The sequence below is a fragment of the Pinus tabuliformis genome, chromosome Q (assembly GCF_031772625.1).
Source record: "Pinus tabuliformis cultivar Carrire ecotype Pingquan chromosome Q, CPIR1, whole genome shotgun sequence".
NCBI lineage: Eukaryota > Viridiplantae > Streptophyta > Pinopsida > Pinales > Pinaceae > Pinus > Pinus tabuliformis.
Window position 1 is genome coordinate 1,207,682,282 of NC_142296.1, and position 144,179 is coordinate 1,207,826,460.

At 37.3% G+C, this 144,179-nt stretch overlaps 1 pseudogene; it reads right to left on the reverse strand.

Annotated features, from left to right (window-relative positions):
- Positions 1-29,496: 29,496 nt before the first annotated feature.
- LOC149224113 (7-deoxyloganetin glucosyltransferase pseudogene) lies at positions 29,497-65,897 on the reverse strand (annotated as a pseudogene).
- Between the last annotated feature and the right edge of the window lie 78,282 nt (positions 65,898-144,179).

The window sequence follows — 144,179 nt, forward strand, 5'->3', positions numbered from 1 at the left end:
GGCCAGCCCCTCCAGGCATTGATGAGGAGAAATGGAAGAAAATGTGGGAAGGACGTGAAGAAGGTGACGGTTGGGCGTTCGTGGTCGAAGACAAGAGCCTCTGCGAAGAGGCGGATGCACATCTCGCGGCCCTCCCTCCATCTTCAGCCCGTCTCCAGGACTAATGCAGCTACGGGTATTTTGATTTTGTTATTCGGTTATGTTTGCTGGCATTTGATACTTGTATCTCTGCCTTGTTTAAATATGTCGAGTCTATGGTTAAGTCTCAATTCTGGGTGGTCTAAGCTGACAGCTGACACTCGTGACTCTGTCATGCTTAAATCTGTCCGGTATATGGGCCAGTCAATCTTAGCAGTAAGCCCCTGCGTGGGCAGTCATGTGTCTGGTCTATACAATGTTGCTCCTCAGGGATTCTGATAGATTTTGCTATTGTTTTGAGAATTCGGTCCGGTGCTGCCCCTGTGTGGGAGCTTTTGTTGTCATGGAAAGTTCTGGGTTGTTTTGGCGATGCTGCCCCTGCGAGGGAGCTTTTCGGTCTATAGTCAAGATTCCCAGGGTGCTACTGCAGGCCCTGGAAGGCATGTATTTCTGTGTGTAAAGTTATCTTGTACATATAATATAAAAGTTTAGCTAGTTTTTACCGAGAAAAAAAAAAAAAAAGTACTTAGTGTGAATTGTCTTAAAGCAATAGTACTTAACAATATTGAGATAAAAATATTAACAAGATAAATATCGAAAGATACAAGTGAAAACTTCACAATATATTCCTCAAGATGTTAGATTAATTATCAATTAACCATAAAGCTATGAGATGCCAATATTCAACAATATTCAATACTTAAGATGATTCAAATATCGTTATTGAGATAACCAATGAAAACTTAGATGTCCAAAACAAGATTGAGAATGATCTTATCACTTCAATGGAAAGTATTATGATGAACACAATCAAATCAACGAGATACCAATATGATCAAGAGACTTATTGCCAAGTCAATTTATGATTCAAGTGCTTTTAGGTGACTGAGATTATTGTACATGAAACATAAACACACAATAACAACACAATGTTAGCCACTTTCACAATGTTAATGCTAGGAAAAAGTAACAAAATATGAAGATACTTATGCACTTAATGATCCAATGATCTTTTTATGAGTACCAAGTGAATGTTATGACAATAGTAAACAAATTATAACAACAATAAGAAAATATCAATTTAACAATGATTATGTTTGCCAATGTGTCACAAAAATTAATCCAACCACCAAATAATACAAACTTGGAAAACTAGATGTACAAGCCTCGTTAAGATGTATTTTCAGAGTATTCTAGATCTGATATATTTCTTTTAGCAGTAAATAAATGATAGACCAAGAAGCTAGAATTGCTAAAGACAATGCCAAAAATGCCCAAAAATAGTAAAAAAAAATTCCAAACTTGAAAAGATCAATTTTTAGGGCTTTTAGAGTGTGATTTGGAAAATTTTAGATATGATCCATTTATTACAACAATGAATAACTAACATATCAATAAGCTAATGAAGCTATAATCAGTGCCTAGAACAATCCAATTATAGGAAAATTTCACTGTAACTTAAAATTTTGAGTTTTTGACCCCTTTTTAGTGTATGCTTCAGAAATTTCAGATCTAAAATTTCCAGTTATGTAGTAAATTCAAACAAGCATAAAATATATCTAGGATAGATCTAAGGTGCCCAAGTGGCCAAAATCTAGGAAAACCAATATTTAGAAATTTTGAACAATTGTGACCATTTAACATATGATTTTGGGGCCTAATTATTACTGATCTAATTGTTGTAATAAAATAAAGATAAAACTAAGGTTTAGAGGTCAAGCCCTAGGTCCAAGGCATTGTAGATCCACTTTTCCAAGTGACCCAAATTCTTTTATGAAGAAGCCACTTGAAAAGCAAACTTTTTGGGCTAAAAGTATTCAAAACCACCAAGGAATCAGTCTTGAAAATTCATATGAGGGTTTAGGGAAAACTAGGGTAGAAAAATGGCCAAGAAGAGCCAATGCTAGGCTAAGGAAGTCTAGTGTTGAAGGAAAAAAGGCTTAGGATGGCGTATCTGGGGCTAAAATGGCAATAGAATGCTAAAGGGATGCAACGATAGAGGAGGAAGAGCCTCTAAGGCTGGACAATGGGGTTTCAAAGATAAATTAGGGCCAAAAAAGGAACAACCTACCTAAAGGGCAATCATTAGGGCTAGAGGAGGGCAGTCATATGGCCTAGGGCCCACATCTAGGCCTTTCAAGGCCCTAAAGCCCTAATGTTGGGCTAGGAAAGGGATGTCGAGGCCACTTGAGGCTACGTCCTACCTTGAAGGGATAAAAATGGTGATGGAGGAGGGATGAAGACTAACACAATGGCCTTACAGGGTGATGATGGCCTTTGAGAGGCCTAATCTAGTCTCAGGAAGCCTAAAAATGAAAACCCTTGTCTCAAAAAATAAAATATTTTTTGTATCTAAATTTTGATAAAATCTCTACAAAAAAATTCAAGAGATTAGATCTTACCCTCAAGTGCCTATATCTAGGTCTTCTTCAACTTGATCCCTTGATCCAACCTGCAAAAATGGAAAATACAGTACCTAAACCCTAAATATATAAAAAAAAAATTACTTGCACCCCCAAAATCCAAGTTAGAAAAAATTTACAAATATACAAGGGTTTTGAAAAAAAAAAAAATTTGAGAAAAATGTTTTTTATGAATTTTTTTCCTTTGACGAATGATTATAAATACTTTAGAAAACCCAATGTATAATATAACCTTAGGGAAGATTCTTGCCCAAGCAACATTGATTCCTACCCAAGTTTGTGAAAGTGGAGGCTAAAAAATGAAGTACCTGCAAACACTATGTATTTATCTCAAAAATAATCTATTAGATCACACGGGGAATCAAACCACCTAAGATTAGCCCAAAACTATCAATAGTATGATTTTATCTCCATTTAATGCAAAAACAAATCTTATCAATAATCACCACAACATAGATATGCTTGTAGTCAGCACGTCTGACAAATTAATGAGCAAGAACACCTTGAATTGCACCACAAAGTATTTATTATGATAGCAAAAATGGTTCCTGGCACGACAACAACTTACAAAGATCTTCCCTCAACAATTTTCTAGCCATAGATCAAGATGCTAGAGACTCAAAGGACTCTCTAATTTATAGCTTTATCCTCCAAGTGGAAAAATAATGGCTAGTTTCTTTTATCCCTGTCAAAATAATCTTGGTAGATGATAAAATTAACTTCAATATATTTTAATCTTAGCCCTTGACTTTTTATTTTTGAGGAATTTCTGAATTTTTCAATTAATTCATTTTTATTAGCTCAAAATTAATTATTTTAAGCTAATTTCATCACAAATGTGACTTTGACTTAACCACCAAGGTCCAAGGGTAAAAAAATTTCTTGAAATATACAATATTCTCTTGGTGGAGGAACTTTAAAAATTAATTGCTTTAAGACCCATGAATTTTTCCACTTGGACAATTATTTTTCCTAAGCCAATTTAATTTTGAGTCTAATTAATTAATTTTTTATCATAGGATTAAATTTTTTTTGCCAGAAAAATTAATTAATTTACACATGAGGGGATTTAATTATTTTTCCACCCTCTAACACATAATATTTTACTTTTACATCCCTTAAAGGGTGAATACACATTTGGCTTAGACCCTCAAGACACATAACCTATCTACGACACCATATGATCTAGTAAACTTAGTGATTTGGAATAAAATAATGAATCCAAACAGCTTAAATTATTACCAAATCACTTTTACGTCAGACTCAACTAAAAACTCTAGGACTCACCTAATATTCCAACAATAAATTTCACCCTAGCTTTGGGGTTTAAGCTAGACAAAAAAACACTCTTGATTAGCCATGTCTAGAAACACAGATAATAAGCGAGGTTAAAAAAACCTCCTATGATGAAATTCATCATAAAAATCAAAGATTTACCTAGGTTTTACATAAATTCAAGGTATTACTAGGATGATTTACATTACATAACTTGCGACATGGGTTTACAATGACATGTAAACTACTAGTAGATGACTCAATCCAGTTGAAAAATTTGGGCACTTCTGCTTCCTTGGGACTTTGACAATTTGAGTGCAACATCATACTCCATATGGGGAAACATTGCTTCCATGAATTCATTGGTAATCACTAACTTTTAATCAAAAAGTGCCTAATCACATTTCACTGTGGAATCAACAAAAAACGAGACATTGCATTTAACCAAATCATCTCATATTAGTTGGAGCCAATTGAATAGATTGTAATGGGTTCTCTATTTTCCCGTGTTTAGTTGGTTTTCAAGTTGAATTGTTTTGGTTTTATAAGTATTCCATGAGTTTTTTTAAGTTCATTTCAATTATATACTTGATTAGAATTTGACCAACTCAACAATAGTTTAGAAAAATGAAATTCTAATCTAATAACCTGCCAACCTCCAAACCTAGTTTGAATAGTTTACAAACAATCCATGCTAGTTTTGTCTTATCTCTACTATGACTAAAAAACACTCAATCCATTTTTACGTTTCCAAGTTTCATTTCCACCACCCATAGTTATTGAATATTTCATCACTTGTTGATCCTTCCTCTTGTGTTCCCCTGCAACATTGTGGGGATTCTCCTCTCTATCATAGCCAATGCACATGTTCATTTCTAGACACCTTCCCTTTAACTAATCAAGAATATTGCCCCAAGAACTTAGAATCACCAATATATGTAACCTTGTTTGAGCTGAGAGTCCACATATTACCTTAATGGTGACAACTGGAATTTTCTTGAAACTTTAACTTGGGTTAGGTGCTTACATTCTTTTCTCTAGAATTTCTTCTTGTGGGGTGGTCCAACATATTAATGTTTGTATTTTTGTATTTTTTTTGAGCTGTATCTTATTTATGGCCTATGAATTTCAATCAAATTTCAGTCCTCATCTTGTGTTTCCATAAGTTTGTGCTAGAATTCTTTTGTGTTGAACCCTAGTTCTAGCTTCTATTGATTCATCTACAAAGTTCATTTCTTTGTATTTGTAGAGTAACACATAACGAGAACACTTCAAATAATGTAGCAGGGTCATTCCTCATGGTGAGAATTTGGCTGAAGTTGAAATGAAGTCATTTGTGGTCCCTAAGTAGTTAAAACAGAGTCAACTTTGGTTTTTGCTAGAGACAACTATGATTTTGAGCATGCCACTTGATCTGGTTGGAAGGCCACAAAAGCCCAAAATTGACCAAGTCTAGTGACTTTGCAATCCACTTTTGTGAGAAGTAAAGTTCTTGCAACCTTATGTTGCTAGAAGTGAAGCCCTTAGAATTGATTGCCACAGGGGAGCAACAATCATGCAATCCAAATTGACTATTGCAGGAAAGGTAGAACCCATGAACTATTGTTTTGAATAACTTGAACTTTCCTAAATAAGTTCATGAATATTATTCATTTTTTTACATAAATTGGAAGGTGCAATTATTAATTCATGGGTCATGACTATGAAATGTTAACCGCTTCTCCAAAAAATGGGAAAAGCTATTGTAAAAAAAAAGAGATAACGGAATTTGGACTTAGATATATTTTCTTGAGGATAATAGCACTAATAAGACATATTTTGGGTAGTATTTGTTTTGTTCTGCCTCAGAACACATGATTTTTCATGTCATTCAAGAGTGAAAGGTATTAATTTGATTTAAGAGTGCATCTCTGTTTTTGGGTGGTAACGCTAGACATTGACAAGAAATAAGGAATTGCGCTTGTTCATTTTAGTATTTATTCTGATTTCAAAATAGATAATAATGAATAGATAACAAAATTTGGACTTAAATATTTTCTTGAGGATAATAGCGCTAAGAAGACATATTTTGGGAAATATTTGTTTGGTTCTGCCTCAGAACACGTGCCTTTTCATGGCATTCAAGAGTCAAAGGTATTGATTTGTGTAAAGATTGCATCTCTATTTTTGCCTAGTTAACAAGAAATAAGGAATTGCACTTGTTCATTTTAGTATTTATTCTGATTGGAAATTAGATTATATATAATGAATATATAGTAGGAAAATACATAGAATCTAAGGAATCTTATAATGGAAGCTAAGTGGTCATTCAAACGAAGGTTAATCTATGAGTAGAAATTGTTCTAAGGTTTGTTTCATAATTTTTTGATATTGATTGTTTACATTAGGATTACTATGACTAGAAATTTTTCTTTGTCTCACTTATTTCAAAAAGTGGACTTGTATTACTGTTCTAAACATATACACTCTCTAACAATGAGAATAGAAAGGAAAAGAACAACATTAATGTTTACTTATTACATCATTTTCTGAGCTTTTTATTGTAAATCTTAAAACCTTTAAAATATATATGAAATTTGATTTTCTTCCTTGAGTTTATTCACATTTGAAGCTATTTAGTAATGATCTATTGCATACACTAGTAGGGTCTTCCCTTTTCTTCCATGCATAGGTGATCTAATAACATTTTCTCAAAGATAGATGATCTATAATAAAGAGAGAGTGTTTAGAAGGATTCCCATGCAAATGTTACACAACATGGGTGGTGCAAACCACCAAACCACATGGACAACATGGGCACCAAATAAGAGTGGAATTATGTTCATCTTTTGAGTGTCACAAGCTTAAAATCAGAATTAGAACAATCATTGTGCCAAGAGAAATGTTGATCTCACTAGTATTGTTAAATATTTTAATACATCTTTTTCACACATGCAAGGGAATACTCTCTCATCTAATCATAGTAGAGGAATCCAATTCTTGCAGAGTGCATGTTCTTAGAAAGCTTATAGGATTGAAATATAATACATGGAAATATAATATATGTTGCAGGAGGCAATTTTTCATCCAATAGATATTATCTCTAAATCTGTTAACTTCCTTGCCTATTATATTTTGGGGTTGTTCTTAAAACATTCTGAAATATTTTAGGTTTGCTTGCAGGAATTTGCAAAATAATATGTCAAATTGAATTGTTGATAATCTAGTAGATTTGCGTTTGACAGACTTATAAATTTCTTTCCAACTACCATATTTTTCTGCTTCCAGAAAAAATGAGTGTGGTGGTAGTAATGTTGGTCTTCACTTTGGCTCATTAAGTAGTTGATTTGCTTTCCTAACAATCTTGGGATGCCACCAATTTTCTTGACAATCTTGGGATGCAGCCATAATAACTGTCTTAATAGTATGAAATTCTCTAGTAACAATTTTGAGATTGCAAATTGCTTCATAGTACTAAAATTGCTATTACTACTGGACTGAACTCCAATTTCTAACAAAGAAATCTCTATAATTTTAGGATTGAAAATTGCTTTGCAATACTGAAACTGCATATCGGTAGGGACTACTGCTATAACAATTGCCCTTATTTTAATGATGGAGAAAGAGCATAGAGTGTAGAACAAAACCACAATGCCACACATAGAGGATTTATCAAGATGACAATATAAAAGAGGTTGAGATTTTCTTCCTTTTTACTAAAGAAGAAAATGCCATTTGATCAAATGCATAATCAATAATGTTGGGCTCTTTTGTTTCCTCTCATATTTTAGTACATGGGGACATGTGTTGAAATTAGTGGATTTCATGGTTGGATATTTTTTTCTTATCATCTTTATTTTTCCCACTCTAATCCTATTCTTTATGGATCTTTTTGTTATTTCCCTACATCTATTCTATAAAGGTAGAGTGGGGATGAAGTGTATTTTTGTATTTTGTAGTTCCTTCTTATTTGAGATTCTCGTCTTCACACCCCTTTGCTAGTTGAAGTACTTGTGAGAGGACATAGTTATCATTGAGAGGTAGATATTGGTTTCCTTGTATCTGGTGGGCTCCAGTATTGTAGCAATAATGCTAAAACTCCTGGAGCTTCCTATCTCTAATTTTATCAACCCGGTAGTTCGTACAAACTTGGAAGCGACGGTGTTGTATGCACAAGTACTAGCTCTTGTCGCAGCTCTCACTTGGTCAGTTGGCACAAGTCCGCTAGGGCTCAAGCCAACTTCTATAGGTTCACAGAAGAAGCTTTATGAATGATGGACGAAAGCTAACTCAAAGGAGACTATTCTAATTGCAGAAAGTAACTGAAAACCAATAAAGCATGTAAACCCTAGTAAACCCTAATTTGACTAGGCTAGACCCTAACTATGCAAAATTGTATTTTTGTATTTTGTAGTTCCTTCTTATTTGAGATTCTCGTCTTCACACCCCTTTGCTAGTTGAAGTACTTGTGAGAGGACATAGTTATCATTGAGAGGTAGATATTGGTTTCCTTGTATCTGGTGGGCTCCAGTATTGTAGCAATAATGCTAAAACTCCTGGAGCTTCCTATCTCTAATTTTATCAACCCGGTAGTTCGTACAAACTTGGAAGCGATGGTGCTGTATGCACAAGTACTAGCTCTTGTCGCAGCTCTCACTTGGTCAGTTGGCACAAGTCCGCTAGGGCTCAAGCCAACTTCTATAGGCTCACAGAAGAAGCTTTATGAATGATGGACGAAAGCTAACTCAAAGGAGACTATTCTAATTGCAGAAAGTAACTGAAAACCAATAAAGCATGTAAACCCTAATTTGACTAGGCTAGACCCTAACTATGCAAAATTGTGAATGAAACAACTACCAATAATGCCATTACTTGCAGTGAACTGAAATACATGCATCTAAGCTACTTGCATCTGAAAAATCATGTTTTTGTACTTTTTCATTGAGTGGTTGGATTTATTGTGATGATGCTTTTGATTAGGGTTTGGTTGTGCAGGGGTGGTTGGAATGGAAGGAAAGCATGGGCAAGGTCTGGATGGCTAAGGGAGGTCCCAGAGGGTCTCCAGCATCAGTCCACAGAAGCCTACCACGTTCGGATGCTCAACAACCGAGTTTGCAGGTTTCTACAGGAAGTTTGCAGGGGATCCTACAGGAAACTCAGGGGTTTCTACAGGAAGTCTGTGCAATTCTACAGGATGATTGGCCGTGGAAGTTTTGGGAGATGGTGGAGTATTGGAGTGGTGTGGAAGGATAGGTGAGATGGAGATGGAGCTGGTGATGACTCAGGAGCAGAGGAAGAGTGTATGCAGTGGTTTGATGGTTGGGAGGATAGGATCAACGAAAGTTGAAGTAAATGGAGCTATGTGAGAAATGAGAGAGCTGGAGGGTAAATGAGCTGGACAGAGGCCGAGTAGGGCTTGAGGATAGATCAAGAAGAAGAAGAAGGAAGTGGATTGATAAGGAGCAGCGTAAATGAAACAAATGACTTATGCATCAAAACGAGAAATTCATTAACCTATGATAATTGTGCCATGAAACCTATGAGCAACAATGGAAAACCAAGAAACGAAACTTATGCGTGGAAATGGAATGTAGAAGTATGGTTCAATGTCAAAAATGCATGGATGGATCGTCAATGAAAATGTTTATGTTGCAGCTTGCATGGAAATGAGAAGAACTGCTTTTCTTTTTGGTGGTTGGTTATGGACTGCACCCCAATCCCTAACAGAGATGGCAGTGAGCCGTAACAACCTTTTGCTGGAGCTCCAATAATTTATAACTATCCTCCTATCGAATCTAAGCAACTGAAACAAATTCACCATAAACTAATCCTAACTAAGCTCATGAAAAAGACTAAACTAACAAACTGTAAATTAGAATTGCATGTGAAAGTAAAAACTCAAAGTGCTGAAACGAAATGCAAACACATTACAACACCGAGGAGATCTATTGCTCTCAGGTTGGGCCCTAACCTGAGAGCTATAGCTCCCTTAGAAACTCAGAATGAGATCAAAATCTGACTGCCTTTATTCATAAACGAAAGTCTGATGACATGCCAAAATTGGCTTACAAAACCGAGCTGTAGCTCGTACTTCCAAATTACAAGAATAATACTAAGGTTCAAAAAGCTTCTATCCAAGGCTACGGCCTCAGTATTTATGCAAAATGTTCATCCAACAGGTGTCCTTGATTTTAGGAGCTCGGCTGTCCAACTGAAGTTTAAACTGCTGATCCTGTAGGACAGTCATAATTGCTGTTCCTGTAGAACAGTTATAACTGTTGTTCCTGTAGAACAACTGGCTGCTTCTAAGCTCAGTGGGGAGATGGATTGGAGCTTGGAGCTATGGTGGGAATCACGAGGAAGGTCCCCAAGACCGTGGACATCCTCACCTAAAAACCAGCAGTGCCACCTCATTGTCTCCTTGTCTCCTTTCTCGTTGTCTTTTCTCCCTTTTAATGCCAAAAACCTGAAAGCATCATGCATTAGTCACGTAGATAGAATGTCTACCCTTCTTCCTACAAACAACACGAATAAACCAAGAAATGAATGCATAAGCAATAAAAAATGAATGGTTTGAGCAGAGCAAGTAGGCCAAATGAGCCCAAATTGTACCAAAAATTGGGGCTCATCATCACCCCCCAGCTAAACTATTTGCTCATCCTCGAGCAACTTTGCCCTGGCTCCTCGTCTTTGGCCGAGAACTAGAGCCCGGAGCACGCTTTTCCTTCCCTGTTTTTGGTGGTTCTGCCTTTCAAGCCGAGGGTGGCGCTTCTTCCTTTCCCGTTTTTGGCGGCCCTGCCTTTGCTGCCTCTGGTGGTGACGAAGGTGATGCTTCTTCCCCCTTTCCTATTTCCTTTAGCTGGGCTTCGGAAGGCGACTGGCCTATTTTTCGTGTCCAGGAAGTTATTTTTTGGCTCCCCTTTTCGGGGGTGGCTGATGTCTTAGAGGGGGTTCTTGCACTCGGTGAAGTAGGGACATCCCCTGAAATGGTTTGGCTGCTGGGTGGAGGCTGTGGCTTGCCCGTAGTCATCCTCTTGCTTCTCCTGGCTTCAGAGGGTAGAGGGGTCTCCCTCTCCCTTTTCTCCTTCGATTTTGGAGGTGTACTGAGGGCGGCCAGTGCCGCTGCTGCCTCCTTTTCAAGAATTCCAGCCTTCTCTTTCTTGCGTTTTGCTCTCTCAGAGCTCCTTGTAGAGGGCCCCTCCTTTTCAGATTTCGGGCTTCCTGTAGAAGACCCCGCTTTTGGGCTTCCTGTAGAAGGTCCTCTCTCTGTCTTCAGACCCCCTGTAGGAGGTTGTGTCTCAATGACTTTCGGGCTTCTTGTAGAAGCCCCTTTTTCCAATTTCGGGCTTCCTGTAGAAGCCCTTGTCTCTGTCTTCGGGCTTCCTGTAGAAGCCTGTTTTTGCAATTTTGGGCTTCCTGTAGAAGCCTTTGTCTCCGTTTTTGGGCTTCCTGTAGAAGCCTGTTCTCCAACGATTCTCGGGCTTCCTGTAGAAGCCTTGGTCTTTGTTTTTGGGCTTCCTGTAGAAGCCTGCTTCTCACTGATCTTCGGGCTTCCTGTAGAAGCCTTTGTTTTTGTTTTTGGGCTTCCTGTAGAAGCCTATTTTTGTGTTTTCGGGCTTCCTGTAGAAGCCTGTTTTTGCTTTCCTGTAGACACAGGTGTCTCCACCTCGGCTTGCTTGCCTGCTTGAGTTTTGCTTTTTACTTTGGTTGCAGGTGCTGTTGAGGTGCTTGGGCTGACGTGGGCCACCTCTGCTTTGTCCATTCTGCTCTTCATCCTCTTTTCCCTTGCTGACAAGATAGGTGTGCCACCCTTTTCTTTGTCCTCCTTTCCCTCATGCTTCTTCCTCTGTTCTCCCTTCTGTAGTGTTGTAGGGGTCTCTTGGCCTTCTTCTCTCTGTTCCTCAGCCACTACTTCGTGTTCCTCACTGCTGGAGGAACCCATTTCTTCGATCAACATTTTAATATCCCCATCTTTTGTTAAATTCCGGAAGGATTCCCATGAGAGGGGGACCTTATATGAGTGCAATGCATCTTCCACAAGCAGCTTGATCAACCCATGGTGGGCTATCTGATCTGGTATACCCTCTTTTAGCTTTGTAGCACACTCCATTAGAGACTGCAGGAGGTAATAGGGGATGCTCAGTTTTTGTTCTACAGGAAGGTTAATTCGATGCCTCAACTCAGTGAGCAGCCGAAAGTGATATGCATACACGATGCTGAAACGACCTTCACAAGTAATATATTTCATGATTTGCAAACTGACTTCGTTCCAAGGTGGCAACAGGCTCGTTCTTCGCACCCCGTTTTTGTCCTCCGAGAATTCTTCCTCAGGTGGAAAGAATTCTTTCTTTGCCTGCTGACTCAGCTTTCTCTCCTCTTTATCCCACAGCAGACCCATAGGAAGTTCTGTGATCCGACTGATATGTTCTGGGGTGAGTTTGAGGCTTAGACCTCTGAAGTTCACTGTGGCCAGTGTCTGAGATTTAGGCTTCAGAGCCTATAAGAATTCTTCGGCCACCTCGTCATCGTAACCCTGCAGCTTATCACAAAAAGGCATCCATTGTGCTCTGGTGAAGAGCTCTACCACTGCCGGGTTTCTCCTTAGTTTAGTTGAATCAGTGGGTTCTCGTCTTATAAACCCACCCATCATGATGAACACGGTCGGTTTAATTAAAGGTGGCAAATGCAACAGAGATTTGGTCTATTAAGGCAGAGCATGCATATAATCCACAAAAATTCAACACTGTCTACCTAAACCGACATCCTGTAGAACGACAACATAGGTACAGCAAACAACAATTCCACCAATATCTTTATGACCCGACTGTGGACGATGGTCTTGCCACTTCTACTAACCAGTTGCATGAGAGTTCAGGGTTACCTCTTTAATTGGCCACCTTTTTCGTGAGGCACCCGCTTTCCTGTAGATGACTGTGTTCCTGTAGACTGCGTTCCTGTAGACTGCGCTCCTGTAGAACTGCGTTCCTGTAGAACTGCGTTCCTGTAGAACTGTGTTCCTGTAGAAACAGTGCGCAATTCTCGGGGAGGACTGTAGTTGGTCCGCGCTCGAGGTGTGCTTTACTGGCGTTCTGGTAGCCAACAACTCGGCGTATCAAAGTGCAGAGGAGATCAGAATAGCCATCCGAGTTTGAAGTGTTGGATGATAAATGCATGCGCATGATCTAGCCGATTAGATTTTGAATCAGCGCAATCCGTGGCGCAGGGGATGAGCTGTCCCCGCCGGACCATTGGGCGACGTCATCCATCATCCGCCTTCGTATTCGCTTGCTGCCACATCCATTCCCACAGATTTTCCGCCGCCTCTTCCTGTTAAACTTATGCTTCGACGAGAGTGATCTCACTTGCGTGCCATTCATTCTCCTTGTCGTGGCCGCCACCCAAACATCCAATTACACTTTAACTAGCCGACGTGGCCAGTCGACTGGCCATACGACCGCTCAACCATTCAATTTTACGTTTTGCAAACAATTTCAAAGTAAGATTCATGCGATTTGATGGAAGGAAGGGTTGAGACAGTTACCTGCGTGGCTGCACACGATTTTTCCAGTTCTCGGACGATGGTGAGGGGATCTACCTGCTGCATGCGACTTACACAGACCCGGAGGCTCGTGGTTACAGGCTGCCAACGATGGAGTGGATGTTTTGCTTGCATGCACCCGCGTTTCATTTCAGATGGCGGTACTGTGAATGGTATTCACTCGAGCAGGTTGAACTGTTACAGGATTCCCGCGAGGGGTCTCGTAACAGTCCTTTCTCCTTGGGTGCATGCTGCACGACAGAGGTTCTGGCGTTTCAATCACGTTCCCGGAGCTTTTGATGCCTACGGTATGAGATCCCAGCATTTGTTTGACTTTGAAAATGGCTTTTCCCGCGAGAACTCATCGATCTTCTTTGTTGGTGCAGGGACTTGGTCGCATGACGACAAGGATGGTGGAGCAAGGTGACAGCAATGTGCAAGGATGCTAACAGAGGCTTGCATGCATCCAAACCAATCCATAGTCGCGAAATCTCTTTTTAAGATGAATTCTAGCCGTCCAAAACTCCTACAGGAAGTTTCCGGTAGAATGCAGAGCTTCCTGTAGAAAGTTCGGCCTTCCTGTAGAAAGTCTGTACTTTCCTGTAGAAAATCCACGGCTTCCTGTAGAAAGATTGCGCCTTCCTGTAGAAAGACAACATCTTCCTGTAGAAAGACAGCATCTTTCTGTAGAAGATTCAAACCATGATAAAATTGCACATACCTTGAAAAAACATGGGTACTCTTGGAGGAGGTGCTTGTGAGCATGATAAGGACCCTTGGCTTTGAGTTGAAGGGCTTCCTCTTCTCCATAGAGCATCTGCAACCTGCATGCAATTTTTACCATATTTTGCTTATTGTGTTTTCTTTTTTTCTTTTTCCTTTTTTCTTTTTTTTTTTTGAAAGATAACAGGGGCGCCTCAAAGAGGTTTTCACCCGTGCCATCTGCCCTAAGCGCCTCAGAGAGGTTTTCACTCAAGGATATTTTTCAACCTTTTCTCTCTTTTTTTTTTTTTTTTTTTTTGAAAGGCAATAGGGGCCCTCAATGAGGTTTTCACCCCTACTACCTGCCTTGGGCGCCTCAGAGAGGTTTTCACCCAAGGATCTTTATTTACTTTTCCCTTCTTTTTTTCTTTTTTTTTTTTTTTTTTTTTCTTTTTTCTTTTTTCATTTTTTCTTCAGGGTATGCCAAAAGCAGAGGCAGAACCCTTCTCTATGACCAATACAGATTTCTCCATAGTTTTGATGAACTCTTGTCTTGAGAGAGGTCTCCTGTAGATCTTCAAACGATGCCCATTGACAAGCATGGGAATGGCTTCCTCATCAATGGTTCGAATGAGGACAGATCCATTGTCATGGCATTTCTCCACTGCACATGGTCCTAGCCATCTGGTTCTCAGCTTCCCCTTGAAATCTTTGTATCTTGAGTCATACAACAAAGCCCAATCTCCCGGCTGAAATTGCTTGTCATGGAGATGTTGGTCATGCCACACCTTTCTCTGAAGTTGAACCACTTCTGAGTGAAGGAGAGCCTGCATTCAGTGCTCATCCAGACCATTCAGCTGTAGCAGCCTTTCTTGTTGTGCATGGCTGAGATCTAGATCCAGCTGAGCTGCCATCCTCAAAGTGTTGTATTCAAACTCAATGGACAGCAAAGCTCTCTTCCCATATACTAGCTCATACGGTGTGAAGCCAGTGGTGGTCTTCCAAGTGGTGTTGTAAGCCGATGTGGCTTCAACCAGGCGATCTGCCCAGTCCTTTCTGCTGCTGCTCACCACTTTAGTCAAGATCCCTTCTAATGCTCTATTGGTGACTTCCACCTACCCATTTGCTTGAGGGTGATAAGGGGTGGAAGTCCTATGCTTGATCTTGTGATGAGCTAGGAGATCTTCAACCAAGTTGGAGGTGAACTGGCTCCCTTGATCGGTGACCAGCTCTCTTGGATAGCCAAACTTATAGAAGATGTTCTCTCTTAGGAACTCGGCCACCTTTTCTTCTGTTGCTGCTTTGATTGCTTTGGTCTCTGCCCACTTTGTCAAATAGTCAGTACACACAATGATGTAAGTCCTTTGCCTCGAAGAGGGGTTGATTGGGCCCACAAAGTCCATGCCCCACTTCTCAAATGGCTCAAGAGTCACTTGAGGTTGGAGAGGCATTTCATCCCTTTGGGTTGGTTTCCCCATTCTTTGGCATTGGTCACACTGACTGACATATCTTCTGACATCTTGATGAAGTGTGGGCCAATAGTAGCCTGCGTGCAGGATCTTGAAGGCAGTTCTCTTTGCTGCAAAATGTTTTCCACAAGGCCCATCATGACAAGTGAGGAGGATATCAAAGACTTCCTCCTCCCTTACACAACACCTTAAGATATGATCGGGGCCAAGCTTGAACAGATTGCCCCCGATCCAAGTGAATGAGGCACTTTTTCTGATGATTCTGCTCTTCTCTCTGGAAGATAGGTGTGGAGGGAACTGTGCTGAAACAAGATAGTTTGCTATATCAGCAAACCATGGAGAGAGTACTGAAATAGCAAACAGATGTTCATCAGGCATCTGGTCGTCCACTGTCCCATCCTCATCTGCAGACAAATCCAATCTAGATAAAAAGTCAGCAACAACATTTTCTCTACCTGGTTTGTCAACAATGGTCAAATCAAACTGCTGCAATAAAAGTAACCATCTAATAATACGAGCATTCACATCTGGTTTATTCATTAAATATCTAATAGCAGCATGGTCAGTATGTACAAAGGTCTGGTAACCAGTAATATAATGTCGGAACTTGTTCAATGCATGGACCACAACCAAGAATTCTTTCTCGGTTACAGTGTAATTCAGCTCAGCTTTGGACAAGTTTTTGCTAACAAAGTAAATGGCATATGGAAGTTTCTGCTCAACTTGTCCTAAAGCTGCACCTATGGCTTTGTTCGAGGCATCAGTGTGGATGTGGAAAGGTAGGGCCTAGTTTGGACCTCTCAGGATTGGGGCTGACACCAACTTGTCCTTTAATTCATTTAAAGCCCTCTGACAATCGTCAGTCCAATTAAACTCCACATCTTTTGCCAACAGGCCAAACAATGGCGAGGCTAGCTTGCTGAAATCTTTAATGAATCTCCGGTAGTATCCTGCTAACCCCAAGAAACTCCGGACATCCCTGACCTTTTGAGGCGGTGGAACCCTTTTGATGAGAGCAATTTTGTTAGGATCCACCTGTAATCCTTGGCAAGAAATGGTATGGCCTAGCACGATCCCTTCAGTCATTAGGAATTCACATTTTTCAGGACTAAGGGACAAGTTCATCTCGGTGCATTTGGTTAGGACTTTTCCCAGGTTGGACAATGCTTCGTGGAAGTTGGCCCCATAAGGAGTAAAGTCATCCATATAGATTTCTACTGCATCATGGACCAGCTCCGAGAAGATGCTCAAGACAGCTCTCTGAAAGGTAGCAGGAGCATTGCATAGCCCAAAGGGAAGGACTCGATAGGCAAAGGTACCCCAAGGACAAGTGAAGGTGGTCCTATCTTGGTCTTCCGGGCTGATTTGGATTTGGTTGTACCCGCTAAACCCATCCAGGAAAGAGAAGAACTTCTTTCCTGCCAGTCCATCCTACACTTGATCTATGAAAGGTAGAGGGAAATGGTCCTTCTTGGTAGCTTTGTTCAGTTCTCGGTAGTCCACACAGATTCTCCATTTCCCATTTTTCTTGGGAACCAACACTAGAGGGGACACCCATTCACTATCTGAGATGGGGTAAATGAATCCGGCATCCAACAGTTTTTGCAATTCTTCCTTAACAATGTCCTTAAGGGCTGGATTCATTCTCCTCTGAGGTTGCCTAACCGGTTTACAATCCTCTTTGATGTATATATGATGGGTACAGACCGAAGGATGGACTCCTTTCATTTCCTTATAGCTCCAAGCGAAAGCATCAAGGTGGTTGGCCAACAAACTACACAGCTCCTTTTCCTGGGAAGGAGACAAGGAGGAGCTGATCTTCAATGCTTTCTCAGGGCCGAACTCCACATTCTTGACTCTGGGAGTAACAGGGTTGGTTGTACAAAGATCCACTAAGGTGCTAGCTTGGGCATACTCCACCAATTTCTCTAAGGGTAGTGCACAGGAAGGTGGATTCTGGATCAAGGTCTCGATCAAGTCATCCTCGGTTGGGGGGTCTCTTCTAGTGGTATCTAAGGTGCACAGAGGTGCTGAGTACACCTCGTCTTCCTCTCCTTCTTCCAACCAGAGTGGTAAGTCATGCTCTAAGGAGGGTTGGGCAGGAGGGTATAGGACTAGCTCCTTGGACATGGGACCATTTTTGATGGTCATGTTTCCTGCACGACAACTTATGTAAGCATCTGCAGTAGCTAACCAAGGCCTTCCCAAAATGAGAGGATATCCAGTAAGCTTGGCCTTTGGTTGCAAAACCAGGAAGTCTGCAGGGTATTCCCAAGAGTCAATAGAGACCAAGACATCCTCCACAATCCCTTCGGGAGTCACGGTGGAGCGATCTGCTAATTGTAGTACTGTCGATGTCTTCCTCAAGGAACCCTGAAGATTAAGCTTAAGCATGGTATCCCTGGTCATCACATTAATGGCAACCCCCAGATCAATCAAGGTGTGAGGTATAATAGTGCCATTGATGTGAACATCTACTACAGGACTTCCAGGATCTAGGTACTTTGGGCAGATGACTTGTCCTAACATAAGGTCAGACAGTTGTCCTATGACATTGATAGTTGAGGCATCTTTCTTCCGTTTGCCTGGGTGTTTGAAACACTTCTCCTTAACCAGTTTGTTATATATTGGCACATCCTTGATGGCTTGGAGAAGTGGTATTTTTACACACAACTGCTTGAGCTCACCCAGAAGCTCATCCTCCTCCGGGTTGGGTTGTGTGGTGGCTGTTAGTCTCTCAGGAAAGGGTGGAATAACCTTTGGTTCACTTTCCTATTTATCTTCCTCATCCTCTGGGGGAGGAGGTTGGCGATCTGGTAGAGTCTTTCCAGATCGAAGATTGATCTCCTGGATCTCCACAGCATAGGTAGGGCATGAGGTTTCCCCAGTGTATACCTGATGGGCCTGTCTATTGTTGGGGTTCGGGTTCGGTTGAGCATGCATTTGAGGCTGCCTTGGAGGAGCAGGAGGTAATGGCTGAGGTTGAACTGGTGGTGGAGGCAAGATGGCAGGAGGAGTGTTGTATTGGGGCCTCCACCCCGACTGAGGTGCATTCCATTGTGGCTGTGGCTGGGTATGTGAGTGGTATGAATGAGAAGTAGGTTGAGAGGGGTACTGAGGTGGATAAGACCATGGAGGAGGCATGGACCATGAAGGATGAGCAGGGGGACCCCAAGAAGGCATAGGAGTCGATTGGTTGGGGCTGTAGTAAGCTTGAGATGCCCCTTGCATCCCCTGCTGATAAGGTCTAGATCCCTGTGGCTTCCTTTGGTTGAGGTAATAGAGAGGCTCTGTGGGAGCTTCTGTCCCTTGGTACATGGCTTTAAACCCAGGTAAGGTTGGACACTGATTTTTGGGATGGTCCTCCTCACAAACGAAACACACTTCAACCGAATGCAATGGACATTCGTTCTTAGGGTGCCTCCTTGTGCACCTAGGGCAGAAGACAGCCAAGGCTCTCTCAGCCTCTTCTTTCTTTTGTTGAATCCTGAAGGTGTCAAGTTGCATGGCAATGGTTTGTCTCACCTCACTCTTAAGATCTTCTAATTGATTTGCAAGCTCATGTTTGGAGAAAGGGACACTAGTTGTGAGGTGGTTTCCTCTGCCTCGTTTCCGAGTTGCCCTGGAGTGGTTTCTAAACACAATCTTGATGTCCTCATAAGGCAGTTGGTAAATGTCCCCCCCAGCTAACATGTGCAGGGTATCTAAGAGGTCTTCAGGGACTCCTCGGAGCAGGACCAACTTGAGGGATTCAGGGTCAAGTGTGCACTTGGCCCGCTTATAGCTTAGTTGGAACCTCTCCTCATAATCCTCTAAGGACTCATCATTTCCCATGGACATCCGAAAGATTTCCCCCTTTGTTTCCTTGGACCTTCAGTAATCCCGGTACTTGGTGTTGAAAGCTTGCTGCATCTGAGCCCAAGTGGTGATACTATTCCCAGGTAAGCCCATGAACCAGCATAGTGCTGCATCCTTGAGAGTGGAAGGGAAAAGTTTCAACTTTTGCTCATCTTCAGTATAGTCATAGGTTCTACAAAGGACAGCAAACTCAAACAGGAAGGTGTCCGGATCTTCAGTGGTCAACCCATGGAAGTGAGGTAAGGCAGAGGGGCTAATGTTCTTCATTTTCATCTCTCCATTGGTCTCTCGAATGGGGAAGGCACCTTCTATTCTCTCATCTTCTCTTCTATTGTTAGCCATAGCTTCAGATGGATTGGTCTCTAACTCTTCTTCTACTATAGGGTCTTTGGATATCTCAGGTTCTTCACCTATAGGTTCTTCTGGGTCACTGTCACCAAAGAAGAGAGAAGGGTGACTCAGTGATGTGGTGGGGGTGTTTGGTAGGAATTTGCCTGATCTATCTCGGTTCCTACGAGGCATGAAATGGAAAAGACTTTCTTTTTATTTTTGATTGCTTTTGCTTTGCTTTCCTTTTGGTACCTGCAAAACTGAGACATATTGATCTACAACTAACTATGAAAGATGAAAAATTAACTGAAAGCAGGAAAGAACTAATCTACTTTGCTCAAAGGAAATTGCAAGAAGGAAATGCTAATCTATGAAAGCAGGAAATGCTAATCTATGAAAGCAGGAAATGCTAATCTATGAAAGCAGGAAATGTCTATGCTACTTTTGCAGAATGGAAATGAAGTAAACTACTCAGCAGAAGGCAAGAGTAAGGAAATAGAAGAAAAGCAACAATTACTAATACTCTGACGCTTCCCTGGCAACGGCGCCAAAAAGATGGTGGGCTCCAGTATTGTAGCAATAATGCTACAACTCCTGGAGCTTCCTATCTCTAATTTTATCAACCCGGTAGTTCGTACAAACTTGGAAGCGACGGTGCTGTATGCACAAGTACTAGCTCTTGTCGCAGCTCTCACTTGGTCAGCTGGCACAAGTCCGCTAGGGCTCAAGCCCACTTCTATAGGCTCACAGAAGAAGCTTTATGAATGATGGACAAAAGCTAACTCAAAGGAGACTATTCTAATTGCAGAAAGTAACTGAAAACCAATAAAGCATGTAAACCCTAGTAAACCCTAATTTGACTAGGCTAGACCCTAACTATGGAAAACTATGAATGAAACAACTACCAATAATGCCATTACTTCCAGTGAACTGAAATACATGCATCTAAGCTACTTGCATCTGAAAAATCATGTTTTTGTACTTTTTGATTGAGTGGTTGGATTTATTGTGATGATGCTTTTGATTAGGGTTTGGTTGTGCAGGGGCGTTTGGAATGGAAGGAAAGCATGGGCAAGGTCAGGATGGCTAAGGGAGGTCCCAGAGGGTCTCCAACATCAGTCCACAGAAGCCTACCACGTTCGGATGCTCAGCAACCGAGTTTGCAAGTTTCTACAGGAATTCTGCAGGGGATCCTACAGGAAACTCAGGGGTTTCTACAGGAAGTTTGTGCAATTCTACAGGATTATTGGCCGTGGAAGTTTTGGGAGATGGTGGAGTATTGGAGTGGTGTGGAAGGATAGGTGAGATGGAGATGGAGCTGGTGATGGCTCAGGAGCAGAGGAATCAGATGGAGGAAGAGTGTATGCAGTGGTTTGATGGTTGGGAGGATAGGATCAACGAAAGTTGAAGTAAATGGAGCTATGTGAGAAATGAGAGAGCTGGAGGGTAAATGAGCTGGACAGAGGCCGAGTAGGGCTTGAGGATAGATCAAGAAGAAGAAGAAGGAAGTGGATTGATAAGGAGCAGCGTAAATGAAACAAATGACTTATGCATCAAAACGAGAAATTCATTAACCTATGATAACTGTGCCATGAAACCTATGAGCAACAATGGAAAACCAAGAAACGAAACTTGTGTGTGGAAATGGAATGTAGAAGTATGGTTCAATGTCAAAAATGCATGGATGGATCATCAATGAAAATGTTTATGTTGCAGCTTGCATGGAAATGAGAAGAACTGCTTTTCTTTTTGGTGGTTGGTTATGGACTGCACCCGAATCCCTAACAGAGATGGCAGTGAGCCGTAACAACCTTTTTCTGGAGCTCCAATAATTTATAACTATCCTCCTATCGAATCTAAGCAACTGAAACAAATTCACCATAAACTAATCCTAACTAAGCTCATGAAAAAGACTAAACTAACAAACTGTAAATTCGAATTGCATGTGAAAGTAAAAACTCAAAGTGCTGAAACGAAATGCAAACACATTACAACACCGAGGAGATCTATTGCTCTCAGGTTGGGCCCTAACCTGAGAGCTATAGCTCCCTTAGAAACTCAGAATGAGATCAAAATCTGACTGCCTTTATTCATAAACGAAAGTCTGATGACATGCCAAAATTGGCTTACAAAACCGAGCTGTAGCTCGTACTTCCAAATTACAAGAATAATACCAAGGTTCAAAAAGCTTCTATCCAAGGCTACGGCCTCAGTATTTATGCAAAATGTTCATCCAACAGGTGTCCTTGATTTTAGGAGCTCGGCTGTCCAACTGAAGTTTAAACTGCTGATCCTGTAGGACAGTCATAATTGTTGTTCCTGTAGAACAGTTATAACTGTTGTTCCTGTAGAACAATTGGCTGCTTCTAAGCTCGGTGGGGAGATGGATTGGAGCTCGGAGCTATGGTGGGAATCACGAGGAAGGTCCCCAAGACCGTGGACATCCTCACCTAAAAACCAGCAGTGCCACCTCATTGTCTCCTTGTCTCCTTTCTCGTTGTCTTTTCTCCCTTTTAATGCCAAAAACCTGAAAGCATCATGCATTAGTCATGTAGATAGAATGTCTACCCTTCTTCCTACAAACAACACGAATAAACCAAGAAATGAATGCATAAGCAATAAAAAATGAATGGTTTGAGCAGAGCAAGTAGGCCAAATGAGCCCAAATTGTACCAAAAATTGGGGCTCATCAGTATCCATGCAATTGCATGTTTGGATACTCATGCTTGGTGTGGATTTGGATACTCATGGGGCTCATCAGTATCCATGCAATTGCATGTGCCAAACTTCATGTTTACAATTTTAGCAACTTCATGCTTACAATTTTAGCATTTGTTTAGTGGTTACATGTTAGTATCATTGTTATTGATTATTGTATTATGACATCTTGAATTAATTAATAATGAGAATCACTCCCAATTATTTTTCTAGATCCCATAGCGGGTAGGATTCAAGCATGTAGTTCATTATTCATAATTATATCATATATACTCACTTTTTTAGCTTTTTGGCATGGAAATCAATCTTTTAGAGGCAATTTATTGTGTTGTCACAACAAACTTACATGATTCACAATGTGAGATATAACCTTTGGTGTAATTGCATATTTTAGTTTTGATAATTATAGGTCATTTATTGGTTATAAATGTCTTCAATGTTTTGCATCTAATTAAGTATTAAACTAAACATATTGAGTATCTTATACGTAACTATTTTTCCCTCTAACCTTTCATCACTTCTATAACCATTAGGTAGGGACCTTTAAATTCAACTTTATTTTGTTTATTTAGTTAAATATTTGCCAAGAATTTCATCATTTTTTATAATTTATTGAAAGTTGTAGAATTTATAATTTATAAAGTTTCAAGGTCTAATTTTTAAAGTCTAATTCTTTAAAGGGTTCTAGTTCAATGGAAGAGCACCTGTCTTACAAGGAGGAGGTTGGAGGTCCGATTCCATCATGCCTTGATATTCATATGGAATTGTGACGATCATTTTTTGGTGACAGAGGTTCTTTTGACCATCACCAATAAGCTTATGGTGATGGTCAATGAACGCCACCATATATATATATATATATATATATATATATATATATATATATATATATATATATATATATAGATAGTGACAACTATGAAAAGCACATCATCATAAATTGTTGTCGTTCATATGAAATGGTGACGGTCAATCAATGTCACCATATATATGCATCAATAGTGATGAACATGAAAGCTCCATCACAATAAATTGTTGTTCATATGAAATGGCGACGGTCACTATTCATCACTATAATCATGATTCGTGACGTACCTTGAATTTCACCACAACACCTATACTTTTGGTGATGCCACCTTCGGTGAAATTCAATTTTTTTTGTGATGAAGGCTAAGGTCCATCACCATTGTTTATATGAAATGGTGATGATCATTATCCATAATTATAAATCATTATTACTAACAAACTTTGAATGTCACCAAAACACCTATACTTTTGGTGACGCCACCTTTGGTGACGAAATCTATTTTTGACCATCACCAATGATCTTATGGTGACATTTTTCGACCCTCACCAACAACCATGTTTTTTTGTAGTGATGGTTTATCTTCACCTCTTTCAGATCCTCCTCCTCCTCCACAATAGAATATTTCCAAATGCCAACATTGTGACAAACATGGCTATGTGAAATATCATTGTTTTGATCTTCACCCATGCAAGAATTATGGTCAGGATAATGATCATTCAAACTGATGCTTCACAAACAAGCTTCTTGAAAGAACAAAGGTTCATCTTGGATGGATCGCTTCTTGGCAATGGGTTTCAATAGGAAAGAAGATATTTTATTCATATGTCACGATTTCTTCTAGAGAATTAAAAAGTATTGTAGTTGATTTTTCTCTATCATCTCACCTTCTATCTAAGAGGGGGTAAGTGATGATCATCTACAAGTTTCAAATATGTATCAAGCGATCATGAGCCACAATGTGAACCTATTTCTTGAGCTTAAAGCCATACCCAGATTCAGAGTTGTAGCCACACAAAAGCCCCTAAACGTGCCTTTGGTTGGTGGCCTTCCTTAATCCACCATAGTTTGTAGACCTCCCTTTTACAGGTTGAAGGTCTCCTTATCCAAAGCATTAAGAAGCACTTTCTCTAGAAGAAGACTTCATCTTCTTCCCATATTTGGAAGAGTTTTGGGAATCGCACTAAGAATTTCTTTGGTTGGTGGTCTTCCTTAAACCATCGGAGGTTGTAGACCTCCCATTTCCAGGTTGAAGGTCTCCCTCTTCAAATAATTAGGGACAATTCCTCTAGCAAAATATTTCAGCTTCTTGCGAAATTTGGAAGAGTTCTAGGAACTACACTAAGAATTCCAGTATTGGTGGTAATCCTTAAACCATCATCAATCGAGACCTCGAGTTCCCTGACCTTATGCCATCATCTCAGAGAGCACATTCATCTTATTTCTTTCATGCATTATTTTATTTTTTATTATAACTCTCTTCTTCGACTTATATATACCGCTTCAGATTAAGGGGGGAATGATGGACACCTAATCCGCTAAGGATTAAGGTGTGGGAGTTGAATAATCAAAGGGTTTCCAAGAGACATTGGAATATGAACCCAACAGTAATATCAATGTATTATAAATGTACATCAATGTGAATAATAAAGGAAATTCATGTTTTATCTTTCACACTCTTGTCTGCAGTGTGGTTGTGTTTAATGATTATTATTGAGAACCACTCCCCTATGAATACACTTTGAGACAATAATTACTGTTTTTGTAAGAATTGAATATCCTTTTGATTTATTTTCAACAAAAACAAGGAGTTTCTTCATCCATATCCATATTGTTAGGTGGCCTCAACCTTCCCATTGGGAAACCAGCTCTATTGGCTACCTTACCACATTATAAGCCATCCATAAACAAAAGAGTTTGAGATTGTCTATCATAGCTATATAGGTCTAATTGTCATTATTTCTCCTTGTGATGAGATAACAAAGAAAAAATATCAAAGTTTGCAAAATATTCATTTGTACTAAGCAAATTGTAAAAAGCCAAACTATGCAAGTCATGCTACTACTCATAAGACGAGTCCATAGGTGTTGGGTCTTTTGCACTAGAACATCACAATTCGGTGTGAGGGAGGCATGAAATGTGCTTCTCTATGTAGCTGAGGTGGGCATTCTATTATTGAATCTGGAGTTAAATAGGTTGAAATTTCGTTTGAATTTCATGAAATTATGTTTCAGTCTTAGAAGGTCCAGCAGAGTGAGTAACCAAGGATTTGGCCAAAATATTTTTCATTAGCTAGTAAATATAAACAATATGTTTATATTGAGAAGACCAGCCTCTGGAATGTCCAGGTTTCGACACAAGATCCCACCGTTCCCCCATATTCAAATTCATTTTTGTTGCTTATTGATTTAAATTTGCTTCCCACACAAACATTAACTAGCAAACTTTGAGGCTGAGTATCGACCTCGTAGGCTTGAGCAACTTCTTGAATTAGGCCTCACGTGAATCTACGAGCCCGTCCCCTAACTACACATCGTTGGGGTTGGATTCCTCCTCTCCTCTGACCACTACCCTAATTCCACCTGTAGCCTTCCCATACAGAGTTATCTTTGCTAGAGAATGGATGCATTATTCTCTAGCTCTCCCAACCATGAAAATAAATAAATTGAAATCAAAAACCAAGACCACTAGCTCGGGGAGATAGACTAGCCTAGGGTCCTCACGCAAAAATTGGTAATTCAAACTTGTGGAATTGCAATAACATAATACAATATGACTATGAGAATGAGGGTTATAAACCATATATTTCACCACGATAATGAATTGGGTTTGCTGAAACAGGCCATTCACAACAACCCATGGCTCCTAGATCCTTCTCGGAGGAAGACCCACTGTACATTCGGGAATTTCCATTCCCAGGAATCCCCCTTTCATACTAGGCAACAAGTACATCAAAGATACTAAATAATGGATAAAGTCATCCATGCAAGAAGTGTAGACCGAATTCCAATATTCAAACCCAAAATACATGCACATCCTAGAAAGAAAAATTCCATAACATACAAAGATAACTCTATTATATTCAGACTTCCCATTAGAGTAAACTATTGTTACCTCCAAAATTTCATGGAAGGTTTCTTTTTTGACCTAAGACATCGTCTCAGAGTCACGTGTCCAGTGTAGAATCAGAGAGTATTGAATCGTAGGGATAAGGACATGAATGAAACACACAGTGTTAACGTACATGTAACCATCGTCCACTGGGAAGAGGGTAAGTTTGACTAGACCTAGATGGATAACATTTTAAGATATCATCGTAGGCAGCCTAGAGATTGCAAGCAAACCTAAAACAATACTAGAAACAACACCTCCAAACTAAGCTAGGCTATTTGCATAAGACCTTGACAATGAGATGTCTCGTTGATCTCTCCACTAACAATTAAAGTATATCATGTGCTTTGCCACCTTGCACTTGAAGCCGAGTGTGTGAGGGCCATCAATCGGCTGCCCATTTTCCTTTCTCATTAATTGTCTAGCTATGACATGGATCACATCAATGTCGAGTGATCATTTCTCACCCAGATTAAAATATATATATATATATATATATATATATATATATATATATATATATATATATATATATATATATATAATTAAGTTTAAATTCTAAATCAATTTTTTTAAATAAAATTGGTTATCATTATCCTTAATAATTAAATATTTATTAAAATATAATAACCAACCTATATTTTATATATATATATATATATATATATATATATATATAATCAAAAATATATAATCATAACTCGGAAAAATACAAAAACAAAATCATCAAACATATAAACAAAAAAATATATAAAAACCAAAATTTTAAAAAATGAAGGATATTTTTTTCTTCCACCAAAATATAACACCAAACATAATATAACACCAAAATATAACACCAAACATAATATAACCTCCAATTTCTTCTTAAAATTACCTTACAAAAGAAGAAACAATCTAATCATTAAAATAATGAAACCAAAGCTAATATGGCATATTGCATACACTGAGGAGAAACAATTCAACTGTGATAATAGTTATATAAATTGGTATAATAGAATAACTTTATGATTTAAAATTAGATTATATTTAAAAACAATTCAAATATAATGATAATTAAACTAAAGTTAATAGGATATATTTTTATATTTTTTTAAAGTTTAGTAGAATTACATTTTCATTTTATTCAATATATTACATCAATCAAGTAAAAAATTAAACCAATAATTTCACATCAAAATGTATCTTAACAAAACATTAAATCACTATTTATCTAAAACCTATATCCAAAATCTCATAAAATTAATTTAAAAATAATTAAGAAAATAATCCAACTATTATAATAATTAAATTGATATAATATGTTGGCCATTTCATTTAATATAAAAAACACACTAGTGATCATATCTCTGGATAATCGCGGTAGAGGTTCAACCATGTTCGGAGGCTCATCTTCATCTTCAAACAATCGTGTAGGAGTTAATAGTGGAGATTCAACCATGGTTGCATGTTGAACACCTTTTCGGAGAAATCTGGTTGGACTTGACAGTGGAGATTCAGCCACGTTTGCGCGCCTAATTGCAGCCTGGGTTGACGGTGCATATTAAGCCATTTTTGCACGCCGAATACCTCCTCGGAGCAATCCTGTTGGACTTGACGATGGAGAACCAGCCATGTTTGCACGCCTAATAACTTTTCGGAGTAATCTTGTTTGACTTGAAAGTGAAGATTTAGCCATGCTTGCACGCTGAACATGATCATGTCCTAATAATCCCGCTGGACGTAATACTGAACGTTCAATACGCTGATATCTACGAGGGCAATGCCCCTTTACGGGTTGCTGTTGTTTTAGCTTTTGTAGGGGAGGTCCAATTTCAACGTCAAGAAATTTAGGTTCTTTGGCTGCCAATTCTTTCAAATCTTCCTCCTTAGCCGCCAGAGCCTCATTATCTTCTAACTCATTCCCTACCAAGCTACACCTCTTGCATATTCGACAGGATTTTCCCAATTCTTTACTAGTACGACCCCAATGACAAAAATGATTATTATATGACGAAATTGTTTGCCGGCAAACATAACACATTGTATTTCCACATCTGCATCTCACCATATTGCACCCATGCTTCTTGACTGGCAAATATTACATTCTCTTATTACAGCTTTTGTCATCGTCTCTTCAACCTCCACACGAAAACGAGTGTTAGACATTCTCTCAACGTCCTCACACCTTAACGGTAAGTGAGTCATCTTCTTGCACTGGATACAAGAAGCCTTTAAACATTTAGGGTTTGGACAATCAATAAATTGTAAACAATTATCTAATTCATATGGAACGTTACAAAACGGGCAATAAACCAAACCTAAAACGGGCAATAAACCAAAACTGGAAGATTGGCTTGAACAATAGCTTGTTGGCCTGGCGATCTTCATATCGTTCAATCGCATCATTTGGAAGAGCTCTCTCCGAATCTGTGAAAAAGGAATTGACTCTTTGCAATTACCACCAATGACCATACAACTTAGAGCGGCATATGCATTGGAATATCCATATATGATTACTTTTACACGCTGGCTCAAAATTTCAAACAAAACAGATGACCATTTGAACAGCGCACCATATTTTCTAATTGAAATTCCCAATAACAGCATTCACACTCCATTTTTGGTGCCCTTACTCCATCAGTTTCAAATTCTTGTGCGCCGTTCAGATTATTGGTGCCTGCCATATGAGCGCTTTCTGCTTTAAAAGTCTTTGGAATTACAAACCTTCCACCTTTTATTTCATGGAAACTAACTGTCCACTGACTATCCCCTTGCTCGAGGGAATTATATACGGAGTAGTCTACCTAGGCGGAGGAATGGGCCGGTTTCCGTCACCGCCCGGAAAAACCTCCGGCACCGGCCGCCAGAACCGCCAGAAATACCTCCGCCCACCTCGGCCACCCGCCGCGAGCTCCGCCCAGCGCCGCCGCGAGCTCCGCCCAGTTCAATTTCGTAAACTTCCCGCTATTAACAAACGTGGTTGAGTGGCGCAATGGTAGCGCGCCTGACTGCAGAGTACAATGTTACGTGTTCGATTCACAAGGTTAGATATTTTTCCAACTCTCCCTAAACATTCGTTTTACGCGCGAACAAATCCTTCATTGAAATAAACTACCCGCCTACCCCAAGAAGAATTATTCAACGCGATCATGAGCTGGAGAAATCGAATCAAATAATTGGGAGACCTTTCTTCAATTTCTGAACAAATTCTTCCATGTTAGTGTAAGAAGATCCTCCTTTTCCCACTCTGAACGCTGCATCTCTCAACCTCTCAATTCTCATCTTCATTTGCCGCCCTTCTTCCCCTCTCATCAACATCCTCACCATTTTCTCAACATCTTCTCTCCTCACAACTTCTTTCATCTCCATCCCAATCTTCCAGACTTCACTAACGAATCTCCTGTTAGTCTGCTGCTCTGCAAAGAAGGGCCACGATATCATGGGCACACCAGCACATATGCTCTCCAGCGTAGAGTTCCAGCCACTATGAGTCAGAAAGCCTCCCACTGAAGGATGTGAGAGCACTTTAATCTGAGGAGCCCAGCTCACCAAGAAACTTCTGTCCTTCACCTTCTCCAAAAACTCGGGAGGCAGAACAGCAGAGCGACCATGAATCAGGGACGTAAAACGAATGTTTAGCGAGAGTTGGAAAAATATCTAGCCTTGTGAATCGAACACGTAACATTGTACTCTGCAGTCAGGCACGCTACCATTGCGCCACGCAACCACATTTGTTAATCGCTGGAAGTTTACGAAATTGAACTGGGCGGAGCTCGCGGCGGGTGGCCGAGGTGGGCGGAGGAATTTCCGGCAGCCGGAGCCGGAGGTTTTTCCGGGCGGTGACAGAAACCGGCCCATTCCTCCGCCTAGGTAGACTACTCCATTATATACTAGCATTTGCACCTTATGTTGCAAAGGAAACGCAGTAAGGCATAGAGTGGGGAAGAATAGCATACAGTGGGGAAGAATAGGTAATCAAATCCATTGAAATTAAGATTAAATTGATCTATTAAATTGATCTATTGATCTATGAAGAAAAGAAAAGGAAGTCCAACTCATGTCAAAAAAAATTAAATGGTAAGCACAACTTAGACTCGGACCAGAAAATATCTTAGTTTAAATTTTTGTTTTTTGTAATTAAAGGGGAGTGTTGCATAAAATAATTTCAACCACCCATTTGAATAGGAGACAAATGTTTGTTGGAAATCTTCGAAAATTTTATATCGGAACGATGTCAAAACATACAGGTAATGACTCATTTTCTTCGATCAAGTATAGTGTGCATTTGCATGGAGTGCACAAAACAATTACAAGTGATAAGTATATTTATTTTCAAAGTGATTGGTACATTTTTTCCCATTTGCAAATGGATGGTACAACAAACATGGTAAATAAAGTTCTTAAAACATGTTGCAAATAAATTCTGGAGAGCATATAGACAAAATGAAATTTAACTGGTGTCAACAAAGTACAAGAAAACCACCCCTCCTTATTGTCTTGTGAACTTAGTGGAATTACCAATATGAATAGGTCAGCAAAGGTGTCAAATAGTTCAAGCACAATAAATAGGTAGCCTTTCATAAAAATAAAAAAGTATTCCCATTAAAGTAAGTGATGGTACATCTAAGAGGAGTGATTTCCTGAAGGTTTTTGCAACAAAGTAAAGTCAAAAACAAAAGAGATAAGTTAAAACTTAAAAGCAAAAGAAAATTGAACCATGTAAAATTCTAATGACAAGGCAATCATCGATATACATCACTTAAAATTTCAATGTTTCAAACATTTATATATCTAACACAAGGTCAAATGATGAACCAAGGCAATGTTGAATGACCAATTACACTTCCATCAATTTATAAACTCTATTTAGTCAAGTGGAAAGGTTTACCAGATTCATGCCACAGTGACAAATAGAAAAAAAATATGATGAAACACAATGAGAGTAGTTTAACATAAATTGATAAACCAAAAAATGAAGATATGAAAATTGAAAAACCTGAAAAGCTAAATTTGTGAATGCTTGCTTTACGAGTAGAAGAATGTAGAACCTTAGGGCTACTTGCTTTACGAGTAGAAGAATGTAGAGCCTTAGGGGTTAGTTCAAGATGAACCAGACATGAGATCTTTTCCCAAATTTGAGAGGTTACAATTTTGACTTTCTTGATCCTCTTTATATTACGCTCCAAAATAAGGATCAAGGTTTACCTCATTTACCATTCAAAGATCATAGGAAAGTACTTAGAACTTAGAAGGTTTTCCGTGAAGTATTTTCTTTTGAAAAAAAAGGATAAAAAGATGTAAAACTTCAAAAAAACTTGCAACTAAATCACCAAACATGTATGATGTATCAACCTGCAAACTTAGCTGACAACATGCAACATTGTGCGAATTGTATACTCAAGTCCATGAGAGCCAAAAGTTGAAGTGTTTGGAAAGCGTTGAAGAGTCTAGAAAGTGTTACAATTTTAGTATTTTTAGGATATATCCTCCATATAAACCCAAAAATCCAAATTATAAATTACACGTTTTATTAAAATTAAGTGCCTAGTTCTCCCTATGGATGGTCAAAATGACATTTATTAAGCAAAGAAGCCATAGAAGCACTCGAAGTAATGGTAAATGTATAAAGCATGCATACATATGTTTTCCAGAGTCCACACTCCACCCTATGTTAGAGGCTTACCAGAATTTGATCACCACAGAGTCATTAATTGGTCAAGTTTATGAGGTACAAGGTTCATGTATCTCCCCATTCAAAGTGAGTACTATGGAGCAGGATAGATCTTCAATCCCTAGCCGAAGGATGAATAAATCTACCATCACTGATAGGGAAGGCATGTAAAACAATATTAAAACTGCCATCACCGAGGGGAAAGGAACTCCAACCTTGCCTTTAGGTGATAGCAATCAAAATAGATGTAAATAGTGGTAATTCTGATATCACTAAGGGGAATATGTGCAAAAAATATTAACTACTATCACCAAAGGGAAAAGAACTCCAGACCTTGCCTTCAAGTGCCAGCAAGCAAACATATTCATATTTCCAACCAGCGCATCCCTGGTGTGTCACCAGTGTAAAGATAGACTTCCAAATTCCTACCAAAGCATCAATCAGTTTCCAAATAAGATTCAACGGTACTTGGGTATTTATTTAGTTTTAAGAAACCAAAAAGGCTGGTAGGCAGTAGTGTTCTTTTCCCAGTATGTACAATCATTATTGGACAAGCTTAAGCTTTGTTGTATTGGGTTTCAGGACTAAACTTCTGGCTAATTGTTATCATAATGAGATTACAATGGGTAAATTGGACTGTATCGGAAACCTCAAAATAGACTGCCGTAATCTTCACCATTCTTGGTGCTTGATAATATAAATACTGACCTTAGATTTGATGTGTAGGAGGTGCATGATAATATAAACATCGTTGCAAGATTCCTAATTAAAGTTCAGAAATTAGTTTGAAATTAGAAGATCTACACAAATCTAGACCTTTTTGCTGTCAGCTGTGTTTGCGATATATGGAAACGTACTGAATAGTACACATTTAAAACAAGAGAACACAGTAAAAATACACATTTTTGTGACATATGGAACCGTACTGAATGGTACACATTTAAGACAACACAACATAGTAAAAATAAGAGAAGTTGTGATTACTTAAGGAATCAACAAACATGTCACTTGGCAGAATCAAACAATGGTGGGGCAAGAACAACACTCGACTTTAACAGACCCCGCAAACTTCCGTTTGACAACTCTGCTCTAAAATGTAGGATTAACTTAAAATTTCATTGTTCGCATATATCTAGCTATCCTCCGACTAGTAGCAGATAGATTAATACTTTTTCCCTTCGCCAATTGGATGCCCCATTCTCCAATTGCAAATCAGTCCTCAAAATCTTATGTTAATTTTATTAATTATGCAACACCTTATATTAAGATTCTTAACCATGATACAAAAGGATTATAGTATTAGCTGTGACAAATATTTCACATTATAGTTTTTCATTCAATCCCAAATAAAAAGAAACAGTAGATTGGGCACGCTCACAAACGTGAAACCTACACATATGACAGAGCTATTCGTGTTTACTCTATGGTCACTATTTCGAATATGTACTAAGGTGACCTAAAATTTAGGACAAGAATACAAAACATCAAAATATACAAATTTGTTACTTTTGCATATAATTAATAAAATTAATTAAATTTTGGAGTAAGAGAGTAAACTATTTCTCGTTAGTTGACTAAAACTTAGTTATAAGGATTCAAAGTGAACTACTAACCATTTGGAAAGACTAAAAGTCTGTACAGAGGAAGCAGTGGTGGCAGTGATCACATTGGATCAATGAAAATTAGGGACTTGATTATGCCTAGAGGCTTGGTCGTGCCACAAATGGTGAGAAAAAGGAACTAGCAGTTTATCAAGGCCTTGAACTGCTTAGGGCAGTGGAAAATAAGGAAATAGAAAGAATATGAACATAAAATACTATACAAGGGCTGTCATGAACGGGGGCCCTCCATTCATAAAACCCAAAGAAGACTCAAGGATTTGAAAACGTCATAACAGCACTGTCTTCTATTACTCCATATGCAGAAAATTACAGTCAAGAGTGCTAGAACAACACTATCAAAACAGAGTCTTGAAATGCACTAAAATTATAACAAGTTCATAAAACACAGCAACTAAAAAGTAACCTTAAGCGTATGCAAACGCTAGTTTTTATAGGCATCTAAACGATTGCCTAATGCGTAAAGCTAGAAACTGAAAATTAACTAATCTGTCATGCGTAATAAAGGTTCAGCAACACGTCATGAGCCTCGTGGATGAGCTGGAGGTTCTGGTCGTTATGGGAATTGAATCCAGAGTTGGATTATGTCTTCCACAACCTGCGTAACACGGACAAATCACCAGTTGCATTGACGTGACCCAACAGCTTACGCAACACCGTTTAAGCTGCCTTTGTTGACCGTGGCTTGACCCTCGTTGACCGGAGGTGTAGATGATGTGGTTGACCGAACCAATAGCACAGGAACCTTGAGCACCTTTATTCCCACGTGCCCATGTGGATCGTTTTGCAAAATGACACGTGGAACCTTGAGATTAACAAAAAGGCTGCAGAATCACCAGATGGCTGCGGAATCGCTGAATGGCTGCGGAATTGCCAGACAGCTACGGAATCTCTGTAAATATGTCAAAATCTAAACAAAACAGTCACACATTAGCAAAGTTCACTTAATCATGCTTAAAGACATCAAATGTAATGATCTGGGTAGGTTTACAAGGAAAATAAGGCAAAAGAGAGAGATGAGTGAGGGAAAACTGTAGGTAATGATGGATAATCAAGTGCAAGTTAGAGGCTCTACATACCCCCACTACGAGGGTGTTGCATGTCCTCATGCAACGAAAACATTGTTCAATCCACCCGCTGAGATGCCTCTGCTAAGACATCTATTCTTCTCTTCTTCCTTTGTGTGGCCACATTGACTCTTGGTCTTTTCATCAAACATCTGAATTTGGATTGATCAAAGCTCTGTTTAACTTCCTGCATCTCTTCTTGAGATTTTTGTTTTCCTTTTGCCAAAGACCCATATGAAGCATGGTATTATCTTGGACCATCTTGTCCACATTGCTCTGTTCCTTCAGTCTTTCATTTTCTTGTTTGATGTGGCGATTTAGTACCTCCAGCTCAAATACTTCTTGCTTCAGTGATTGAACTTGCTGCTCCAAAGGTTGAATAGTGCTTGGACCAGTAGCTGCTTGTTCTAACGTCTCCAGGTAATTATAAACTTTCTGCTGATCTGGGTCAACCTCTGGTGACTTCTTTGGACTAGGCCCATACTTAAATTCGGATCCATGTTCATATTCAGGTTCATGCTCAAAAGGAATTTCCTCACGTGGAGGACTAGTCTCAACATACTCAGCGTGTGGAGGGCTTTTCTCAAAGTCAAGTCTTGTAGCAACCTTTTGGGGTGTGCTCAAGTCAATAAAGAATGATTCTTTGTTCTCGGTGGTCCCCATTTTTCTTTGTAACCTGCTGCTCCTTCTCACGGTGGTGATGCTCTGTTTTTCTTTTTGTTGCTTCTGTTTTTGTTTTTGCATCTTTTTGGAAAGGGAAGCCTCATGAAGTTGGGCCAACCTATGTGCCAATGGCTGAGTGTCCTCTTCACTAGAATTCTCAGGAGTAAGGTAGGTTTCTTGAGCTATGGATTTTCCTTTATCTTTCTTTTGTTTCTTCCTATTCTCCTTTTTCTTTTGAGCAGCTTCTTGTACAATTTCTATTGGCATTATGATTCAAGTGTTGTCCTTGATGGCAACTCACTCAGAGGATGGTACAGGTGCTCAGAGGTTGGTACAGGTGATGGCAACTTAATCAGAAGACAGATCTTAGTACAGCATGCCAAGGAAGTTCATATACGCAAGTTCGTTAAGCCCAAGTCGCGTGTACACGCTAGTTGGATTCATAAAAAGTGCGTGTATGTGGAAAAGTATCTTTGGTCCATGGTGGTTAGTCCTTGGAAGTTGTGCCTATGATTTCGGACCATTGTGTCTCGACGGGCGTGTCGATCCCTAGTTTTGAAGTTAATGGTATTGTGTTACTATGGTTTTGGCTCTTGGTATTGAGCTAGGCCTAAGACTATATAAGGAGAAGAAGATCATTAGGCAAAATCATCTTTCGACAAGGCTTGAATATCTAAGAGAGAAAGAGATCTGATATGCAGGTTCTGGGTTGCTTGATCTAAGCCAAGGAGAGATCACATCGGTTGATGGAAGACTAGATCTAAGGATAGATCGGGATCTAATGGTTTGAAATGCACTATCATGATATGGTTGATTATGCGTATTTCTAGATCTGCATATTGTCGCAATATTATGTTCTGGGTCTAACTAATGTCTGGCACAGCTGCAAATTGAGAAAGTTTATTTTTAGATCTGTACGCAGGTTGGCTTCGGTAAAAGCGCGTGTATACGCGGGTTTTGCTCATTGAAGTAGCGTATATCTTTTGAAGCTTGATTTTGGGTTTACAGTAGGGTCTGACTGTTATTGCAGAGTTCTGTAGTCTGCTCTGTGTTCTGGTAACTGGTGATTGACAGGGTTCAGTGGTTCAGTGATTCAAAGTTTGGTTGCTTCAATGATCTGTTGTGGAAATTGAATGAATTGTGGTCTTCAGATTGTAATGTTGTGCTTCAGGAATATCCAAGTCTGAAAATGTATGAAAAGTGATACCTGAAAGAAAGAAGATTGTAGGTCAGCACCTACGTACTAGTATCTTGGCTAGTACAAGAGCAAAGGGGGTTGGAGCTCCCTTCCAAGGAAGTTTGGAGAACGAGAGAAGGTTGTAGCCTTCTGCAGGTTGTAGCCTGCGTACTGGTATAAGGCTGCACCAGTACAAAAGATTGTAAACTGAAGTTTCATATTAAAGAAAGATAGAGACAACTTGCAGCAGGTGGTTTTCACCCACATTGGGTTTCCACCTTATATCTTGGTGTTCATGTGTGTGGCTTTTGATCTGTTCTGTTATACTGCACATGTTTACTGTTAATGTGGTGAATAATGTCCTGATGCAATTAACTGAAGAATAAGCTAACTAAATTGTGAGTTTTCTTCTTATACGCTGTTTTACTTAGTCACAGTAGCGTGTACACGCTGGTTCACTTAACTGAAGTAGTGTATATGTTTCTGAGCATTGAAAAGTTTGATTGATCTGATAATACTGATTCACCCCCCCTCTCAGTATTATTTCCAACAATTGGTATCAGAGCAGGTCCTTCAGAGAAGCTTGATCGCTTGAAGGTAGATCATTCATCATGAGCAACTACGAGAAAGAAGCATCAATCAGGCCACCGGTTTTTGATGGAACAAATTTCAATTATTGGAAGGTAAGAGTTACTGCATATCTTCAATCTCTTGGTACAGAAGTTTGGAACATTGTAGAAACAGGCTATGCTTTTCCTTCAGCTACTCCTACAGATCCAGCTGAGAAAAAGACATATGAAACAAATGCAAAAGCAGTCAGTACTCTATTAGGAAGTATATCCCAAACAGAATTCATGAAGGTCATGCACTTCAAATCAGCAAAAGAGATATGGGACAAAATGATCACTAGCTATGAAGGAGATGAACAGGTAAAGCAAGCTAAACTTCAAACTCTCAGGATTCAATATGAGACTCTCAAGATGTATAATGATGAAAGTGTGGCTAATTATTTTCTTCGGGTAGATGAGATTGTTAATTGTATGAAAAATTTGGGTGAAGAAATAAAAGAGACTATAGTAGTTCAAAAGATTCTAAGATCATTATCCCCCAAGTTTGAATCTAAAGTATCTGCAATAGAAGAAAAGGAAAATCTCAAAGTTCTCACTATGTCTCAGCTACATGGAATTCTAACTGCTTATGAAATGAGAAAGGGAGGTCCATCAAACAGAAGGGAAGCTGCTTTTAAGGCATCAGGAAAAGAAGATTACTATGAGGCAAGCCATGTTCCAGAAGAAGAGGAAGAAGAATCAAATTTTGTCAGAAATCTTCAAAGGGGTGCTGGAAGGTTCAGAGGTAAGCTACCTTTCAAATGCTTTGCTTGTGGAAGAGTAGGTCATTATGCTGCAAAATGTCCTAATAAGGATAAAGGAAAAGAACCTGCTAGATGGAATAAGAAACAAAGTGCAAATAAGAAAAGCTACTACACCCATGAAGATAGTGATGGCTTATCAAACAGTGATGAAGATGAACAAGGTAATAAATATAAGCTATTAATGGCATTTGAAGATGATGATTATGAGGATGCTGTAGATGTGGATAATCTCTATAATGAAATTACTAGACTCAAGAGATGCATAGAAGAAAAGAGTGTGATCATTGATACTTTGCAATTTCAAATTGATGAAAAGGAAAAACATCTTGAAAAACTAGAAGGTGAAATTGTTGGTCTCAGAAAAGAAATTGAGAAAACAAAAGCTATTAATCTTAAGTTTGTCAAAGGATCTGAAACTTTGGATGAGATTATCAATGTGCAGCGGTCTCCTCTAAACAAGACAGGTTTGGGCTATAATGGAGAAACCTCTCAAGCATCCACCTCAAAAAGTTATCTTGATGCAGCAAGAAGAAATGAGCAGAAGAACAATGAAGATAATCAGGTAAAGCAGGGACGAATTACAAACAGAAACTATCAGGGACAATCCTTCTTAAAGGTGAACAAAAGCTACAACCAACCACAGGTAAAATCTTCTCAGTTTGGCACAAGAATAGATGAAAATAGAAATTACAATCAGTTGGCTGGTAGATTCAATAACCGCAGAAGCTTCTTCAATGGACAATGCTTTTCTTGCCATAACTTTGGTCACAAAGCAGCTCAATGTGTTGCATATAAAACAATCATGACTAGGGAAGCTCAAAAACAAAGAAGTATGACAGGGATTACAAAGAGGACCTATAACAACTTTTCGGTTCTTGAAAATGAAGTTGAATGTTCTATTTGCAATAATTTTGGTCATAAAGAATCTGAATGCAGGAGCAGGTTTCAGGAGAAAAAGGAACAAGCCACGAGCACCAAAAAATGGAGAATAAAGGAACCTCAGACAGAAAGATGTGGGATAGCTTTTTATGCAGAAGGACAGGAAAATCTATGGTACATTGACAGTGGATGTTCGAAACATATGACAGGTGATAAAGAAAAACTTGAATCTTATTCTACTTTAGAAAAGGGAAAGAAAGTTTCTTTTGGAAATGATACTCCTGCAACTATAAAAGGAAAAGGTATTGCTCCTTTGAAGGAAAAGGTCAAGGCTGGAAATGTTTTGTATGTTGATGGATTGAAGCATAATCTACTAAGTGTCAGCCAGATGTGTGATCAAAAAACCGAGGTTATTTTCAGATCGAATGGATGTCTTGTTCGTGATCTTGATACAGGTAAAACAGTTCTCAAAGGCAAAAGAACTCCAAATAATCTGTACATATTTGAAGAAGGACAACAACAATGCTATCTTAGCAAGGATGAAGAGCACTGGTTATGGCATCGAAGGTTGGGACATCTAAGCTTCTCACAAATAAGGAAAGCATGCAAATATCAGGCAGTTCGCGATCTTCCAGATATCAAAATTCCAGACAACACCATATGCAAATCTTGTCAGTTTGGAAAGCAAACCAGAACTAACTTTCCAGAGAAGGAAGGATCAGCTAGCTTGCCTCTTGAGCTAGTCCATACAGATGTATGTGGTCCATTTAGGAAAAGGACACCTCGAGGAGAAGAATATCTGATATTATTCATTGATGATTTCTCAAGGTTTGTTTGGTTAGGGCTTATGAAGCACAAAGATGAAGCATTCGAAAAATTCAAATCCTTCAAAGCATTGGCTGAAAATGAATCAGGACACAAAATTAAGTGCCTCAGATCTGACAGAGGTGGGGAGTTCACATCAAATGAATTTTTCGATTTCTGCGATGAACATGGGATAAGAAGAGAATTCTCTACAGCTAGAACTCCTCAGCAAAATGGGGTTGTGGAAAGAATGAACAGAACTATCCAACAAATGGCTCGTGCTATGCTCGATGAATCAGGTACTCCTGCAACCTTCTGGGGTGAAGCTGCACATGCTGCTGTTATCATTCTTAACAAAACAAATGTCCGAGTAAACAGCACTCAAACACCTCATGAGCTTTGGAGTGGTAAAACTCCTTCCGTGAAGCATTTCAAAATCTTTGGGAGCAAATGTTATATTAAGAATACTGATGAGCAACTTGGCAAACTTGAACCTAGAGCAGATGAGGGCATTCTTCTTGGTTATTCTCCACATAGCAAAGCATACAAGTGCTACAATAAAAGACTTGGCAGAATTGTTGACAGTATTGATATAGTGGTTGATGAGAAGGGATATATTCCTAGGCAAGTTCATCATGAAGACATTGAAGAAGATGAAGGTTACTCTCAAAGGCGAAATGATGAAGAAGAAGAACCTCAAGAAGAAGAAGAATCTCAAGAAGAACCAGAGGAGCAGACAAGAATAGAAGAGAAGACTCCATCCAGATATGTCCAAAAGAATCATCCAGAAACTCAGATTGTGGGGCAGAAAGAAGCAGGAGTACAAACAAGAAGGACACTTGCAGAAGCTTCAAGCTACTTGGCTCTACTCTCCTCCATTGAACCACAAAATGTGAAAGAAGCATGCAAAGATGAATGTTGGGTCAAAGCAATGGATGAAGAACTTGAGCAAATCGAAAAGAACAACACTTGGGAATTAGTTCCTAGACCAAAAGATAAGAATGTAATAGGAACAAAATGGGTCTTCAAGAATAAATTAAATGAAAATGGAGAAGTAATTAGAAACAAGGCCAGACTTGTTTGTAAAGGGTATGCACAGCAAGAAGGAATAGATTTTGAAGAGACCTTTGCTCCTGTGGCAAGACTAGAGGCCATCCGAATGTTCCTTGCTCTCTCAAGCTTTCAAAACTTCAAGGTATTTCAAATGGACGTGAAATCAGCCTTCCTGAATGGAGACTTAGAAGAAGAAGTATATATTGAGCAGCCAGATGGTTTTATTCTTGGGAATGATCCAAACCTTGTATGCAGATTGAAAAAGGCACTCTATGGGCTCAAACAAGCTCCAAGGGCTTGGTACTATCGGTTGGACAAATATCTTCACCAACAAGGCTTTTCAAAAGGATCAGCAGATAGCAATCTCTATATAAAAGTTGAAAATAACAAATTGCTAATTCTTGTTGTTTATGTAGATGATATTATTTTTGGCAGCAATGAAGAGACTATGAGTCAAAACTTTGCCTTGGTTATGCAGAAAGAATTCGAAATGTCACTTCTTGGAGAATTGACATATTTTCTTGGATTGCAAATCCAACAAAATGAAGGAGGTATCTTCTTGTCTCAAACCAAATACCTCAAGCAGATCTTGAAGAAGTATGGCATGGAAGAGTCAAAGCCAGTATGTACACCCATGGTTACAGGATGCAGCCTCAGTGCAAATGATGAATCAGCAGCAGTTCACCAACCCACTTATAGATCCATGATTGGGAGTTTGCTTTATTTGACAGGTACTCGACCAGATATTACACATGCAGTAGGAATGGTTGGAAGATTTCAAGCCAACCCAAAGGAAACTCATCTTCAGGCAGTCAAAAGAATCTTCAAATATCTTCAAGGGACCCAAAACTATGGCTTATGGTATCCTAGAAATACAGATCTCACTCTTCATGCTTACACAGATGCAGATTGGGCTGGAAGTGTGGATGATAGGAAAAGCACAAGTGGAGGTGCTTTCTTCATGGGTTCCAGATTAGTATCTTGGTTCAGCAAGAAACAAAGTTCGATTGCCTTATCTACAGCTGAAGCAGAATATGTGGCTGCAGCATCTTGTTGCACACAACTTCTTTGGATGATGCAGACCTTGCAGGACTTTCAAATCACTTGCACTCCACCTGTCTCTATCTTATGTGATAATACAAGTGCAATCAGCATTTCAAAGAATCCAGTCATGCACTCAAAGACCAAGCACATACCAATCAAGTACCATTTTCTTCGGGAACAAGTGCTTGAGCAGAAGGTCAAGTTGGAGTATGTTCCTTCTAAGGAGCAAGTTGCTGATATTCTCACAAAGCCACTGCCCAGGGAAACTTTTGAATATCTCAGACAAAAGCTGGGAGTAGTTGATGCTTCATCCTGTTGTTGAAGTTTGTTTGTTCTACAGAAAAGTTGGTATACGCAGGTTACGGAAGGGATATGCGCGTATATACGCGGATTCCTGCTGGGTAAGTCGCGTGTATGTTGGACGCTTGTTGCAGAAAGAATATCCGCGTACATACGCTGTTTTATACAGGAGAAATCGCGTATATGAAGTTCTGAACAGCAAGGGAAAACTCTGAAGTTCTGAACAGCAATGGGAATGTCAGAATTCTTCAGGCACAGTTTCAGGGAGTGCAACAGGCACAGGTTCAGGGGGAGCAGCTTAAAAGTCTCATAAAGCATTGTTGGCATTCAGATGTTTTGGTTGTTGGTTTCAGGAGAAGGAGCTCAGAAAGAAATCCTGGTTGCTGATCTAACAAGATGTTTATCAGATGCTGCTGGTGCCTTTCCTAAGTCTTGGTCTAGATCTGTTGTCTCTATGTCATGTATCTCTCTTATGATGTCAAGGTCATGTAACGGCCTATGTTGGTTTCCCCACTATGCCTGGGATGAATGCTGTAATATAATTGGTTGTTTCTGATATGTCCCCTCTTGGTAGGGAGTATGGATGTATGTATTGAGTCTTTTGGTGATAGGAAGGTCCCTTATGGTGTATAAGTCCTGGTTCTTGTTGAAGAACATCTTTTGCAGATCTGGCCTACTGTCAGGGGGAGCACGAGTCAGCACAGCCAAGCAGAGGTATCAGCATGTCCTCAGGGGGAGCACAGCCCTTTGCCCTTGATGTCAAAGGGGGAGAGTGACTTGGTGTGGTGGTTGCCATCAAGTCCAAAGGGGGAGATTGTTGGCATTATGATTCAAGTGTTGTCCTTGATGGCAACTCACTCAGAGGATGGTACAGGTGCTCAGAGGTTGGTACAGGTGATGGCAACTTAATCAGAAGACAGATCTTAGTACAGCATGCCAAGGAAGTTCATATACGCAAGTTCGTTAAGCCCAAGTCGCGTGTACACACTAGTTGGATTCATAAAAAGCGTGTGTATGTGGAAAAGTATCTTTGGTCCATGGTGGTTAGTCCTTGGAAGTTGTGCCTATGATTTCGGACCATTGTGTCTCGACGGGCGTGTCGATCCCTAGTTTTGAAGTTAATGGTATTGTGTTACTATGGTTTTGGCTCTTGGTATTGAGCTAGGCCTAAGACTATATAAGGAGAAGAAGATCATTAGGCAAAATCATCTTTCGACAAGGCTTGAATATCTAAGAGAGAAAGAGATCTGATATGCAGGTTCTGGGTTGCTTGATCTAAGCCAAGGAGAGATCACATCGGTTGATGGAAGACTAGATCTAAGGATAGATCGGGATCTAATGGTTTGAAATGCACTATCATGATATGGTTGATTATGCGTATTTCTAGATCTGCATATTGTCGCAATATTATGTTCTGGGTCTAACTAATGTCTGGCACAGCTGCAAATTGAGAAAGTTTATTTTTAGATCTGTACGCAGGTTGGCTTCGGTAAAAGCGCGTGTATACGCGGGTTTTGCTCATTGAAGTAGCGTATATCTTTTGAAGCTTGATTTTGGGTTTACAGTAGGGTCTGACTGTTACTGCAGAGTTCTGTAGTCTGCTCTGTGTTCTGGTAACTGGTGATTGACAGGGTTCAGTGGTTCAGTGATTCAAAGTTTGGTTGCTTCAATGATCTGTTGTGGAAATTGAATGAATTGTGGTCTTCAGATTGTAATGTTGTGCTTCAGGAATATCCAAGTCTGAAAATGTATGAAAAGTGATACCTGAAAGAAAGAAGATTGTAGGTCAGCACCTACGTACTAGTATCTTGGCTAGTACAAGAGCAAAGGGGGTTGGAGCTCCCTTCCAAGGAAGTTTGGAGAACGAGAGAAGGTTGTAGCCTTCTGCAGGTTGTAGCCTGCGTACTGGTATAAGGCTGCACCAGTACAAAAGATTGTAAACTGAAGTTTCATATTAAAGAAAGATAGAGACAACTTGCAGCAGGTGGTTTTCACCCACATTGGGTTTCCACCTTATATCTTGGTGTTCATGTGTGTGGCTTTTGATCTGTTCTGTTATACTGCACATGTTTACTGTTAATGTGGTGAATAATGTCCTGATGCACTTAACTGAAGAATAAGCTAACTAAATTGTGAGTTTTCTTCTTATACGCTGTTTTACTTAGTCACAGTAGCGTGTACACGCTGGTTCACTTAACTGAAGTAGCGTATATGTTTCTGAGCATTGAAAAGTTTGATTGATCTGATAATACTGATTCACCCCCCCTCTCAGTATTATTTCCAACAATTTCTTGCAGGGTTTCTGCAATGATTCCTTGAGCTGTTTGATCAATGCCTTCAGCAGGTTCAGGGTCAATTTCATGTTCAGAATGATGGGCAACATTTTCTTCTTCAACAGGGTCTTGGACAGTTTCTTCTTGGACAACAGTTTCAGGGGTAGCCTCTTCTCTTTTTCTTCTACTCTTTCTAGGCACAGAGGTTTCTCCTGCTTCTTCAAAGTGGTTTCTCACAAGAAATCTCTCCCAGGTATCTCTTTTTGCTTTCAACTGTTCCTCAACTAGCATCTTAACAAGACCATGATGATACAGATGTTGTTCAATGTTTCTTGGGTTCCTTTGGACAATTGAACACATTTTTCTAAGACTTGAGAGTAGAAAATATGGAAGGTTAATATCATCTCCTAAGAAATGCATCATGACTTTGGCATGGTAAACATATAAAACTCCAAACCTTCCCTCACAAGTAAAGAATTTTTGCACTAATAAAAGTAAAGTTGTCCATTCTTCCTTGACATAAGTAACAGGAATCCCTTTTGTAAAAATGCTGGTATCCATACCTGGATTCTTTAAGATTTGCTTCCATTGTTGGTCTTGTACTGATCTGTTTTTAAACCATCTTTCTCCAGTTTGTGGGAGTGAAGTGGCCTGTGCTATACTGCTCTCAGTGACTGTAAACTTTAGGTCCCCTATCTCCACTTGATTGTCTTTGTCTCTAAAGGAACGTGCAAAGGCCTTCGTAACCTCTTTGTGGTAACCTCTGAATTTCTGGATGCATTGGAGCCAGTTTGCTTTCTGCAAAGCCTCTTTAACATGAGGATATCCCTCTAGAAATTTTGAACCCTCTGGTTCTGCTCTTAAGAGTTTACCCATTGGCTCTACGGCTCTGTTCTAAAACTTTTGGAAAAAAAAAAAGGTTACACAGCTTCAACAGTGGCCTCAACACAGTAAATTTACGGCTCTAATGTAACAGCCGTAACATACTTTCACTGATAATCAGAATTAGCAGAGAGGAAGAAGTAAAACAGAGTATGGCTAAGGTAGCAGCGTAGTGAGCACAGCGGAATAAGGGAACTGTGGAAATGAAACAGCGTGAATGGAATGATACGAGCGTAGGAGGGTTATGAAATGATGGGTAGAAACGGTTAGGTCCTTATGCTTCGGTCATAGGTTTACACTTGGCTGCGGGATTATGACGTAGAGAGATGTAGTACAGTAGTCTACGTCACTTAGGTACGAGAACCTTAATGGAGGAGCAGCCGCAATTGAATTTCAAAATCATGATGAACAGGATCGATAAGTGTGGGGGATACGTGGATTTTTGGTCTCATGATGGAAAAGACTGGTAATCATTACATTAAATGGCAAGAAACATAACCCGAAAACTTTGCAAAATGAGATAACTGTAAGTTTAGGATTTAGATCATACCTCATATCCGCGCTTGGATTGCCTTTGATCATTTGCCACTAACCCTTCATTGTTTTATTGCTGTTGCATGACTCTTTTCCACTTATTGTTGATGACTTCTGAACTGTAAATTTCTTTTCAAACAGACTGTGTTTCTTTTATGCAGGTGCAGAGAGCTGCGGAATTGCTGAATGGCTGCAGAATTGCCAGACAGCTGCGGAAACTGCAGTGGTACCCTCCGGCTGCATAAAACAACTTTAGTTATCTAAAAAAAATAACTTTATTGATGGAATGAAATGTAATGAATGGATGGATGGATGGAAAGAAATGAGGTGGAGTGAGAGTGATTAAATGAATGAGATGGTGAATGAAGTGGATGAAGTGGCGAAATGAGATGGAAGAGAGAGAGATATTTTTTGGAAAACATGAGGTGTCAGGTGACCCTGATTTTCACCTCAGGTTTTCTGCATAAGACTGCCAATCAGAGATTGGTTTTCAGGCTTATACATTTATTTTCTTTTTTCTTTTTTCTTTTTTTTTTTCTTTTTTTCTTCTTCTTCTTCTTCTTCTTCTTTTTTTTTTTTTTTTTTTTTTTTTTAACCAAAGATTAGGCTGATGGACGAGAAGAATCCTTCTCCACCAACCTGATTGCAGAATCTTCTTTAAACAACTTTACAAACTCTTCTTTTGAGAATGGCTTTTGGTAGATTTTCAAGCGATGGCCATTCACAATAAGAGGAGTATGAAATTCATCAATAGTTTTCACTCGAACTGCTCCATTGCTAAAGACTTCATCAATCTCATATGGCCCAAGCCAATGAGTTTGAAACTTTCCTTTGAAGTCTTTGAACTTTGAATCAAACAATAGAGCCCAATATCCTTTCTGAAACTTTCTTTCTTTGATATGACGATCATGCCATTTAGATCTTTGGTGCTGAACTAGATCGGTCCTTAGAATTGCATCTTGTCTTATTTCATCTAGCTCATTTAGCTGGTCCATTATGTGTTTTTGGGCTTCTGAGAGGCTCATTCCCAATTGGACTGCCATCTTGAAGGTCTTGATTTGGAACTCAATGGGGAGCAGGACTTCCTTCCCATAAACAAGTTCATAGGGAGAATGTCTTGTTGTGTTCTTCCATGTAGTTCTATAGGCCCATAAGGCTTCAGGGAACCTTTCCGCCCAATCTCTTCTATGAAGATGAACAGTCTTGGTGATAATGCCTTCAAGAACTTTATTGGTAGATTCCACTTGGCCATTGGATTGCGGATGGTAGGGAGTAGATGTTCTGTGCTTGATCTTATATTCCTCAATCAGCTTCTCCATCAATTTAGATGTAAATTGGCTGCTCTGATCTGTTACAATTTCCCTTGGGACACCAAAACGAGTGAAAATATCCTCAAAAATAAATTGAACAATTGAATTTTCAGTGGCAGAAGGCAATGCCTTGGCTTCTACCCACTTAGTAACATAATCAGTACAAACCAGTATATACTTCTTTTGCTTTGATTGTGGATTAATTGGTCCAACGAAATCTAGAGCCCATTTCTCAAAGGGTTCAATGCATACCTGAGGCTGTAGAGGCATTTCATTTGAAGGAGTTGGTTTCCCAACTCTTTGGCAGCTATCACACCTTCTAACATACTGCTTTGCATCTTTAAAGAGAGAAGGCCAATAATATCCTAGAGAAAGGATTTTATAAGTTGTCCTCTTGTCAGCAAAGTGCCCGCCACATGGTTCATCATGTCATGCCTTAAGGATGTCAGGCATTTCATCTTCCCGAACACACCTTCTGATTATACAATCTGGCCCTATTTTGAACAATTCATTAGAAATCCAAGAAAAATGTGAACTCTCCTGAATGATTTTCCTTTTCTCATTAGGAAATAAGTGTAGAGGTAGCTTCCCTGTAACTAGATAATTAGCCATATCTGCATACCAAGGAGTCTTGGTAGTCACTGCAAACAAGTATTCATCTGGAAACTTATCTTCTACTGGAGAATCTTCATTAGTGTTTTGGATTCTAGACAAGAAATCAGCTACTGTGTTTTGTTTTCCAGGTCTATCTAACACAATAATGTTGAATTCTTGTAAAAGTAAAAGCCATCTTGTAACTCTACCATTAGTGACAGGTTTGTTCATCAAATATATTATGGCAGAGTGATCAGTATGGACAAAGGTTTCATAGCCGGTTATGTAGTGTCTAAACTTATTGATCGCATGTACCACAGCTAAGAACTCTTTTTCTGTAACAGTATAATTTAACTCAGTGGGAGTCAAATTCTTACTTGTGTAATAAATGGCATAAGGGATGAAATCTTTTTGTCCCAAAACAGCTCCTAGAGCTGTATCTGAAGCATCAGTAGAAATGTGGAAAGGGAGTTTCCAATTTGGTCCCCTTAAGATGGGTGCTTCAGATATTCTAGTCTTTAAAGCTTCAAAGGCAGATTGACACTCAGGATCCCATTTGAACTCACAGTCCTTGGTAAGCAATTTGGAAAGAGGGGATGCTATCTTAGTGAAGTTTTCAATAAATCTTCTGTAATACCCAGTAAACCCAAGAAAACTTCTAACATCTTTCTGGCAATTTGGAACAGGTAACTTAGAGATGACTTCAACTTTGGATCTATCAACCTTAATCCCATCTCCTGAAATATGATGTCCTAAAACAATCCCTTCAGTAAACATCATAAAACACTTTTCATGACTTAAAGAAAGATTTGTTTCCTTACATCTTACCAGTACTTTTTCCAAATTTTCCAAAGCTTCTTCAAATGTATTACCATAAACTGTGAAATCGTCCATGTATACTTCTACACAATCATGAATCAGATCTGAAAAGATTCCTAGTACAGCCCTTTGAAATGTAGAAGGTGCATTGCACAATCCAAAAGGAAGTACTCAGTAGGCAAAAGTTCCCCAAGGACAAGTGAATGTGGTTTTGTCTTGATCTTCAGGTGCTACCTGAATTTGATTATACCCACTAAAACCATCCAAGAATGAGAAATACTTTTTACCTGCTAAAGTGTCTAGTACCTGATCAATAAAAGGTAGAGGGAAATGATCCTTTAAGGTTGCCTTGTTCAATTCTCGATAATCAATGCAAACTCTCCATTTACCATTCTTTTTGGGCACTATAACCAAGGGAGAAACCCATTGGCTATCTGAAATGGGGTAAATGAAGTTTACCTTGAGCAATTTCTGGAGTTCTTCTTTCACGATTTCCCTAAGGTTTGGATTCATCCTTCTTTGTGGTTGCCTAATAGGTCTGCTATTTTCTTCAATATAGATGTGATGAATACAAGTCTTAGGATCGATTCCTTTCATGTCAGTGTATTCCCATGCAAAGGCAGTGGAATGTTTTTGCAACAGTTTGGTTAATTCTTCTTGTTGTAGTCTTTCCAAGTTTTTGTTAATGTTCAATGTTTTTCCTGGAAGGATTTCAACTGTAGAACTACCAAACTCTTCCATTGATAAGAGAGACATTTGTCTAGAGGAGAGATATTCAATGTCTGCATCTAACTGAAACTGTGTAGAGTCATATTCTAAAGGTATTTCAAAATTTTCTAATGTATTTAGAATTTGACTATCCTCACTGATTTCAGAGATGGTTAGAACAGGTTGAATAGTATCCTCATCATCAACCCACTCATCTTCTCCTATTTCTGTTATTGCCTTTGCTGGAGGATACAAGTTGAATTTCTTGGTGGAATTACCATCTGATATATACATGTCCCCAGACCTACAACTTATGAAAGCATCAGTTGTGGCCAACCAAGGTCTTCCTAAAATAAGAGGATGTCCTCCTAGATTGTTCTTGGGAGTTAAAATCATAAAATAAACTGGATATTCCCAAGAATCTAGGGAGACTGGAATATCTTCCAATACACCATCAGGTTTAATGATTGATCTATCTGCAAGTTGCAGTAAAGTAGGTGTAAAGAGAAGGTTAGGAAGCTTTAACTGATCCATGGTCTGTCTACTCATGATGTTGATAGCGGCTCCTAAGTCATCAAAGTATTTGGGATTTCAACCCCATTAATATGAGTTTTGACAATAGGACTACCGGGATCCACATATTTTTGCATGGTAATCTTACCCATCATTATGTCTGCAATTTTTCCAACTAGATGTATCCTTTTGGTATCTCTGGTCCTCTTTCCTGTTTTCTTCAAACTCAACTCCTTTATTGTCTTTGCTAGAATGGGAATTTCCTTAATGGCTTGTAACAAGGGGATCTTGATACAGACATTCTTCAATTCATCTAGAAAACTATAGTCAGGCACCCATATTTGCTTTTCCACTCCTTTGTCAATTTGTAATCTTTCAGGAAAAGGAGGTGTAGCTAAAGGTGTAGGTTGCTCAACTATGGGAGTTGTAGAGGTTTATTCTTTTTCTTTTTCTTTTTGGATATTTTGGTTTTGAAGTGATACTTCAAAACCCTTATTAACTTTGAGAGATTCTTCCTCAGAAATGCTTGGTTGTTGAACACTTGTAGAAGGTTGATCTAAGATTCTACCTGATCTGAGTTGTACTTCATTGAGAGGAACAACCATATAGGTAGGGAATGGTTGACCTTCCATCATGTAAGCATTTTGAGGGTTCCTATTATTTGGATTTGGTAATGGCTGAGAGGGAAGTTGATTTGATTTCTGCTGGGATTGAAGCGATAATTGAGAATTTTGATTTTGTGGAGGAGGTTGTTGTTGTTGAGGGTATGGCAATGATAGTTTTTGACCTTGATTTGGAAGTTGTGGAGTCTGGTGATTCTGAAATGATGGAGGATATTGATAGAATTGAGCAAATCTCCCATAAGGATTTTGCATGCTTTGCATCCATGCTTGAAAAGCATTTTGAGGTTGAGGCCAAGGTTGTTGCCAAGGATTCCAATTTGGTTGGGATTGAGAATTCATAGAGTTGTTAAATCCTTGATTCTGTTGTCCTTGCCAAGGTCTCCTTGCAATAAAATAGAGAGATTCAAGTGTATCTGGATCCTCTTGAAAGACTGCTTTGAGGCCAGGTATTGAGGGACAATCCTTAGTCTCATGAGTTTCTGAGCAAATTACACATGTTTCCACAACGTGTGCATCTAAGGGACATTCCCTTAAAGCATGTTTCTTTCTACATTTCGGGCAAAAGATAGCCAAAGCCTCAGCTTCTGCTTTTTGTTTATTGTGAATCTTAAGGGTATCAAGTTGTTCACTAAGACTCCCTAAGATGTCAGTTTTAAATTCATCAAGCATATTGCCGATTTCAGCCCTACTTACTGATCCTGTTGCAGATTTATTTGCCCTAAGGAGAGAAGGATCTCTAGGCCCTTTTTGAGTTTTTGATTTGCCTCTTGAGAGATGGATACAGAGTTCTGCTATATCATTGAGTGAAAGTTGAGAAATATCCCCTTTCCCCATCATGTTTAAGATATCTATCCATTCATCCCTAATGGCTTTTAATAAGAGGGCTTTTAAGGTCTCTTCATCCAAGGTACTCATTTTTGCTCTTTTCAAGTTATATTGAAATCTTTCAAGTAAATCTTCTAAGCTCTCATCTTCTCTTTGTAACATTTTAAAAACCTCGTCCTTGTGATTAGTAGGCATACAATAGTCCAAATACCTATCCAAAAATGTCTGTTTCATTTCATCCCAAGTCCTAATGGATTGAGTGAGTAACCCCATGAACCATTTCAAGGCTTGATCCTTCAGTGTTGAAGGGAACAATTTGAGTTTCTGAGAGTCATCCAGGTAGTCATAAGTTCGACACACCACTTCAAACTCAAATAAGAATGTTTCAGGGTCCTCAGTCCTTAACCCATGGAAATTTGGGAGGACAGATAGTGATATGTTTTTCATAGTGGCTCGGGAATCCTCATTAACAATGGGAAACCCAAATGAATTATCCCCATCTCTATTTCCTCCTCCAAGGGGACCTCTACCTCCATTATTGTTATTGATGTTTCCTCCTCCTCCTCTACCTCTACCTCTACCTCCACCACCTCCTTCTTCCTCCGCCATGATGGTTCTCCTAGGGACTTCAAAATCTTCTGGTTCCTCTACAAAAGGTGAATGAGAAGAGATTTATCCTTCTTCTTCAGATGATTCCACTTCCTCAATTACAATTGGTCTTTCTGTAGGAGAAAGAGAAGAGTCTCTTCCTGGTTCAAATTCAATAGAAGGTGTAGGAGAGTCAACTCTTGGCTCTTGAATTCCAGGAATTCTAGGACTAGGAGTGTCGGTTGGAGATAAGGGAGGTGTCTCTTGTCTATCCCTTGAAGCAGATGGACTTATAAAAATTGAACTTCGAGCTCTAGCTAAAAACCTTCCCCTAGAATCTCTAGCTCTATGCATGTCATTTTTTATTATTTTCTTCAAGTCAAGTTAATAGTTCTTTTTCTGATCTTCCAGTTCACTCTAGGTGCAAGAAGAGAGCATACTCAAGAAACTACTAAATCAATAACTTTCTCTTTTCTGATCCTCCAGATCACCTTGAAGTGCAAGAGGAGAGCATACTTTGATAGGTTATCAACTTCTTTCCTTGAAATTTTTATGTTTTTTTTTTCTAAGAATATGGCTACTTAATTTCACTTCCCCGGCAACGGCGCCAAAATGTTTAGTCAATTTAGTGTTTCTAAATTGATGTCATTAATTGTCAACCCGGGGCTCGTAAGCTGATGAAGTGAAGGTGTAGTATATGTACTTAAGCAACCTCTTAGAGCTTTTTGTCGTTTGGGGTGTTGTTTGTGGTTAATTTATCTTCCTAATATGGAGTGATGATTTTATAAACAGATGAGTGATAGTGTGAGTAAGGTGAATTCTAGATGAGTGAAGGTGTGTGATTGGTGGTTTCTAACTACTTGCTGAAAAGGAAAAGCTTGAAAGAAATAAATAACTTGAAATGAACTGAAAGCAAAGAGCCACTTTCTAATGGCACTAGACACCATTCATGCTGCTGCAAATAAAAGGTAAGAAAATCACTTTAAAAACCAATGATAATGTTTATCTCTTCCTAACTCTCTGCTTCTAACACATAGTACTGTGTAAAACACGATTAGGAAGTAGCTAGAGATGAGTTTAAAAAGTGATCAAAAATGAGAAAAATCTACTTTAAAGACTAGTTATAATGTTCAGCTCTTCCTAACTCTCTGCTTCTATCATATGGTACTATGTAAAGCAAGATTAGAAAGTAGTTAAAGATTAGTCTAAAAAGTACTCAAAGCCAGCTGTAATTTATTAGTATTCTGATCTCTAAAAGATGAACAATTTGTGATAAAGAGACCATCAATATGTTAGCAGACAACTTTGAGAAACTAAACTAGAAATCAGCTATGAAAATAAAGTAAAGGCAGCAACTTTGAATCTGTCAACTGAAAATACCATCAGATATAAAGCAAATACATAAAGACAAAAACAATCCTGGGTTAAAAACCTGCAGGAAAACAAATCTGATCAGTCAAAGTGAATGCTGCAAATGAAATGACAATGAAAGTGAATCAAGCTGTACATGTTTCAAAGAAAAGGAAATGCTGAATGGAAAATAAGGAAATAGCAAGAATATGAACATAAAATACTATACAAGGGCTGTCATGAACGGGGGCCCTCCATTCATAAAACCCAAAGAAGACTCAAGGATTTGAAAACGTCAGAACAACACTGTCTTCTATTACTCCATATGCAGAAAATTACAGTCAAGAGTGCTAGAACAGCACTATCAAAACAGAGTCTTGAAATGCACTAAAATTATAACAAGTTCATAAAACACAGCAACTAAAAAGTAACCTTAAGCGTATGCAAACGCTAGTTTTTATAGGCATCTAAACGATTGCCTAATGCGTAAAGCTAGAAACTGAAAATTAACTAATCTGTCATGCGTAATAAAGGTTCAGCAACACGTCATGAGCCTCGTGGATGAGCTGGAGGTTCTGGTCGTTATGGGAATTGAATCCAGAGTTGGATTATGTCTTCCACAACCTGCATAACACAGACAAATCACCAGTTGCATTGACGTGACCCAACAGCTTACGCAACACCGTTTAAGCTGCCTTTGTTGACCGTGGCTTGACCCTCGTTGACCGGAGGTGTAGATGATGTGGCTGACCGAACCAATAGCACAGGAACCTTGAGCACCTTTATTCCCACGTGCCCATGTGGCTCGTTTTGCAAAATGACACGTGGAACCTTGAGATTAACAAAAAGGCTGTGGAATCACCAGATGGCTGCGGAATCGCTGAATGGCTGCGGAATTGCCAGACAGCTGCAGAATCTCTGTAAATATGTCAAAATCTAAACAAAACAGTCACACATTAGCAAAGTTCACTTAATCATGCTTAAAGACATCAAATGTAATGATCTGGGTAGGTTTACAAGGAAAATAAGGCAAAAGAGAGAGATGAGTGAGGGAAAACTGTAGGTAATGATGGATAATCAAGTGCAAGTTAGAGGATCTACAGGCAATGGGAATAAAATGTGTTACAGTGGGTCCACCATAGTAATTTGAAATTTGCATTGTCGAATGTCTCCACAAGAAATTCACCTTGTAGAGTTCAAGCGAGTCTTGCTACACTCATTCATAGAGTTCAAGCAATGATAGGAGGTTTTTGGGGAAATAACATGTGTAACAGTGGTGGGGATTCCACCATTGTAATTTGAAATTTACATTGTCGAATGTCTCCACAAGAAAATGTCTTGACCGACTCATTCATAGAGTTCAAGCAATGATAGGAGATTTTGAAAATTCCTATACACAGTTCTCATTCGAGAAAGAAAAATATTATCAAAATTGAAGTCTTTCAGACCCTAAGAACTCTCCATTCAATCACATATTCAAGGGCCAAACCCTCAATTCAATCGCAGATTTCATATAAAGTAATTAATGTGGAAAAAGTCTACAAAAAATCACGATTAAATTCTAAAATTGTGATTTTTTCAACAAAACTATTTAATCCTCGTTTTTTTTGTTTAGATTCTCTTCCGGATCCATCGCATAAGGATTGTTTTCCAAGGGTGAGTTGATAGTTTTCATTTAAAAATATTTCTTCATTGTTCACTCTTTGCATTCCTTTATTCCTGTTGGTAAACTGGCAATGGATTTTGATCAAGGAAGGAGGAATGTTGCCTTTGATGTTTTTCACGTAGCTTCTATGGGGTCAGACTTGTTTTCAGTGATTTGTTTAGATAGTTTCTCTAAATTCAGACTTATGTCAGTGATTCGTTCTGTTGCCACGACAATAAGAAATAATGATGAATAATGCAATAATTGGTTTGTATCTTATTGTCAAGTTCAAAGATTAGAAAAGGAAAACTAAAACAAGGGAGACTATGTTTAACAACAAAGAAATTCCATATTGTTCATGCTTCTAAGGGTCCTATCTGAAGCAAATGGCACTGGAAAATATTGCCTAATATTGGAAATTGCTGCTCACAAACATCAATTGAATAAAACATACAATAGAATATTTACTCTTCGCACAATATTTACTCTTTTCAGTATTTAATTTTCAAAAAACAATGTATTTAATTTTTGTCAAGAAAAATATGGTTTTTTTGTCCTCTTCCTTTTACATTTATTGAAGAATTTTTAACATGTTCTAATAACAATTTTTTTAATACAAAAATTGTAACCTTCATTCCTATATACTGCTTTAGCAGCATGTTCCAGTAGCAATTTCTTTTTTTAATACAAAAATTCTCATTACAAAAAAAAATCCAATATAAATAAAATTTTAAAAAAATACATCTACAAACCCTATACATCTATAAACCCTATTTTTGATCTCCTGATAAATACATCCCAAATTAGATTCACATGTATCTATTGATAAATAGATACCAAATTAGATTCACATGTATCTATTGAAACATTCTGATAAACAAACTTGGAAAACAAACACCGTTAAGCAGATACCTCACTTCTACGAGCACGAAGTACACATCTTATAGAATATCTCGCTTCTATGAGCACAAAGTACAAATTTCAAAAACACACAAATGTGAAAATCAATATGCAGTTTGCAGTTTACATTTGTTGGAAAACTCCACTTATAACATGTATGATAATGAATTTCTTCTTCCTGCAACAGAATTTTAGAAAATTGAGCTCAAACAATGTGTAACTTCAGATTCATCAGAAGTCGAAACAACCGAGTGGACATTTAAAATAGTGAGTAGATTTCTATCAAGTGGAATCCAGTAGTATTACTTCATAGTCCAGTTAAATTGTTAATGCATGTAGGATCCCAAACTAACTGCCATTGATTTGTTGAACATATTTCTCAATAAAAAAATTGCTTGATTAAAAGCCAGTTTCAGTCGAACCATAGTATGGGTAGCCTGGACCAGGACCTGCTCCACCACCTGCTGTGTGCAATCCTGATGGAAGCAGTTGTGGATCTTGGAGGGATGTTGCATATTTTTCATACTTGTTTGAGCTGTATGGTGTTGTGGAGCTTCGAACACCATATTGAGAAGCAGATGAAATTCTTCCATATGTAGGTTGTGTTGCATATGGAGGCTGAGGTGCATATGCTAAAAGGCCTGATTGGATATGCTGAGAAACCAATTGGTGGTGATGCAGAGATTAGTACCTGTGGCCCTGGCCTATGATATGAGTTCAGGCTTGGATAGTCTGTTCCATAAGCTATCTACATTTGTGGAGATACTGCAGCCTGTGATGATAGTTTCTCCTTCTAATCATCAGCCGCAAGTTTCACAGTAACAGTCCTTCCCTGCATGCCAAGCATAGAACATAGGTGTCAAGATCAAAAACTGCCCTTCAACTAATATGACCAACATTATCCAGTACTAGATATTACTTACATCAATGGTTTTGTTTGGTTCCTTAAGAGCCTGCTTTGTAGCCTCCACAGTCTTGAAAGTCACAAAAGAAAATCCTCTGTTGGTGACAAATACATACAACGTTAACGAAGACAAATACAACCAAACGAGCTAGGCCTTGGAAAAACGTGCATAAATCTCTAACAGCAGAAGCATGTTAAACTTCCCATCATAAAGCAAACCGATGTATATTAGATTTGTAACCTGGATTTTTTGGTATTCTTATCATATGCAGCTGAATCTTCTTCTATCTCTCCATATTTGGAAAAAAAATTCTAGAAGCTTATCATCGGCCGTGTCATATGAAAGACCACCAATGTAAAGTTTCCTTTGAGCCTGATCTGCACTTTGACCAAGACATGTGCTCACAACTGCCAGATTTCTTACAGTAATCCTCCCCTGTACAATAAACAATAATGGATATAAAAATTACCAAAAATAGGTGTTAAATAATGAATCAGAGTTGTTTGATGATCAATCTTCCACCCTATGTAACAATGGAGTACCATAGACTTTGAGAACTCTCAAGACTCAGACAAAACAGCAATATATAAATGGAATACCACTTTTAGCAACAATAGTTGGATTGCTTTCATTTTTCTTCAAACAAATTTGAGGTTTTACAATGAGCCTTCCTTACAATTACCTTGTTTTTGGAGCGCTGCCAAAGTTCCTAGAGTAGTTACTTCTCACAAATGACAAAAATAATTAGCTTCGATTATCCCTTATGACAAAAATAATTAGCTTCGATTATCCCTTACATACTCCAGCAAACCCAAATTAAACCTTTGTTACAATTTCTTGTGGCAAACCTCACTGTCAGATTCTATGCAATTAACAAGCAGAATGAAATGCTAATGTGCCTTGTGATTCCTCTTGCCTTAATTGAAATGCTAATGTGTCTTGCAATTCCTCATGCCTTAATTGAAAAGACATGAAAGTATCAAGATTCAGGGGAGTTTGCTACGGTATAGGAAGACTGACAAGACATTTAACACTTTAGTTTATCACAACAATCACCTTGGATGCAACTATAATCTGCTTGGAGACCCAATACATTTATAGGACCTCTTAGTCTTTAATCAGAATAAAAAACGAAATTAATAAAACTATAGTCAGTGACTTCAATAAAAAAACGTAATTGAGATTCTTAATTTTTAAGAGGTTATTTCATTGGTTTAACATCTCTAATATGAATTTTCCAAGTTTGTTTTGGTTCTGATGAGAAGTTAATTATGTACCAATAACGTTACAACAATGAACCTTATTTACAATTACCTTGTTTTGGAGTGTTGCCAAGGTTTCTAGAGTAGTTACATCTTACAAATGAGAAAAATAATTAGATTCGATTATCCCTTACATACTCCAGCAAAACCAAATTAACCTTTGTTTAAATTTCTTTTTGTAAAACTCACTGCCAGATTCTAGGCAAATAACCAGCAGAATGAAATGCTAATTTGTCTTGCAATTCCTCTGCCTTAATTGAAAAGACATGCAAGTATCAAGATTCAGGGGAGCCTTAATTGAAAGGACATGCAGGTATCAAGATTAAGGGGTGTTTGATATCGTATAGGAAGATTGACAAGAGATTTAACACTTTAGTTTATCACAACAATCACCTTGGATGCCCAATATCCCTCTCAAAAATTGATGTTTATGGTCAAGAGTCTTAGATGGAGCCAATCAAGATAAAGGGTTCACTAAGAAGTGAGTATGCATATCTTTTGACAAGCTGTGAGTACCCTTAACTATATAGATCACTTGTTTGAATTATTCTCTTCATCATAACTCAAGAACCATTTAATGGACATATGCATAATAACTGTCTTATATTATAAGATAAAGAGAATTAATCTCCCTGCCTATCCAAGCCAGAAGATCCCTGTGGTCAGCACTTCTAATAGTCTTGCACAAGGAGCTCACCAAGAAAAAATCAGAAAATATATGCTCAATGTCCTGGTTTTGTCACACTGCAAGGCCATCCAAGGGGCCTGTCTTAGCTCACCTATCTTTGATGAAAAATGAGCATTGACATGACTTTGAGCTCAGAGCACACCAGGGAATACATAGAGTAGCAATTCCTTTCAACCACCTGCTTTTTTAAGTCTTCCTTAATTGGTAACTGAAGGTCTTTAACTAATGCACTAATAAAAAGCATGGGTATTATATAAGAAATGCGTCAACCATTATGGCACCACCTTTATTTCTAGCTTTATTTGCTTCATCTTAAGGCCAATTTGAAACTTGAATCTCACCTAAATAAAAGGCAGACATAATATCCATGTTGAGGGCTCATGTTTTTTGTGAGGCAATAATATCCCAGATAGAGGAGGCAAAAATATCCCAAATAGATTCCTCTAGGAATATCAATCTCCTCTGACAGAATCCTAAAGATCCATCCAAGATGATAGACCCACAAAAGAGGTCATTGTCACTCCTCTTCGATTTTATTGGGGAAACAAGCACTACATTTTGGTGCCGGATAGCTGCTAAAAGGATACACAACTCATCAAAAGTCTTTATGGCATAGCACATTTAATAAAGCTCCATTTGAGAGTTGGTTTGAAATCCAAAAAAATCTGTAGCAATTACTGAAGACAAAAGTTAAGTTGACCACCAGAGGAAGTTGTTGAAAAGTTGAAATAACTATGCATATAAGTTGCATATTCCCTCATTTTGGGGATGTGCCAGAGAAGATTTGTATAAAATATGCTGCAAATCCAACGTCATTTCCCAGTGGTGAGCATATGATTTAGAAATTAGCCTAGATACTATTATGAAGTTGTAAGCTAGCTACCACCATTCATTTTCTCAGTCTAGCCGATATTTAACTCTCTTCTCGATAAATTGGTTGCACCTTTGCTAATAGGTAAATGGATTATGGAACTAGGTAAGGTGAATCAGCTCAAATTTCAACTCAATCAATTGGTGGCTAAGCAACAGTAGGTGGATAAGGAACTCAATCTTTCAATGGCTCTCGATCCAACCATATGTTTCTTGGGTATAGGGCAAGAACCTCATCAACTTTTACTACTAAAACCTGGTAATCAACCTCAAGAAAATGTTTGTTTACAGTCAAGAGACCATGGGAGGAGAGTTATTCACAATTATAGCTTACGAATGGATCTCAGGTGGTTTCTTTACAATCAGGAGACCATGGGAGGAGAGTTGTTCACTAGTATATCTTATGAATGGACCTCGGGTGATGTGAGCTAGCTATAATGGGAGATTTGAGTTACCTACCAGCCTGCATTTGCTTAGTCTAACAAATATTTGACTCACTTCATTTCTTGGGTATAGGGCAAGGGCCTCATCACTTTTTCTAGTATAAGCTGCTAACCAATCCCAAGAAATGGTTATAGTTAGGAGACCGTGGGAGGAGAGATGCTCATTAGTATAACTAACAAATGGAGCTCAGCTGAAAGCTTCTCCCGAATAGTCAAGGGAGAATACTTCTCACATATAGTTAAGGCCTCAACAAGGCAATGTTACTTCTCACAAATGAGAAAAATAATTAGATTCAACTATCCCTTACATACTCCAGCAAAACAAAATTAACCTCTGTTGCAATTTCTTGTGGTAAACCTCACTGTCAGATTCTAGGCAAATAACCAGCAGAATGAAATGCTAATTTGTCTTGCAATTCCTCTGCCTTAATTGAAAAGACATGCAAGTATCAAGATTCAGGGGAGCCTTAATTGAAAAGACATGCAAGTATCAAGATTAAGGGGTGTTTGATATCGTATAGGAAGATTGACAAGACATTTAACACTTTAGTTTATCACAACAATCACCTGGGATGCCCGATATCCCTCTCAAAAATTGATGTTTATGGTTAAGAGTCTTAAATGGAGCTAGTCAACATAAAGGGTTCACTAAGAAGTGAGTATGCATATCTGTTGACAAGCTGTGAGTACCCTTAACTATATAGATCACTCGTTTGAATTATTATCTTCGTCATAACTCAAGAACTCTTTAATGGACATATGCATAATAATTGTCTTATATTATAAGATAAAGAGAATTAATCTCCCTGCCTACCCAAGCCAAAGAGCCCTGTGATTAGCACTTCTAATAAGCTTTCTACTTGTTGAAAAGGTGTAGACTACCTATTCATCCAAAATCCATGGAATATAATTCCACAACGGGTGCAACTGCTAACTTAATGGTGGACTTACCTCTTATGGATCATCAAAAGAAAAGAACCATTAATGTGACCGCTGGCAAAGCAGGCTGAACAAGTAACAAAAACAAATCAGGGTTGCCAACAATAACCAACATCCAATGACACGAATAGGAAACCAGAGAAGAGAAACAATAACAAATAGTCTTGCACAAGGAGCTCACCGAGAAACAATCAGAAAATATATGCTCAATGTCCTGGTTTTGCCACACTGCAAGGCCATCCAAGAGGCCTGTCTCAGCTCACCTATCTTTGATGAAAAATGAGCATAGACATGACTTTGATCTCAGAGCACACCAGGGAATACATACAACAACAATTCTTTTCAACCACCTGCTTTTGTAAGTCTGCCTTAATTGATAACTGAATGTCTTTAACTAATGCACTGATAAAAAGCATGGGTATTATATAACAAATACGTCAACCATTATAGCACCACCTTTATTTCCAGCTTTATTTGCTTCATTTTAAGGCCAATTTCAAATTTGAATCTCACCTAAATAAAAGGTAGACATAATATCCATGTTGAGGGCTCATGTTTTGTATGGGGCAATAATATCCCACATAGAGGAGGCAATAATATCCCAGATAGATTCCTCTAGGAATATCAATTTCCTCTGACAGAATCCTAAAGATCCATCCAAGATGATAGACCCCCAAAAGAGGTCATTGTCACTCCTCTTCGATTTTATTGGGTAAATAAGCACTACATTTTGGTGTCGGATAGCTGCTAAAAGGCTACACAACTCATCAAATGTGTTTATAGCATAGCACATTTCATAAAGCTCCATTTGAGAGTTGGTTTGAAATCCATAAAAATCTGTAGCAATTACTGAAGACAAAAATTAAGTTGACCACCAGAGCAAGTTGTTGAAAAGTTGAAATAAATATGCATATAAGTTGCATATTCCCTCATTTTGGGGATGTACCAGAGCAAGATTTGTATAAAATATGCTGCAAATCCAAGGTCATTTCCCAGTGGTGAGCATATAATTTAGAAATTAGCCTAGATACTATTATGAAGTTGTAAGCTAGCTACCACCATTCATTTTCTCAGTCTAGCCGATATTTAACTCTCTTCTCGATAAATTGATTGTGCCTCTGCTAATAGGAAAATGGATTATGGAACTGGGTAAGGTGAATCGGCTCAAATTTCAACTCAATCAATTGGTGGCTAAGCAACAGTAGGTGGATAAGGAACTGAATCTTTCAATGGCTCTCGATCCAACCATATGTTTCTTGGGTATAGGGCAAGAACCTCATGAACTTTCACTCATAAAACCTGGTAATCAACCTCAAGAAAATGTTTGTTTACGGTCAGGAGACCATGGGCGGAGAGTTATTCACAAGTATAGCTTACAAATGGATCTCAGGTGGTTTCTTTACAGTTAGGAGACCATGGGAGGAGAGTTGTTCACTATTATAGCTTATGAATCGACCTTGGGTGATGTGAGCTAGCTATAATGGGAGATGTGAGTTAGCTACCAACCTGCATTTGCTTAGTCTAACAAATATTTGACTCACTTCATTTCTTGGGTACAGGGCAAGGGCCTCATCACTTTTTCTGGTATAGGCTGCTAACCAATCTCAAGAAATGTTTATAGGAGACTGTGGGAGGAGATATGTTCATTAGTATAACTAACAAATGGAGCTCAGCTGAAAGCTTCTCCCGAATAGTCAAGGGAGAATACTTCTCACATATAGTTAGGGCCTCAACAAGGCAATGTTACTTCTCGCAAATGAGAAAAATAATTAGATTTGATTATCCCTTACATACTCCATCAAAACCAAATTAACCTTTGTTGCAATTTCTTGTGGTAAACCTCACTGCCAGATTCTAGGCAAATAACCAGCAGAATGAAATTCTAATTTGTCTTGCAATTCCTCTACCTTAATTGAAAAGACATGCAAGTATCAAGATTCAGGGGAGCCTTAATTGAAAAGACATGCAGGTATCAATATTAAGGGGTGTTTGATATCATATAGGAAGATTGACAAGAGATTTAACAATCACCTTGGATGCCCGATATCCCTCTCAAAAATGGAATTATTTTCAGCCACCTGCTTTTTTAAGTCTGCCTTAATTGATAACTGAATGTCTTTAACTACTGCACTGATAAAAAGCATGGGTATTATATAACAAATACGTCAACCATTATAGCACCACCTTTATTTCCAGCTTTATTTGCTTCATTTTAAGGCCAATTTCAAATTTGAATCTCACCTAAATAAAAGGCAGACATAATATCCATGTTGAGGGCTCATGTTTTGTATGAGGCAATAATATCGCAAATAGAGGAGGCAATAATATCCCAGATAGATTCCTCTAGGAATATCAATTTCCTCTGACAGAATCCTAAAGATCCATCCAAGACGATAGACCCCCAAAAGAGGTCATTGTCACTCCTCTTTGATTTTATTGGGTAAATAAGCACTACATTTTGGTGTCGGATAGCTGCTAAAAGGCTACACAACTCATCAAATGTGTTTATAGCATAGCACATTTCATAAAGCTCCATTTGAGAGTTGGTTTGAAATCCATAAAAATCTGTAGCAATTACTGAAGACAAAAATTAAGTTGACCACCAAAGCAAGTTGTTGAAAAGTTGAAATAAATATGCATATAAGTTGCATATTCCCTCATTTTGGGGATGTACCAGAGCAAGATTTGTATAAAATATGCTGCAAATCCAAGGTCATTTCCCAGTGGTGAGCATATGATTTAGAAATTAGCCTAGATACTATTATGAAGTTGTAAGCTAGCTACCACCATTCATTTTCTCAGTCTAGCCGATATTTAACTCTCTTCTCGATAAATTGACTGTGCCTTTGCCAATAGGAAAACGGATTATGGAACTGGGTAAGTGAATCAGCTCAAATTTCAACTCAATCAATTGGTGGCTAAGCAACAGTAGGTGGATAAGGAACTGAATCTTTCAATGGCTCTCGATCCAACCATATGTTTCTTGGGTATAGGGCAAGAACCTCATGAACTTTCACTCGTAAAACCTGGTAATCAACCTCAAGAAAATGTTTGTTTACGGTCAGGAGACATGGGAGGAGAGTTATTCACAAGTATAGCTTACAAATGGATCTCAGGTGGTTTCTTTACAGTTAGGAGACCATGGGAGGAGAGTTGTTCACTAGTATAGCTTATGAATCGACCTCGGGTGATGTGAGCTAGCTATAATGGGAGATGTGAGTTAGCTACCAACCTGCATTTGCTTAGTCTAACAAATATCTGACTCACTTCATTTCATGGGTATAGGGCAAGGGCCTCATCACTTTTTTCTGGTATAGGCTGCTAACCAATCTCAAGAAATGTTTATAGGAGACTGTGGGAGGAGAGATGTTCATTAGTATAACTAACAAATGGAGCTCAGCTGAAAGCTTCTCCCGAATAGTCAAGGGAGAATACTTCTCACATATAGTTAGGGCCTCAACAAGGCAATGTTACTTCTCGCAAATGAGAAAAATAATTAGATTTGATTATCCCTTACATACTCCAGCAAAACCAAATTAACCTTTGTTGCAATTTCTTGTGGTAAACCTCACTGCCAGATTCTAGGCAAATAACCAGTAGAATGAAATTCTAATTTATCTTGCAATTCCTCTACCTTAATTGAAAAGACATGCAAGTATCAAGATTCAGGGGAGCCTTAATTGAAAAGACATGCAGGTATCAATATTAAGGGGTGTTTGATATCATATAGGAAGATTGACAAGAGATTTAACAATCACCTTGGATGCCCGATATCCCTCTTAAAAATGGATGTTTATGGTCAAGAGTCTTAGATGGAGCCAGTCAACATAAAGGGTTCACTAAGAAGTGAGTACCCTTAACTATATGGATCACTCGTTTGAATTATTCTCTTCATCATAACTCAAGAACTCTTTAATGGACATATGCAGAATAACTGTCTTATATTATAAGGTAAAGAGAATTAATCTCCCTGCCTACCCACGCCAGAAGAGCCCTGTGGTCAGCACTTCTAATAAGCTTTCTACTTGTTGCAAAGGTGTAGACTGCCTATTCATCCAAAATCTATGGAATATAATTCCACAACAGGTGCAACTGCTACCTTAATGGTGGACTTACCTCATGTATCATCAGAAGCAAAGAACCATTAATGTGAACACTGGCAGAGCAGGTTGAACAAGTAACAAAAACAAATCAGTGATGCCAACAAGACCGACCATCGAATGACACGAATAGGAAACCAGAGAAGAGAAACAATAACAAATAGTCTTGCACAAGGACCTCACTATGAAACAATCAGAAAATATATGCTCAATGTCCTCGTTTTTCCACACTGCAAGGCCATCAAGGAGGCCTGTCTCGGCTCACCTATTTTTGATGAAAAATGAGCATAGACATGACTTGGAGCTCAGAGAAAACCAGGGAATAGAGGTAACCCATCTTAATATACTTGTCCATGAGGCTACACACCCTCTTCAACTGACACCAGTAGAAAATGCGAGAAGTGGGCTCGGCAGTGCCCGTGGGAAATTCAGGTACAAAAACCATCACCTGATCCATGAACTTGCATTTGAAGATTCAAAATATAGTCGGTGATCTCCTGAAAAAAGTGTATGAACTTCCATTTTCTTGCCACTGGGAACAATCTTCTGCAGAGTACGGAGTCTTGTGTCAATGGCGCCATGATCTGGCCGCGGAGGTTCGGAGGATTGCTTCTGCTGCATCATTGTGATGGTATTTTTTTGTGCATGAGGCAGAGGTTCGGAGCTCGACTCAGGCAGAGCCCTTGTTTGGTGGAGGTTTGGAGCTCGACTTAGGGAGAGCCCTTGTTTACAGTGCGAGCCAAGTGCATGTCGTTTGCAGTGCGAGCCAAGCACATGTCAGCGGAGAAACGAATGGCTTGCTGGCAGTGCGTCCGTCTGCTTCCTCATTAACTGTTAAGTTTTGGATCAGTGTTGATCAACGATCACACTTCATTCAATCGTCTAACACCACAAATCCACGGTCAACAATAGGACACGGTGGCAGCTGGGGTAATTCATTTCAAAAGGAAACGCCTTACGGCGTAATTAATTAGCTCCCTCAAATAAAAACTCTATTTTCCGTTCTCTTCGTGACAAGTATCAAACCGTTTCATTTGGCTTGTACAGTCCTCGATCTGCTATCATGACCTCTGGCGTTCCATCTTCTGACGAAGTCATTTCAGGAGTAATTTTGGAAGTAGAGTCTGAATATGATGAACGTGAAGCCATATTTACCAAATTCAATGAAGTTTTGTATAACCTAATCAGAAATTCAACATTGGAGCATCAAATTATAATAATAATATTAATACTGAAATATAGGTCACCCCTAAGCATAATAAAGATGAGACATAACTAGCATTTACACTACATGTTGCAAAGGAAAAGCCCTAAGGCAATGGCATAAGAGCAATGGCATAAGAAACAATAGCATAGAAGATGGCATAATAAACAATAGCATAGAAGAAAGAAGTAAAAAATTTGCAACGAGTATATGTTCAAAGTGAAGGATTTATGAAAATTCTTTTCATTAAGATTTTGGAACCTTTATAAGTAAATGATTTAAATCAAACATTTCATAACAAAGTAATCTCATATCACCATAATTCACAATGCAATGAATAATAGTTTTTGTTCATTAGAAATTTGTCAAATTTTATGAGGAAAGCTTAATAGAAAGACTTTAGTAGTAAGGGGAGCATTAATAAACTGCTTCATCATTTGCTATAGGATGGTGTTAATTTAGCTACATGTTTCTTCTTGTCCTTATTCCACTCCTGTAATTAACTATAAAAAATGGTATTATTTGTTGTCTCTTTGGACCATTGTATTTTATCCAACTCAATCATTTCCATAGCCTCAACTAGGTGCTTATCATTCTCTTTCCATATTGACTCAATGTCTTTAAATGCATTTCATAAATTTGGTTTAATAAATGTTGGTGGAAAATAAATATATTTCACTTTGTAGAAAGGAGTGTACATTTGTTGGGGTAAAATTGTATTGCTCTTACCATGTGATGATGTCATCTAAATCTCTTGAATCTTTCTGGCCACTTATGAAATTCCCCATTCTAATTGTTGTTTGACCATGACGATATTGACATCATAATCTTTTTTCTTGAGAATATCATTTAAGAAGTCAATGATAAGTGGCACAACTAGTTCCTCACAATTGTGAAATTCCCTATTCTAATTGTTATTTGACTATGATGATATTGGCATCATAATCCTTGGTTGTGAGAATATCATTTAAAATGTCAATGATAAGTGGCAGAATTGGTTCCTCACAATTGTGAAAGTAAAGGACAAATTCATTCACATTATCTTTGAAAACTTTATACTAAGAGTCTTGATTCATGAAATTTTGTATCCTCTCCTTTTGTTGTTTTAATTTGTCTCATCTCAAAAAATGTTTCTCCAATAACCTATGTTATTGCTATCTTAGCAGTGACATTGAGTTTGTATTTTTATGAATAAACTCATGTAAAAAATATTAAGCACAAATATAGAATTAAAGTGGCCAACAAAACAATGAAATTTCTCATCTTCATTCTAAAATCTGCAATTCAACCATACTAACCATCTAAACATGAAAAAAACATAAACAATCCAACAATTTAAGTATAAATATGAAACTAAAGTATCCAACAAAACCATAGTTGTGAACCACATTCTTCTACAACTCTCTCTTCTATTTTTATATGGTATTTGTTCCTTTCCGCCCAACTATGTGTTTAAATAAATTAAAAAGCTTTGTTTATTCAATGTCTTGAGGGAAAAAACTTAAACATGAAGATAATCGAAAGATAAATATTGAGAATATTCCAATTGTAGATTTTGTAAATATCTCATACTTCCAAGGATAGCAACTAGGTAGATTATTTGACTTTGTTTTTGAGATTCATGAGATTATAGTAACAAGGTGCCTTTTGGGAGTATTTACACTTGTGTTTTTCACTTTGGCCCAATTTCCCTCAAAAATAAAAATAAAATTTAGTGTTGATGCACCGTTGTGCTAAGAGAGATGCATAGAGGCTTGAGGCTTGGGAAAGAATTGTGGAGACATTTAATTGGAATTCAAAATTTCATATCGAAGAGCAGAGTTGGTATTACAAAGAAGAAATCACTGAGAGTAGCAATACCTAAATGAGATTCCTTTTTAGTGAGAATGTTATTTAGTGAAGGAGTCATAAGGTTACAATCTGGTTTCAACAAAGGGGAAGACCAATTGAGAAACGGATTCAACAAAGGATTCCATTGTAATTCCATTTAGAAGATCCTCCCTATTAGCATCACCACCATAACCACATAAGGCCCTAAGGTCAGTTCCCATAAAGTCATCGCGAGCCAGATAAATAAGCTCATCGTTTATTTCAAGTAGATTATTCTTGTCAGATGTGCCCCACCTTCAGGGTCTTTGTCTGCTGCCAAAACTGCTTACACCTCCATCCAAAATCGCATATCTCCTCTTCTTCAAAATAATTTCTTTGTATTCCTACTTCTACTCAACTGCGCGAGGGGTGAAAGTATATTGTACGTCCTCTTTTATTGTAGTAGGGGCATTGGGATCAGTCCCTAGCGCAAGCCCCTTTGGCCTCTTCCTCATTGAAGGAGGCTTTGTTGGTCCTTGCTCCTCTTTAACCAAACCTCCTGTCAAAATAGGTTTTTTCTTTTGGGGTACAACTCCTCAATGGTTTGGAACTAAATTGGGATAGTTCTAAGAGGAAGAGGCTAGTCCTAGACTACCAATTGTTATTTATCCATTTGTTCTTTCCAGGTTCTAGCAATGTTGGCAGTCTGTTCCTCTTCTTGCTCTTATTGGGCATGGACCTGGTCATAAAGTAGTTCTTAGAACGGTTGATCTTATGGGACGCTACCATAGGATTCCTTTTATGTTTTCAAGTAGATTATCATCCTCCACCAACCCTCCATCTTGTTCTTCATAGTGAAAGAATGTTCAATTACCTCTTTCCTCTTTGCTTCAGTAAGGGCCACAAACTTCATTCCTTCTTGAGGTACCACCTCATTTGGTGCTCAGTAGAAAGTGTTGAAAGGTGGTATCCCTGATATGTCTCGAAAGGGAGCATGGAACACCTTAGATGTGGCCCCTTCGGGGTCTTTGTCTACTGCTAAAACTGTTTTCACCTCAATCCAAGAGTGCATGCTTTCCAATTTTTCTTGTGTAGCTCTGCTCTCATGATCTGCTGCCCCTGGCTGCTTATTTCCCTTTAGCTAAGCCATTATAAACTTACGATCATACTTATCAAACAAGAAACACTTTTTGATCTAAAATCACCCGTAAATGACCTCAGTGATTTAATGAAGGTATTACAGACTCATGTGATGTGGTGTGCCTATATTATTTTATGCAACGGATCGATAAGATTGCGAAATACACAGACATTGGAACATTAAGAGAAACATAGTAAGAAAACACATAAAACACAACAAGCTTAATAATGAGTTCACCCAATCCTCCTTGGCTACATCTCATGGTCCAACCTCCAGTGGTGGCCTTTCTATTGTGTCTTAAAGCAGAGCTTTTACAATAAGGAGCTCATTTTGAGTCTCACTTTAATAGATGATGATCAGTGGGACTGTACTTGGATTCCCCAAGTCTCTAGAGTACATATACTCCCATTACTGGATCTCGACCTCAACTGGTCTCAGTGGTATGAGTCCCATTTGGTACTCAATAGTTGACAGGTATACATAGAAGAGTTGCTTGAACCTCTCAAGCCTTCTCTGAAGTTCACAGATTCTCAGACTCTCTCTGTCTCTGTATGCTCGATGCTACCTTTGCTTTGTAGGTCAAATCGGCTTCTTTGTTCTCTGTGATTCACTTCTTTCTTGCCTCTTGGCCTTTTGCTTCTCTTTCTCTGTCTAACTTTACTCTTTGTCTATTCGTGGCTTAAAGCCAATCTGCTCCCTGACTGTTCATTTCCGCTTCCCTACTCTCTGGATCTCCTCCCTCTGCCCACTAGAATTCCCCTGCTATGCGTCATCATCACTGTGTAATGCTTCAGAGAGAGGTGGCCACTTGTTTCCTCACGAACTGAGTGTTAGTTCTCTTTGAATGGTCATTATTTCCATTGCTCGAAGATTTCCCCCAAAACTAATTCCTTTGCCAACTCATAGGTCATCTCGGACCTCAAATCTCATATGACTCAGCGTATTTCCCTATCGAATCCGGTCATCCATCGGATCATGTCTTTGTCATTGATCTGGAGCCTCCAGATCCTATGGTCTTCGTCAATATCACGCGGGTAAGTAGCCTGACCTTTACCTGCGTGATGTGAGTGGTTTTCTCTCTCATCCGCTCGACGCATGTCACCCAGTATATGGCATCAGCCGGGACTCAGTCGAACCCGCTTACCACTTGAAGCCCTTTCGATATCCTGTCAGTTTTAGCACGAGACCCACTTTCTGATGGAATCGGCGGTTCCTGTACAGTTTTATGCTTTTCCTCATGACCGAGCACTTAGGGGCTTTCCTTCACTGAGGGGGATGCCCTGTGATACGTGATTAGCACTAATCGCATATCAGAAACTGCCGCTATTTTTGGATTTGACCACTCGTTTGTCAATTTGTTCTATTTCATGGTCACCATGGGCCAACAGTAAATGCGCTTTGACCGAGGGTTCTCGTTGTTCCATGCTGACCACAAATTGCCATTGTTTAGAGGTTATTTCTGATAAGATTGATATCCATAAGATTTTGAAGCTTGACATAATTTGAAAAAATCATGAAAACTTAGAGAATGTTTAAGGATCCAATTCGGATCACGGCCTTCCCACTGAAAAAGATTTTGGACCTCCAAAAGTTGGTTTTCAAGCATCGAATAAGTGAGGGTATAGTTGTCTCACTTGTCCAATCTCTATCCACTTTGCACTACTTGGCTTTTAACCCTTAAGTCCAATCCTGAGGTACTCAACATCTCCCCTGCACGTCGTCCTCACATTTCTATCCAGAATCGTATCTTCCTATAATTCATTCAGATATTCAGGTAACAGATCATCAATAGAAGGCAATTGACTCTTCTCTTCGGGATCTTCAATTAATGAAGGTTCAAATAGTCTCAAGCTGTCTACATTAACAACCGAGTAGATGTGCATGTAAGCTAGTAAATCAAGGCGAAAAGCATTCTCACCATTTTTCTCAAGTATCTTGAAAGGTCCATACCTTATTAGATTTAGCGTTTTACCTTCACCTTGCATTTTGTCTTTGCTGATATACAGCTAGACTTGATCACCATCTTGAAAACTATGCTCCATCCGATGCTTGACATGCCTTGCCTTGTACTTGTCTTGGATCTTTTCCAGCTGCTCTTGTACTACCTAGTGAATCTCTTGGATTTGCTCAATGAACTTGGTTGCCTTGTCCACATCATTATGTCCATCAACTAATTTGTCTTTACCAAAGACAAAATCCAAGGGAGACCTTGGTGTGAAACCAAAACAGGTCTCAAAATGAGATCTCTGTGTAGAAGAATGTTTTTCTTGGTTGTAAGCATGTTGCACATAACACAAATGTTCACCCCAAAGTTTGGGATGCTTGCTACAATAGCCTCTAAGCAACTAGATCACTGTCCTGTTGACCACTTATGTCTGGCCATCTATCTGTGGATGAAGGGTTGTTCTTTTCTTCTGTTTGGTGTCCATCGGTTCCCACAGACTCGACCAAAACTTCCCAACAAATCGGGAATCTCGATTGGATACAATGGAAGTGGGTAATCCAAAATGAACCCATACATGCTGAAAGAACAACTTTGCAGTTAGTTCAGCTGTAATATGTTTATTACAAGGTATCAAAATACACATTTTGCTAAACCTATCCACAACAACCTATAAATAGTCATGACCTTTCCTAGATTTAGGCAGTCCTCCAACAAAGTCCATGGAAACACTTTCCCAAGGATGAGAAGGAACTGGTAGTGGAGTTTACAAGCCTAGTTTTCTATTTCTAGGCTTGCTTTTAGCACACATGGTACACCCTCTTACATATCTAAAAACTGTCTCATTCATTTTTGTCCAATAACAAAATCTTTGTAGTTGTGAAATCGTTTTACTTACCCCAAAGTGACCTGTTATTAGAGAAGTGTGTGCTTCTCGAATTATCTTTACTCTTTCAGTTTGTGGAATTCATAACTTCCCATAATGATACAAGATTTGGTCCTTAATGTGATAATCCAATTCTTCTACTTGTTTGCCTTGACTTAAAGTTGCATATACATCTTTAAAATCTATATCTTGAGCATATTGTTCGATGTAGCTCTCATGCAATACTGAATTATTCTTAAGTATAGTAGATGCATTTATAATTGGTCTAGATAACATATCTGCAACTTTATTGTGTATTCCCTTTTCATATCTGATGACTAAATGAAATTGTTGTAGAAAACCCATCCATCTATAGTGTCTTGATTGCTACAACTTAGTTTGGGCATGTAGATATTGGAGTGGTTGATGATCAGTATGTCTAACTATCTCTTTGCCCATTAAGTAATGTTTCCACGTTTTCACACTCTGTACTAATGCATACAATTCTTTATCATATGTGGGATAGTTAACTACTGCAGAATTAAATGTCTCAAAATGATAACATATGGGTTTACCGTGCTATATCAACACTACTTCCATGGCATAGTCACTGGCATCTGTTTGGATCTCAAATGGTCATTGAAGATCGGGCAATGCTAGTACTGGTGCTGTACTAATCTTTTCTTTCAAGGTGTCGAAGACTTTTTGCTGTTTTCCTCCCCACTGAAACACCATGTTCAATCTTGTTAAAGCATGTAAGGGAGCTGCAATTAAGGAAAAGTTAGAAATGAACTTTCTCCAACATTGTGCTGCTCCTAAGAAGCTTCTAACTTCTGTAGCAGATTTGGGTTTAGGACAGTTTATAATGAATGCCACCTTAGAGGGATCTATCTTCAATTCACCACCCTCTACTATATGTCCCAAATAATTCAAAGATGTTTTGCCAACTTCACATTGTGAGAGTTTAACATAAAGTTCTTCTCTTTTCAAAACATCTAGTGTCTACTTAATGTGCTTTAAATGTTCTTCCCACATTTTTCTAAATATAAGAATGTCATATAGATATACAATAACAAAATCATCAAGAAAAGGTCTAAGTACATCATTCATTACTCTCATGAAAGTAGCAGGAGCATTAGTTAAGCCAAAAGGCATAACCAGCCACTCATAGAATCCCTGCTTTGTTTTGAAAGCAGTCTTCTATGCATCTTGTTCTAAAACTCTGACCTGGTGATATCCACTATGCAAGTCTAACTTGGAAAAATAAACATCTTCCTTTAACTGATCTAACAGATCATCTATGCGAGGAAGGGGATAACAATTTTTTATTTTTATCTTATTCAATGCTCGGTAATCAATACACATTCTTCACGAGCCATCTTCCCTTTTCACCAAAACGATTGGAGACCCACATGGTGATGTGCTAAGTCTAACGAACCCATTCTCAAGAAACTCATGCGCCTTCTTCTTGATTTTTTCATTCTTGAAAGCGGACAACCTGTACATTCCGATGTTGGGCAATGGAGCATCTTGCTGAAAATTAATATCACACACTATTTCCTTTTTGGGTGGCAAACCTTTAGGTTCTTGAAACAAGATATCATATTCTGAAACAAGTTTTTTCTAGATAAGCTTGTTGTTTAGCATCACAGCCCTCAAATACATTGGTTTTATCAAGTTTCTTTTCCTTTACAACCATCAGTAAAAATTGTTTGCATCAATTTACTATTTGTCTCGTCTGCCCTGAGTTTATGAGAGTATAATTATTCTTGAGCTTATGATCTCTTACAATATATTCGATTCCATCTTTAATGAGGAGATACTTTTTCTCAGCTCTGTAGAAAGTATATTTTCTATCATACATGTAGGGACTTCCTAAAACAATTCCACATATATCCAAAGGAACTATATCTTACTCAACCTCATCTACAAATGCTAACCCAAAAGAAAACTCAAGTTTACATTGTCTAGTCACTTGTGGTTGTGCTTTATCACTTAACCAACCTAATGGGTATGGTTTCTTGTGAGGTGTAGTCAGTAATCCCAACTTATTTACAATTTATTCAAAAATAAAATTTACTTATAAGCCACTAATCCAGCAGTTCTCATCATCATGCCCATCCTTCTTACAGTGACTGCATGAAGACTTACTTTTTTTGTGCAGTGTTGGCCTTCCTCTCTTTCCATTTCTATTTTATTTTCTCCTTATTCTTGCTTGCAATGGGCTTGGATGATCCCCCAACTTTTGGGTTCCCATTCTTTCCTATAGCTCCTAGATGCGTAGCTTGAATAGATACCTCATCTATACTAGTGGAGTTAAACATGAGGATAGTGTGCCTCATGTAGCTGTGTAGACCACCTATGTACTTCAACAGAGTCTCAGGTGAGTCTACTGAAATTCCTAGAATCAAAGCTCTTTTCCTAAATTCTTGGTTCCAACCTTGTACACTTTTCCCTTTCAATTAGCCAAGAGTTTTCCATCTCATCATGGCTTGCTGCATGTATGCTAGTGGATAGAACTGCTTTTTGATTGCAGAAACAAATTCACTCCAAACAAAAAGAATCTTACCATGTTTCTTCATGTTAGATTGTGTCTAGCCTTCCCACCATACGAAGGCAGTGCCTCCAAGGCGTAGGTTGGCCAGCTGAATCTTACTCTTTTCTGAGTCAATACTCTACACTCTGCAATAAACATCAATTTGTTTGATCCAATTATCCAGCTTCTCTACGTTCAACTCTCCATAAAAATCAAATTTAACATCTAATTTAATCAAATATGTCTTCTTTTTATGTTAAGGGCTATTAGGAGGTGTGAGAAAGTTTTCTTCTTTCCCTTTTCCTTTTGAGTGTTCATGGAGGAGAGACTCTTCTTCTCCTTTATCCTGTTTGGAGCCTGATGAATCTTCATCTTCATGTTTTCTAAAGTCCCTATACATTTCCTCTACCATGGACCTCATGGCCAAGAAACTATCTATAAATTGGGGGTCTAGTCCCAAGGGACTTACATCTAACATTTTATTCTGAGGATAGGCTCTCCTAATTTCTGGGTTAGTTTCAACCAACTCTCCTTGTCCTAATTTAAGCTTTGATCTAGTTAGCATTCAACAACAAAATCCAGCACAAGCTTGTCTAACCTTAACAACCTACATCTCTGATACCACTTGATCTGAAATCACCCGTAAATGACCTCAGTGAATTAATGAAGGTATTACAGACTCATGCGCTGGGGTGTGCCTATGTTATTTTATGCAACAGATCGATAAGATTGCAAAATACATAGACACTGAAACAGTAAGAGAAACATAGTAAGCAAACACATAAAACACAACAAGCTTAATAAGGAGTTCACCCAATCCTCCTAGGCTACATCTCCTGGTCTAGCCTTTAGTGGTGGCCTTTCTATTATGTCTTAAAGCAGATTTTTTACAACAAGGAGCTCAATTTGAGTCTCACTTTAACAGATGATGATAAGTAGGATTGCACTTGGATTCCCTAAGTCTCTAGAGTACACAAACTCCCCTTAATGGATCTCGACCTCAACTAGTCTCAGTGGTATGAGTCCCATTTGGTACTCAATACTTGACAGGTATACACAGAAGAGTTTCTTAAACCTCTCAAGCCTTCTCTAGAGTTCACAGACTCTCAGACTCTATTTGTCTCTATCTGCTCGATGTTGCCTTTGCTCTGTAGGTCAGCTCAGCTTCTCTGTTCTCTGCAATTCACTTCTTTCTTGCCTCTTGGCTTTCTGCTTCTCTTTCTCTGCCTGCCTTTACTCTTTGTCTGTTTGTGGCTTAAGGCCAATCTGCTCCCTCACTGTTCATTTCCACTTCCCGGCTCTCTGGATCTCCTGCCTCTACCCACTGGAATTCCCCTGCTATGCGTCATCATCACTATGTAATGCTTCAGAGAGAGGTGGACACTTGTTTCCTCATGAACTGAGTGTTAGTTCTCTTTGAACGATCATTATTTCAGTTGCTCCAAGATTGCTTGCGAAACTGATTCCTCTACCAACTCATCGGTCATGCCGAACCTCAAATCTCATATGACTCAACCTATTTCCCTGTCGAATCCATTCATCCATCCGATAATTTCTCCATTGTTGATCTGGAGCCTCTAGATCCTACGGTCGCCATCCATATCATGCGGGTAACTAGCCTAACCTTTACGTGTGCGATGTGAGCAATTTTCTCTCTCATCTGTTGGACACGTGTCACCCAGTGTATGGCATCGTGTAGGACTCAATCGAACCCTCTTACCGCTTGATGCCCTTTCGATATCCTACCATTTTTAGCGCGAGACCCACCTTCTGACGGAATCAGTGATTCCCATACAGTTTTATGCTTTTCCTCGTGACTGAGTGCTTGGGGGCTTTACTTCACTAAGGGGGAAGCCATGCACTAATCGTGTATCAGAAACCGCCTCTGTTTTTGGATTTGACCTCCCGTTTGTCAATTTGTGCTAGTGCACAGTCACCATGGGCCAATGGTCTACACGCTTTGATCGAGATCCTCGTTGTTCCATGCTAACCACAAATTGCCAATGTTTAGAGGATATTTCTGATAGGCTCGATATCCATAAGATTTTGAAGCTTGAAATAATTTGAAATAGTCATGAAAACTTAGAGAATGTTTAAGGATCCAATTCGGATCACTCTTTTCAATGCGAAAATCTATAGCTCACTGGAGGTTGTTAAAGGGTTCTGTAACTGAATTTTCAGTGTTACCGAAAATTAGTTTGCCAGTCCACCTTTTTTTCTCCATATTTCTATAGTAGTTCTTGCAAGCTACTAACGTAGCAAGTGAAATTGCGCATAAAGTTTCTAAAGGTTGTGTAATGTGACCAACAAATGCATTTCTATATTAAATAGTGTATGTAGCAATACTAATTGATTCAAACAATAATTACTGATAAGAATACAAATAATTCATGCCACTTTAAAGACTATAAAGGATATAAGAATTCAAAAGGTCCCCACATGCCAATGGGATTGGGAATTTACTTTTACAAACTAGCCATAATTTAGACACACTAAAAATATTCATGTCTACAAGTGACTAGAGGCTTTCACAATTGTTGAGTATTTCTGGAAAAGAACTGTGTAATAGATTTTCGATTGGTCTATCCTCACCAATGCATTATAGTTGCAACAACATTACTACCGAACAAACATGGATCATGACATAAGATCTTAAGAGACATATGATCCCTTGGTTCATGTACTTAATCATCAAGAGAAAGGAAATACAAGCTAACTCTGACCAAACCAGAAACCATAATTCCTTGCCATTTACAAGTGAAATATGGAACAACACAATAAAAAACTAAATTATATAGCATAAAAAATTCAACAGTAATGCACATCTCTCACACACCAACTCAATATTATTTCATTAGCATAGGCATATATTGATACATGAGGAGAGGTATTCAGATTTTTTTCAAATCCACAAATTTCTCAATCAATAACTCCACAAATCACTCCATAATTCTCTAAACAATCATTCATAAATCTCTCACATGCCATTCCACTAATTTCTCCATAAATCTCTCATTAAAAACAACAACTTTAATTATTGAATATTTTAAAAATGATCCATTATTCCATCATTTCTCCCCCATAATGATCATTTGCAAATATTCCAAGATCATCTCTGAATTCGCGAAACTTTTCCTTAGACAGTGCTTTGGTGAATATATCAGCTACCTGTTTATCTGTTCTATAGTACTCAATCTCAATCACTCATGGCTAAACCAGATCCCAAACAAAATGATACTAAATATCAATATGCTTGGTCTTCTTATGGAAAACTGGATTCTTGGTCATCTGAATAGCACTTTGATTATCACACATCAACTGAGTGTGTTGCTCTTGTTTTCATTCAGGTCCTCTAGAATTCTTCTTAATCAAACTACTTCACATGCTGCTATCACTGCCGTTTTATACTCTGCTTCTTTTATCGAGAGAGAAATTGTTGATTGTTTTTTAGTACTCCAAGCAATTATCACTAAACCCATACTGAATAAATACCCTGAAGTTGATTTCTTATCATCCATACATCCAAACCAATCTGAATATGCATAACCAATCAACCTGAAATACTCTGTAGACCTGTATACCAAAGCATAACCAACTGTTCCACACATATATCTTAAAATCCTCTTTGCTCCTTTCCATTGCAATTCCTTAGGTTCTACCATAAATCTTGATACCATACTGATTGCAAAAGGGAGTTGTAGTTAAGTAGATCAAACTTCCAACCAATTGATGATACAAAGTAACATCAACTGAATTGGAGTCATTATGTTTTTATAAATTCAACCCAACTTCCAAAGGAGTTGTCACGGGCTTGCAACTCAACATTTTTAACTTCTTCAAAATGCCCCAAGTATACTTGGCTTGTGACATGAAAATACCATATTCCTTCTACCAAACTTCAATACCCAAGAAATAATGTAACTCACGAAGATCTGTCATTTCAAACTCAGCAATGATATGTGACTTAAACCTTTGAAATAGTTTTTTACTATTCCCTGTGTAGATCAAATCATCAACATATAAGATAACTATCAGAATTTCATGTCTTGACTAAAAGATATGGAGATTGGGCTCAGATAAACTTTTAACTAAGCCATGCTCCTGTAAATACTTATCAATTCTTGAATACCATGCCCTTGGAGCTTGCTTAAGACCATACACGGCCTTCTTCAACTTATAAGCATAATATTCTTTTCCTGGCACTTCAAAACCTTCAGGTTACTCCATATAAATTTATTCATCCACATAACCATTTAGAAAGATTGATTTAACATCCATTTGAAAAATTAACGAGTTGTATTGTGTAGCTAATGCAAGAACCATCCTGATTGTATCCGACTTTTCCACTGGGGAATATGTCTCAGTATAATCAATTCCTTTTTTTGTGCATAGCCCTTTGCAAATAAACAGGCCTTATACTTATCAACTGTGCCATATGATTTATACTTGGTTTTATAAACCCACTTAGTGCCAATTACATCTTTTCCCCTAATGCCAATTACATAAAGTCCCATGTATCATTTATCACCAAGGCATTCATTTATGCTTCCATAGCTTCATTCCATTCATTCTTTCTTGATGCTTCTGCATAATCCTATGGTTCATCCATATTCATTACCTATCCCATAAGTGCATAATTCACTAGATAACTTTGAGATCTAGTAACCCTTCTTTCAAAATTTATATCCAACACACTGCTTTCTGAATGACCCCTTTCAAGCCACTTAGGTTTCTTCTTAACTTCATCTTCTTTTACTAATTCATAATTTGAATCATCACCAATATTCACTGCATATTTGTTCAATTCAAACTGTACTTGTTATGGATGATAGACTCCCTTCTCATCGAACACATCATGTCTACTTATCATCACCTTATTTTCCTTTGGATCAAACAACCTGTAACTTCTTGTTTCAATATTGTATCCAATAAAGATACACTTCACACTTATCATCCAATTCCTTCCTCTTTTCCTTAGGAACATGTGCATATGCAGTACAACCAAAAACTTTCATATGTGCAACACTTAGTTTGTATCCTAACCATGTTTCTTCTAGAGTAAAATTCAACACTGCCTTTGTAGGACATCGATTAAGAGTGTATACTGTTAGGAAATTACTAACCTTTTAAACTAGCTCACTTGCTCAAAAGTTACTTTATGAGAATAGAGGTATTGAGTTCAAGTCTTTCTTTTTGTTGAGTTACTTTTTCAAAAAGCACATGTAACTTATGTTTTAAAGTTACTTTATGTAAAAGTGTTCTCACCCATTATAAAAAGTGAGTCACTTATAATTATAAAGTATATTTATCTTTTATTTAAGTTACAATTTAGTGGGTAGCTCATAAAGTAACATTGTAAAAGTGACTTTCACTTATTTATAAAAGTGAGTCACATAAAATAAATAAATAAATAAATAAATAAAATAAAAAATAAAATAAAATAAAATTAAGTGAGCTAATTAGATTAAGTTTGGAAAGGGGGGGCTTTTTTAAATATAACATTAACATTAATTTTCGTACATTTACGCACTTCATTGGCATCTTCAACAACTTTTCTTCATCCAGAAGTTGTTTTGAGAGCCGATTTTTTTTAATCAGCCTAATTTTTCGAGATCTTTCCGTTAGAACACTTAGTTTCGGAATCTACAACTTCATTTTTTGTTAAAATGGAAAGTCCATGCCAAGTTATTCTTGAAAACACCAACTACATCCAATGGTCGTCCTACATTGTGGATTTACTCAGAAGTATATGTCTTTACAAAATAGCCTCAGGCCAAAAAACCAAACCTCAAGATGAAGATAAGGTAGCCAAATGGGAAAATAGGCAAGATAAAGCACGTGGGTTGATAGAGATGTCTATTTCTCCAGACCTTAGATTCCATATCGCATAACTTGATACTCCTAATAAAGCAATGGAACAACTCACTAATTTTTTTGGAATTAAAAATTAAATTAGAACCTATCAACTCGAAAATGAATTCCTTACATTGGACCCCAATAATTTTTCTTTGATTAAAGACTTTTTGTCCAAGTTCAAGACCCTTAGACTTCTCTTTGAAGGTGTTAAGGTTAAGAAGGAAGATTGTAGCCTTATCTATTCCATTCTTACTAAGTTGGGACCATCCTACTCTGTTTTTGTTTCCACCTTCCATTCTACTAGAGAAGCCTTTATTTCTTAAGGACAAGACTACAAGTCCCCCTTTTTTGATTCCTTTTGTGATTCTTTAATAAGAGAACAAGAAAATTTGTTATATCTTGGTCTTCTTAATCTTGGAAACTCATCTAAGAAAGACTTAGCCACCCAGCAGCAACCAAATTCAAATAATCCTAAGAAGTAGTATCCTAGAAAGAATGGTCCTAAACCAAACAAGGGTCCTAAGAAATTTCAGTCTCAAAATGAAAAATCATCTCAACAAAATGATAAGGAAAATAAAAACAGAGGGAACAAGACTGATAGACATTGCCACTTTTCTAATCGAGATGGCCACTTAGAATCTGAATTCTTTAAGAAGATAGAAGCCTTGGAAGCAGCAATGAAGAATCATAACATCCATTTGGAGCACTCTTCAACTTCAACTTCATCTTCATGAATAACACTTTCTGCATGTGGTTGCATTGAAGCCCCGAAAATCGGGTCTACAACAAGGGGGATGCCCATCCGGTTCGAACCTTAGTTAGCAGCTCCTTTTTCGTTTGGTATAGTGGGTCTAACTAGGGATATGGGACCAGTTTCCCAATTTATGTGTGTGTGTGTTGATAATTGGTATTTCCTTTCTAATAATTTCTAAGTAAAATGCTTTTATTCTAAATCTAATTTATCAACATGCAATTGTATTCTAATGAAAAGAAATATCTAATTCTAAAACTAACCTAGGATTTAATCTTTTAGCTATGCGTTCTAAAATAATTTCGAATGGAAATTGGTAATAAAGATCATTCAACTGCTATGAGAAAAGAATTCAATAAAGATAAACCATTTCATATAAAAAGTTAGACGAAACAATTGTGAAAAACATATCACATAATAAGTTACTCATATATTAAGAATAAATAGAATATCTATCACTATACCGAAGTGCCAAATGATAACTCAAGCAATCAAGAATTCATATATAAATAACTGAACTTGAATATCACCTTAACGCATAAGAAGAAATTGTTAAGAGATAAAAGTACCATTTATAACAAGCTCTACTCATAGGCCTCGGCAATAATGATCTATCTCTTCTTAGTCTAACATCCACTAAGGGTACAAAAGTGCAATTTCAGTAGTAGATATTAAACACAGATATCAATAAATCTTGTTCCATTCATTCATCAAAACCTCCTCGGAGGGTGCAGAAGTGCATGTTCTGGGGACAAGCTTTTGATAAATTTCAGGACCCTTCTCTAAATGCATGAGAAGGGTTTAAATACTACTAGCTAAATCTAAAATTAGTTTATTACAAAAATGTAGGAAACGGTTTAAATGATCGTACTCATTTCAAGAAAAAATAAAGCAATCTAAAACTAAAACTGAATCTAAAACAAAAACTGCCAATTAACTATCTATGTATCTCTTCTTTGTAGTCACAAGCGTTTAACATTTGCTTGAGGAGAGTTGGCTCGCAAACCTCCAACTTTAGTTGTCCTGTGAAAACGGAATCGGCAAATGCTACCGCCATCTTCTTGGCAGAGTTAATGATGCATTTGAGAGTCATGCATTGGCTGTGTGGTTTTACCAAGTACGTCCAGTAAGAATCCCAATTCAACTTGGTTAACCTTTTTATGGACTCTACTCTTTCCTGAGCCTTCTGTGTCCAGCTTGTCTGTAGGTGTTGTACATTTGGTAAAAATCTTGGAGTGGTCTCTGATATTTACATACCACCTTAAGAATTTCTCTGATAAATCCCATGGGTTTTAGAGCTCGGGTTTTGGCTTTAGACTTTAACATTTTTTCCTACACTTTTTTGGGTTTACATACGACTGAGTAATTTGAGGCTTTCCTCTTCAAGGGGTTTTGCCCAGTGATGCATGATTAGCGCTAATCACACATTGGAAACTACCTCAATTTCTCAATCTGGGCGTCCCTGGTGCTATTTTTCGCCTCTCGCGCGCATTCTGTTATAGGATATAAACTTTAAATTTTGTGGAAAGAACGACTCCAAGAGTTCTTGGCTCTGATATCAACACTATCCAATACCCATTTGACCATGTCCATGTATGGAAGAATCTTGGGCCTCGCCGCTATCCGGTGCAAGAACGAACATGCTAGTTCTGTAATCGACACCTCAGACGACCCACATGAATCTGCAGTCACCATAACCTCCATTACTCTGGTATTTTCTTCCGCGAGTAGGTTGTGCATGCTTTCCCAAGTAGTAACACTCGCATTTTTGTTACAGGTGGTGTATGTGTACAGGGGCTTCATTTCTTTATCTTTAGAACTCAGAGCTTTACCCTTCTTTCCCATAATATTCTGAACATCGCTATGTATACCTCTCTGCTTTTCACTCCTGCAATTTACAAATGAGGCAAGAGTACTGATAAGAAAAAAGGTGATGGGAAAGCTTTAAATGTCAAAATCTTATCAAATATATCACCCTACGTGAAATGGCCCTTCGATCAAATCAAAACATTATTTTATTAATGATTACCAACTAACTCATTAATTATCATTAATGCGCATAACTGGGCATCGGTTTTTGGGAAAAACTTTTTCGAATGACGAGCCTTAAAGATTTGCGATAAGGAAATTTTACGATTTTCTTCGCAATATCGCCAATCTGTTGCATGTGGCAATCATCCATTACCATGTGTTTTCTGCGAAATGCAATTTGCGAGACGCACCATCTCATATCGACGATTTGAGACATTTCACCTTAAGTGATACTTAAGCCATGCGATGCGATGAGTGTTTTAGTGCATGATTTCGCATCACAATTTCGAAATATTAGGATTCCGTTTGTAGGATGGCATCCATTACCTTTCTGCGATCCATCACTCTTTATTGAAAGAATGGTTTTATTCGAACTTATCATAAAATTAAAGTCCTTTTTATTTTTCAGGTATTCTCCTAAGTTTATGATAGTAAGATTTATAAAAATGAATATAAGTACTAATTCATTTTTTTAAATTTTTTTGGATAAAGGGTCCCCACTTATTTAGTATTAGTAATAAAACTAAATAATACAGGGCTTGTTGCTAGCCACAACAATTCACGATTCACTTGGAAGAACCAGTTATCTCTATTTTTCTTTTGATTTTCTAAACTTCCAAAACAGAAAACTTTTCAAGAAAATCAAACTTTATTATAAAAAGATAAAGTACATCATGCTTTCAACTGTCAACAATAGTTTGTTTCTTCTATATTAACTTTGACTTTTTTAACTTCCTAGAGCTAGTCATTGTATTTACATCAATCACTACTTGGTTTGTAAAGATAAAAGAAACGTTCTCCCTATAAATTAGTTTTAAATATGCTCATTTGTCATAGGTAGAGCCTCTGCTACCAGCAAGCGTTTATAGCCTCGATAGGGTTACCTGTTACCTAGTAATGATCCTGTATCCTACTTGGAGAAGTATGTGATTTTCAAAGGGAAATCCATATCCAAACATATTACTTTTATTTTCTTTTTAATTCTTAAAGAACAATGCCTTGGTTTGGTAGCCAAATTATGACAATGCCACTCACTTGATTTATAACTTTGCTGAATAATTTGGCTCGTGATGAGACCCCTTGTCTTTTGATTGCAACAATCTTGAGTCATTGCCCTGTTGTGGTATGCAGTTTTGGCAAAGTCAGCAAGCTATAAAATCTTATGATCATGATAAGTCGACTCGTGATGAGACCTCTTATTCTTTAAGTCGAAGTGTATCACTGGATTTTTCCTTGAAGCTCATATTTCCCTAAGTGGGGAGGAAGTCATTGTTTCCTTAAGAATAGCTCTGGATGACAATTGTAGAGTTTTTGGAAAGAGCTTCTCCACAAAGAATCTTTGTTTTGTTTGTGATACCTTTCAATTGAATGATATAAAACAAATTCCAACTAAAGTGAGCTTTTTGTCAAAATTTATAAGGTTGAAACTAGTATCATTTTCAGATTTATACTCTTTGACTGTACCTTTCAATAATAATGACCAATTTTCCAATTCAGTTCTATTTATACAAGCGAAAAACAAAATCTAAAAAGAAATGCTTATCTTTTTTGTGAATTCCAAATTCAACTATTTACAACTGGTTTTATTATCAAAAATAAAGGAAAGACTAATTTTACAAAAAAAATAGAAGAATGATCTCCTATGGAAAGTATTTTTTGAGGATCTACCCGTTAACAGGTAAAGATTCTCTTTTTCTTGTTAAATCTTGTAACACAAAAGTAGATGGACCTATGATTTCTACAACTTGGAAAGGGCCAAGCCACATTCGTTGGAATTTTCTATGTTTGCCCTTTTCCTCATGAGCCTTATCCCATTTTAAGACTAAATCTCCAATTTGAAAGTCCTTTCTAGATATCATGTTTGAATCAAAAGAAGCTTTTACTAATTCTTGGTGATGAGTATGAGTTATTTTAGCCTGTTCTCGTTTCTCTTCTAGCTTAAGGATTTTCACCTGCCTTATTTGTAAGGAAGAAGTTGGTGTTTCATCAATAAATTGAACTAAGGCCAAAGAGGGAATCGCTAGATAAGTTGGAAGGACTACTTCTTTCCCATAAACTAAATTAAATGGAGAAGTACCAATGGAGGCTTTTTGCGTTATTCCGTCTACCCATAGAGAATATATTAAAGATTTGTGCCAATTTTTATGATTTTGATCGATGGTTCGCTTAATGATTTTGATTAAGTTTTTATTCGTTGATTCAACTAATCCATTCCCCTGTGGGTAATAATTGGTAGAGTATTTAAGTTTAAAACCTCTTTTGAGTGCAAATTCAGTCATAGCATTGCCAGAGAAATACGATGCATTATCAAACATTAAAGCAGAGGGTAAACCAAACCTGGTGATTATGAACTGATCTATGAAACCAATGATATGTTCAGCATTAGCTGTCTTGAGGGTAACTACTTCTACCCATTTAGTGAAATAATATATAGCTGTAAGGATATACCTATGTTGTTTAGAAGAGTGAGGAATGATCCCACCTATTATATCCAATCCCCATTGATCAAAAGGTTGCTCAATGTTGACTAGTTGCAAAGGAAATGATGGTTTCTTTTGTCTTCCTGCAGTAGTTTGACAAACTTGAAATTTCCTTACGTAGCTATGTGCGTCTTTGAATAGTGTAGGCCAATAATAGCCTACACGTAGGATTTTATGTGTTGTAGCATCTCCAGAATAATGTCCACCCGCTATTCCATTGTGGAGTTCCTGCAACACCTTTTCAGCTTCAGATTTCTCAAGACATCTAAGGAAGACATAATCATAATTCAACCTAAAGAGTACATCGTTCATGAGCTGATATTTCTTGGCCTTCAATCTTAGAGCTCTTTTCTTTGTATAATCTAGATTTGAAGGAGCATATCCATTATTTAGATAAAATATGATATCAGTGTATAATGATTCAATACCATTTAGGCTTACCTCACACATTTGTATTTCTGCAGATGGTGTTTTAGAAATAAGCGATGCTCCAGCCAACATTTTGCAAAATCCTTCACCTTTTACAATATTTTTTGGTTTAATTTCAGCGTTGTATTCTTGTAAGGCAATAACCCAATTGCCTCTTTTCTCACCCACGTCTTTCTGTAATAAAAGATTTCTTACCACCAGAAATGGTACTATGATTTTTGTATGGGTTTTAAGCAGAAAGGGTCTGAAATGTTTGATTTATTTGAAAATAGCATAAGCTTGTTTCTCGACGTCTGAGTAATTAAATTCAACCCCTTGTAGATTTGAACTGAAAAAGGCAATTGGGGCTTCTGCCTTGTCTTGATTTGCTTGAGTGAGTATCGCAACATATGATCTATCAGAGGCAAATGTATACAAAATGAAGGGATCGGAAAAATTTGTAGTTGCTAAAGATGGAGCGTTTACAATTGCTTGTTTAATCAAATTGAATGCTTTATATTCATCTTGGCCCCATTTGAAGATTGAATTCTTTTTAATCATTGCTTGTAAGGGAGACATGATCCTTGAAAAGTCAGGAACAAATCTCTTTACAAACTTAATCTGGCCAAGGAAAGATTGCATAGTTTTCTTGTTATGAGCCAAGGGTATTTTGGAAATCTCCTTGATTCTGTCGGGATCAATGTGGATTTGAGATTTTGACACTATAAATCCAAGAAGTTTTCCTTCACTTAATGCAAAAAAAGGACTTTTTTGGATTAAGTGAAATTTCATACCTTTGGCATCGTTGGAAGATGTGTTTTAAGTCTCTAAGATGATTCCCTCATTTTTTAGAATATACAGTTATATCATCCAAGTAGATTACTACTAATTTGTTTACTAATACCTTAAATGTGATGTCCATGGCCCTTTGAAATGTAGCACCAGCATTGATCAGACCGAAAGGCATCTTTTGGTATGCATAAGTACCCCACTTGGTTCTGAATGTGGTCTTTAATTGATCATCGGGATGGACCAAAACTTGGTTATAGCCGGAGAAACCATCCAAGAAGGACATTAATTCTAATCCTGCAACTGACTGTAATATTTGCTCCATGGGAGGTAAAGGAAAATTATCCTTTTGGCAGGCTTTGTTAAGATTTTGAAAGTCAATGCAAATTCTAATGTCTCTGTTTTTATTTCTAACAGGAACCATATTGGAAAACCATTTAGAATGTCGAATGGAAAAAATGATTTTGGTTTTCAATAATTTGTTGCGTTCAGATTTGATCTGGTTCTCTAGATTAGGATGGATTTTTCTCAGCTTTTTCTAGACAAGATTTTCTTCGTTTATCATTGGGATAATATGTTGAATGATATAAGTGTCGTAAGTCTTATGTTTATCATAATTCCAGACAAAGACCCTTTTGTATTGTTTTAGGAGATGAACGTACGGTAATATTTCTTTAGGGGCTAGGCCAAGACATAGGTTGATATTTTGTGGCTTGGTATCAATTCCTAGATTTACTAATTCATAGTTCAGAGTTGAAATTTGAAGTTTTGAATTGGTAGATCTTTTGAATCGATCTTTCAAATCATATAGGTCTTCTAATTTGACTACTAATTTTGGCATAGCATTATTAGTGTTATCTTGTTGCAATTGTTTATCATGTTGGTCTTCATCAATTATTTGATTGGTGTAAGAGCCCTCTGATGTGAGGAAGCTTACAATATCAGGATCATTGTTGAAAATTCTCCAATTGGTAATGTTATCAGGAATCGAGGGTCTAAAGATTAATTTAATTGAAAATCTTTGTGCGCTATAGTCTTCGGAGGGAATGAGCTTGGAAGCTACGTTTGCTAAGAGGTCAGCACTGGCATTTTGGAGTCTTGGAATTGATGAAATATTGAATTCTATAAAATGCTCAATCAGGTCTTGTACTAAAGAATGATAATGCTTTAAATGACCCGATAGACAACATATAGTATTTCGTACTTGTCTGATAACAATTTCAGAATCTCCAAAGACTTGTAGATACTTGATATCTAATCCAATTGCTTTGTATAATCCTTGGACTAAGGCTTCGTATCCTACAATATTATTAGTGCAATCGAACTCGAGTCTACAAGTTAGCATAGTTTTGTTTCCCTCTAGGCTGACTAATATGCATCCTGCTCCTACTCCCTTGTTAGACTTAGAACTGTCAAAAAATAACTTCCAAAATAAAGATTTATTTACCAGACTATCTATAAAATTAACACATTTATAGCCATCTATTTGAGAAAAATTTTCTACTTGAGATAAAACAGAATGTTCTAAGTAAGGTGAAGTATGAGCATTAAAATTTCCTATGAAAGAGTCAACAGAATAGTTGCCAATTATATTGTTACTGTATGCTACAGGTTCATTTTCTCCTTCCAATTCCGTTACTATGTATTTTTGATGTCTTTCTCGTTCAACTTTTATCTGATTTGGTTTACCATTGTAAGGAAGACACATATGCAATCAGTCGGTTGCAAAGTATCCATGAAGCTTTTCAGACCAATCTCTACTAAGAATTAGGCCATAAAATTCTGGAATGTCTACAACTAAAATATCGATAACTTGACATACTTTTGGGTTAGATGATAGCCTTATGCTTAGCTGATTTAGTTCGCTGATCACTTCAAGCTATGACCAGTCTAGCTGAACTATACGTACTGCAGATTTTTGAGGTTGGACATTCAACTTTGCACATATTTATTTAGGTAATATATTAGATGAAGCTCCTAAACTACTAAACAATTATGCAAATTTTTGTTGAAAACTTCATAAGTAAGAAGAAATGGGGGGGTATGAGATCTTGGCCTTCCTCCAATTAGAGTTTGGATCAACTTTATTAATCACAATAGTTGGAGGTCTTCCCATCTTATGAGAAGCTTGCGAGATTACAGCAGTGGGCAAAGGTGCAACAAGTATTGCCCATAACTCTTTCAAAATTAGCTTTTGTTGATTTTTAACTTGCTTAACTCATAAAAAGTAATGTTATCCCCAGTCCTCTTCATCTCTTCTATGATATTATACTTCATCTCATCCGAAAAAATCAATATTTTAGATGGAGTTGGTGAATCTATTTGGAATGGGCTTGTTTGAGTCGCTTTGGGTGATGTTTTCTTACATGCGACTTTATCCTTAGACATTGAGCTTGCGCTCTTTGGCTTCGCAGTAGGTTGTGGAGGATCGAGTTGATTTCTACTTCTAGTACTAACTGGTGATGGCTCTTGATCCTCTTCATCTGGGAGAATGAAATCCCACATACCCTATACTTCTACAACTTCTTCTTCATCAGTAGGCTCTTCGTTAGAAACTTCCTCTTATTATTCTTCTGATTCAACATTTTTGATAGCATTGGGAGGCTTTGAATCAGTCAAAGGATTTCTTCTATAAGGCTTGTAAGGCTTTTTAGAAGAGGCCTCTGCTACTTGTTTCTTAATTTCAATCATTTCATTAGACATGGTTTTCAAAACTTTCTCCAATACTTCTAAATCAAATGGGTCTTTTGATTGTTTTTTCTTTGGATCTTCTTTAAAAGTAACCTTCTTAGATTTTCGTTCATCAACAGCGATTTTCTTTTCTAAGGCTATGATACGTTTCTCTACCACTATTGCTTCCTTCATATTGTCAGCTAAAGTTGTTTTGTTGGCCCTATCAATGAAGATTGCTATGTTTGATGGTAGCGCAGAGATGTACCATTCACCTCGAACTTCTTCGCTAGGCTTGGAAGCGGTATGAATTTTGTTCAAATGTTTATTGAAACATGAGTTAAAATCTTTGATAGGTTCCCTTGATTCAGCCCTAAGATTAGATAGGTCATTGATCAATGTTGCAGTAGACCTGTCATCACCGAACTTATTCAAGAATTGTTCTTCGAAAATATCCCAACTAGTGATAGATCCAGATGGTAATGATAAATACCATGATCCGGCTGCTCCTTGCAAAGTGTAAGTAAAGAGCCAAACAACAACATCTTCATTAGTAACCCCATTGAGATTTATAGATAACATAAATTTGTTTATATGTTCTTCTGCTAGCATGCCTGTTTTAGGATTGAACTTAGGCAACCATTTCTCAGGATGGGCTGGTATTTGACTCAAGGGCGCAGGCATTAAGATTGTCCCTAGGTTATTCCATGGAGTTTGGGCCAATGTTGAACTAGTAACAGAGGAAAGCACAGACGATGTTCCTTACAGTTGCGAAGATGAGGATATTACAGTTCCAAATGATTGAGAAGGAGATGTTGAAGTTCCAGTAGTCTGGTGGACAATAACTTGAAGTAGAGGGGTGGATGGTTGACTTCGCGATGGGGAAGTTGAGATGGAAGATGATGACGAAAGAGTCTCACTATCAGACCCTTTAGGTGATTTCCTTGCTCTCTTCCTTGTAGGTAGAGGTAACTGAGTTGGTTCAATACAAACTTTTCACTCTTCAATCTGGTAAGAGGATGAGAAGGATTATATTGCGAAGTCACACTACCTTGAGATTTTTCAGATTTTTGGGGTGATATACAAAATCACTGAAGTTTATGAAACAAAGATTCAACTTCAAAAGGTTAAATAGTATATTTCTCTGAAATGTCAGGTTTGTGGCAGTGGTTGTTGTTTTATCAACTTCTTGCTCAAGATTTAAAGATTCTAAATGTGATGGAGAAGTCGGGGGAGATGGTCAGGGCGATTTACTCTCAGAATGGTATTTAGACTTAGATTTACTTGTCATTCACAATTCGTTGGCCCTCCTTCTAGCGCCAAATATGTTGAAGCCTCGAAAATTGGGTCTACAACAAGGGGGATACCCACCCGGTTCGAACCTTTGTTAGCAGCTCCTTTTTCGTTTGGTATAGTGGGTCCAACTGGGGATATGGGACCAGTTTCACAATTTGTGTGTGTGTGTGTGTTGAGAATTGATATTTCCTTTCTAATAATTTCTAAGTAAAATGCTTTTATTCTAAATCTAATCAACATGCAATTGTATTCTAATGAACAGAAATATCTAATTCTAAAACTAACCTGGGATTTAATCTTTCAGTTATGTGATCTAAAATAATTTCAAATGTAAATTGGTAATAAAGAGCATTCAACTGCTATGAGAAAAGAATTCAATAAAGATAAACCATTTCGTATAAAAAGTTAGATGAAACAATTGTGAAAAACATATCGCATAATAAATTACTCATATATTAAGCATAAATAGAATAGCTATCACCGTACAGAAGTGCAAAATGATAAATCAAGCATTCAAGAATTCATATATAAATAACTAAACTTGAATATCACCTTAACGCATAAGCAGAAATTGTTAAGAGATAAAAGTACCATTTATAACAAGTTCTACTCATAGGCCTTGGAAATAATGATCTATCTCTTCTTAGTCTAACATCCACTAAGAGTACAAAAGTGCAATTTCAATAGTAGATATTAAACACAAATATCAATAAATCCTGGTCCATTCATTCATCAAAACCTCCTCAGAGGGTGCAGAAGTACATGTTCTAAGGACAAGTTTTTGATAAATTTCAGGACCCTTCTCTAAATGCATGAGAAGGGTTTAAATACTACTAGCTAAATCTAAAAATAGTTTATTACAAAAATGTAGGAAAAGGTTTAAATGACCGTCCTCATTTCACGCAAAAATAAAGCAAACTAAAACTAAAACTGAATCTAAAACAAAAACTGGCAATTAACTGTCTATGTATCTATTCCTTGTAGTCGCAAGCATTCAGCATTTGCTTGACGAGAGTTGGCTTCCTGACCTCTAACTTTAGTTGTCCTATGAAAACGAAATCGGCAAGTGTTGTTGCCATCTTCTTGGCAGAGTTAATGATGCATTTGAGAGTCATGCACTGGCTATGTGGTTTTAACAAGTACGTCCAGTAAGAATCCAAATTCATCTTGGTTAACCTTTTGATGGAATCTTCTCTTTCTTGACCCTTCTGTCTCCAGCTTGTTTGTAGATGATGTACATTTGGTAAAAATCCTGGAGTGGTCTCTGATATTTACATACCATCTTAAGAATTTCTCTAATAAATACCATGGGTTTTAGAGCTCGGGTTTTGCCTTTAGCCTTTAGCATTTTTTTCCTACACTTTTCCAAGTTTAAAAGTGACTGAGTAATCTGAGGCTTTCCTCTTCAAGGGGTTTTGCCCAGTGATGCGTGATTAGCACTAATCGCACATCGAAAACTACCTCCGTTTCTCGATCGAGGCTTCCCTGGTGCTATTTTTCACCTCTCACACGCTTTTCGTTAGAGGATATAAACTTTAAATTTTGTGGAAAGAACGACTCCATGAGTTCTTGGCTTCGAGTCTTAAATTGTCTATGTATGATATCAACACTATCCAGTACCCATTTGACCATGTCCGTGTATGGAAGAATATTGGGCCTTGCGGATATTTAGTGCAAGAACAAACATGCTAGTTCTGTAATCGACGCCTTTGATGACCCGCGTGAATCTGCAGTCGTTGTAACCTCCATTACTCTAGGATTTTCTTCCTTGAGTAGGTTGTGCATGCTTTCCCAAGTAGTAACACCGGCCTCTCTATTACAAGTGGTGTCTTTGTATAGGGGCATCATTTCTTCATCTTCTAAACTTGGAGCTTTACCCTTATTTCCCATAATATTTTGAACACTACTATGTATACCTCTCTGCTTTTTGCTCCTGCAATTTACAAATGAGGCAAGAGTAATGATAAGAAAAAAGGTGACAAGAAATCTTTAAATGCCAAAATCTTATAAAATATATCACTCTACGCGAAATGGCCCTTCGATAAGATCAAAACCTTATTTTATTAATGATTACCAACTAACTCATTAATTATCATTAACGCGCATAAATGTGCATCGGTTTATGGGAAAAACTTTTTCGAATGACGAGCCATGAAGATTTGCGATAAGGCGATTTTGCGATTTGCTTCACAATATCACAGATCGCAATATCGCTAATCTGTTGTGTGTGGCAATCATCCACTACCATGTGTTTTCTACGAAATGTGATTTGCGAGATGCACCATCACATATTGGCGATTTGAGGCATTTCACCTTAAGTGATACTTGAGGCATGCGATGCGATGAGTGTTTTTAGTGCGTGATTTCGCATCGTGATTTAGTAATCTTAGGATTCTGTTTGTAGGATAGCATCCATTACCTTTTTGCGATGCGACAGTCTTTATTGAGAGAATGGTTTTATTCAAACTTATCATAAAACTTAAGTCCTTTTTTATTTTTTGGGTATTCTCCTAAGTTTATGATAGTAAGATTTATTTAAAAAAGGAATACAAGTACTAATTCATTTTTTTAAATTTTTTTGGATAAAGGGTCCCCACTTATTTAGTATTAGTAATAAAACTAAATAAGAGGGGGGTTGTTGCTGGCCACAATAGGTTTTCAAGAATCTCAGTTTGGTTATGCACTAAATGTATCTTCTTCTTCTCATCCTCACGAGTGGCTCATTGATTCTGGAGCTTCTTATCACATGGCCAAAAACGAAACCATTTTTTCTTCTTTAAATGATTGTAACACCAAAAATATATATGTTGGTGATGATAGATCTCTTAATGTTGTAGGGACTGGAACTGTTCATCCAGACAATGGTCAATTTAATGATGTATTATGGTTTCCAACCTTATCCTGCAACCTTCTATCTGTATATCAGATAACTCATTCAGGTGAAGGTAAGATCGTTAAATTTTCACCTCATGATGTTGTAATTAAAGACCTAAGATATGCTAGATATATTTTAGCTACTAACATTGCTGATGATTCTACAAGGTTGCATAATTTTAACAACTTTGGGTGATGAAATCTTCCCTCGGTATTTGTTGCTCATAATGATGAAGTGAGTAGACTTTAGCATGAGCAATTTGGTCACTTAAACTATCGCTCCCTTCAGAATTTATGTAAAGAAAATATGGTGACAAGTCTTCAAATGCTATCTTGTAGAGATGGTATTTGTTTCGAATGTGTACTCAAAAAACATCATCAGGATAGTTTTGAAAAAAGCCTCTTGGCATGCCTCAGCCCCTTTATAGCTTGTGCATAGTGATTTATGTGCTCCTCTTCCAATTCTTTCATTCTCAGACTACAAGTATTTCTTAACTTTCATTGATGATTTCTCCAGACACACTTGGGTGTACTTCTTAAAACTCAAGAGTGAAGTATTTAACATGTTATTGGCCTTTAAGGCCTTTGTTGAAAAACAATCTAGACATCAAATTCTTAAGCTAAGATCTGATAATGGCGGAGAATGTGTTAACAAAAAATTCATCAACTTTTGCACTGAGAATGGAATTCAAATGCAACATATCACTCCATATACCCCACAAAAAAATGGTGTAGCTGAAAAGAAGAATCATACCTTAAAGGAAATGGCTAATTGTATGCTTCAATCTAAAGGACTTAGTCTTAATTTTTTGGGCAGAAGCAACTAACTGTCCAAATTACATAGTAAATTTCACTCCTACTAAGGTTTTAAATAAAATCACTCTAGAAGAAGCATGGAGCTCAATTAAACCAGATGTAAGTGAAGTCAAGTTGGGCCCATATTCCATATGAGAAACAAAAAGCTTTTTAACCTAAGAGTGAAAGATGTATTTTTGTTCGATATTTTGAATATGACAAAGGATATAGACTTATTCCACTCAAGTCCAAAAATGTTATCATTAGAAGAGATGTAAAGTTTTCTAAAAATATATCAGCCTACAAGCCTAGTTCGGCAAATGTGCCACCTCTCTCTATCCCTTCTACTTCTAAAAATATTTCTTCCTGAGATGATGACAGTGGGGATGAAAATCCTCCCCCACCTTCTTAGGATACTCCTTCAGCTCCTCAACTTGCAAAATGGGTCTATGCTACTCGAGATGCATCAAGTGCTCTTCATGTGATCCTATAGATCAGCGACGTACACATTCTCAGTTTGATAGAGCCTCTTATTCACTGGCTCAAGATTCAATGAATTATGATCATGATACCTTTACAGAAGCTTCAAGCCATCCAGATTGGGATGCAGCTATGAATGAAGAATATCATTCATTATTGGCAAATGATACATGGGATCTTGTTCCTATTCCAAAGGGATGAAAACTTGTTAGATGCAAATGGGTTTATAGAACCAATTATGGACCAAAAAGAAAAGTTGATAAACATAAAGCTCATCTTGTTGCTAAGGGTTTTTCACAAGTTGAAGGCATTGACTATACTGAAAACTTATCCCCTATTGTGAAAATGAACTCTATCCGCCTTGTTATTTCCCTTGTTTCCTCTTTCAAATGGGGATTCCATCAAATGGATGTTAAATCTCCCTTCCTGCATGGGGACTTGCGTGAAGGAATCTATATGGAACAACCTATTGGCTTTATACAAATAGACTCCAACCTTATATGTCAGCTTAAGAAATCCCTTTATGGTCTCAAGCAAGCCCCTCAGGCTTGGTATGCCAAAATGCATAGCTTGCTTTTAGAAACTATCTTTTCTAGGTGTCATTCTGACAATACTGTCTACACCAAGAAAGTGGGTAAGTCTCTTATCATTCTTGTTCTTTATGTTGATGATATTATCTTTACTGGTATTGATCCCAACCTTATAAACCATTTAAATTCCATCCTTAAAAATAATTTTGAAATGACAAACTTAGGACAATTTCATTATTTTATTGGTCTTCAAGTCTTGCAATCCAAGAAAGGTATTTCCCTTTCCCAACCCAAGTATGCCTGTGATCTTCTACGCCATTTTCACATGGAAGAATCTAAGCCAACCCCTTCTCCCTTTCAATCTGGAGCCAAACTTTTAGTCACTTGTACTTCCCCTGAAGTTGATGCTACCTTATACCATCAACTTGTAGGAAAACTTTTGTATCTAACCCATACTCGTCCTAACCTTTCCTTTGTTGTTGGCCTTATTGCTCAGTTTATGCAAAACTCACATGAAAGTCATTGGAAATTAGCTAAAGCAATACTTCATTACATTTGAGGTACAGTTCAATTTGGGATTCATTACAGTGCCGAAGCATCTCCTCTATTGGTTGGTTTCACTGATTCTAATTGGGCTAGTGACCTTGATGATTGGAAGTCCACTGCAGGTTATGTGTTCACTCTTGGTTCAGGACCTATTACATGGGCTTGCAAGAAACAAAGTACCATTTCTCTTTCTTCAGCAAAAGCATAGTATCGTAGCATCGTAGAAGCTAGTAAGGAAGCCTTGTGGCTTCATCAGATCTTGTCAAAGTTTGGCTTTCAGCAACAACATCCAACTACACTTTGGTGTGATCATCAAAGTTCCATTCAACTATGCAAAGAGCCAGTCCAACATTAGCACAGAAAACACATTGAACTGCACATCCACTTCATCACAAAGCTCATTCATGACGATGTTCTTAAAGTGCAATATTATTCAACAGATAGTCAAGTTGCAGACATCTTTACAAAGACCCTCAGAGAGGCGAAGTTTACTAAACTTTGATTTATGGTTGGAGTTCAGGAAGTTGTCACTAAGGGGGGATAGGATCTAATGCCTCCTTCCTTCTCCTATTGTGTCATATTTGTACATGCTTCAATCCTATCACAAGTTTTTCTTAGGGGGGATGTTAAGATATTCCGTCACATAGGAAATAGTTAAGTATAACTTGATCTAGTGTAGAGTTAGGTAAAGTGTGTTTCTTTACTATGTTCTTTCGTAACTTACAATCTAACGGTCACGATATGTAATGATCTGACGGTTCATTCTCTCCTCAGTATTACCAACACTTGATCCATGGCTTGACACCCGATTGGTCCATGATCTCTATTTAAAAAGCATGGAGGGAGATTTGTAGGGTAATTGTTCATGAGAAAAGCTTATGTAAATTTTCATTATTTTATTAATAAATTTCCTGAAGTGGTCGTGTTGGCTCAAGTCATGGACTGTTTCCCTCTTTGAGGGTTTTGACCACGTCAATAATACTGGTGTATTGATATGTGATCTATTTGTGAGCGGTGTCCTTTAGTGTTCTATTAGAGGAACTTACCCTGTAAATTCCTACATATATTGTTGTCTATACTGCTTCAGTCCAAAACTCATTTCCAAGTGACTTAAAGTTTTTAACATGCTTCTATCCATTTCAACTATTTTTCTATTCCTCCTCTCTGCAACACCATTTTGTTGAGGAGAATATGAATTAGTAAACTCTCTCTTTATTCCATTCTTCCTATAATAATTCAAAAACTCATTTGACTTGTATTCTCTCCCATTATCTATTCTTAGGATGAGAATTTGTAGACCACTTTTCTTTTCAAGTTAACCCTTAAACTCAAGAAAATCAGAAAACACTTCAGACTTCTCTTTTAAAAAATACACCCATGTCTTCATAGAATAATCATCAATAGAAGTGAGAAAATAGTGTGCCTTTCCAATAGACACAATCTCCATTGGACCACATAAATCTGAATTTACCAATGCTATATGTTCTCTAGCCTTCCATGTTCTATCTGAGAAACTTTCCCTATGTTGTTTCCCAAAAATACACCCTTCACATACATCAATATCCAACTTGATATAAGGAAGACCATTCACCATGTTTTGCTTTCTTAACAACACCAAACTCTAAAAATTTAGATGTCCCATCCTATAATGCCAAAGCTTACTATTTGTATCTTCTGTTGTATTCAAACTTTGTGAATTACTTGAATCAAAGGAGAGCTTGAAAATTCTTTCTTTAGTCATTTCACCTCTTGCTACAACTGCATTTTTTCCAACTTATCCATGATTAAGCATTCTTTATTATCAAACACTAACTTGTACTTTTTCTCCATCATCTATTCTACAGAAATTAGGTCCTTCTTCAATGCTAATGCCAACAAAGTGTCCTCAATTAACTTCTTCTTTCCATGTAATGTTGGTATTGCAACTATGCCTTTCCCTTTCACCTCAGAAACACTATCATCACCAAATATGACTTTACCAGAATAATTGTCATTAATTTTGGTAAACAACTCCTCTTGAGATGTCATATGAGTTGAACATCCTGAATCAATATACCATGCTTCACTTTCTTCACTATGTGCCATCAAACTTGAGATGAATAACTTCTCATTCCTAGTTTCTTCAACAATTGTATTAGCACCTTTTCGCTCTGTATCTCTCATTTTTGCATAACAATATCTTTCAAGATGGCCAAACTTTTGGCAATAATAACATTGTGGTCTTCCTCCTCTTCCTCCATTTCTACCTCCATCTCTTCCTTATCCTCTTCTTCCAGATCCATCTCTCCCTCTTCCTCTACAGTGGTTGGGATTCCTACCTCTACCTCTTGAAGGTGATGTATTTCCTTGTGAACTTTGTTGATTTCTATTTTGATTCTGATTATGATATTGACCCCTACTCCTCCCTCTTCCTTTATGCTTTGCAGAAAATGCATGTTCTACCTGCTCAAATGGTTGATTATCTTCAATAGTTAACAAGAATCCACTTAATTCATCAATTTTCATGGTATTTAAATATTTGGAGACCATAATACTGGTACTGACCATCTGAAACTTAGGCAGAACACTTCTTAAGATCTTCTCAATTAGCCTTCTTTTTGGAACATCTTCACCTAATGACCTCATTTGATTAACAAGATCTTGCATTTTTGTGATGTAATCATGAATGGATTCATTACTTTGTATATGGGAATTTGTAAAATTCCTCTTTAATGTTTACAGTTTAGCTACAACAACACCTTCAAATGTGTTCTTTAAGATATCCCATGCTTCTTTAGATGATATTGCACCACTGATTCTTGCAAATATAGATTCTTCAAGAGAGTTTCCTATAAGTGAAAGTGCTTCATTATCTTTCTTAATAAGTTCCTTAAGAGATTTCTTTTCATCATCACTTAATGCTTTGAATTCATCAAGATAATGCATATTGTATCCATCAATTACAAGTTCCATAAATCTTTAGTGGTGAATATAGGCTCAATATGTTTGCTTCAATAAAATAGTTTGTGTCAACAAGTTTAGGAAATACAATACTGCTTGTCACCATGATGAGAGTAAGAGAGAGTGATAGAGAGAAAATGAAAAAGAAAAAATGTATCCCACTCCAACCTAGGACAAGAACCATATGTCCCAAAAATTGGGACTCAACCATAACCAAAAGATATCTCTTTTTTTATTAATTGGAAGAGTACAAAGAGAGCTAAAAAGCTCAAATTTTCAAAAAATTACATCTTATATCTCCTTTCATTATTGCAAACCATATTATATCCCCTTCATGAGGAGAAATATTAATTCTCTATTTTCAAAACATTATAAAACATATTTTCTTCTTATATATCCCTTATTGAAAATTTTAATCCATTTCACACGTTTATAAAGCCCTTTTTAAAAACTAAAGGAGTGTGTCATGCACACTTCAAGAAACATTAACATTCACTCCACTTAAAAAACATTAATGTGAAACTTTAAAAATTTAAGGTTCACTCCACTATTATTTCAAATTTCACGTCCACATTTAAAATTGCATGTCCAGAATCAAATGATCCTAGTTTGAATGACTATTTGTCGAACAAGAATTTGACCAGATGAAAATCGCAGTAGCTCTTGCAATCTCTAACAAACTGGTTTAATAATAAAAACAACTTCGAGTCTCTTCACACTTATATTCTCATCCACGCAGAAGAGTTCTCCATGTAGCTTCATGCAGGTATTCTCCAAGAGGATTTGTTCCTATTCCATGCTGGTGACTCCTCTTTTGTTGTTCTACACAAAAAAACTTTGCTCCAACATTGCTTCAAACTATCATAGGCTACCAGATCAGTGCATGCAGGTGCAAAACAACCTCAAAGGCAAAAAGCATATAAATGAAAAAACACACCATCCAAAAAAAAATTACACCAATAAACGTATCTTCATCGCATATGTATACAGGTGAGAATTTTCACGTTAATCTGCATGCTCTAATGCTGCTTCATGTCCAACACTTCTTTATTCATGTTCTTCATGCATGCACCAAACACACACAAAAAACACACAAGTTTCGTTTTTCAAGAGGGTTCTATAGATATCAAAAACTCTCTAATTCTTGGGGGCAATGGCTCTAATACCAAATTAAATATGGAACAATGCAAAAAAAAGGTAAATTACAGATAATAAAGCATTCAATAATAATGCACATCTCTCACACACCAACTCAATATTATTTCGTTAACATAGGCATATATTTATACATGAGGAGAGGTATTGGGATTTTGTCAACTCCACAAATTTCTCACCCAATGTTTTGAGACCCCATGTTTTCATCCATTCAAACTTGGATTTCAACAACGATCAGCATTGAAAGCGAGAATAGATGGGTATCTGGTAATCAGGTTCCTTAACAGGTCATTCGTGAATCCTAAATCTCTCAAGAACAGAATGTTGGAAATAATACTGAGAGGGGGGGTGAATCAGTATTATCTAGCAATTTAATAAATTTTCCTTATTTGATCTTTGAATTATTTTTGCATGTCAGTACCATAAAATAATTAGCATGAACAAAGAAAACAGATAGTCACATCAAAGAACACAAGATGTAAGGTGGAAACCCAATGTGGGTGAAAACCACCTGCTGCAATATGTCTCTATCTTCTTTCAAATTAGAAACTTCTTTTACAATGATTTTGTACTGGTGCAGTCCTTTACCAGTACGCAGGCTGCAACCTGCAGAGAGCTACAACTCTCTCTCTCTCTCTCGTTTTCCAGTCTACTCCTGGAAGGGAGCTACAACCCCCTACTTCTTTTCATAAAGCATCAGATGATCAACAAGTACATAACAGTTACAGTCCACTACAGATATCAGATCAGCAATAACAGAACTAACCCAGAACACCTTATCAACAGAGAAATTCAATCAACAGAACATTTTAAGACAGAGACGCAGTTTTTCCTTCTGTGGCCTGCGACCAGACGCAGTAAACCTTCTTCTCCCCTGCGTCCACACGCAGATATCCTTCTGCTGCGCTGCGTGCCCACGCACTGTTCCTTTAACTGCTCTGCGTTCTGTTGCTTCAGGGACGCATCCAGAAACACTATCGCGCCGCGTCTTTTGCTACAGGGTCGCACCCAAAAACACTATCGCGCCGCGTCCTTTTGCTTCAGAGACGCACCTGAACCTTGATCGCTCTGCGTCCCCACGCAGATCTCCAGTCACTGAGCGGCGTCCCAGACGCACCTGAACTTCGTCTGCCCTGCGTCCCCACGCAGATCTCCAGATTTTGTACTGCGTCCCGGCGCGCTTTCCTTTCACTGTACCTGCGTCCCTTCGGGTATGAATGATTTCAAGACTTTAAGTGTAACCCAAACAGTCAGATCTACGGATCTGATCTTGCGCCAAAGAGATCTCAGTCCTTCAGTAGATTCGCCTTTTTGGATCTAGACCAGATCTCACCCAATAAGATATTCAACCAAAGACATCTCAAACCAAATGATCTCCTTTGCTTTATATAGGCAAGCTCCTCCTCAAAACATGGAACAATACCACGAGCCGACACCATAATAACACAATACCGTCGGCTAGATACCAAGAGTAGAACACAAGAAACCCCCACGTGGGCTTTTCTCTACCTAGAAATGTGTGCACTGGGTGGACGCACCTCCTGAATGGCTGGCCTGCGACTCTGGACGCGGTCCCTGCATGGTGTACCTGCGAGTACGCACCTTCTGAACTGATATCCTGCATCTTTCTTAATTTTTCATAAATTGAGAGCCTTGTCATGGAAGTTGCCATCAAGTACAACATCTGTAACATATAGCCATACCAGAAAACATAATGCCAACAATCTCCCCCTTTGGACTTGATGGCAACCTTACAAACTTCAGCTTGCTTCATTCTCCCCCTTTGACATCAAGGGCAAAGGGGTATGCTCCCCCTAAGATCATGCTCCCCCTGAACCAGGTCTGTAACAAAGAACCATAATCCTCCATGAAAGAGATAGAGACATATTGCAGCTATTTCCAAGATCTCCTTCTGACCATCCTCCATAATGCCAACAATGCATTATATGCTCCCCCTGAACCTGTACCATCAATCAGAAAAGGTTCAACAATAAGATGATGCATCAACAACCCCTAGCTTTTTCCTGAGGTACTCAAAAGCGTCCCTGGGCAATGGTTTGGTGAGAATATCAGCAACTTGTTCCTTAGAAGGAACATACTCCAACTTGACCTTCTGTTCAAGCACTTGTTCCCGGAGAAAATGATACTTGATTGGTATGTGCTTGGTTTTTGAATGCATAACCGGATTCTTTGAGATGCTGATTGCACTTGTGTTATCACATAAGATGGGGATAGGTGGTGTACAAGTGATTTGAAAATCCTGCAAAGTCTGCATCATCCAAAGAAGTTGGGTGCAACAAGATGCAGCAGCAACATATTCCGCTTCAGTTGTAGACAAGGCAATCGAACTCTGTTTCTTGCTGAACCAAGATACCAGTCTGGAACCCATAAAGAACGCACCACCACTTGTGCTTTTCCTATCATCCACGCTTCCGGCCCAATCTGCATCTGTATAAGCATGAAGAGTAAGATTTGTATCTCTAGGATACCATAAGCCATAATTTTGAGTCCCTTGAAGATATTTGAAAATTCTCTTCACTGCCTGAAGATGAGTCTCCTTCGGATTTGCCTGAAATCTTCCAACTATTCCAACTGCATGCATGATGTCTGGTCAGGTACCTGTCAAATATAGTAAACTTCCAATCATAGATCTGTAGGTTGGTTGATGTACTGCTGCAGATTCATCATTTGCACTGAGACTACATCCTGTGACCATGGGTGTACATACTGGTTTTGCATCTTCCATGCCATATTTCTTCAAAATCTGTTTGAGATACTTGGTTTGAGATAAAAAGATTCCTCCTTCTTTTTGTTGGATTTGCAAACCAAGGAAATATGTCAGTTCTCCTAGCAAGGACATTTCAAATTCTTTCTGCATGACCGAGGCAAAGCTTTGACTCATAGCTTCTTCATTGCTGCCAAAAATAATGTCATCTACATACACAACAAGTATTAGCAATTTGTCATTTTCAACTTTTATATACAGATTGCTATCTGTTGAACCTTTTGAAAAACCTTGTTGATGAAGATATTTGTCCAACCGGTAGTACCAAGCCCTTGGAGCTTGTTTGAGACCATAGAGAGCCTTTTTCAATCTGCATACAAGATTTGGATCATTTCCAAGAATGAACCCATCTGGCTGTTCAATGTACACTTCTTCTTCCAAGTCTCCATTCAGAAAGGCTGATTTCACGTCCATTTGAAATACTTTGAAGTTTTGAAAACTTTAGAGAGCAAGGAACATTCGGATGGCCTCAAGTCTTGCAACAGGAGCAAAAGTTTCTTCAAAGTCTATTCCTTCTTGCTGCGCATACCCTTTACAAACAAGTCTGGCTTTGTTTCTAATTACTTCTCCATTTTCATTCAATTTATTTTTGAAGACCCATTTTGTCCCGATAACATTCTTATCCTTTGGTCTAGGAACCAGCTCCCAAGTGTTGTTCTTTTCGATTTGCTCAAGTTCTTCATCCATTGCTTTCACCCAACATTCATCTTTGCATGCTTCTTTCACATTTTGTGGTTCAGTAGAGGAGAGTAATGCCAAATAGCTTGAGGCTTCTGCAACTGTTCTTCTTGTTTGTATACCTGCTTCTTTCTGCCCCACAATCTGAGATTCTGGATGATTCTTCTGAACATATCTGGATGGAGTCTTTTCTTCTATTCTTGTTTGCTCCTCTGGCTCTTCTTGAGGTTCTTCTTCTTCATCATTTTTTCTTTGAGGGTAGCCTTCATCTTCTTCGATGTCTTCATGATGGACTTGCCTAGGAATGTATCCCTTCTCATCAACCACTACATCAATGCTGTCAACAATTCTACCAAGTCTTTTACTGTAGCACTTGTATGCTTTGCTATATGGAGAGTAACCAAGAAGAATGCCTTCATCTGCCCTAGGTTCAAGTTTGCCAAGCTGCTCATCAGTATTATTGATATAGCATTTGCTCCCAAAGATTTTGAAGTGCTTTACCGAAGGAGTCCTGCCACTCCAAAGCTCATGAGGAGTTTGAGTGTTGTTCACCCGGACATTTGTTTTGTTGAGAATAACAACCGCAGCATGTGCAGCTTCACCCCAGAAAGTTGCGGGAGTTCCTGATTCATCAAGCATAGCACGAGCCATTTTTTGGATTGTTCTGTTCATTCTTTCAACAACTCCATTTTGCTGAGGAGTTCTAGCTGTAGAGAATTCTCTCCTTATCCCATGTTCATCACAGAAATCGAAAAATTCATTTGAAGTAAATTCCCCACCTCTGTCGGATCTGAGGCACTTAATTTTGTGACCTGATTCATTTTCAACCAAGGCTTTGAAGGATTTGAATTTTTCGAATGCTTCATCTTTGTGCTTCATAAGTCCTAACCAGACAAACCTTGAGAAATCGTCAATAAATAATATCAAGTATTCCTCTCCTCGAGGTGTTCTTTTCCTGAATGGACCACATGTATCTGTATGTACTAGCTCAAGAGGCATGCTAGCTGATCCTTCTTTCTCTGGAAAGTTAGTTCTGGTTTTTTTTCCAAACTGACATGATCTGCATATGGTGTTGTCAGGAATTTTGATATCTGGAAGATCGCGAACTGTCTGATATTTGCATGCTTTCCTTATTTGTGAGAATCTTAGATGTCCCAACCTTCGATGCCATAACCAGTGCTCTTCATCCTTGCTCAGATAGCATTGTTGTTGTCCTTCTTCAAATATGTACAGATTATTTGGAGTTCTTTTGCCTTTGAGAACTGTTTTACCTGTATCAAGATCACGAACAAGACATCCATTCGATCTGAAAATAACCTCGGTTCTTTGATCACACATCTGGCTGACACTTAGAAGATTATGCTTCAATCCATCAACATACAAAACATTTCCAGCTTTGACCTTTTCTTTTAACTGAGCAATCCCTTTTCCTTTTATAGTTGCAGGAGTATCATTTCCAAAAGAGACTTTCTTTCCCTTTTCTAGAGCAGAATAAGATTCAAATTTTTCTTTATCACCTGTCATATGCTTCGAACATCCACTGTCAATGTACCATAGATTTTCCTGTCCCTCTGCATAAAATGCTATTCCACATCTTTCTGTTTGAGGTTCCTTTATTCTCCATGTTTTGGTGCTTGAGGCTTGCTCCTTTTTCTGCTGAAACCTGCTCCTGCATTCAGATTCTTCATGACCAAAATTATTGCAAATAGAACATTCGACTTCATTTTCAAGAACCGAAAAGTTGTTATAGGTCCTTTTTGTAATCCCTGTCATACTTCTTTGTTTTTGAGCTTCCCTAGTCATGATTGTTTTATATGCAACACATTGAGCTGCTTTGTGACCAAAGTTATGACAAGAAAAGCATTGTCCATTGAAGAAACTTCTGCAGTTATCGAATCTACCAGCCAACTGATTGTAATTTCTATTTTCATCTATTCTTGGACCAAATTGAGAAGATTTTACCTGTGGCTGGTTCACCCTTAAGATGGATTTCCCTTGATAGTTTCTGTTTGTAATTCGTCCCTGCTTTACCTGATGATCTTCATTGTTCTTTTGCTCATTTCTTCTTGCTGCATCAAGATAACTCTTTGAGGTGGATGCTTGAGAGGTTTCTCCATTGTAGCCCAGACCTGTCTTGTTTAGAGGAGACCGCTGCACATTGATAATATTATCCAAGGTTTCAGATCCTTTGACAAACTTAAGATTAATAGCTTTTGTTTTCTCAATCTCTTTTCTAAGACCAACAATTTCTCCTTCTAGTTTTTCAAGATGTTTTTCCTTTTCATCAATTTGAAATTGTAGAGTATCAATGATCACATTCTTTTCTTCTATACATCTCTTGAGTCTAGTGATTTCATCATAAAGGTTATCCACATCTATAGCATCCATATAATCATCATCTTCAAATGCCATTAATAACTTATATTCATTACCTCGTTCATCTTCATCACTGTTTGATAGACCATCACTATCTTCATGGGTGTAGTAGCTTTTCTTATTTGTACTTTGTTTCTTGTTCCATCTAGCAGGTTCCTTTCCTTTATCCTTATAAGGACATTTTGCAGCATAATGACCTACTCTTCCACAAGCAAAGTATTTGAAAGGTAGCTTACCTCTGAACCTTCCAGAACCCATTTGAAGATTTCTGACAAAATTGGATTCTTCTTCCTCTTCTTCTGGAACATGGCTTGCTTCATAGTAATCTTCCTTGCCTGATGCCTTGAAAGCAGCTTCCCTTCTGTCTGATGGACCTCCCTTTCTCATTTCATAAGCAGTTAGAATTCCATGTAGCTGAGACATAGTGAGAATTCGGAGATTTTCCTTTTCTTCTATTGCAGATACTTTAGATTCAAACTTGGGGGATAATGATCTTAGAATCTTTTCAACTACTATAGCCTCTTTTATTTCTTCACCCAAATTTTTCATACAATTAACAATCTCATCTACCCGAAGAAAATAATTAGCCACACTTTCATCATTATACATCTTGAGAGTCTCATACTGAATCCTGAGAGTTTGAAGTTTAGCTCGCTTTACCTGTTCATCTCCTTCACAGCTCGTGACCATTTTGTCCCATATCTCTTTTGCTGATTTGAAGTGCATTACCTTCATGAATTCTGTTTGGGATATACTTCCTAATAGAGTACTGACTGCTTTTGCATTTGTTTCATACTTCTTTTTCTCAGCTGGATCTGTAGGAGTAGCTGAAGGAAAAGCATAGCCTGTTTCTACAATGTCCCAAACTTCTGTACCAAGAGATTGAAGATATGCAGTAACTCTTACCTTCCAATAATTGAAGTTTGTCCCATCAAAAACCAGTGGCCTGATTGATGCTTCTCTCTCGTAGTTTCTCATGATGAACGATCTACCTTCAAGCGATCAAGCTTCTCTGAAGGACCTGCTCTGATACCAATTGTTGGAAATAATACTGAGAGGGGGGGGTGAATCAGTATTATCTAGCAAATTAATAAATTTTCCTTATTTGATATTTGAATTATTTTTGCATGTCAGTACCATAAAATAATGAGCATGAACAAAGAAAACAGATAGTCACATCAAAGAACACAAGATGTAAGGTGGAAACCCAATGTGGGTGAAAACCACCTGCTGCAATATGTCTCTATCTTCTTTCAAATTAGAAACTTCTTTTACAATGATTTTGTACTGGTGCAGTCCTTTACCAGTACGCAGGCTGCAACCTGCAGAGAGCTACAACTCTCTCTCTCTCTCTCGTTTTCCAGTCTACTCCTGGAAGGGAGCTACAACCCCCTACTTCTTTTCATAAAGCATCAAATGATCAACAAGTACATAACAGTTACAGTCCACTACAGATATCATATCAGCAATAACAGAATTAACCCAGAACACCTTATCAATAGAGAAATTCAATCAACAGAACATTTTAAGACAGAGACGCAGTTTTTCCTTCTGTGGCCTGCGACCAGACGCAGTAAACCTTCTTCTCCCCTGCGTCCACACGCAGATATCCTTCTGCTGCGCTGCGTTCCCACGCACTGTTCCTTTAACTGCTCCGCGTTCTGTTGCTTCAGGGACGCATTCAGAAACACTATCGCGCCGCGTCTTTTGCTACAGGGCCGCACCCAAAAACACTATCGCGCCGCGTCCTTTTGCTTCAGAGATGCACCTGAACCTTGATCGCTCTGCGTCCCCACGCAGATCTCCAGTCACTGAGTGGCGTCCCAGACGCACCTGAACTTCTTCTGCCCTGCGTCCCCACACAGATCTCCAGATTCTGTACTGCGTCCCGGCACACTTTCCTTTCACTGTACCTGCGTCCCTTCGGGTATGAATGATTTCAAGACTTTAAGTGTAACCCAAACAGTCAGATCTACGGATCTGATCTTGCGCCAAAGAGATCTCAGTCCTTCAGTAGATTCGCCTTTTTGGATCTAGACCAGATCTCACCCAATAAGATATTCAACCAAAGACATCTCAAACCAAATGATCTCCTTTGCTTTATATAGGCAAGCTCCTCCTCAAAACATGGAACAATACCACGAGCCGACACCATAATAACACAATACCGTCGGCTAGATACCAAGAGTAAAACACAAGAAACCCCCACGTGGGCTTTTCTCTACCTAGAAATGTGTGCACTGGGTGGATGCACCTCCTGAATGGCTGGCCTGCGACTCTGGACGCGGTCCCCGCATGGTGTACCTGCGGGTATGCACCTTCTAAACTGATATCCTGCGTCTTTCTTAATTTTTCATAAATTGAGAGCCTTGTCATGGAAGTTGCCATCAAGTACAACATCTGTAACATATAGCCATACCAGAAAACATAATGCCAACACAGAACAACTTGTGTTGTATAAGTGGAACTCGTTCTCACAAAGGTTGGCCTTATTTTGAGGATTCTTGAAAGCTCAAACTGGCACAGCCCACATTTGTTGAGTAAGCAATCTGAAAGGAGGCATGTGTTCTCTACTACTTGGTAACCTATGGGGCTATCATTTGTAGCAATGGATGTAGAGATATGGGTATCAGATGCTCCTAGCTATATGGGTTTCTCCTAAAAAGCTCCTTCAACTCATCTTCCAAGAGGCCAAAAGTTGCCCAATGCTTTAATTTTTTTTTCCAAAATTTGAGGCATATTACTACTAACTAGAATCTGAGGTGCCCATTTAAAAACCCTAGAAACATTAGCCTCTATTCCAAACATATTTTGAAGATACTACATGTTAGGACACAAAGGTTTCTCTATACTACAGTTAATCATTATCATTGCCCGAGATAAGGCAATTTTTATGTCTTAGGCAGTGAGACCCCATGTTTTCATCCACTCAAACTTGGATTTCAATAGCTGATCAACATTGAAGGTGAGAATAGATGGGTTTCTGGTAGTGAAGTTCCTTACTAGATCATCCATGAATCCTGAATCTCTCAAGAACTGAACGGCTTGTTGGGCTGTAGAAGTGGATCTCGTTTTGACAAAAATAGGCCTTATTTTCAGGATTCTTTAAAGTTCAGACTAGCGTAGCCCATATTCATTGAGTAAGAAATATGAAATGAGGCATGTGTTCTCTACTATTGGTTAACCTGTGGGGTTGTCAATAGTAGCAATGGATGAAAAGATATGGCTATCAGATGCTCCTAGCTCATGGTCATAAATCTAGGGGAAGAACTAACTTGAGGTGGAATCAAAAGGCCCTCGAGAAGTGCCTTGCAAATAAGCAATGCTAGTCATAGAAGTGTAGGATTTTAATTGAGTTCTTCTCTGTAACATTACAAGGTTTCCAAAAATATGTGTATGCTTATCGACATAGTTTGTAGCAAAAGTCTGTGAATCTCTTTTGAATACCAGATTTTACATATTCTACTCCTTTTAGATTTCTTGATAATCAATCTTGGCCCTGGTTTAGCCAATACTCTTAGCGTTTCCGCTCCAATTCGAGAACTAGTGGTGGCACCTATACATAAAAAAAAATAAAAAAAATAAATAAAAAAAAATAAAAAAAAATCATAAAATTTATTATAAAGCATATAATAAGATTTTTTATAAAACATGAGGAAGCCTACTATTACCAATGATTATTGTTGTTAGATATTTTTCAGGCAGTACTGACATCTTCTGCAGTGGATTTAGACCTAAATACCCTAGGCCAACATTGGTAGTTGTGGTTTTTCTGGTTGCAGTGGCAAGTGTAACCATTTCCATGGCAAGCGCAACCATTTCCATGGCATGTGAATTTAATCAAATGGCATCCTTGATACTCTACAATGAATTGTAACTACTTTCCCTTCATCAAATGGTGGAATTATTTTCAATCGTCTAACACATAATCTTATGGACCATAATGATGATAGGTGGGCAAGAGCGGAGTTGATTTCAAAGGGGAGCGCCCTACGCCGTAATTATGAGTAAGTCAGGGTTCAAGATTCAGTTTTCAATAAAGGACTGGTCATCCGAACCCAGCCCCATCTAATCTTAACCCTTAAACTTGGGGGTAGCTTTAAAAGTGAATAATTTTTTAATTTTTCGATAATTTGTAACTTCATATGTAGTACCCATTTACATGAGGGATAATTATTTGGCTACTTGGGAACCAAATTTTCAAATTTTCACCAAAATATTCTAACCGAAAAAAAAAAACATTTATTATTCCATTTATAATCGTAAATTTTTGTTTTTATAACTCTCTCTCTCTCTCTCTGTGAATCTCTTTCTGAATACTAGATTTTACATATTCTACTCCTCTCTCTCTCTCTCTCTCTCTCTCTCTCTCTCTCTCTCTCTCTCTCTCTCTCTCTCTCTGTGTGAATCTCTTTCTGAATACTAGATTTTACATATTCTACTCCTCTCTCTCTCTCTCTCTCTCTCTCTCTCTCTCTCTCTCTCTCTCTCTCTCTCTCTGTGTGTGTGTGTGTGTGTGTGAATCTCTTTCTGAATACCAGATTTTACATATTCTACCCTTTCATATTTCTTGATAATCAATCTTAGCCCTAGTTTAGCCAATACTCTTGTCATTTCCACTCCAATTCCAGAACTGGCGGTGGCACCTATACATAAAAATGAATAAATAAATAAATAAAATAAAAAATAAAAAACCATAAAATTTGTTATAAAGCATATAATAATATTTTTTATAAAACATGAGGAATCCTACTATTACATGTGATTATTGTTGTTAGATATTTTGCAGGCAGCAATGACATCTTCCGCAGCACTATTACCATTGATTATTTTTGTTAGAGATTCAAGGTTGCAACAGCAGTGACATCTTCCATAGTGGATTTAGACCCAAATACCCTAGGCCAACATGGGTAGATGTGGATGTTTTGATTGCGGTGGCAAGCGTAACGATTTCCATGGCATGTTAATTTAATCAAATGGCATCCTTGATACTCTACAATGAATTGTAACTACTTACCCTTCATCGAATGGTGGAACTGTTTTCAATCGTCTAACACATAATCTTATGGACCATAATGATGACAGGTGGGAAAGGGCGGAGTTAATTTCAAAGGCGAGCGCCTTACGGCGTAATTATATGTAAGTTAGGGTTCAAGATTTAGTTTTCAATAAAGGATTGATCATCCCAACCCAGCCCCATCTAGTCTTAACCCTTAAACTTGGGGGTAACTTTAAAAGTGAATAATTTTTTAATTTTTGGATAATTTGTAACTTCATATGGAGTACCCTATTACATGAGGGATAATTATTTGGCTACTTGGGAACCAAATTTTCACCAAACTATTCTAACCCAAAAAAATCATTTTTTATTCAATTTTTAGGATTAAATTTTTATTTTATTAATAAAATTTATAGCCATAAATTTTTGCTTTTATAACTCTCTCTCTCTCTCTCTCTCTCTCTCTCTCTCTCTCTCTCTCTCTCTCTCTCTCTCTCTCTATATATATATATATATATATATATATCTCTATCTATATATCTCTCTCTCTCTCTCTCTCTCTCTCTCTCTCTCTCTCATATTTTTCCACTCTTTTGGTCACATTAATGATAGGAATTTACTAGGTTTAGTTTTAACTCTCTTTCTGTTGGATTTAAAGTATAAAGTATAAAGTTTGGTCATGGGTATTATGGCGCTTGAAAATTATTTTGATAAGATTTTCACATATCATTGGTTAAACTATTAGTTAGTTTCACTCCCTAATTCATTAGAGTGAGGAATTATGTTGCCTTCTCTATTGCATTTAAATTATAAATGTTGGTCATGGACATAGGTATTATGGGACTTGAAAATTATTTTGGTAAGATTTGTAAATGTCATTAATTTGGTTAAACTATTTTAGGATTATCATGAAAAAATAGTTTCAGAAATTAAATTATTGGATTAAAAAAAATTAGAATATTTAAAATATCAAGTTCAAGTATTCAATTTGGGAAAAGTTTTTATGATGATTGAAGAAATAGATTTCATGAAAGTAAAAAACAATGAATAAAACTAAGACCTTCCCATTTAAAAAATATTTCCTTTTTGAGGTGCCTTGGGGATAGAAACACCATCAATAGTAGCCTCATAGCCATCTACCAGATCCATTACACAATTAAGTAGATTACACCTAAGTCGAAATGCATTAGACTACCTGGGGAAAATTTAAGGAAAGGAGGCTGAATTCCATATGGGAGGGTGTATGGAACCACATTGGTTCAAAAATTTTCATGCAAGTGCAACTGGTTGTCGTCCCCTCTCATGCTCATGCCCCAAGTCACTCCCAATGGGGAATTGTGACCTTCTAGTTGAAGATCCTAGTAGTCTACATGGAGATGGGCCTCAGAGGAGGGTGTCCAAAGCTCTGCATTGTTGAGAGTATCATTTATAGATATTGCACTGGCCAAGAAGTTGACCACTCCTTTTTGCTCAATATACAAACATTAGAGGTCGGAATAATAAGGATTTTAGTGAGTGAGGATTGAATGCACATTAGGTAATTCTCTAATATCCAGTTGATTGTTATCCTTTTAGTGTTGTCTCTGTGAAGAAGGTGCTTCAATTTATGAATAAATAGTTGAGAGTCTCCTTTCATGACCAATTTGGTAAAAAATTATTGGATTTCATAAGTGAGTCCCATTTCCAGAGAAAAACGTTTCACAACATTATATGTGTTGAGGCCCATAGAACCTAAGATGTAGAATACAAATTCTCATTTGTCATTCCCAAATATACCATAATAACTAACTTGTTTAGTGTTTCCTTTAAAGGCCCCATCAAAATTCAATTTAATGAAAGAGGAAGGAAGGGGGCACATAGAAGTGCGAGAGGGAAAAGCTTTGAGGAGAATTAAAAGGGGAAGGAATCAAAATAGCAAGGGGAAAACCTTCCTCGGGATAAAAAAAAAAATTCAAAAGAGGGAGACAAACAATCTTCCTGAGACCAAGGAATGAGAAAATTACTTTCTCATTGCACCGAGAATTGTGAACCACACCATAATTTCAAGGAGACTTTGATTTTTGAAATTATGACCATTTAGTTCCTTGTAAATACACTAGAGGAGAAGGCTTGGAATTAAAGTATAGGATATATTCAAGATGGGATTTTCAAACTAAGGGTAGCACTAATTAGTTATAGTATTTTCAATTTTATTTTGATCTCTATCTAAGTGCTAAAAAAAAATCACAACTTTATCTTATACTCCCCGTGAGTAACTGCATCCACTAAATGGGTAGTCAATGTCTTATTGGTTTTTATGGAATAAGTGGAAAAATTATGGTCCTTCAAAGCCATACTTAAGAAATTTGTGCCAAGTGAGGGTTCAAACAAGAAGCCAAAGAGAATGAGCAACCTTTGGTTATTAATTATGGGTCCATATTTGCTTCCATACATTTTGGATTGCAAACGTTTTATCATATACAGCTAGGGGATAGATCTCCTTGATTGTGATAATGTTATTGGACCCATATACCCATTATATTTTATCATTCCCTTCTTCAATTAGTGGTTTCCTTCTCTAAATATCCTCCCATAGCTTATTGAGAATGCTTTCTTCTTCTAGATTAGGCGAGAGGTATTTTCCCTCCATGTCCTCCATAGGGAGGAGGGATTTTTCTATCATTAATCAGCCACATTGGTCAATTGTTGAACTTTCCTAATATCTTTGATAGAGAAAAGAGAGTTTTCATTGATTAGCTTGGGAATTCTTTTCCAAGAATCTTCCCAAAAAAGAGTTGACTTTCAATAAAAAATTTCCCAAAAACTGTACTACTAAATGATTTCTTTGTTGGCATTTTCATTATTCTAGATGGATGAGCCCCACATAAAATAGGTACATATTATTTTTTTTTGGAAAGATATTTTATGATTTTATTCCTTATTTTGGATCTATCTCCATAATTCTTTTCCTACCTGAATCCATCTCCACCAAAATTTTACTCCAGAAAATTTTCTCGGGATTTCTACATCTTCAACACTGAGACCTCATTTTGATTTCGGAAGAAATTTTTTTCCCAAGAGACTACAAATCATTTATTTTCCATTATGGTTCCACCCCGTAGAAAAGTACATTGAATGCTCTTAATGGTTAGTAGAATTCCTTTTAGTGTAGCCAAGGATAAAAAAGGTACATTACTAGGGCTTGAAGAACAAGATTAGGAAGGATTGATCAACCAACAATGTTTTGGGACCAAAAAATCTATAAATTCAACTTACCATTAAGCTTTTGAAGAAGCTCTTACCAATGTTTAGACTTCATAGGTGATTCCACCAAGACAACCCTCAAATATTCATTTAGTAGATGGTTGATTTGATAACCCAAATTGCAAGTTATGTGTCTTTGAATTGATAATGGTGTATTGAAGAAGAAATATTTTACTTGGAGAGGTTTGATAGTAGTGCTTTAAGATTTGGAGAAGTCATCAAGATTTTTTTTGAAATGATACTTTCCTGAACAATGGAGGATCCCATAAGCAAGGTGTCATCCAAAAACCATTAGTGTGAAACAGGAAGGTTATCTTTGAGGATTCTCAAATCCTTTTAGTCCATGAGATATAACATTGTTGATAGAGTGTTCTAACCATGCAGTGGCTAGGATAAACAAGAAAGGGTATAAGGGATCCCCTTGAAGGATGACCATACAAGATTTAAAAGTGCAAGTGCAGGAGCCACTAAGAAGGAAAGAGAAAAAAATGGGGGAGGGGGGTAGTGAAACAACCCAATTCGTCCAAAATTTAGAAAATTTGAAGGCTTTAAGAACATGATATAAATAAATCCAACTAAGTTTTTCAAACTCATTAGATAAGTCAAATTTTTATAGCATACTTGACTTTTTGGACTTCTTTGAGGAGTGTATGACTTCATGGACTGTTACAATCAATCTATAATATTCCTTCATTGGACATAACCTTATTTCTATAGGGAGATAAAAATGGGAATAATGGGCTTTAGGTGATTGGTAATGACCTTCATAATGACCTTGCATATGATGTTACTTATATCAATGGGGAATAATCTTGAGGGATCATTCACTTTGTAAAAATTAGGAATTACAATGAGAAATTTGGCATTGAGGGTTGGTATAACCAAATCTGTCTCTCTTGATTCCTCCACTAAACTATAGATTTCATGCTTGAGGAAAGTCCAACATTACTGGAAGAAATAAATGGTTAAGTCAGCTATGCCTAGGGATTTTTTCTTTGGCATTCTCATAATAACTTCTTCCACTTCCTATGCAGAGATTTCCCTCATCATAACATCATCGTACTCCCATTTGATCAACCTAAGAATGGAGATAGTTGTTCTTCTGGTGGCATCGAGTCTATTCACTCAAATTTTGGACAAAATGGTGCTATAAAACCAAAACAGTTTATTGGACCTAGGAATTAGTCCCTTTTTTCCAATTTTCTACTCTAGTTTTATCACTTACACCATGTAGAATCCTTCATAACTAACATATAATTGCATCATCTTGTCATACTTCACATGAATATGGACATCTGAGCTACAAAGGCATAAATAGGTAATAAGTCAAATATTTTTATGGTTTTATATGGTTTTCTTTATAAAATCCAACTAATGTGAAAAAATTGTAGAATCTGACAATTTTTGTAACGTTTGTGACATTTTGTAGAAAAATCAAAGGTTAGCATGGATACAAAAGCAGTGAGGCCAATTTAAACATATGAACGGGTGGAAAAAAGTTACAAAATTATGTTCCACCTATCTAGGGCGAGAAATAGATCATTGGATGATCATGATAGCTTGGTAAAAGCTCCAATCAACCTATTGCATGGCATGAAGAATAGAGTCAAATTTCATTAGGGTTATTGCCTGGTGGTAGAATCAACTTCAAGCAACCGAGTTATCTTATTCAGATCCAGAAAACTAAGGAATAATACAAGGATGATTATGTGTGTCTGGCACATCTTCAGGTCGATGTACTGAGTTGTTAGTGAACCATAGGAATTAAATTTCAAATCGTAATTAGGCATTGGATTATCGTCCATTTTTCTGATATGTAGTAGCATTAATAATAACTATGAATTAGTTAGTTTTGAAAAATTTATAAATTGGTTTCCTTACAAGAAAGGTATATCCATAGATGGAGGTAATATAGAATTATGAACAGTAATGTACTCATATTTACTCACAGTTTAATATCAAACCTTGATATGTTTGTTTCCATTGCATATTGATGAATAATTTGTGACAATTATAGTTTATTTTTATGAGTTGTTTTAGTCTCATGCAATCACCTAAAGGGGCCCCTTGTGGACACGTGAGACACATGTAGCATAAAATATTTGTATTCTTTCTATGTTCCTACTATGTTCTCACTCTTTGTTCTTATATAGTAGATGCTCTATTCTGTTATAGTAACTCAAATTTTTAATCATTTCTTTCTTCTATTCTAGGTATAAGTCAAGCACTTGAGAAATATATAAAATCCAAAAATATTTACTTTCACAACATTTTATTTTGTGCATTTAATGAAAATGTATTTCAACTATATTACATTCTTTTCACTTCAGAATCCAAAATAGGATTTGTTGGTGTTAAGATATGAATTATATAATTCACCCTCTTCCCACATTGATTGTTAACTCGGGTTTCATCTTATTATTTCAAGGCTGCAAGGTCTACATAGGCCACAGTTTCTGTACCCAACATTGAGCATTCAATCAATAATATAACAATGTGTAACAACAAGCAATAACAATAACAGCAATCAAAGTAACAACAAATTAGGATTCACAACAACACAAACTTAATGAACAATTACAACGATAAGGAAATAAGCATAACATAAATAAATCTACACAAAACACTAATCTGCAACTCCTTGTCAGTACAGTGGACCCAACTCCCTTGTCAGGGCTGCGGAAAAATATTAAAGACTAGTTAATACTCAGAAGATCAGGATTGCATTAATCAAATGAAAAACCGAAGGTTGTTGTTACATTCTTAGAAATCTCGTGTCTCTCTCTAGTGATGGTTACTTTTCTAACCTTGTGACCTTACTTATACATTTCAATATTACAAATATAGTATCAATGATTTCCATGGATTACAGTAGTTGTCTACCTACAAATACACAATGATTATTGAGACATAAATAGAATATAAATATAGCAAATACATTGTTCCAACAAACTCTCTTTGGTGAAATCAATGTTACACCCAGCATCTTGAGATTAGCGTTGCCAGCTCATCAATAACCATATGTTTAATTGTAGTTTGTTGATCATAATCCTTTCAAATCTGCAAAGAAACCTAGGTTAGCAAGTTGCATAAGCAACACTTCCCTAGGACTATGCTTTATCGATTAATAATTCACAAAGACGTGAAAAAATAGATATTCCTTTGTTGCTCGAGATAGAAATTAACCTTGCAAGGACATGAAATGGGTGAAGGAAAGAGGTAAAAAGTAGGAAAAATTAGCAACCAACATCTTCCCCCAACTAGATTTTTTGCATGTCCTCATGCAACTCATTTTCTGCATAGGTCTAGGTTGGAACCACTCTGGTTAGAATGAAGTTGTGTAAGGTCGTATCCCACAGCCATTTATATCCTAAGAAGTTTGAAACCATTAGTACAGATGATTTCCTTCCACCAATCTTCTGCTATCACATAGGCTAGTGTGTACTGCTCAGAATGCAGCCACGTAATGGGAAACTAAAATCTCAAAACTATCCACAAGGTCCCATAATGTTGGATGCATGTGATATATTGTGGAATTCGCTCCAAAGTTTGAGAAAAATTAGGGGCAGCAAAAGGTTCACGTACCCTCACAACTGATGATGAAAAAATCATCATCTCTGAGATGCGTCCTAGGCTTCCTCCTGAAAAATAAGAATCTTCCTTGTACACATGTCATCAAACCATTTATTTTTTGTCAACATCTATTCTTTTCGTCCTTCCAGCTGTAGAAATGTGTGATGTCTATTATAAATATCCACTAACTCACAATGTTCCATTTTGATCACAAGTGGCCAATTTGCTTGATTTTCTTCCATTTAACGTGATTAATCATAAAGGAACTAAATTCTCTCAGTTGAATGTCCCCCACATATGGCATTGGATTGAACAATTGATCATTCTCCAGGATGTAATTTTTCATGTAGAGTTTGCACATCAAGTGTTGGTTCAGTAGATTATGAGCTCTCAGTATCCTCGAGAACTACATAGGGTCTTCTATTTCATGGCTAATTTCCTATGGGTACTTTCCAAACACAAACAAAATTATTTCTCTTCAATAAACAAATCATAGCTCTTATCAAGAGGTCGACACACCATTACCTATTGCGCTAGGGTGAATATTTCATCCTTGTCACCCTTCACTAACTACACTTTCCCTTGTAATTATTCATTTTTTTCTATTGTTTTTCTTGTCTCTTCTTAGGTTTTTATATCTGGATGACATGATCAGCCAACACTCTTGTTGCTTGTTCCCAAATTCCTTTCACTTCTTCCTAGTGATCCTCCAAAGATATGGATCCCTGCTGAAGACAAAACGCAATGGTTTTCTATTTCCCAATATCTGCAGTCAGCATAAACTCTCGAGACTCAAACAAATGCAAAAATGGCTCAGTCTTTGTGGTTGTTGAGGTCACCAGTCTATCTTCATTCCCACTGATGCCGAAGTTTTTAGGCATCAGGAGTCACGGTCGATTGACCAGGGTTCCTCCTTTTCCTTCTCACCCATCTCAGCAAGCATAATACTTATCTCCTAAACTTGGTAATTTCCATTTTTAACTGCATTTTTTCCCTAAACAGTGACTGATACTAGTCGTGGATGGGGGCCTTTCATTTCTCACATTGTTTAATGAATTCATGCTTAATAACGACCTCCACCGTCGATCTCACAACCTTTGTTGGGTTTGGCAGATTAACATCAATGAACTCATTATCTAGTTCTTGTTTTACCCTTATTTCTGCCATTTTTTCAATAAGTTGGGGGGTGGCTCCAGTACCTTGTTCTACAGGTACTGATAGCTCCACACTTCCTCCAAATGGCACAGGAGCCACCACAGGTCCCTATAGAGTAGTATCATCAAATTTTCTTCCTATGGTTGTTTTGTTGCCTTGTTTTCTACTTCCACTTGCTCAGAAATTGATTTTGTCCATTGGGGGTCAACACCAACAACCATGTGTCTTTCCAACTGCTCGGGAGCTGACTATGAAACATTGTCAACAACAATTTCTTCAATTTTCTCACTGGTCAACATTAGTAATAGTTCCTGTGTAATAGTGTCGACAATGATTTCTTCAATTTTTTCCCTAGTTAACATTGGTTCTTATGTAACTTTGTTGACAATAATTTCTTCAAATTGTTCACCAATCAACACTAGTTCTTATGTAGCAGTGTCAATTTCTTCTTATGTAACTTTGTCGACAATAATTTCTTCTTCCATTGGCTCAACCATTGACACTGGTTCTTACGTATTAATGTCAAGGATAGCTTCTTCTCCCATTGTCTCAGTGGTTAAGGTTGGTTCTTGTCTTACAGTTTCAACACTGATTCTTTCTCTTGTAATTTCTCCTACAAAATTTAATACCTGAGGAGAGATTCTTTCTCTTACTATGTGTGTAGGAGAGAAGAATTTCCTTGCCCTTTTCGGCAGGGAAGTAGGCAGTAGAGAAGGAGAAGTAACTTCTTTAATTTCCATTCTTCCAATTTTGTCTCCATCCCTTGTATCAGCTGGTTGTTTTGTCCTTCCTTCTTCCCTTCATTCCTCTTCTTCTTTTCTCGCTTGCTCCCCTAACTCGCCCAATTGTTCGGCAGTTGACGTTGGTTCTTGTGTAACAACTTCGACTGCATCTCCTTCATCTTTCGAAAATTATTCATGTGCTTCTTCTGCCATTTGTTCCCCCAATTCCCCCACTTTTTCAGTAGTTGACACTGGTTCTTGTGTAATAGCGTCGACTGTGGCTCCTTCCTTTGCCAACAATTCTTCCTCAACCCTTGATGGAATCATAGCCACAAACTCTTCTTCTGCTAATTCAATGAATTGTGGCAAAGTCACGAGGGTTTGTAACAGGGCATGCACCACCAACAACCTGACAAGCACATTGTTTGTGAGGACTACAAATGCTTGGCACGACCGGAGGGCAGACTATGCCATTAATTGAAGATTGTTCGATAGGAAAAATGGAACGTCTAGAGAATGCAAATTACAGAAACAAAGAAATGCAAGAAGCTTAAAATGGTATTTAAACAAATTAGAAAGCCAACCTTTATAGTTAATGTATCGCATGACGAAGTATGCAACCTCGACCCATGCATGTGACAAATATTTTCAATCATATCCTCTCCCCTTCTGAACCATGGTTTCTCCTACTTGCAAGAACAATTCCAGAAATTATGGCAAGGGAATTTTCTGGGAAAACCATTTCTTCCCTCCTTGTGACAATCCACTAATAGTCGAGATAATCTCTTATGTTATAGGAATGTCTAGTCCATGGACTCTGGAATAATTCACTTCCAAATTCAATTCAAACTCGATTGTAATGCCTTCGTCGAACCCCTGCAACCTCTCAAAGTAGATGTGCCATCTAACATCCTAGAATTTTCCATACATCTGGGTGATGCCAAACTTGAACTATATCTTTTGACTCATGCCTAACAGATTGACCACCCATTTCGCCAGTTTCTCTATAGCAGCACTTGGAGTAGTAGCAAAACCATTGAGGGCATGTTAGTTGGTAAAGTTGTGATGACAGGGATTGTGGTAACAAGGTAGGGTGGCAGGGAAATCTAGACAAAGGTTATGGAAAAACCAATGGTAAATCTATGATGATTATAGTAATTAATCCAACATGTTGGAAAATATTGAAAATTAATGTCGTCATACATGATTCAAGTGCCAATGTGCATGGATATGTGTGTAGGGTATGGTGGAGATCATGGATTAATAAGGATCACAGTGGTAATGATCGTGGGATGTACGAGTTGGAGGGAGGTTTAATAGTAATGATGGTATGACATGATTACTATTATATGTGATAGCTATAATATTAAATGTGATTCCTCCCCCCAACTAAGGGATGACCGACCTCGGTCATCATTGGTCATGTCATAAGTGAAATACCAATCAAATCCACAAAGTTGGTTAATGACGTACCTAGCAACTTACCTTGGCGGAGTATCATCATGGGTGGAGCAACAACACTGATAGAGTAACAACATCGGTCGAGTAATAGCACCGTTGGAGTAACAGCATCGATGGAGTAACAACATCGGCATAGTAACAACACCGACGGAGTAACAGCACCGATAGAGTAACAACATCGACGAAGTAACATCACCGGTGGAGTAACAAAGCAGTGGAGTAACAACACTAGTGGCGTAACAACATCAACGAAGTGTCAACACCAATAAAATAACAACACCTACAATAATAAGAGTATTGATAGAGTAGTAACAACACATTATTATATGTGTGTGTGTGTGTGTGTGTGTTATTATATTATTATTATTATTTTAAATCAAAGGTGCAGAGGAAGAGTTCTCTACACAAAAAATTTCAAAACCATATTTATCAAAGAAATGCTTAATAAAGGAGTCCCTAGAAGTTAGACGCTCGTACAATGTGAGGCGATGTTGGTTTACAATCATATATATGTGTGTGTATGTGTGTGTGTGTGTTATTATATTATGTTTTTTTCCTTTTTTAATCAAAGGTGCAAAGGAAGATTTCTCTACACAAACAATTTCAAAACTAGATTTATCAGACAAATGCTTAATAAAGGAGTCCCTAGAAGCTGAATGGTGGTACAATTTGAGGTGATGTCTGTTTACAATCAAAGGAGTATGTGCCTCATAAATTGTTACAAGTTTAATAGTCCCATTAGCAAACATTGTGTCAACTTCATATGGTCCCATCCATCTAGAGCAGATCTTTCCTTAAAGTCCTTGAACTGAGAGTCATAGAGTAACGCCTAATCACCCTTTTGAAACACCATTTTCTTGATGAATTTATAATGACACTTGGTTCTTTGCTACTAGATTGCAATAGTATTCTGTAAAACTATCAAACAAATTTCATCTGACTCATTTAGTTGTTCCAATCGGTGTTTTTGGGCCACTGAATGATCCAAACCTACTTTAAGAGCTTTCGTGAGTGACTTAATTTCGAATTCCACCAGAAACAAAGGGGGTTTCTAATATAAAATCTCATATGGTTAAAATATTGGTGTATCCTGCCATATCATTCTATACACCCAGAGTGATTCAGGACATTTTTCAGCCCAGTTTCAGCGATGGTTTGCTACAGCCTTTATGAGGATATTATCCAATACCTTATTTGTGCTCTCGACCTGACCATTCACCTAAAGATAATATGGAGATGTCACCCTATGTTTGATTCCATACTTATTCATGAGCGCTACTATTAGATGTGATGTGAACTGTGCTCCTCCAACTAAAACTATGTCTCTAGGAGTTCTGTACCGATGGAAAATTTCTTCAAATAAAAAGCTTGAGACAACATGTTCTATAGCTTTTGTGACAGCTTTGTGACAGGTATTCAGATATGAATTATAGAATTCACCCTTTTCCCACATTAACTTTCAACCTGGGGCTCATCTGGTTATTTCAAGGCTATCATGCAAGGTCTATGTAGACCACAGTTTCCCTACCCAGCATTGAGCATTCAATCAGTAATATAAAATGTGTAACAACAAGAAATAATAGTAACAACAATCAAAGTAACAACAAATTAGGATTCATAGCAACACAAACTTAATGAACCATCACAACGATAAGGAAATAAGCATAACATAAATAAATCTAGACACACCACTAATCCAACAGCACCTTCTCAAGAGAGTGGGCCCAACTCCTTCATCAGGGTTGTGGCAAAAGATCGAATCTAGTTAATACTCAAAAGATCAGGATTGCATTAATCAAATGAAAATACAGAAGTCTATTGTTACATTCTCAGAACTCTTATGTCTCTCTCTAGCGATGGTTTCTTTTCTAGCCCCATAACCTTACTTATACATTTCAATATTACAAAGATAGTATCAATGATTTCCATGGATTATGACAATTTTTTTCCTAGAAATACATAGTGATAATTGAGACATAAACAGAATATGAAGACAAAAAATACATTGGTCCAATAGACTCTCTTTGTTGGAATAATGGTTACAGCTATCATCCTGAGATTATCATTTCCATCCCATCGGTAAGCATATGTTGATCATCATCCTTTCGAATCTGCAAAGAAACATGGGTTAGCAAGTCGCATAGAAATTCTCCCCTATGATTACATTTCATCGATTAATAATTCACAAAGACATAATAAAATAGATATACCATCATTTCTCGAGATACAAATTAACCTTGCAAGGACATGAAATAGGTGAACGGAAGAGGTAAAAGGGCAAGTAAAAAGTAGGCAAATTTAGCAACCAACAGGATTCATAAGGCATTCTTAGATTAAATTTATAAAAAAAATCACATGTTTTTTATATTTCCAACTGATGTTTTTCTTAAAATATCTTTACATTTCTTTTTATAAAGACAATTCACATTCTTAGATTACATTTCGATATCTACTTTATTATATCAATTTTGAATGTTTTTCATAGGATAAACTTTCTTACTTTCAGTAGGTAATATTTCAATGCTTTCATTAAATAGGATTTCCATATTTTCTTAGGAATAAATGTCTTTGCTTTCATAGTTTAATTGTGAGTGCTTTCTTAGAATAAATTCTCTTTTTTCATAATATAGATCTCTTTTCTTTCATAGAATAGGCTTTCCTTCTTTCACTGGATATGATTTGAATGATTTCTAAGATATAAGTATTTTGCTTTCATAGTGAAAATTTATATGCTTTCCTAGAGTAGAATTTCATGTTTTCATGGATTAAAATTTGTGTTCTTTGAACTGATTTCTTGAAATTAGATTCTTTTTCTTTTTTAGATCCTTGCAATTTGTTTTCATTAGAATTGAAAGCTAAATTCCTAGCATATATTGTGTTGTGTAATGTTGCTCAAATTACTTGAATTGATGATTTATTTAATGTAATTTAAAGCACAATTAAATTACTCAACATTTTTGTGACCATTGTCGAGGAAGTATACATAGGGTTAAGGTTTACACAACTTTTGGAAGGAAATATGGTAAAGCGAGAGGTAAGAACCTGCACATCACATTATGAGGTTTCTCCTAATCCTAGTTTTTTAATTGCATTTCATTCTTAATTTCATCAAATTTTAATTGTATAAGTAAAAACTCATTCATTTTAGAATTCATGTATAGGGAAAGAGGCTTTATATGTAGTTTTGTTAGAGGGCGAACTTCAATTCCACAATCAACTACAACCCCACTAGATCACCTAGTCCAGTAAGAACCACATCACCAACCACATCAGAAATTCCTACTTTTACAGCTAGAAGAAGGCTTATTTAGGTTCAAATATCTAAAGTTGGGACGAAAGAAAAAATAACCTATCCAATAAAAGTAGTTTTAGATAGACCAACATCTTAAGTTGAAGCTATTATTTTTATTTCTTCAATGGAAGAGAAATTTGTTAGAAAATAACTTGAAATACCTACTAAAGGAGAATAAGGAAATTTATTTGGAAGACCAGTAATAGAGGAACCAAAAGAAGAAAATCCAATTGAAGAACCTTATTACTTCATTCGTGAGGAATCAATAGTAGAAGTTGAAGGAGAAGTATTCCCTCCTCCCAATGGAGATGAAATATTAATAGGAGTAGGAGGTGAAATACCACTATTTGGAGGTGGCATAGGAGGAAGAATACCTCCTATAGGTGGAAGATGTGGTAGAGGAGAAAAAGGAAGAGGTGAAGATGGATATGTTGATGGTGACAGTGAACGATATCCTTATTGATTTCCCATTCATGATACTAATATGAATGTTAATATGAAGAACATTTCTCCATATATACTTCCCAACTTCCATGATATGAGATCAAAAGACTTAGAAAACTTTGTTTTCAATTTGAAGTGGTTTCTATATCTTATAATTACTTACTTTATGCTAAAAAATAGAAATTGTTTCCAACAACATTGAAAGATAGAGCTCTTAAATGGTTTATGGGACTAGGTACTAACTCAATAAGATCATGGGATGATATGAGAAAACTATTTTTAGCAAAATATAAAGAATAGTGTATACAACATGATATTAAATAATAAATGTTTCAAATGAGTCGAAAGGAAAATGAGAGTCTTGAGTATTTTGTAGAAATATATGTGTAAAATCTTAAGAGGGAAAAGTTACATAATTTAGGATTTGACACACTGAAAACCTCTAACTTAGAGCAATTTGATATGTGTGGATTGATATCCTTAATATAATGGGTGAAGGGGATTTATCTCAAATTGTCATTTGAAGAAATATGTGAATAGTGTAAGCACATATCAAGATGAAGAACAAATTATGGTATGGATCTTAGCGATCCAACGATGGCAAGAGTAATTAAATAAACATCACGAATGATAGGTCAAGGTTCACTTGGAAATTTCATCCATATTTTTAAAACATACATCCTTGGTCATCTATGTGAAAAAATATGTTAAGAATCAAAAATAAGAAAAAAGTTAAGATTTTTCTTTGTCTATATTTTGTCCTAAGTATATAAATAAACATGCACTAAGATAATGTCCACTTGATAACATTGAAATTTGTGTCATTTGTGTATAATCACATGCTACAAAATATTTCCCGTCGCCACCAGGGTTCAAAGTAGTTTACCAAGAAGATAGTGGAGAAAATAAAACAGCAAAACAACTCTCCTTTCTAGCTTCAAAAAAACCTTGGCAACCTTGTCAACCAAGTATGATGCAAGATCTAAATCAAAAATATCAAACTTATACACAACAACCTCAAAATACTTGGAATACTCCTTTTTTGTGGAAACCTTTGCCACCCCAACCTCAAAATCCATATTGGAAACAAGGCTAGAAATGATCTTATGGAAGAAATCCACAATATTACCCATATTTTATTAAATATCCCAAGTATCCGTAGTTCCAATCTCAATGCCATTATTAGGAAACTAGCTCACAAAAAGGTAGAAAAGATAGATCAACACCTTAGAATTCAGCCTCTTTGAGGGGGAAACCTCCTTTACATTAGACAAATGAACAATTCTTGGATGATACAAATGACTAAACCTCCGTTCTATACATAGGAGTCTAAGGGGTCACAATATAATCAAGCCAACCTAACAATAATAACATAAGGGCACAATAATAACAATAAGGGATACAATAACAATAGTAATGGGGTAATCACTAATATTATAGGGACCTAACATGCTCCTTTCCTTCTGAAAAGCATTGTCCTCAATGCTTGAGTAGTTTTGGATGCTTTCGTATAAAATTCTCATCCTCCCATGTGGAATATTCAATGGATAAGTTCTTCCACTTGATCAGATACTCTGAAATTGGTCGATTTTGTAGCTGTTGAGTTCTTGTTTCTGTAACTGCTTCCGGTTCCAATATGATTTTTCCTTCCTCGTCAAATTCTGGAAATATTGTTTGAACTGGGAGCTTGTCAACTATAACCTTCTTTAAACATGAAACATGGAAAACTAGGTGCACTCAATAAGCTGCAAGAAGCTCCAATTTGTATGCCATGGTACTAATCTTTTGCAACACCTGTATGAACCATAATACTTTAGTGATAATTTATTATCCTTCTTAGCTTGCTTGAGGGACATTTGTTTATATGGTTGTAGTTGTAGGAATACCCAATCACCTACATCAAAACTTCTTTTGTTGAGATCTTGATATGCCTCTTATTTCATTCTATTATGCACCAACATAGGTTATCCTTTAAGAGTTGGAGAACTTGTTGTTGATGCTCGGTGTGATGTTCCACTACTTGAACCTTAGAATTCTCTCTTAAATATGATGTGATAGATGGTGGATGATATCCATAAAGTGCCATAAATGGGGTCATTTTCACTGTAGTATGGAAGGAAGTGTTATACCACCATTTAGCTAGAGGAAACCATTTGACCCATTGTGTCTATTTATCATATACAAAGCAACGAAGATATCCTTCTTTGTTTACTATCTCAGTTTGCCCATCAGATTGAGGACAATAAGATGAGCTATGAGCTAACTGAGTACCGAGACAAGAAAATAATTCTGTCCAAAAATTTCCAGTGAAAATGGGATCTTTGTTGCTTACAATAATCTTTGGGTTTCCATGTAGCTCTTGAATTGTTTCCATAAATGCAATAGAAATTGTATTGGCTTTAAATGGATGCGATAATGCACAAAATTGTGTATACTTGGTAAGTTTGTCAACTACCACCATGATGATACTCTTTCCTTCGGACTTGGGTAAACCTATGATAAAATCCATTGAAATCTCCTCCCAATGTTGGCTTAGAATGGATAAAGGTTCTAATAGACCTAGGTTCTTAATTGTTTCAACTTTATTTTGTTAGCAAACCAAACATTGGAATACATACTTTTGAATATCCAATTTAAGGCCATCTCAAAAAAATTCCTTCTTCAGCTTGTGGTAAGTTTTTAAAAATCATGAGTGCTCTCCTAAGGGAGAAGTGTGCAATTCCATAAGAATATTTTGTTTGAGTAGGGAATTCCTACATAGGTATAAGCGATATTTGTACCATAACAAAATCATTTTTCTAGCTAAATGTATCAGATGTACTGGGATCTTGTTGTAACTTTTGAATGAGTGCCCACACTTCTTCGCCATTCTTCCATTCATCCCTTGCTTTTTTTATCCAATCTGGTTGGATAATAGAAATGGTGCACAACAATTCTTCCACATCCTCATTCTTTCTTGAGAGTACCTTTTCCACAACATTTTGCTTCTCTTTTTTGTAGATGATTTCAAAGTCATAATCCAACATCTTTGTGACCCATTTTTGTTTCTCTTCAAAGGATAATATTTGTTCTAAATTGTATTTAAGACTATTATGATCCATTAGGTACGGTCACCATTTCTTAAGTGCATGTAGTATTTCCAACATTTCCTTCTTATAAATAGCTTTGTGTAAATTCTTTCCTTTGATTGGACGACTTTCGAAGGCAATGGGTCTTTCATCTTGCATTAAAACAACACCAATTCCATTTCCTGAAGCATCACATTCCACAATAAAGGTTTTTGTGAACTCCGCCATAGCTAAGACCGTTGCTTGGCACATTTCCTCTTTAAGAGGTTCGAAGGCCTTTGTTTCTTCTAGAGTCCATGAAAATGCATCTTTCTTCAATAATGTTGTTAGAGGTGCTACTATTCTCCCATAATTCTTAACAAAGTTTCGTTAATACCTTGTCAACCCAAGAAATCCTTGCAGATGATTTATGGATGTGGGGATTTTCCATTCCTTAATGGCTTTAATTTTTCTAGTGTCTATCTTAACACCTTCATAAGATACAATATGACCCAGATATTCCACCTCTTGTACTCCAAAGAAATATTTGGAGATTTTTGCATATAATTGTTTCTCCTTCAATAGTTTGAGCACCGTGTCAACATGCTCAACATGATCCTTCCAAGACTTGTTGTAGATTAGTATATCATCAAAAAATTCTAACACAAATTTTGTAAGGAAGGGTTTGAAAATGGAATTCATCAAACCCTTAAATGTAGAAGGTGCATTGGTAAGGCTTGTTACACAGTAATTTGTCACCATTTGTCACCGTCCCTGTTACCCCTCTCCCGCACTTTGGAGGACTCATTCCGGGACCTGTGACAAGTGACATAACTTGAAAACACTTGCATTATGTTCCCCTAAGTATGGACTTCATGTGCCCTGAAGACATCTCCTCCAGAATATCCTTAAAAAGTTCCCTTTTTCCATTAGCGCAGATCCACAGTGTATTACTTACGCCAATGGGGGAAATCCTCCAAAGAGGGCGCGCTAGTTGGCACTCTGTCTCAGAGTTATACCCGTGCCAACCGAGTTTGGGAAAGCTTTTTAACAAATGCACGCCCGAAGTTTTTTTCCTTTCGATTCATGAAGCTTTTTAAGGATAATGCCAATCCCATGGATGTCTTGATTCATCGTATCTCCCTTTCCTCTATCCATAATAGCTTTTGAGGATAAACCCAATCCCATAGATGGTGTGATTGATCTTATCTCCTCCTCCTCCATCTATAAAATCTTGTTCTGTTGCATTTAACAAGCTAGTTCGAGCATAGGGAGAATTATATTGTCAGAAGTTTGAGAGATTGTTGTAAGAGTCTTCTATGCATTCATAATCAAAGAGAGAGAGGCTTGTTCCCGATCCCGACAAGCTTTGCAAGACATATGTAGCTGATCACCCAGCCAAAGGAGGATTTGACGTCAGAACTATGGTTTTATTCTTCTTTGTTGATTATCAATAATAGATGACTATCATTATGGTTCCACTCTTGGTGTTCATTGTAATGATATTTGAATTATATATTTTCTAACCGATATATAATTGCATCTATTGGATTTTATACTTGTATTTATGTTGTTCTTTGTATGTGCAGGTGTCCATTCTTGGAGATCGTGGGGATCGTGACCAGCCAGAGCCAAGGAACGGGAGTGTCAACTCTTCTACAACACTAGCGTTGGAATCCAAGTAGGCTCTCATAATACACCTTTAATTTGTAATTAGGAACTTGCGTGATAGCATTGTTTGACTGTTGTTAGACCCATTTAAGGCTAGTGGGGATCGCCTCTGTCAGCAGAGGGGATTTACCTCTCCAACAATTTGGCGACTCCACTGGGGAACAGTATCACCCTGAGAATCAAGTCCAGAATGGTGGGAATATCCACCTTTGCACTGTTCCTTCCCAATTTGGCCCCTGGGCACACTCGATCTTGAACTTCAGTCATCTTCTCCCCGGAAGGTCTACTCCCGGTCAAAATAGGCCTCACCCCTCTCCGTGACAACCCCGTGATGAAGTAGACATCAGACACATCAAGCCCCAGTACTTGGTCCCGTAAATGGAACACTTGGTCATCAACATCCCAAAGATCAATTATGAATTGTAGTAGCTCGGGTTAAGCGCGCAAGTAAGGCGTAAGAAAGAATTTCTTAAGCCCGCAGTCCCTTAGGGCATTCATGCACCCTTCATCCTCAAGGGCCAAAGCATCCACGGTATCATGTTCTCGTTCCTTCCATTCTACTACCATTTTGCTTGCTTCTCTACACCCACAAGAACTTATAAATCACGATTAGATCACTGGTAAGCTTACAATCCAGTTAGATTTAAAATGTGTTGGGAAATGTTAAGCGGAAAATCGAGTTGTGCGGTTGGCGTGACTGTTTCTAAAACAGTCGCGCCAATGAGTGCGACCCTTTTAGAAAAATGGCCCCATTAGCGCGGGTCCGTGCCGGATACCTGCGCCAATGGGCGAAGCCCTAATTTTTGCAATCCCCCCTTTGCAAAGGCCAATCAGGAAGAAAAAAGCATAAAAAATGTATGGAAATGGAGCCAAGGGAAAGCGCCTCTTACCTGGAACCGACGAAATCCCGAATGGTTGCACGGATTAGCTGTAATCACCGTTTGAAGTTCACTCCACAAACGAACCACTGCTGCTCTTCAGGGAGGTAAAAAGTAAAAGTAATTCTATTTTTTACCATTTTGACCATATTTATAACTTTTGACTTATATTCAGGTTTAAAAAGTTACTTTTTGAATATTTTAATATATCTTTGGTCGAAAATGGATTTTACTCTTGCTTTTTGTGCAATGATAGGTATTTTACGCAACTTCGATGGTGAAACGAGTTATATTTTATACTTTTTCGGACTCGGTAAATACACGAAAAAGTCACTGTGGAGTCATCTTTCAGCTCTTTTCTGACTCTCTAAACATGAAAAGATCGCCGAGTTATCCCTCTTGACACATTAAACGTAAATAAGAGGCGGTCGTCTTTAAACTCTTTTCCGACCGTGTAAAAACGAAAAGATCGTCGGACCCTTGTCATTTCAGGTTCGTTAACGGTTATGAAATGACGTGGTTTCGATCGCTTTTTTACTTTTTCAGGTCGAAATCACTACTCATGAAAAGTACTCCTCGATCGTAATGGTCAGGCGATTCTTTCAAGCATTGTTTTATACTTTTTCGAGCTCGAGAGACACAACTTTACAAAAAAGGACACCCTTGGAGTTTTCTTTTCTGCTGTCTTTTCAAACTCTCTAAACATGAAAAGATGCCGAGTTCTTCCTCTGTCAGACTCATTAAAACTTGATGACATTGGAGTCTGTCGAGATGATGCTTTACAAGCATATGTTATCCCTGTCAAGCTTGTTAATAAAAATAACTGGGGTACTCACCAGAAATGGTGGTGGAAAATGGAACCATAATTATTGTTGTGTTGATAGTATGTCGCTCTTGAACATGGCACTTGTCTGCTTTCGTGTCTGGGTGGGGACATCTCATCTCATTTTTCACTTGCCTCCGTGGATTTGGGTGATCCTGTTTGACCTCTCATTTGCTCATTTCCTCGTCACCATGACCTTTGATCCATTGATATCAAATACTGCCAAGTCCACTGTCATGCAGAATAACAACCTCCCTCTGATAGCTCACATAATTCTGATCCACCACAGCATTCTTCCTCTATCTCGTGTCGATGATGTGGCAAACACTATGGCCCACCTTTGATCAAGGTCACTTCTTGTCGACTTCAGCTCATTATCCAGGAAACTGATTTAGAGACTCCCTTCCGATGTGTTGGAGCCTGCATGCCTCAATGGCAGGTTCTTCGTGTTCGACGCGAGGTTTTCATCATTGACCTCTGATCGAATGATTCTACGGGTGTTTGACGCCAGCTCACTGATTCACACGCCGTAGATTATACCTATAGTACCTTGAGGGCCATTGTCATTATTGGTGGTACCTCTCACGTCTATTAACATTTTTCATTAATTACTGGTAATCAGACGATGTTCATGCATGTTCGACTTCAACTCATGTATTCACATGCTTGAACTTGTACTTTTGTTCGGGTCGAGATGGAGTGCAAGACCCTGGATTTTGTCTGTTGGAATTCAAGCTACGATTTTGTGGATTATTGTGATTATTACATGACTCATTCACTGGATGGTTGCGACCATGCCTGAGTCTATTCATCGATCCTCACCAGATGGCTACGCCCATACCTTGGATCTAGATTATTATGTACTTTGTTATGGATGGTTGTGCCCATACCACATATATCATGTACTTGAGATATCAGTTGTACCTCTTTATGCAGATTTTCTGGCGGCAGATGCATGTGCTCTTGTAAAGCATTTCACCCCTCTCTCTCTCTCGGGCCTCATGCTTTAGGGGGCATCTGTTACACAATAATTTGTCACCATTTGTCACCATCCCTGTTACCCCTCTCCCACACTTTGGAGGAATCATTCCAGGACATGTGAGAAGTGACATAACTTGAAAACACTTACATTATGTTCCCCTAAGTATGGACTTCATATGCCCTAAAGACATCTCTTGCAAAATATCCTTAAAAAGTTCCCTTTTTCCATTAGCGCGGATCCACAGTGTATTACTCATGCCCATGGGGGAAATCCTCCAAAGAGGGCGTGCCAGTTGGCGCTCTGTCTGAGTTATACCCGTGCCAACCGAGTTTGGGAAAGCTTTTTAACAAACGCATGCCCGAAGGTTTTTTCCTTTCAACTCATGAAGCTTTTTAAGGATAATGCCAATCCCATGGATGTCTTGATTCATTTTATCTCCCTTTCCTCTATCCATAATAGCTTTTGAGGATAAACCCAATCCCATAGATGGTGTGATTGATCTTATCTCCTCCTCCTCCATCTATAAAAGCTTGTTATGTTGCATTTAACAAGCTAGTTCGAGCATAGGGAGAATTATACTGTCCAGAGTTTGAGAGATTGCTGTAAGAGTCATCTTTGAATTCATAATCAAAGAGAGAGAGGCTTGTTCCCAATCTCGAGAAGCTTTGCAAGACATATGTAGCTGATCACCCAGCCAAAGGAGGATTTGACGTCAGAACTATGGTTGTATTCTTCTTTGTTGATTATCAATAATAGATGACTATCATTATGGTTCCACTATTGGTGTTCATTGTAATGATATTTGAGTTATATCTTTTCTGACCGATATATAATTGCATCTACTGGATTTTATGCTTGTATTTGTGTTGCTCTTTGTATGTGCAGGTGTCCATTCACAGAGATCGTGGGGATTGTGACCGACCAGAGCAAAGGAACGGGAGTGTCAACTCTTCTACAACACTAGCGTTGGAATCCAAGTAGGCTCTCATAATCCACCTTTAATTTGTAATTAGGAACTTGCATGATGCATTGTTTGATTGTTACTAGACCCATTTTGGGCTAGTGGGGATCGCCTCTGTCAGCAGAGGGGATTTACCTCTCCAACAAGGCCAAAGGATAGGACCAAAAATTCATTATGACCCTCATGCAGTCTAATTTCTTTTTTTGGAATGTCTTCAATCTTCATTCTGATTTGATGATATCCTGAATGAAGATCCAATTTGGTGAAGTAAATTGATCCATGCGATTCATCCAATAATTCGTCAATGATGGGAATGGGAAATTTATCTTTAATAGTGATCTTGTTGAGCTCCCTACAATCTGAACACATGCACCGTGATCCATCCTTCTTGTGCATCAATACTACTTGAGCAGATAAAGAACTTTGACTAGATTGAATTATACCAGCCTCTAGCATTTCTCCAACCATACGTTCAATTTCACTCTTTTGGGAATAGGGATATAGTTTTATGTTTGGAGGAACACTTCATGGAATCAAATGAATAGCATGGTCATGATCGCGAATATATGGGAGGCCTTCAGGAGTCTCAAATACCTTGGAATTATTTTCCAAGACATTTTGGAGATCTGGATAAATAGATGATTTCGATGTGGGAACCTCTGGGGAACATAATTGTGCAATTAAGCCTCATTGTTCCTCATTTAGAAGCTTTCTCATATCTTTAGAGCTAATTATCTTTCCTGATTTCCCTGTAATACCCCTTAATTCAACTTCCTTTCCTTCCACACAAAATTTCTTGAAAGGTTCTTGAAAATTAAAAGCTATTATACCAGAGGATTGTATCCATTGGACTCCTAGTACAACATCAGCACCACCCATTGGAATGGAAAGTATTGGGCTATTCAATACATATTATCCCATGGATAGCTTGATATTATGGCACTTTCTAGAGCAATTTATGGTTCCTCCACTTACAACCATCACTTGACACTCTGGTGCTAGATATAGGAAGCAATTCAATTCCTTGGCTATCTTACAATAAATAAAATTATGGGTACTTCCCGAATCAATCAACACTATTACCTTTTTCTTCTTGATATGTCCTTCTATCTTGATAGTTTCAGGAGTGGTAATTCCAGCCAATCCATTAAAAGATACTATCGGATTCATTTCTTCTTTATCTAGGATTTTTTCCTGGAGTATATCCTCTTATTTTGACATTTCTTGTTCCTTTTCTTCCTCCTCTTCACAATCTATGTAGTATAATTTCTTCTGAGCACACTTATGACCTTTAGTGTATTTTCTATCACAACTTTAACAAAGCCCTTTTGCTCCTTTTTCTTCCAATTTTTTTGGTGTCAACCTTGCAGGTTGTGGAAGGCTAGGGGCAACAACACTTCCATCTTTATATTTGTGAGTGGTAGGCTTCCTAGTTGCCATAATTTTTCTTTCCATTTTATTGCTAACTTGAATGCCTTCTCCAATCAATCAGCTTCCCAAAGGTGAACCTCATGTTGGATATTATCCTTTAAAGTCCCTATGAACACATCAATCCTATGCTCCTCTGGAATATCTTTTATCCTTATGTTCAATTTTTGGAAGTCCTCAATGTGCTCCATCATTTAACCCTTTTGTTTGAGATTTATCAATTGGCTAAAAAAGGTGTTGCCTTTTGTATCCTCATAATGTGCTATCATTTCTTCTATAAAATTTCCCAAGCGAAAATTTGTTTACGAGAGCAAAGCCATCGATCCCATTCAAACTAATTTGGTTCCAAATATAAAGTTGCAATACGTACCTTTTGTGTGTTTTTCACATTATAGAGATCAGAAAATTGCTCCATCTGTAGTATCCATATTCCAGGATCCTTGCCATCAAAATTCCTCATATCGATTTTTGAAACATGGTGGGTCTTCAATCCAACATTAGAGTCTATGAAATCATGATTAACATTTCTTTTGTTCTCATCATGATTTTCCTTTACTACCCTTTCACCATTAGTAACCATTTCTTGTAGTAACTTATTCAAATTTATCTTCAATTCTTTCATCTTAGTGTCCATTCCATTCATCTTAGTGTCCATGCCATCCATATTAACTTGCATGTCATTCATATTAGCTTCCACACCATTCATCTTGGCTTTAGTAACCTTTTGTGAGAGTAAAATTTGTTGTACTTGGTCTTATAATTTTGATATATCATGTTGCATTTCTTCCTCTTCTTCACGATTCATGCTAGAGATTTCAAGTTTCTTACTAGATGTTTCCATTTTATTTCTTTGAGTCATCAATTAATGCTAATAATTCTTCACTATTTACTTTGAATTCCTTCAAACTAATTTTTCAAACCAATCTTATGCAAAATTTAAAAAAAAAAACTACACACCTTTTTTTCGCTTTGTAAGAGATCGATATTGAATCGGTTGTATCTTTGTAACTTCGGATCTTGAATATCTGAAATTGCGTCCTGTAGTAGCCCTTTGAGTCCTCTTTCTAACCCCACAAATCTGATAAATATTGGATTCTCCAAGGAAGAGTTATTCCAAATCTTCCACGGCGCCCTAATTATAGACTAGTTTAGTAGAGCGACCTTGTACGAAGTTCCATGTGTCACTGTTTTGACCTTATTACCTGAAAATGATATAAAGAAAACTAAAGGTTGTCCTCTTTCTAAAACTTCTTATGAAATTTCAATATGATGCTCAGAAAAAAAAGTTATGATAATTTTCCCCAGGTCACTTGTTTGGAATGTAATTTTGGAGTCTGCAAAAACCCTAAGTTTCTTGGATCATATATCCAAAAATATAGTGAGACGAGCTCTTCAATTCAAACCCAAAGTTTAGAACGAATTCAACTCAAATGGGTTTTATTTTTAGCTTCTGAAATGTCGCAGAAAAAAGTTATACTGAAAATTCCATGATGACCTATTTGGAGCAGCGAAACCCTAGAATCCAAAGCTCTGATACCAAATGTTGGGAAACCAGCTCACAAAAAGATAGAAATGATAGATCAACGCCTTAGAATTCATCCCCTTCGAGGGGGCAACCTCCTTTACATTACATAAATGAAAAATTCTTGGATGATACAAATGACAAAACCTCCCTTCTATATATAGGAGTCTAAGGGGTCACAATATAATCAAGCTGACCTAACTGTAATAACATAAGGGCACAACAATAACAATAGTGGGCTTCTATGGGGAACACTAACAACAATATGGGGACAATAGGGGCACAATAATAATAATAATAAGGGATACAATGACAATACTAATAGGGGAATCACTAGTATTATAGGGACCTAATAGCCATCCACCTCCACCACAATCTCAATTACACTGACAATTGACTTCAAAGCAACCCCTCCCATTACCACTTAGCTAACAACCTTAAAGACCGACTCAACCACCTGCATAATTGATTCCAAATGCTAACAATAATATACCTCAGCCTACTTATAGTGATAAAGTACCAAATTTCCAAACATACATGATAGCTTCTCTTGATATGAATGATATCCAGCTTAGATCACGAAGAGTTTAAAAAAAAGGATCACCCTATTGTCATTCAAGAACATAAAGATGAAAAGGTTTATGAAAGGGAAAATATTTCTAAGAAGGAAGAAGTTCCTAATCAAGTAGATGAAATAAAAACAAGATCAACCCTTTATATTCTTGCAAAACCCTCCTTTTCAATAGGGATCACAAATAGATAAAGGTGTAAAGAAACAATTGATTTTGCCAAATTATAATATGCTAGATGAGTTAGGAAATATTTTCATTAAATACATTTACTTCAAGCAATAAGGGATATTCAAATTTATGCAAGAAAAAAGGAGTTGTGCATCAAAATTCCAAGATGAAAAAGAAAATATTTTCAAAATATTCAACTCATTGGAAAAATAGTTGAAATCATGACGGGAAAAGCTACAATAGAAAAATATTTATATCGAAGGAATCTTATCGTGAAAAAACACACTAATAATGTTGCAATCCCAAACACATTCATTTATCTAGGTGTAGGAGTAAACGTTATGACAAAAAGAACTATGGATGAACTACCATTAACTAATCTTCAATATACACCCATTGTATTACAATTAGTAGAGAGCTCTACTATAAAACGATAGGGTATATTAGAACATGAACTTGTATCTCTATATTCATGGGAATATCTAGTTTATTTTATGGTATTAACACCAAAAACCTATCTAGGTGGTCATCCATTGATATTAGGTAAGCCTTGGTTAGCCATGGCTAATGCATTTAATAGTTGTAGATTTGGTGACATGATAATTTATAATGGAAACTTAACAAAAAAAATTGCATTATATCCTCCAGCAAGCCATAGCTATATTTTAAAATGAACAATGGATTGATGATGAAGAAGAAGAATATGAAGATGTACAAAATGTTTTAACTATATCACAAGAAATTTCCATTAAGAAAAATCATGAGTAAAATCAATTAATTAATCTTATGAATAATTCTGATTTTACACAATATTTTAAACAAATTATTGTGTGCATATGTTAGAAAAAGGTTCTCAAGAAAATTGTAAGCTCGCAGATTTTTCATCACGTCACTCTATGTTATCAAAAAATGCTATGGAGAAATTTGTTAGTACTCCTCTAGAAATTAGTTCAAGAAACACTTTAAATATTAACAATAACATGGAAAATTTTAAAAAATATCAATCAATAAAAATGTTGCAAAAACATTCCTCTTCCTTTGCATGGGAATATACAAACATGAGGGGTAGTGATATCATTTAATTTGAATTATATGCCTAATCTAAGTATGACCTTCCCTTAAACATTTTGAAGTTAGGCTCCAAGGTAGGTTGTGGGAAAGAGGCCAACAAGAAGTAGGCTAGCGCTTGATTAACGATACCCGCTATTATGCTCCTATCACCCAGTGCCTCTCGCACTAGAGAGACTATGTCTCTGATGACTCCAAGGTCATCGTGTTAACCACCAAAGAGTTTCCAAGCCCCTCAAGCTAGGTGAGAAGGGTTGCCCTAGATCTCTATCAACCTAAATTATACTAGGAGGTAAAATTTTAATGCGGACTATATCGTAAAATGCTTATGAAAGATGATGAGTGAAATTATCTTGAATTAATATTATTTGTGATACTTAAGTACTTAGTGTGAATTGTCTTAAAGAAATAGTACTTAACAATATTGAGATAACAATCTTTACAAGATAAATATCAAAAGATACAACTGAAAACTTCACAATATATTCCTCAAGATGTTAGATTACTTAAGCTATGAGATGCCAATATTCAATACTTATGATGAGTCAAACATCTCTATTGTGATAACCGATGGAAACTTAGATGTCGAAAAAAAGATTGAGAATGATCTTATCACTTCAGTGGAAATTATTAATAGGTACTCAATCAAATCAGCAAGATACCAATATGATCAAGAGACTTATCGCCAAGATAATTTATGATTCAACTGCTTTTAAGTGAGTGAGATTATTAGGTGTGAAACATAAACTCGGAAGAACAACACAATGTTAGCCACTTTCACAATGTTCATGCTAGGAACAAGCAACAAAATATGAAGATATTTATGCACTTTATGTTCCATGATCTTTTTATGAGTAACAAGTGACTATTATGACAATAGTAAACAAATAATAACAACAGTAACAAAATATCAATTTAACAATGCTTATGTTTTCCAATGTGTCACAAAAATTAATCCAACCACCAAATAATATGACAAACATGGAAAACCAGATGTACAAGCCCCTTTAAGATGTATTTTCAGAGTATTCCAGATATGATATATTTATTTCTGCAACAAATAGATGACAGAGCAGCCAGCTAGCAATGCTAAACACAATTCTAAAAATGCCCAAAAATAGTAAAAAAATTCCAAACTTGAAAAGATCAATTTTTAGGGCTTTTAGAGGGTATGATTCAGAGAATTTTAGATATCATCTATTTATTACAACAATGAATAACTAACAGATCAACAAGCTAATGAAGCTATAATCAGTGCCTACAACAACCAAATTATAGGAAAATTTCACTCTAACTCAATTTTTTTATTTTTTGACCCTTTTTAAGTGTATGCTTCAAAAATTTGAGATCTAAAATTTTCAGTTATGTAGTAAATTCCAACAATCATAAAAATAGATCTAGGCTAGAGGTAAGGTGCCCATGTGGCCAAAATATAGGAAAACCAATATTTATAATTTTTGAACAATTTTGACCATTTAACATATGATTTTAGGGCCTAATTATTACTGATCTAACTGTTGTAATAAAATAGAGATAAAAAATTAGGGTTTAGAGGTCAACCCCTAGGCCCAAGGCATTGTAGATGCACTTGTCCAAGTGACCCAATTTTTTTAATGAAGAAACCACATGAAAATCAAACTTTTGGGACTTAAAAATATGCAAAACCATCAAGGAATCAGTCTTGAAAATTCATATGAGGGTTTATGGAAAACTAGGGTAGAAAAATGGCCAAGAAGAGCTAATGTTATGCCAAAGAAGGTTATCATTGAAGGAAAAAAGGCTCAGGATGGCAGATCATGGGTTGAAATGGCAGTAGAAGGCTAAAGGGATGAAAATTTGGAGGAGAAGGAGGCCCTACGGATGGACGATGGGATTTCAAAGGTACATTAGGGCCAAAAAAATGATGGACTGCCTAAAGGGTGGTCATTAGGGCTAGAGAAGGGAAGTAGTGTGGCCTAGGGCTCACGTATAATCCTTTCAAGGCCCTAAAGTCCTAATGTTGGGCTAGGAAAGGGAGGTCGATGCCTCTTGAGGTTACAACCTGCTATGAAGGGCTAAAAATAATGATGGAGGAGGGATGAAGGCTAATGCAATGGCCTTAGAGGGTGATGATGGCCTTAGAGAGGCCCGATCTAGTCTCGGGAAGCCTAAAAATGAAAACCCTTGTCTCGAAAAAGAATTATTTTTGTATCTAAATTTTTGCAAAATCTTCAGTGGATAGCTCTACAAGAAAATTCAAGAGATTAGATCTTCCCCTCAAGGGCCTAGATCTAGATCTTCTTCAAGTGGATCCCTTGATCCAACCTGCAGAAATGGAAAATACAGTACCCAAAACCCAAATATATACAAAAAATACTTAAAACCCCAAAAGCCATGTTAGAAAAAATAATTTACAAATTATATTTACAAAATTATTCACAAAATCTACAAATATACAAGGTTTTTGAATAAATTTAAATTTTTGAGAAAAATATTTTTTATGGAGTTTTTTCCTTTGATGAATGACTAAAAATACTTTAGAAACCCTAATGTATAATATAGCCTTAGAGAATATTTAACCCACCATACAAATATTTGGAATCCAACCAACAGTGATTCCTACGCAAGTTTGTGAACGTGGAGGCTAAGAACTGAAGTACCTGCAAGCACTATGTATTTATCTCAAAAATAATCTATTAGATCACATGGGGACTCAAACCACCTAAGATTAGCCCAAAACTATCAATAGTATGATTTTATGTCCATTTAATGAAAAAACAAATCTTACCAATAATCACCACAACATAGAGATGCTCATAACCAGCACATACCACAAATTAATAAGAAAGAGCACCTTGAATTGCACCACAAAATTTGTATTATGATAGAAAAAATAGTTCCCAGTGGGACAACAACTTACAAATATGTTTCCTCAACAATTTTCTAGCCATAGTTCAAGATGATAGAGACTCAAATGACTCTCTAATCTATAGCTTTATCCTCCAAGTGGAAAAATAACAGGTAGTTTATTTAATCCTTGTCAAAATAATATTGATCATTGATAAACACTTCAAGATATTTTAATCTTGACCCTTGATTTTTTATTTTTTGAGGAATCTTCGAATTTATCAGTTAATTCCATTTTTATTGGCTCAAAATTCATTATTTTAAGCTAATTTCGTAAAAAATATGACTTTGACTTAACCACCAAGGTCCAAGGGTCAAACTTTTCTTGAAATATACAATATTCCCTTGATGGAGGACCTTTATTGATTCCTTTAAGACTCACGGATTTTTCCACTTGGAAAATTATTTTTCCTAAGACAATTTAATTTTGACTCTAATTAATTAATTTTTTGCCATAGGATTTAATTTTATTTTGCCAGAAAAATTAATTAATTTACACATGAGGGGATTTAATTATTTTTCCACCCTCTAATACATAATATTTTACATTTACATCCCTCAAAGGGTGAATACACATTTGGCTTAGTCCCTCAAGGCACATAACCCATCTGTGACACCATATGATCTAGTAAACTAAGTGATCTATAATAAAATAATTAAGCCAACTAGATTAAATTATTCCAAAATAACTGTTATATCATACTCGACTAAAAAATCTAGGACTCACCTAAGATTTCGACAACAAATTTCACCCTAGCTTTGGGGTTTAAGCTGGACAAAAAACTTTTATGATTAGTCGTGTCTAGAAACACATGTAATCGGCGAGGTTAAAAAACCTCCTAGGATGAAATTTGTCATTAAAATCATAGATTTACCTAGGTTGTTACATATATTCAAGGTATTACTAGGATGATTTACATTACACAACTTGAAGAATGGGTTTACAATGACATGTAAATTTTTGGTAGATGACTCATTCCAATTGAAAAATTTGGGCACTTCCAGTTCCCTCCAACTTTAATAATTTGAGTGCAACATCAGACTCCATATGGGGAAACATTGCTTCCATGAAGTTAATAGTAATCACTAGCGTTTAATCAACAAGTACCTAACCACATTTCACTTTGGAATCAACAACAAACAACACATTACAACTAACCAAATCATGTCATATTAGTTGGATCCAATCGAATAGATTTTAATGGGTTCTCTATTTTACTATGCTCAGTCGGTTTTCATGTTGAATTTTTCTGGTGTTGTAAGTTTTCCATGAGTTTTTTAAGTTCCTTTCAATTATATCCTTGATTATAATTTCACCAACTAGACAATACTTTAGAAAAATGAAATTATGATATAACAACCTGCCAACCTCCAAACATAGTTTGAATAGTCTACAAACAATCCATACTAATTTTTTGTGTTATCTCTACTATGAGTAAACAACACTCAATCCATTTTTATGTTTCCAAGTTTCATTTCCACCACCCACAGTTACTGTATATTTCATAACTTGTTGATCCATGCTCTTTTGATCCCCTACAACATTGTGGGCATTGTCATCTCTATTATAGCCAACGCACATGTTCATTTCTATATTCCTGCCCTTCAACTAATGAAAAATATTTCTGTAAGAACTTAGAATCACAAATATATGCAACCTTGTTTGTGCAGAGAGTCCATATATTACCTTGATGGTGAAAGCTGGAAGTTTCTTGAAATTTTAACTTGGGTTAGGTGCTTACATTCTTTTCTCTAGAATTTGTTCTTGTGGGGTGCCCCAAAATATTGATGTTTGTGTTTTTAAATTTTTTTGAGATGCATCTTATTTCTGGCCTATGAATTTTCAATCAAATATTGATGCTCATCTTGTGTTTCCATAAGCTTTTGCTAGAATTCTGTTGTATTGAACCCTGGGGTTAACTTCTATTGATTCATCTACAGAGTTCATTTGTTTGTACTTGTAGAGTAACACATAACAAGAGCACTTTAAATAATGCAGCAGGGTCATTCCTCAAGGTGAGAATCTGGCTGAAGTTGAAATGAAGTCATTTGCATTCCCTAAGTAGTTAAAACAAACACAACTTTGGTTTTTTCTAGAGAGAAATGAGATTTTGAGCATGCCACTTGATCTCGTTGGGAGGCCACAAAAGCCCAAAATTGACAAATTCTAGTGAATTTTCAATCCACTTTTGTGAGTAGTAAAGTTATTGCAACCTTATGTTGCTAGAAGTGAAGCCCTTAGAATTGAAGGGGAGAAACAACCATGCAATCCAAATTAACTATTGCAGGAAAGGTAGAACCCATGAACTATTGTTGTGGATAACTTGAACATTCCTCGATAAGGTCATAAATTTTGTTCAAATTTTTACATAAATTGGAAGGTGCACTTATTAAGTCATGGGTCATGACTAGGAGTTGTTAATCGTTTCTCCAAAAAATGAGAAAATATATTGTAAAAATAAACGACATAACTCAATTTGGACATACATATATTTTATTGAGGATAATAGCACTAAGAAGACATATTTTGGGTAGTATTTGTGTGGTTTTGCCTCAAAACACATGATTTTTCATGGCATCCAAGAGTCAAAGATATTTATTTGAGTTAAGAGTGCATCTTTTTTTTTGGGTGGTAATGCTAGAGATTAACAAGAAATAAGGAATTGCACTTGTTCAATTTAGTATTTATTCTAATTTAAAATTAGATAATAATGAATAGATAACCAAATTTGGAGTTAGATATATTTTCTTGAGGATAATAGCACTAAGAAGACATATTTTGGCCAATATTTGTTTAGTTTTACCTCAGAACACATGCCTTTTCATGGTGTTCAAGAGTCAAACATATTGATTTGTGTAAAGACTGCATCTTTGTTTTTGGCTAGTAACGTTGTATATTAACAAGAAATAAGGAATTGCACCTGGTCGTTTTAGTATTTATTCTGATTGCAAATTAGATTATATAATGAATATATAGCATGAATATACATAGAATCTAAGGAATTTTATAATAGAAGCTAAGTGGTCATTCAAATGCAGGTTAATCTATGAGTAGCAATTGTTCTAAGGTTTGTTTCTGAATTTTTTGATATTGATTGTTTACATTAGGATCCCTATGACTAGCAATTTTCCTTTGTCTCACTTATTTCAAAAAGTGGACATACATTACCTTGTTCAACATATACACTCTCTAACAATGAGAATAGAAAGGAAAAGAACAAAATTAATGTTTAGTTATTACATCATTTTGTGAGCTTTTTATTGTAAATCTTGAAATATTTAAAATATATATGAAAATTGATTTTCTTCCTTAAGTTTATTCACCTTTGAAGCTATTTGGTAATGATCTATTGCATATATTAGTAGGGTCTGCCCTTTGCTTCCATGCATAGGGGAACTAATAAGATTTTGATGCAGGGTTACCCCTACTTACACCCATAGTATGCGTGTAAAATGCATAAACACAATTGTCCCAAGTATTTAACTCTCTGAGTCAAAATCTTCAATTTCCAATGGTTAAGGCCCTATTAATCAACCCTCAAGCCTTCATTTAATACTTTATTAAAGTCTTTCATCCATGAATTCCTATCGAGACTTTT